This window comes from Cydia amplana, chromosome 7, assembly GCF_948474715.1.
Source record: "Cydia amplana chromosome 7, ilCydAmpl1.1, whole genome shotgun sequence".
Taxonomy (NCBI): domain Eukaryota; kingdom Metazoa; phylum Arthropoda; class Insecta; order Lepidoptera; family Tortricidae; genus Cydia; species Cydia amplana.
In genome coordinates, this window is record NC_086075.1 from 6,268,894 (window position 1) to 6,413,072 (window position 144,179).

At 38.1% G+C, this 144,179-nt stretch overlaps 10 protein-coding genes across 10 annotated transcripts in view; 3 read left to right on the forward strand and 7 right to left on the reverse strand.

Annotated features, from left to right (window-relative positions):
• Window positions 1-9,014, reverse strand: part of LOC134649423 (protein spaetzle) — a 12,103-nt gene extending 3,089 nt beyond the window's left edge. Inside the window, exons 1-3 of the mRNA XM_063504169.1 lie at window positions 8,708-9,014; window positions 4,023-4,195; window positions 3,200-3,307 (exon numbers count right to left, since the gene is read on the reverse strand). Of these exons, the coding sequence (XP_063360239.1) occupies window positions 3,200-3,307; window positions 4,023-4,195; window positions 8,708-8,849 (423 nt within the window). The 5' untranslated portion in view covers window positions 8,850-9,014. The remainder of the gene's footprint in view (window positions 1-3,199; window positions 3,308-4,022; window positions 4,196-8,707) is intronic.
• A 9,047-nt stretch (window positions 9,015-18,061) lies between these two features.
• Window positions 18,062-24,653, reverse strand: LOC134649749 (uncharacterized). Its single transcript, XM_063504580.1, has 5 exons — window positions 24,590-24,653; window positions 20,058-20,185; window positions 19,293-19,397; window positions 18,738-18,823; window positions 18,062-18,272 (listed from the first exon to the last, which is right to left on the reverse strand). Exons 2-5 carry the CDS (start codon window positions 20,175-20,177, stop codon window positions 18,062-18,064), a joined length of 522 nt encoding a protein of 173 aa, XP_063360650.1. The 5' UTR covers window positions 20,178-20,185; window positions 24,590-24,653.
• A 2,827-nt stretch (window positions 24,654-27,480) lies between these two features.
• Window positions 27,481-38,224, reverse strand: LOC134649826 (uncharacterized). The gene is made up of 6 exons (XM_063504657.1): window positions 38,104-38,224; window positions 35,629-35,671; window positions 34,755-34,891; window positions 31,899-32,003; window positions 28,315-28,418; window positions 27,481-27,735 (listed from the first exon to the last, which is right to left on the reverse strand). The coding sequence occupies exons 1-6, from the start codon at window positions 38,128-38,130 to the stop codon at window positions 27,510-27,512; spliced, it is 642 nt and encodes a 213-aa protein (XP_063360727.1). The 5' UTR covers window positions 38,131-38,224; the 3' UTR covers window positions 27,481-27,509.
• An 8,819-nt stretch (window positions 38,225-47,043) lies between these two features.
• Window positions 47,044-48,785, reverse strand: LOC134649827 (uncharacterized). The gene has a single exon (XM_063504658.1). It carries the CDS (start codon window positions 48,636-48,638, stop codon window positions 47,133-47,135), a length of 1,506 nt encoding a protein of 501 aa, XP_063360728.1. The 5' UTR covers window positions 48,639-48,785; the 3' UTR covers window positions 47,044-47,132.
• A 6,500-nt stretch (window positions 48,786-55,285) lies between these two features.
• LOC134649828 (protein asteroid homolog 1-like) lies at window positions 55,286-57,101 on the forward strand. The gene has a single exon (XM_063504659.1). It carries the CDS (start codon window positions 55,306-55,308, stop codon window positions 57,097-57,099), a length of 1,794 nt encoding a protein of 597 aa, XP_063360729.1. The 5' UTR covers window positions 55,286-55,305; the 3' UTR covers window positions 57,100-57,101.
• Window positions 57,102-57,312: 211 nt separating this feature from the next.
• LOC134649829 (DNA excision repair protein ERCC-1) lies at window positions 57,313-59,901 on the reverse strand. The gene is made up of 5 exons (XM_063504661.1): window positions 59,808-59,901; window positions 59,643-59,710; window positions 59,132-59,326; window positions 58,614-58,799; window positions 57,313-57,661 (listed from the first exon to the last, which is right to left on the reverse strand). The coding sequence occupies exons 1-5, from the start codon at window positions 59,890-59,892 to the stop codon at window positions 57,386-57,388; spliced, it is 810 nt and encodes a 269-aa protein (XP_063360731.1). The 5' UTR covers window positions 59,893-59,901; the 3' UTR covers window positions 57,313-57,385.
• Window positions 59,902-60,531: 630 nt separating this feature from the next.
• LOC134649441 (Fanconi anemia group M protein) lies at window positions 60,532-83,959 on the forward strand. Its single transcript, XM_063504193.1, has 18 exons — window positions 60,532-60,761; window positions 60,845-60,977; window positions 61,874-62,057; window positions 62,944-63,209; window positions 64,214-64,360; window positions 64,955-65,079; window positions 65,204-65,447; window positions 66,529-66,637; window positions 66,948-67,049; window positions 67,427-67,610; window positions 76,678-76,747; window positions 77,574-77,774; window positions 78,274-78,448; window positions 78,856-79,038; window positions 79,222-81,200; window positions 81,509-81,675; window positions 82,474-82,573; window positions 83,744-83,959. Exons 1-18 carry the CDS (start codon window positions 60,586-60,588, stop codon window positions 83,957-83,959), a joined length of 4,761 nt encoding a protein of 1,586 aa, XP_063360263.1. The 5' UTR covers window positions 60,532-60,585.
• Window positions 83,960-86,421: 2,462 nt separating this feature from the next.
• On the reverse strand, window positions 86,422-107,130 carry LOC134649424 (cell division cycle 5-like protein). Its single transcript, XM_063504170.1, has 17 exons — window positions 106,974-107,130; window positions 106,625-106,890; window positions 106,146-106,276; window positions 105,189-105,348; window positions 104,305-104,473; window positions 103,588-103,722; window positions 103,009-103,163; window positions 101,568-101,726; window positions 100,578-100,653; window positions 100,072-100,164; window positions 99,676-99,847; window positions 95,340-95,528; window positions 93,723-93,928; window positions 91,503-91,665; window positions 90,346-90,485; window positions 87,052-87,223; window positions 86,422-86,444 (listed from the first exon to the last, which is right to left on the reverse strand). Exons 1-16 carry the CDS (start codon window positions 107,016-107,018, stop codon window positions 87,053-87,055), a joined length of 2,430 nt encoding a protein of 809 aa, XP_063360240.1. The 5' UTR covers window positions 107,019-107,130; the 3' UTR covers window positions 86,422-86,444; window position 87,052.
• An 863-nt stretch (window positions 107,131-107,993) lies between these two features.
• LOC134649425 (NEDD8-activating enzyme E1 catalytic subunit) lies at window positions 107,994-112,370 on the reverse strand. Its single transcript, XM_063504171.1, has 7 exons — window positions 112,352-112,370; window positions 111,886-112,227; window positions 111,497-111,657; window positions 111,077-111,245; window positions 109,607-109,856; window positions 108,742-108,961; window positions 107,994-108,235 (listed from the first exon to the last, which is right to left on the reverse strand). Exons 2-7 carry the CDS (start codon window positions 112,221-112,223, stop codon window positions 108,024-108,026), a joined length of 1,350 nt encoding a protein of 449 aa, XP_063360241.1. The 5' UTR covers window positions 112,224-112,227; window positions 112,352-112,370; the 3' UTR covers window positions 107,994-108,023.
• A 484-nt stretch (window positions 112,371-112,854) lies between these two features.
• Window positions 112,855-114,882, forward strand: LOC134649440 (signal peptidase complex catalytic subunit SEC11A). Its single transcript, XM_063504192.1, has 4 exons — window positions 112,855-112,976; window positions 113,059-113,318; window positions 113,573-113,750; window positions 114,719-114,882. The coding sequence occupies exons 1-4, from the start codon at window positions 112,929-112,931 to the stop codon at window positions 114,767-114,769; spliced, it is 537 nt and encodes a 178-aa protein (XP_063360262.1). The 5' UTR covers window positions 112,855-112,928; the 3' UTR covers window positions 114,770-114,882.
• Window positions 114,883-144,179: the final 29,297 nt, after the last annotated feature.

Sequence of the window (144,179 nt, forward strand, 5' to 3'; positions counted from 1 at the left end):
AACAGCTCATAATTGGTTCTTAAAATTCTCGGGTCTTTTTTTACAAAACTCGACTACGTCTCGTTTTGTAACTTCGACCCTTGAATTTTAAGAACCCTTATTATATCACTATTGCATAAACTACTATTATTCGGTTGTACAATCAGTACCTAAAACTATTAGGTTAGCACAAATATGTAGGCAGGGGTGCTAAAAAAATATGTACCTACTCTAAATAGAATACTTACTTGAATCATTTTGTTTGCTATAATTGTTTGCGCTTGTTATGCTATACAGGTACTTAGCAAATTTTTTTCCAACGTATGTTAGTCAATTAATAAGTTGTAAGTTGTAAGGAATTTTTTTCTTTATTTGAAGTGTCGGGGTTTTTCCCTTTACTTACCTATTAATTTCTTTAGGAATTTATTAAAACACGGATCGATCTATATTTTTACATTTATTGTAAATATGGTGTTGTATAATTGTCTTTCTTGATACTTGAATTGTCAACATTAGACATCGGTGCCTATTTCTAACCGTTCTAATTTTTGGCGCAGTAAAATTGTAGTGCACATTTAAAAAAAGAACAATTTTTTTCATAAACTATACAGTTAGTTTTTTTTTAATAAACTACAAGTCCTAATCAGTCTGCCGAACGACGCACGAGCAACAGCTGGGTATCTTGAACTGCTTCTCGACCACCTGGCCGTCGGCGTTTAGGCCGGCCATGTACCGCAGCATGTACTTCTGCTTGCAGCTGGCTTCGTAGCCCGAGTAGAAGTGCGCCAGCTTTGAACAGGGCGAGTCGGCTTTGCTGGAAACATCATTAGCTTTTTACTTTTAAGTCAGGTTTTATCGAACAGGTTAAAAGAAAATGCGCATTTGTATTGTGAAAAAATTTCCAAAAGTTGGAAATGCTCTCGGATTTTTTCAGGAAATTTGCATAAGTAGAAAAAAAACGAGTCTTTCATTTTAGAAATGGAAAAATTCGATTCCAATACAAAAATATAAGAGTTTACGATTTTTTTTTTACTTGGAAATTTCGTACTTTGGAAACTTTCCGACAGACCTATGACGTATCCAATCCAACGTAAAGCCAAATTGTTTAATCATACAATTTGGCTTTACTTTGAATACGTCATAGGAGAGAGATTGAACGTAAGTAGTTGCTGTGTGTGTCATTTTATTAAATGAAGTCCAGCGCCACTTGCACCATTCCATTTTAATTCTTCTTCTCAGTCGGATACTCTTGTCAGAGCAGTCGTGGTCATTGGGGTCGTTGTACGACTTTTTTCGTTATTTCCCGCCATGCTTCTCTATTTCCTGCATTCCGCACGCACAGATTTAAAGGTGATCCGGTGATCCATTTTAATTACCCGGGTTTTTTGTAAATAGTAGTTTGTTTCTGGAAACGCGGCGCTATCGGTATACACTTTGTTTCCAGGTGTGTAATAGGGATGTTGACAATTTTTTGGAACTGGTTTCATTTTGTAATAATTACATAATAATTACAGAAAAAAATATTAAAAAAATATATTCATTAATTTTGAATAAAAAAACATGTATAATAAGTTTCGTGTTTAAATTTCGCGCCTAAACGCTCCAAACTGTCACGTGACCTTGATGACGTAACGGCGTTTTAAACAAACTGCTGTCAGTCATTTTTTTAAATTCTTTATATGGCAACTGACAATTTTTTTAAAACCTTAACACACTACCGCATCGGACAGCGACCTTCTTTCTCGCTCTAACTTATAGCTGCGTCCTTAACGCACCACCTTACACACTATCGATTCGTGCGCCGCACCGCACCAAGATCGCGTTTCGGTACGATAATCTGTAGACACTTAGGCAGGTTTTATAACTTGTCTTTGGTGATTCCACTGTGATTACGTCACGCGCTCCGATTGGCGTTTGCAGTCACGTGATACTGGGCATTATTTTAAATACTTTTGATTATTTTTAATTAATTTATTACGCATATTTACACTTACAAAATATGTTTTTCCGCGTTCTAATATTCCCTGCTATGGTAAAAACATAACATGTTATATATTCGCGATTCATGTCAACATCCCTGTTGTTCTAGTCGGGATATGGTGTTTGTGTTTTGTGATTGTGAAGTGTAGTATGTGTGTGTGTGTGTGTGTGTGTGTGTGTGTGTGTGTGTGTGTGTGTGTGTGTGTGTAGTGTGAAGTGATTTGAAAAGGAAGATATTGAGAAATGAAGAAATGAACAGATGAGTGATTTCGTTTTATGAAATCATTGAAGCATTTTGTGGAAGATTCTTTTGTAAGTATGGCCTGTAAGTTATGTGGGCCGATGTTAAGGTTTTGACAGGTGATTATTAGGTTGTGGCGTCTTAATCTGGAGTTACCATTGGTTACCAGTACAATTTAACACTGGGTTAACGGTTTAACCGCTTAACCCCGGGTTAGTAGGATGGTGCAAGTGGGCCTAAGGCACATTTTTTCTTATTTATCACCTGCATATCTCAACGTGGAAGCCTTGCAAAGGCTTGTCCTTTTGGTTCAGAATGTAGTGCCATTTCCCCTCCTTATCTGGAGCCGCCTTAGGTACTGCAACCTAAAATAGGTACATAATTAACAATATTAGAATATGTTTTTTTTTCTTAAAAAACCGTGAAAATCAGGTAAAATAATTAATCAATTAATTAATAATTTCCATGGCGATAAATTTCCAACATAATATGCTTTTTCTTATCTCAATCAATAGTTTATTGTCTTGGTCTCAATCTAATTTTAGACGAATGGTCAATTAACATTGTCAACGAAAGTACTCGTACGCATTATTTACTACTTTACTATGTACTCTACTATTTGTCTGGTATGAAAATTATAGAATACTTAAATAGGTATAAATAAAAACAAAGTAAGAAAATTAACCTACCTGAGCCGGAGTTACTTCACTTTGAACTTTCTCACTCCTTGTTTGTGCACTATAAGTAAGTTAAAAGTCTGAATCCAGTCCAGTATAATTATGGTTTTTTGACTGATATTTTATTTATTATTTGCTTTTTTTTTAGAAAATTTAAATAATAAAATAATAAATATAATAATAATAATGTGAGCCTATATACGTCCCACTGCTGGGCACAGAAAATTTATTAAGTAAAATTATAACGCAAAAAAAAATATCATCCATTTACATAGGTATTGATACTATTGATCGAGGTAATTCAGATCAAAGTAAAATGTACCTTAAGCGAGAACTCGCAGAGCTCCATTTCCTCCGGCGGGCCGATTCGCTGCGCTATTTCAGGCGTGTCCAGCTCGTCCACCTTGTACTTGTCCGTCGCGTTGCCGAGCTGGAAAACGACAGTAGGTATTTAATTTAAAATACCTACGTTTACCTTTTTGCAATTCCTTAATGTGAATTGGAGCAAGAGATATTCCTTTAAATCTGAAAGACGTCAACTTCTAGACAAAAGAGCTGGCAGCTTTCTCGCTCAACGAATAAGCGTTGCAATTCAGCGAGGAAATGCTGCCAGTATCTTTGGCACTATGTCCCAGGGGCCCACTTTAGATATCGATTTTTAGTTTTATTTAAGTAGTAATTTTAGTTTTGTAGGTAGTTTCAATTATAGGCAGGCGTGTCTCACTCCGCGATTTGGTCGCTTTGCTACAGGTAGCTAAAAGTACATCCGTTCGGCCCCACTTTTGGGGAAAGCCATAAGCCGCGCGTGGCACTGTCGCTGTGCTGATCGTAACAGACGCGTTTTGTTAGAGAGTGAGTCTTCTGTACTTAGTACTATTATTTATTCTGTGTTATAGGTTACTCTTTACTGTTAGTTTATAAGTAGTTATGTTGTTATGTTCAATACATTGTTTAAAACTACTAGATAAAAAAAACCCGAGAACCTTCATAAATATCTATTCCTTCCTGTGTTCTTAACCAATTTAACCATATCATCTTTTTTCTTCTTTCGGCATGCTGTTACCATTTAAAATATTTTCTGCAGCATATTTTACAGGACAGTAATGTACGAAATAAGCTGTAAATCAGACAAAAAAATTAGTCACCTTCTCAATGATGGCGGCGACTCGATCCTCCGGGTAGCCGGGCAAGTCCTCGCAGATGCCGGTGCGCAGACACTCCTCCGGCACGCTGGGGACGAACTGCGTTTGGTCGGAGCGCCGGCTCGGGCCCGGGAACACCACTACGTCCGGCGATACTACCGGGTCCGGCACCACGCCTGGGATTCAGAAGATTCTTAAGACAATAGGAACGTTTAAGCTTGTCCGTATAATAAAGATAGAGCACAAAATGGGCAACTGCCGCTCCCAAGACCATGTTTCGTAGTCGATAATTTGTGTAAGGGACTTGTCTATGAATGTCTCATTTTGCTGTTTTGTTTTGGGTTTTTTTTTCTGAAATAGTACATTATTGTCGAGGATCGGAAGTAGCTACTTGCAGACTGAGGATTCGTTTTAAACGGACGACCTTGGGAGTCCGTTTAATTGAATCCGAAGCCAGCAAGTAGCCTTCCAGCCGAGTCATATATAGTGCTTTTCTCAAAAATGGTGCAAGAAATAGAAATATTTTACAGAAGCAACGTTCAAATTTTCACAGAAAAAGGTAAAACCATTAAAAAGATTTGCTTGCCGCCTTTGAAAAAAAAAAGTGTATTTTTCTGCTGAAAATGCGCCAACCTATTTGAGACACCTAAATAGTCGCGGTACCAACATTAAGCCTATAATAGACGATCGCACCGCACCGCGACCTTAGAGTGTCGCACCCATAAGTGAGAGCGAGAAAGAGATATCTGTTTCTCGCTCTCACTTATGAGTGCGACGCTCCAAGCTCGCGGTGCGGTGCGATAGTCTGTTACAGGCTTTATAATAATAAGTGCTGATCATCTGTTTGGCTGTTTAAGGGACCTATGTCTTCATTTGATATGGCCATTTAAAGTTAAAAAAAATTTGGAACTCGTTAAATAATGGAATTTGTATGCGGCATTGCAGTCCCGAAATCGAGACTGCAATGTTTTTAACTTTTTAATTTTTTGAATGACCATAAACTACGCATTTCGCGACCTATTTTTTAACCGGCAACGTCGACTTTGCAGTCCATTTTTGAGAAAAACAGATTTGCTGGTCTGAAGCTCACAGTGTACTTGTATGTGACCAGCCCATCGACACCCCATACTATGATAACTTAGGAACGTACTTGTTACCAACGTTGAGGCATAGTAAATAATCTTATCGAATTAAAATGACTGCTGTTGCATTTTGGTAACACATACCATACTTGCTTTCAAACATAGACGTATTATACCTACTTTTCTTTAGGTTGGTATGATCGGTAAAACGTCTACCGTCATTCTAAATTGTCGTGAAAGCGGTTATGTTACGTGTTTATTTTTGTGTTTAGACCAAATAACTTTAGCTTTTAGTTAAATGGGGGGCAAATCTTTAAGAAAATGTGAAGTTTGTGGGGTCAGGCGTGTAAGGAAACTTACTTCTGATATATTTTTAGCAAGATTTCCCCTTGATTCAAACAGGTCGGTAAACTGATGTTTTTGTGCGATATTTTCATTTTGAGTCGTTACCAGATACTAATTTAATTAGTTTGGAGTAGTTTTTATCGTTTACAATCCTTGATTAAAACGAAAACATTCTGTGAATAGATTCTTCTTGTAAAAACTAGGCAACCTAAGACACGAATAGTGTGCGAACAACTTATCGATAATCCCTTTATTTCAGATATCGACTATGGGTAAAGGTAACAGGTAATGAGGATTTGGAATATTTACCTATACAAAGGCTGAATGAAACTCCAACCTCTGAATATCTACAAGTGAATGAGCCTGACAGCTTTTTCCCTTTGTGGGAAGTTGGAGTTCACAGCCTTCACAGGCAAGACTCAGTGTTTGCAGGAGTGCTCTAAAAGTAGATTGTAGCTTTAGTTACGTTCATAAGCGTATTGTAATATGCCTACGTAAATATAAAACTATTTGTATCTTATCTTTATTATGTAAAATAAAATTATTTTTATATTTTGCATTTATTTTATTAATCCACCTGATTTTCAATATTTACTTTTACAGTAGTACAGTACAACAGCACGTATCGCACATTTATCGATATCGATAAACAGTAGGTACCGGAAGTGTCGAGCCCTAGCGTTGTTTTTTTTGTGTTGGCAGTATTGACATGTATTTGGTGTGTTGGCACAATGTACGTTCTTAATTCGGTTTAAGGCTTGTTCGAGAGTGCCGACTCTTAAAACGTAGTGATTTAATACTCTTTGTATGTGACCAGTTGTGATTTTAAAACTTCTTAGTTTTAAGCACTGGTTTTCCGAATTTAATTAAACGTAGTTACATCGTACTTATAACGATTTGACACAATATGTAGCATATCATGCCAAATGCCATAATAAGCAAAAAATATATCCCTAAATTAAGACATTAACTGCTTGGTTTTGCGTCAGTGTTGTGTTTATCGTCAGTAAAACCATTATTTAACACGGAAAATTACATATTTATTGCTCATTTAAGCGGCCTTAAATTACGGAATATATTTCGTTTCGACTCGTAAATGGAAAAAACTTGCAACTCTTAATTAGCAGTCAGCCTTATGCCTAATGTTATTGTATGTATGTAAATGAAACTCTCGGTGCCGTATGTCATTGCGTGAGTCACTTGCAAATTAGTATTTAGTTGGCTAACAGAAGTATAATTTGGGGGCACGTGTATGCGTATAGTATACCTTAACCAAGGTCGAACATACTAGCAAGTACTTACTTACTAGCAAAGCAAATCATTGGCTACCAATTCAATGGAGAATTATATCAGCTAACTATATAGGAACCATAGTCAAACAGCGTTACTTTGTTGGTATGAAGTGTTGTGTTACTTTGGTTCAGACTTATATTGGTGAGTAAGTTTGAGGAACCTCCTAGGGATTCTTAGTGTTTCCAGTAAGGATACATAAATGACCTGTCTACTTATATTCACTTTCATTAGGGAGAATAATCATACAATTTGGCTGTACAACGTGGTAATGCGGCAAGTGTGATGGGCACCTTTGTATCCATTACAGCTCGCGGAGGTCTTTTAGGATAAGTCTAATAAGTAAGATATTTTATATAGCATTGTAGTTTATTTATTAATCTAGATATATTTAAGTTACTTATATTTTATTGTATATACATTACACTTACTTCAATTAAAAAAACAACGGGTTGCACTCAGGGAGTGCCGGCAGAAGTGAAAACTCAATCACTATTGCAAAATGTCTGCAGCACTATGTATAATTGAGGTTAACGCCATCTAGCGTTATTTCGTCGCATTACTTGAAACCCCTAAGCACATCACTGTTTGTACTCGAGTTATATTAATACCAGTTAGAGGGAAACTCACTAGATGACATTTAAATCAATAAAGAAAAACTCAATGACATTGAAGTAACAGTTTTCGATCAGCCAGCCTATTATGGATAGCTTTATCCATCTTTATCCACGTGATAAAATAACTGTCACTGTTTAACACCGTGGGAAAGAAAGTGACGGACACCGTTTTATCACGCTGTCACGTAGACAAGAACGACCATCATATCCGTACAGGTCACGTGTCCGTCTTACGTCTTACGGTCACGTGACACCTGTTACGAGTTTAACATTTTTCCCCATCACAAAAAGTGCACAGCGCCGCTAAAAAAATTAGCTGTAGACAGCGAATCCTCAAATGCCTGTAAAAAGGGATCAATTTGGATCGCTAACGCGTAAGAAACAGTTTTCTTTGAAACAGTTGTATTTTTTCTCGCCTTTAACGTAATAAGCAATGTTGACACTACTTGACACTAATTCGATCATGTTATGAGTGACTTTGAAATCTAGAAACTAGTTAAGTAGAAACAAATGCACTCATCTAACTGCCGTATTCGAACTTCAAGATATTCACAAGAGACGACAAGTACTAGATCCATTCTAGATACGTTATAGTTTAGATATCAACTAGTTTTCTTTTGCAGCGCAATTCGGGCAACCAATGTCACTTCTACGTTAGATAGAGTTAGATATATATTAGATGTGAATTGGATCTCTAAGTCATATCCTGTGGAAATCGTTCAAGAGTAGGTATCTCCAGAATCGCGCAAATGTCAAATTTGACAGGTTAGATCTTAAACATATCGTTATCGTATCTTGGTAATGTCTAAAAGATATCTAATACATGTCTATTTCAAAATGCGAATCGGGCCCTAAGTCTCGCCATGCATGACACATCATTCACATGACCTCAACCTCGACTACATAAGTATATTATATTTAAATATTATTACCTACTAATAGATGAGATCGTGTTTAAATAGGTTTACCCATTAATGTACCTAATTAAAAACCTGTTTGTCGTTTTTCTCCACGAGACCAAAATGACTTTACAAAAAATGTGTTTGAACCGTTTAGTGTTTTTAAAGGGCAATCAGGTATATATGTAGATGTACATATGTAGATCTACCGTTTTATTAAGGCGGTTGGTAATAAGTAATGTTATAGCCAGCTGTGTATATGTAGTGTGGTTGAGATCTTGGCTGCATGAAGCTGAGTTATGTTATGTGAAGTAAGTAACGAAAAATGTAATATTTAACTAATGTTAAGTCCCAAAACTCAGCTTCTAGGTAGGTACTACTAGAATAACAGCGCAAGTTCTTTCCCAACCTCCTCAGATAAGTGGTAGACCTATGTAGGTATACTCTAATCTTACCTTTTCTAGGCGTCGAATGAAACCCCGAATTTTTATTTACAGTCACGATTCTAGGACCCTCATCTTCCTGATTAAACCTCCTTCTTTGCAACTCTTGTAGCCTCTGTCGACCGCTGTCCAGGGGAAGTGAGCGTTCACTCATTCTCTGTGTAGCTTGATCGTCTCGTTCGCTCAACCTTTGCGAAGTTTGGTCGACCCATTCTCTTATCCGCTGCGTAGCTTGGTCGCTTTCGCTTATCTGCTGCGTAGCTTGATTATCTTCTCGTTCGCTTATCCGCTGCGTAACCTGATCGACCCATTCTCTTAACCTCTGGTCGTGCACGCTCGCTCGCTGTGCTTGCCCCAGTCGGTCATGGTTTGTCTCTATCTGATCGTACTGATGGTACGGCGAGGGTATATGTTGATGGCATCTTATTGATGTAATTGAGATCTGTAATAAAAATAAGTACTGGTAAGTTTTACTTTGCATAAGCTACGAGGTCAGCCGCTGCCGCTAATGGAAACTGGGTTGACGCATAGTAAGGTAAATATATCGATTATAAATGTTCTGTTTTAATAATCATCTGTGACTAATTCACAGACGCAGGCTCTCTATTTCCACTAGCAAATTGTAAATTGTAAACCAAATAAAGACCAGTTATTTTACCGGAATTTTTAAACTCCAGAAACTAAATATTTTTTATTGATTTCTACTGCAGGTTATTACGCATACCAACATTGTGATAAAGCGACTTCGTTTTGCGATAATGTAGGTATGTCGGTACTAATTGCGTCTAAAGTGATGGTTGGTGGAAAAGTTGTGATTTTAATTATGTACCTACTTGTGTAGGTACGCCGTAAAAAGTACAATATACCTATACTAAGTATTTAATGTATTACAAATATTACAATTGTTAGGTCGAAGTTGATAAGGCAAACTGCAGTGTTAACTAATATCTAATTAAAGTTTCCGTTTAACTGATAAAACAACAGAGTTTATACGTAGATATTCTGCTTTTTGTTTGTTATCACCGCCTAGCCTATTAATCAAGTGTTTAATGCTAATTGGCATTTAAGTTAGAGTAATTTATATTTTTATGCCCATACCTATACAGTGGTGTGGTACGCAAGCTTTGCAGGTATTCGATAGAATTGATATGACACATATGTCACAGGAAAACGGTTAGGTACCCATATAAAATTCTTAAAAAGTTTAGATATTTTTGGCCTAATGGCCATGTCCAGTGGGCAACTTGCTTGCCTGTTATATGAATGAAAGGATGTTTGAAGATCAAGACCTCTAACTTGTGTAAACTAAACAGGCCTTCTTAAAGGACCTTCCAAAGCATACCTACTATGGCCAACCGATCCATTGTGCAATCGATGGGAATGAGCAAGCACCGAGAAGCCATGAGCGCTTCACATTAAATATTAATTTTAATTACTCTTAAATGGAAAAACCTTATTAATGAATTGGTCATACAACCAAAGCAGAGCGTCGATACCACACATTACACGAGCCCCACTTACGGCACAGAATAAATAATAGTACTAACTTACGGTTAATGAATCGGTGTCACGTCAGATCGGTGACGTCATCCTATCAAACAATAGGGTATTTTCTGCCCGGCTGAGGAAATCTGGGTTTTTATAGGTTTTTCCTGGCCATGATGTCGTTCGAATGGATGCCCTTTACTTAAACATTTAAGTATTTATTTATTACTACATACTTATTGAGCTCCGTGTTCTTACTTTTTTATAAGTAAGTATAATTTATATAAACATGTATTTGCAGCATCATGTCAACAAAATAATAAAAACAGGACTCTTTTATTCTATTTTGATGAATTTAAATATTTCCGTTTACTTTATATTTATAAGTGAGAATCGTAAATATGTAATTTTATTAAAAGTTGGGATGATTTTAGTCAGTTTCCTTTATATTTCTTAGTTTTGGTACCTATACGTATTTGGCAGTAGATAGGTCATACATATTTTGTTTTGTACTTAACTTGTTCACGTCTTTCCTGTAGACATTAAGGGAATTAAAAGATATTTTTACGCTGCAACCGTACCTTACAGGTGGGAGAATTTTTTTTTGTAAGTACTTGAGACTAAAAATTAAAAACCTCTTACATAATATAGGTACCCGGGTCTTTATTTTTTCTTATATTGTCCACAGAAGGGACCTTTTTCTGAAATGTGTTTGGCCCAGATACAAAGTTGCAACGAAAAGTGATGAATTTTCATAATTATTGAAGTTTCTTTTGGCATTATTTATAAACGATTGTCACATTTTTTCATTCGGCTAGGCCCTTTGGCAATATTTTGTGGGTGTAATAGCGTCTCTCTACTAAAACAGCGACAATGCTATTTTTTACTATGACTACCTAGTTACTTACCTGCGCATAAAAAAACTAAAATAGCTGCGGTGTACCGATAATAACGATTAACTTGAGCCTGTCAACTGTCGACCTTGGTGTTAAACACTCATAAGTAGATCAACGTACTATGAATCGGCATGAGTGTCCAAACAACTTAAAATTACTTAATCAAATAGCTCAGACATTTTTTATACGTAGACTTGGCGTCAATAACCTCTGATGTTAAGTGGCTTAAAATAAGAGTATCAGTAGACCTTACCTTATTTCTTTGCAGGAAGAGTTTAGTTAACTGTGCTGACGATGATAGGTAGGTTGTAGTTAGATTTTTTTCAAGAATTTTTAACCCTTACCTTTACGAGCAATTCTTATATATTTATATAGGTACTTATTTCGGGGATCTCGGAAACGGCTCTAATGACTTCGATGAAATTTGTCATATGGGGGTTTTCGGGAGCGAAAAATCGACCTGGTAGCGAAAACGCGCGATTTCAATTTTTTATATGTTTTCCGAGCGAAGCTCGGTCTTTCAGGTATACCGTAAAACGGGGTAGGTAGGTTTCGCGGGGAGAGGTGGGTTATGAATGGTGTGGAGAGAAGGTTTGAGAGGCGGATGAGAAGGGATTTTAAGGCTACTGCTACAAAAATAATGTATTCCAATTTAAAATGGAGCTATAGTAATACGCATGATAAAAAAAAATCGATCCAACAATCTTCCAAAATCACCTTTGTATGAAAACCCCTCTCACCCCAAATACGAGGCACTACGGGGTGAGGTAGGTTTTCATCTCTATCGTCAAAGTTATGAAATGGAACTACCCAAAATAAAATAAAAACTAAAATACAAACGTCTGGAACACTTATTATATAAGTACACCATTCAGTTTTCATATGTAAAAATAAAATGTTATCGAGGTTTGAATTTCAGTTTTGACCCTACTCACCCCATTTTACGGTAGGTAGCAAGGTACCTACTTATCGAACGAGCGAGCGAAGCGAAGCGAAGTTCTTATCGAACGAGCGAGCGAAGCGAAGCGAAGTTCTTACATTCGACTTTGAACACACGGCTGGCTAGGGGCACGTCCCGGCATTTCAATGTTTTTAAGCTGAACTTTCAGAGGATAGTTTGATACTCAATAACTTAAGTAAATTTGTTCTAATTTAAATGAAATTGGGTGAACGTATAGTCGAGGGCATTATATTTTAGTCATTAAATTTTGAGCTGGCTTGAACAAGAGGTTATTGAGCTAGAAGAGCTTAAAATGCTAAAAAGCCATTTGTGAGGGGTCTTGCTATTCTGGTCATTTTAATTGCAAGAAAGTATGGTCGAGTTTGGTATCAAATGAAAGTGCTCGGTTTACACATTTATTACACATTTATAATATAGTTTTTTTTGAAAATTTGACAATTTTGGAATCCAAGATGGCGGCCATGCACTGTCATTAAATCGTAATGGATATCATTTTATAGGTTTTAGGGGGCCGCAGATTTCGAAAATGATAATCATTTTGGATTCCAAAATGGCGGCCATGCACTCCATGCAGTATGTCATAAAAGTCGTCATGGATATCGTTTTATAGGTTTTAGGAGGCGCAGATTTCGAAAATGATGACCATTTTGGATTCCAAGATGGCGGCCATTCAGTATTTCATAAAAGTCGTCATGGATGTCGTTTTATAGGTATTAGGGGGCGCAGATTCCGAAAATGTTGACCATTTTGGATTCCAAAATGGCGGCCATGCAGTATGTCATTAAAGTCGTCATGGATGTCGTTTTATAGGTTTTGGGGGGGCGCAGATTTCGAAAATGATGACCATTTTGGATTCCAAAATGGCGGCCATGCACTATGTCATAAAAGTCGTCATGGATGTCGTTTTATATGTTTTAGGGGGCACAGATTTCGAAAATGATGACCATTTTAGATTCCAAGATGGCGGCCATGCAGTATGTCATAAAAGTCGTCATGGATGTCGTTTTATAGGTTATAGGGGGCTCAGATTTCGAAAATGATGACTATTTTGGAATCCAAGATGGCGGCCATGCACTATGTCATAAAAGTCGTCATGGATGTCGTTTTATAGGTTTTAGGGGGCGCAGGTTTCGAAAATGATGACCATTTTGGAATCCAAAATGACGGCCATGCAGTATGTCATAAAAGTCGTCATGGATGTCGTTTTATAGGTTTTAGGGGGCGCAAATTTCGAAAATGATGACCATTTCGGATTCCAAGATGGCGGCCATGCAGTATTTCATAAAAGTCGTCATGGATGTCGTTTTATAGATTATAGGGGGCGCAGATTTCGAAAATGATAACCATTTTGGATTCCAAAATGGCGGACTTGCACTATGAATGACATAAAAGTCGTCATGGATGTCGTTTTATAGGTTTTAGGGGGCGCAGATTTCGAAAATGAGGACCATTTTGGATTCCAAGATGGCGGCCATGCAGTATGTCATAAAAGTCGTCATGGATGTCGTTTTATAGATTATAGGGGGCGCAGATTTCGAAAATGATGACTATTTTGGAATCCAAGATGGCGGCCATACACTGTGTCATAAAAGTCGTCATGGATGTCGTTTTATAGATTTTGGGGGGCGCAGATTTCGAAAATTATGACCATTTTGGATTCCAAAATGTCGGCCATGCACTATGTCATAAAAGTCGTCATGGATGTCGTTTTATAGGTTTTAGGGGGCGCAGATTTCGAAAATGATGACCATTTTGAATTCCAAGATGGCTGCCATGCAGTATGTCATAACAGTCGTCATGGATGTCGTTTTATAGGTTATAGGGGGCTCAGATTTCGAAAATGATGACTATTTGAGAATCCAAAATGGCGGCCATGCACTATATCATAAAAGTCGTCATGGATGTCGTTTTATAGGTTTTAGGGGGCGCAGTTTTAGAACCCAAGATGGCGGCCATGCACTATGTCATAAAAGTCGTCATGGATGTCGTTTTATAGGTTTTAGGGGGCGCAAATTTCGAAAATGATGACTATTTTGGATTCCAAGATGGCGGCCATGCAGTATGTCATAAAAGTCGTCATGGGTGTCGTTTTATAGGTCATGGTCATCATTTTCGAAATCTGCGCACCTGTTTCAAATAAGATATAGATGCATCCACTGATGCATCCTAGTAAGTCAACAACATCTATATCTACTATCGAAATGTACTTTTGATAGTAGTAGTACGAAATGTAATCTGAAAGGAATCAAGTAATGCATTCCTGTAATGAGGAATCGACATTGATTCCAATTACTAGTAATTGTAATATTCGAGAAATTGATTCCTGATTCCTCAAATGGAATTGTACTTAGTAATTCGGTATTGTTACATTACAAAGTACCTAATCTGGGAATCGGTAATCAGATTAAAAAGTAATTTCAAGTAATCGTGGAATCAGGATTCAATTACGAAATGCCCATCTCGGACTAAGTAGCACTACATTCAATTGATCTTTTTGACGAACCGCGAGTTCTCAGTTCGGGGCGAACTACTAGTATAATTATTTTACCTAAAGTTTACGTAAAATAGGATGTAGGTTCATGCTAGGACCTTATTTATTCCACTTAATGGTATTCTCATGAAAAAACACTATTGTTGGAAGATGGTCTGCGGAAATATCATGAGATGCATGAGTCTTGTTATGGCAAAGCAATGTATCTTGAGATTGAAATAGTATTTTTAAATGCCATTTCACTATTATTTATTCTGTGGCCATGTTACATTGTTAGAGATTACTTACTTTAAGAGTTCCAGCCTTAAGTCAGGAAAGTGTTCTTGGTATAATGCAAGTTTGCTATTAGTAGGTATCAATGATATTATATAACCATAGATAGGTTATACTCATACTTGAGGAGCACAAAAATACTTCCATATTTATTTCTGTGCCTACGAAGAAATCTGTTATTTTTGATTCATTTTCTCATTCCATTCATCTTTGTCACACTCGTTGTTAAACATAAGGTCGTTTCTTTCTCTTTCGGTATGCGGGAGCTCGTTAGCACGTGCACATTTCTCGCTTGTCCAGGTGCGACTAAAGGCAACTTGTGCAATTTGTCACAAGGTAAGCGCTTTAATTTTGGAACGTCTATAACCTATCTTGAGTTATAAATCATTGGTAGGTATGTTTAAATGGAAGCCACAATAATTCCCCGAGTAAAATTACACCGATTTCATTTTGCAGACAACGATTCGCAGACGAATCCTTTGTAGGGTTGCCAGATGGTCGGGATTCGGCGGGATTCTCCCGATTTTTAGCATGTGTTCCCGATTCCCGACAAAGTGAAAATTGTCCCGAAAAACAGCTTCACGTTATAAAACAATAATTTCAAGTTCCGAACTGTCGTCGAGCGAGCAAGCGACCCGCGTCGAGCCCGTCAGCGCGCGCGCAAGGCGCGCGTAGCGAGATTGGGCAGAGCAGCTGACGTAGTGCCAATAATGTAAAATATCGTTGTTTTTAATACAATTAATTTAATTTGAATGGTTTTTTTTCCCGACTTAAGGCCCATAATCCCGAAAATCGTAATTATAATACTAACTATAGATATAAGTTATTGTAATACCTAACCCTATATATGGACTACATGTTCGAAATAAAAATATTTCATTTCATTTCATTTCATTAATACATTATTAATTAGTGATCGTACTAGCTAATCTCTTGTATACGCAGCATGCATATTACACAAACACACGATAATATTAGTTACAGTATGTAGCAAGTATGCTGCAACATGTTATACCTATTTGAAAACATATACATGTATACTATAGTAGTTTAATTAGTCGAGTTTTGCCGCCATTACCTATTTAAAAAAAGCAGAATGATAAAAACATACCGAATGTTCGCACCATATTCATAACATTTAAACCTGAGTGTGATTGCCATGACATTGTAGCATAATGTTACACTTGACCAAGTTCAATGTAATGACAGCAAATGTTACTAATGTTTGCTGTCATTACAGTGAACTTGGTCAAGTTAGTTAAACAACCGGAACACGGACATCGCGTGCAAACTCCAGCACCTACCTGCCGGCGAAAAATATTCGCTCCAACCGCTAATGGCTAGAAGAAAGCGACAGTAAAACTTTTACTTTTCACTATAGAGCGTTATTCAAATTCAGAACGCTTACCAGGGCACAAAGGAGGCACAGTGTCCAGTCCATTTCTATTTACTTATTGAACTTGTACATAGCGAATGACCGTGCTCGGTCACAGGTTATTAACGAGTAACTGTCACTGCGACGCGCTAGCACATTAGGTACACTTGATATTATTTAAGTTGGCCGAGCTGCGACAAATTTAATCGGTCAAATATCGACTTTAATGTCTAAACTGGATGATTCAAATTGAAAAACCGTTTGTTTAACTTCCCGGCTACGTTGAACAATTTTAAGGGTTTATGACGTGCACTAACCGCTTGTCGATAAACGGACATCGGCAAGACATGCACCGTGTGTTGCGGTGCGGTAACTACTGGTCAAGTTCCCTCGCAAAGTTGTTTACGCTCAAGGCTACCAGTTCCTGAAGATCTCTGACGTTGCTTGCTGGACACCAGTTTTGCTTCATCGTAGTAGCGTTTTGAGAGTCGCGACAGGTCAAGACAGACTAGTATGTTCGACAGGTGTTCGATATAATTGACCTGTTATTTATGTGTTTTTTATAAAGAACAGTGTTTGCAGTTCTCACGCCTTTTATGTATTTTTTTGGCAACTTAAGTTATTAAGGGGATTTAATCGAATCATTTTATCGATACGGTGTTGGCACCACTAACATAACATTTACTGAACGTAATGGTTGAATTTATGTTATCATATTGGGTATTTTAGCATTAACGTACTTACTTAACCACGGACCGGAAACTCTTTTGTTCGTCAATACGTTGAATACGTCATATGCGATAGTAAGTAATGTAGTCACACAATACCAGCATACCAAAATTAAACATTATTGAAGTAAGTACCTTATCCAATCTAATTGCTATTTAGACTCGCTCCATGGTATTAGTATGGGCACAGCATATCTAGGTATTATTTAAGTTATTCGTTAAAAAGGTCTCTCAAAATAAAACAAATATGAAAATTAGGCAATACATTTTTCTAATATAATATAATAATTATCGTACTTACATTAGAAATACGAAATACCTAATAATACAAGCTACGAAAGCGACAGTGGCAAAAACTAATTTTTAAGTAATTAATATTAAATTATAGATAGGTAAATAGGTATCTAAAGAAAAACATTGATTTTGTACCTATGTATGTCAATTTTGTATGTCAATTTTCCCGCCACTGCAGCAGCTACTTTGTTTTTTACATAGATACCTACTAGGAAATTACTTTAAGTTATTAAGTTTTATTTAAAATGAAAATTACCATATCATCAATGACATCATATGATTCCTAAAAGCAAATTGGATTTAGAAATATACACACACATCTAACATCTGTTGGTCTAACATTTGGTAATACATTTTTGCTTTATTATTATAGGTATCTACACGTAAAACTATGAGTTATTTCCTGTGTTACTCCCAATTAAATGTTTTTATTACATCTTTGTGTTTCATTTCGTAAAACCCTTAGGTGGTTCATATTTAGAAAGTTTCCTATAATTTCTAGAGGATTTTATCAAATCATGTATAGGTATGTGTAACATAACAGCAACATCCGGCATATAGAGGGAGTGGTATAACGACCAAAGCCCCATTTTTGTCTAGTCCTGCTCTTGGAGTTTGCATAACGTTTTGTTTGCAAGTAGCTACGTAGCCTACGGGAACCGTGACTGGACTATGTTTATTTACGGGCCGCGCGCAAGGGCTGTCACGCTCACGCGCTCTGTAAAATAAGTTTGATCTGATAAGTCAATTAGGTACATTGGGCAACGAGGGGGGTAAGTGAAATTTACAGACGGTTGCATATACAGTGAATCCTGGGTAAGTGGGATCTCAAGGGGCAAGCAAATTTGCAAGTTAACATTAACTTATGAATACGAAGACACCGGTGACTTTTGTGTGACGTGACAGCAACAACCACCTTTTATAGGGAGCTGCAAAACGATAATAGCACCATTTTTGTCGAGTGCTATCTTGGGCTTATCAATTAAGTTCTGTTTGCAAGTAGCTCTATAGCCTTGGTCAACTACGATGGGACTATTCTTGTTTTCGGGTTGCGCGCAAGGGCTGTCAGGATGTCTGTAAAATAAGTTTGATCTAAAAAGTCTTAGTAATCATCGCAAATTCATCATCATCAACATACTATTAAATTATACAACGGGACTTAATCGCGTATCTAAGTACGCGATTAAGTCCCGTTGTATAATTTAATAATGTGTAAAAATCGTGAAAGTTTAAGTGTCATCAACATACTGTCGAAACTTTACTGCTGCAGCGTCAACGCATGCTATGTCACTGAATTTCCTTAAAAAATTGCGTTACTGGCTTTGCCACATGCCACATCGCTGTCGCGATTAGAATTAACGTTCGATCCGTCACTTATTTTATCAAGGAGATTGACAGTGAAATCGTCCAAGTCAACGCTGCAGCAGTAACTCTTCAACAGTACAGTAACGCTGCTTACAGTTACAATCCGAATGTCACCATTACTTGAGACTAAATGTTACCTAGTAAATTATACAAGCATAATTATTCCATACTTACACGCATAGCTCTTCGCAGAGCGATTGTGCGCCGACTAGAAAATACCAGCGGCCACTCACGTCTCGACCAGCCTTAGCTTCAACCAGCTAAAATAATGTTACTTTTGTAAAGTATTAAGCAAATTTTACGATTTAAATCACGCATTTTTAGTCACTCATGCGACATGTTTCGGAGGATGCCGATTACGCGGCTATCATGAACGCTACGCTTACACTGTTAGTGTTTGAAAATGTAACCTATTAGGCTCTCCGTGACATGTCGCGCGAGTGACTAATAAAATAGCTTAATGTTATTATGAGTCACCACAGTTTAAATTCGTAAAGTATTTATATTAAAGTTTAAAAACTGTTAACTTGGCTTGTTTACTACTCAGTAAGCTCATGAAAAATATATCAATGAAATAGATGTTGAGATTTGTTCCAAATTGTTATTAGGGAAAGATAAGTAGGTACCTATTTGTGGCGAATCTTTTCGGGAGAAAATCAAAATAATACAGGACATAAATTTATACTTGTTTAAACAAATTTTTGCGAAAACGCAGGAAGAAAAACTCACGTTCATTTTGGATTTGCATACTTCCACTTTGATGGGATCTTTATTAGCCTTGCACCCTATAGCGTCGCCAAATCCACCCGTCATCAAGAATAATGCATTTCTCACCTGTAGACACGGAAAAGAAATCTTACTTTTAATTAAAGGGTTCTCGACGGACTAATAGTGCTACATAATTATAACTTGAAAGAAGTGTACGGGAGATCGATTCTAATTTAATAATTTGTTATAGTTTTGAACTGGTTTTGAGATGACCTCAGGGTCTTGGTGATTGGCACGCATCTTATACAGGACTTTCACTTCATTTGGCATAGTACTATCCGGTTAGTCATAGTACCAATCGGCGTGAGCGATCTTCAAAGTCTTGTAATATAATTAATTCGCAATATACCCGGTTTTAAATGTGTTCAAGGTTTTATCAAAATAAGATCAGAACTGTAGGTAACCAGTTGTTAAAACTGAATAGGGCCCCAGGTTTCTAAAATGCCTATTAGACTCACACTTGCCAACGGACATGTCAAATATTGTTAAAGATGTTCTGGTATTTCGTGAAACGGAAAACGACGTCGGGCCCGACATCGGGCCCGTTAGCAAGAGTGATTCAAAGGGTCGGCAACGCACGTAACTCCTCTTAATTTGTAGGCATCCATAGATAAATAACTATGGGTCTTGCTTGTTATATAAGTGTAAAACACTCTGTATACGAAAAAACTTGGATGGATATCCCAGACATTCTGCTGAATCTCCTCGGTTAAACTGTTAACTTACCGTGGCATTGTTTTGCAGTAACTGGTCGATGTACTCGTGGGGATAGTTCGGTACTTCCTCGCAAATGCTGTGGTTCTGGCAATGTTCGGGAATCTCTGGTTCGAAACTCGGCAGGACCATCGTTGGTTCTAGATTCGAACTTGACATATTAGTATAGAGAAGATATAGAATCAGACCAAGGTAACTCTGCGTGGCATTTGCAACGCAATGGTAATGTCAAATTATTATGTAAATATCACGTTTATGATGACACTTTCACACTTTTTGCTCTATCAAAGTCGACTCGAAACTATTATTATAGTCCGTCAACTAAATCTTGTCAGTAGCAATGTAAAGCAAACTAAAGTAGGGCAACACTCAAAGAGCAGTATTGCGCTAAGAAAAGCAGCAATGTACATCGAACCAAAAGACTTTTTTTTCCGCTGAGCGCGCCCTGCGTACGTCAATTCAAATTGTCACTCGCGGTTTATTGAAAAAATTTGAAACATGGACGGACAATTTAAAAGCGATGTTAAAACAATGTTAATCAAAATGATGAACAAATTTGAAGATATCAAAAACATCTCCCTATCGTAGTGTTTATATTCTCTTTGTTCCCTATCTATGTCTTCTAAGTTTACTAAAATAAAATCATATCAAAATGCAGATAATTAGATAGTGCATATATTTGTTATTTACAATATAATATGCCACTTGTTAATGTAAATTAGTGTACTCTTCTGGATGAATATGACATACTTACCTGTGTAATTTTTTTGATTGGTATATATTGTACAATAGGATTACATATTAAAAATAAAACAACTGATATTTGGGTGTTTATTTAATTTAAAGGTAAATAAGATAAGGGTCACTTTAGCTTACACTATAATTCAGGTCATTAATTGAAAAAATATAATGAAGTTACCAATGTTACCGGGTCACTTCAACCAAGCATAATCCTCTGTAGTATTCTATTGCATCTTTGTAAATAGTCACAGCTGATTGCTGAAAATATTAGACATGTGGGCCTATGGACGGTTTCCAGGACACAATTTATGGTCTTGTTGGATAGATTTAGGCATACGTTTTAATTTTATTTATGCCTTTTAACCCTAAAACAAAAAAACTGAACATAATCTTAAAAGTTCGAAAGAGTTCTTCCAGTATACTGTACTTGCCATAACCTCAATTTTTAGTAATGTTTACCAGGGATGTTGCGAACATCCGCATCCGCATCCGCAACCGCGGAACATCCGCATTATTTTCAACATCCGCATCCGCATCCGCATCCGCATAAAATCGATGCGGAGCTTATGCGGATGCGGATGTCGAACAAGTCGGTACAGGAACGTCTTAGCGGCGGCGAAAGTGGTAGGTAATTTCGTCATTACCTATAACGAAATCGTCTAGATCCAGAAAAGTCGGCGAAGTTACTGTTTATTAAATATAACGCACCTATATTCTTGCTCAAATACTAAACGTTTGGTTTTTTTTTAATAAAAAAATACTAAATATGTAATATTTGACGTTTTCTAAGTACCTAATCTTGACATCCGCATCCGCATCCGCATCCGCGGATGTGAGCCTTTAAAAATCCGCATCCGCATCCGCATCCGCGGATGTCAAAAAATCTGCATCCGCAACATCCCTGATGTTTACCATCAACGAGCATGATTGTACATTGTAGGCCCCTTAGCTTTGCTTATTCTTATTTAATGTATTGGTATTTAATGGTGACAGCAGAAATATCTCTTGAAACAAACGATTCAGAATGAAAACCAAATGAAAACAAATAAGGTGACGGCTGTCATTGACGATCCCATCACGATCCGCATTCCACAGATAAAACACAGATGACACGCATTTTGGAATTATTCGAACACAGTGTTGCTAACCCGCGATTTTTCAAATTTGCCGCCTTTTACTACTGACAAGATTTGGTTGACGGACTTTAAATGCGCGCCCTTCCAGAAAATTAAAAACAAAGAAAAATAAGTGTTCCATGAACAAAGTTTTATACGAACACTAAAAATAACATAGTGCCTTACAAATTTACAGATGTCTGTGTAGAAAGAGAAGAGTCGTGGAATGTATATGGGGCCCAATACATTCTACGACTCTTTTCTTTTTGAACAGATTCTATTCTGTTACACTGTTAAAATGCATTTGATCTGTCACTTAGAAGTATCTAAACATGTAACTGTTGACAGCTGACAGTGCTGACAGATCAAATACATAACACTCCCAGAATAAGAAATGAAAATCAGAATCGTGCTCCAGGTCAAAGAATTGTATTGTTTTTCAAGACGGAAATCGGTAATCGATCAAGGCAATACATATATAGCCTTATATGTAATATTGTAAATGCTAAAGTGACTTTTACTCGGTAATTAACTTGAGTTCCGCGTTTAAAAGTGCGAGTGTTGCAGTTGGAATAAAATGTACCTACTACTATTTAGGGTTCCGTAATCAACTAGGAACCCTTATAATCTATTTTCGCCATGTCTGTCTGTTCGCGGCAATTTGACATGGATATGTAAATCAATTAATCCGACAAAGTCAGTATAGATAATGCCTTAAGGCATTAAGTCCGCCATTGTACCTTCATGTACTGTGCAATAAAGATTAAATAAAGGCGTAGAATAACATAAATACCATACCAGTACACACAGGCGGATTTTCCTAAATTTCTGGCCAAAACTAATGGATTGAATTAAAAGTTAGAAACGCTTTAGGAATCAAATAAAAACATATTTAAATTAAACTACAGCTTTATTTAAGGTCGGTTCACTGTTTCTATATTTATTTTATTCGTTTTTTTTCTTACATGTCCAATAAATACTTTAGTTCTTTTGGATAATCATTTATTTTTGAATCCTTCTTGTAATGTTTTCGTGAAATATCTGTTATGTAAGGATCAGATGATACAAGAAGGTTATTCAGCTTAGCCAGATGTACCATCACATCCCCATTTCGTAATCAAAGACATGGTATCAAGTTGGTCTTTAGAAAGCGAAGAAATTACTTCATGCAGTGAATGAACAAGTCTCATTGCTGTATGATCTCACAAGTCTTGGATAGCTATTTTTACAGATGATTCACTGACCAATATATTTTTAGGATAACATTTCTTTTTGGCGGAAGTAACATTTTCGTAAGGAGGATAGATGTTGCAGTAATTATCACTTGCACTTTTCCTAATTAAATTGTATTGGAAGTTGGTAAGTTTTGCTCCAACAACAAGTGCTAAAGCTTCATCTGGTGTGAAAAGAATGTGAGATTGTCCAGAAGTGGCTTTTTGTTTTGTAATTATAGTTTCACATTCTTTAGCAGATTTCAGATCACCATCTCTTTTGAAGTTCATTTTAGCAGCAAACAAAAGTTCACTACTAGTTCTTTCCTTACGTAAGTCTTCGGTTTTTCTGCGTTTGGACCGATCACTACTCTCACAGAAATCTTTCTAAGGTCTTCCGCTTACTTGCTTTGAAACTTGTTTCTTAACCACGAAACAAATACCATTATTAAGCCAATTACATTCTTTTCTATTGAAATAGGCATTGTTTCTTCCAACAGATGCCCACTTTTGTTTGTAGTCGAGTACGAACTTAGATAATAATTGTTTTGAGTCATTTGTTAGACCATCCTCAACACCTAAGAAACTTGCTACTTGGTTAAAAAGATTGTTAAGTTTTTCATTATTATCTTTCGAATTGCACGTTCTATAATATTCAAGCAATTGTTGACGACTTATAATGATATTCTCAGAAAATGAACCTAAAAACAATGAAAAAATAAAAAAAAAACTGTTTTCGTGATTTTTACTTCTAACTGATCATTGTCTAATAAAAAACAGATTAGCACGTATTAGCAACCTAAACTATCAAAATAGTCTAGCTAATATGTTTGTCTTTACTATAATATTCATTCAGTAGTCAGATTCTATTGAATATTGAACTTTATACACTAATATAAGTAACCAACAGGTAAAAATTCGATTGTAAATTAACTTTTTTTTTCCTGGGTATAAACAAACTGAAAAGTATGAACATTCATGTTAAATATATAGTTACATACCTCCAGCTTCACAATCCATTATATAAATCACACCAAACAACTTCAAAACAATAGAATATGTTATATAAATACACCTAGTTTTAACAAGTAATTAACCTTTGGTCAGAAGTCGATACTTCGTTAATGTGGGTAGTTATGAAAACGTTCGTTTAAATTGTTATGAGGGTTGTCATTAAATCTTAGGAACGATACAGATACAAAAAATAAAGTCACGTGACTATTATCGTTGATTTGGTACATTGGACTTTTGGCCAGAAATTTAGGAAAATCCGCCTGTGTGCAGTACCATAAAAATATGGTACCTGGTCTCGTAAAGTAAAGTAGGTAACGTAATGTAATTTTGTTTCGCTTCAACCCTATAAGTAGTGTGCGGTATCGTTGGATAGGTTAGGTTAGGTTAGTCTGTAACGATTTATGAAGCGAACGATTTTCCTATACAGTGTAAGAATGAGATGGTAAGATTGGTAAGGGCTTACCTGAGTCTGGTAATTTTCTATTATCGATGACAGGCCGATCGTGCTGCAAAGATCTTGATGATGCAAACATCTAAATAATTGAAAAACTTCAAGTCAGGATACCTTAAAACGCTATACACAACTATTATATTTTACTTAATTGTTGTATTTCTACATTACTATACATATGCATTCAAAGTTTACAATTAAATGAAACATCTTGAATTTTAAAATAGGGATTTTAACGCAATTTCTATACATTCATAGATTATCAACAAAGAAACTTACAAGAATGAGAAAAGTGAAATGCAACATGAAATGCATTTTTCCGCCAACAAGCCTACAAGGCCTACAAGTCAACAAAACGACACGTATCCCTCCAGTACTGATTTAATATGAATATAGCATAAAAAGGCTCCCAATATTATAAAATATATTATCGCTTATCGAAGAGTCATTGACGTTAAAATACGGGATTATTAAATTTCATATCGATAACTTTATTCGATAACGTCCAAAGTGCGTCAATATAAAATATATCGATAGTGTTAATAATAATTCGGTGACCCACGTAACAGGATAGATCGCCAAGGTATGTGGGTAGAATAGAATCAAAACTTGCAGCGCATCTGACCATTGACGTATAATATCTAAGGACGGGCTAATGGGGCACTAAACATCGTACTAGTTCAGCGGTGCTACCCACGAATTCCAGCCAATCGTGCAGTCTAACGCGACTAGTTTCGACCAATAGCGCGCATAATGCGAACTCGTCAACCAATCGCGCGCGTGATGCGAACTCATCAACCAATCGCGTTGTAGCGATTTCACACCGCTGTACTGGCCCCTGTCATGCCTCATTATTATTATTGCCCGTAAAGCCAGTCCCTAGATATCTGTCAATGCATCTGACTGCTTTGCAACTGTGCTAAATCAGCAGCTCTGAAAAGCTATACCTTGCTAGTAATAAATACTCCGTTTTTAATGGTAAATACCTACTTAGTTATGGAGTAGGTAATTTAAAAACTATAGGTTATTCAATCTCACATAAATACTACTCGCTAATCTGAGATGTGCATTAGGATGTTGGGTTGGATTAGAAATCGATCTTAAGCCGGCAGTCCTCGACCAGGAGAAAGTTTGCGAATTCGATATCAACTGAAACTCGTTTTGTACATGCCTTACTTATGCTAACTACTTATAAGTATGTACACACATTTATAATTATATCAGTAGGCGATTAAACCAGAATCAACGACCGTCGATTTTCATAGTTCATTATTGCAGAGGTCGGGGAAAGGCATTTTGCGATAACTCAAAATACGGCTTATCCGATCATGTTCGCTATAGACGTATAGTTTTTAATAATTTAAGTTTTTTTAATAAGCAGAAACGTCTGCGAACGATGCTATCCCCCATACCACCATATTATGGGTCCCCTTGACCCATAATATGGTGGAAAGATTTGCTGGCTATGGATGAGGTCTTGGTGGCTCAGATGGCAGAGCGCTGGAGTATCGATCAGAGGCCGTGAGTTCGTCTCACCCAAGACAGTAATTTTTCCACTTTTAAATTTATTCTAAGCTTAGTTTTTAATAGTTTTTAATTGAAAGTATTTTTTAAGATTTCACGATTTTTTTTGGGCCAAGGGTTAAAAATCAGAGTTGAGACAATTTTTTTTCTTTCGGAGCGATTATTTCCGAAAATAAATATGCACTTTATCAAAAAGACACCCTAACACCATACGGTAAATTTTATTGGTACCTATTAATGTTACACTGTGTGAACGCAGATTTTCCTGTTTTAGTTAAAATAAAGTTTTATATGCGAGTTCGTGTTTTCAGAATGGAAAATGATGCAGGTTTTCCTCGATGCACTTGCATGCTCATTGCAAAATCACTAAATCACATGTTGGTAGGTACTCAAAAGCACTAAGTGAATTCGCAACGTATATCTGTGGCATAGAATTGAAATTTGATTGAAAGATTGAAACTATATTGTTCACATGTATCATGTATATCTGCCTGTAGATACATACATAATGTAGAGTGCTTAGTAACCATAATAAGATGATAATATCAAGGAAAAAAGGAAACGTTGGTCAAATAACAAATAAGAAATTATTTTAAAAATAAGATTAAGTATTTATTTGTCGAAATGTTTTGTAAGATTATTTAATGACTAGTTATACAAAATAATAAATACATGTTGAATAATATAACTTAATTGTGACTTAAAAGATAGGCTATGTTAGGATAATACGTAAATCATACTTGGCGATAATTTTTATAATGAATATCTTTTAATTATGTATATGTTATTGAGATCGTGAGTCCATATTTATATAATACGTAATTTATAAAACTTGATTGACCACTACCATTAATCTATTGATTATTTGATTACCTACATATGAGATTTTCGCAATTAAAGTTATTAATGATATAATAAAAGGGAAATTAGTAGATACCCAGTCATCATACATAGGTAATGATATTTATAATCTTTATATGATATTATGGCCGAAAGACCGAGTCATACTTTTTTAAATTACCTATTGGCCTACACCCACACACACCTCACAGTATGTAGGCTTATGTGAGGTTCCCCTAGCAACTCGTGTTAAATGGTAGAATGACATTAAATTTAAAATATAAAATCCGATACAAAAGTTGTAGTAGCACACTCTGGTGACCTATCAACAAACAATCTCTGATGTACTTTCTACCTATCACAAATCATCTACAAACAGTCAATCCATTTTGGAGACGAATGATAACATTTAAGTAATTAAAAATATGGTAAAAACATGTTTCTTCAATTATTTCTTAAGGGATCATTCGACGCAAAAGGTATGAACTCAGCATCGTTATCCTACTTTTACATAAATAGTTAACTCAACATCATTGCTGAGGCAACAATGACAAAAAATACAAGATATTCACTCTCCTTTCACTGTTTTCTGTTCTTTCGGTTTCCCGAACCTTGAGGCGAGGTCCACGGACTTGTAGTGGCAAGAGCAGCAGACTGGGAGGCTGGTTGTGACTGTTTCCGTGCCCCCTTTCCCGTCTGACACGACTAACTCCCAGTCGTTGTAGTTCTGTCGACAGTAGGTCTCGATGCCTGGGATCTCGCCGAAACGGGTGAAGCATTTGCTTTGAGGTTTTCTGGGGAATAGAAAAAAATAGCACTTACACGGAATTACTGGCGACAGAATGCTTAGTATTAGGTGTGATATTGGATTGACTACATGTTAAGTAGGTACTAGGTACTCGTAGTACCTGAAACATAGAAAGGAGCGAGGAAGAGACATTTGCTGATGGTCTATTATATCAGTTAGACTTCCTCTATTTTACATTAGTAATATATGTATTCAGTTCGCTAAGTACGTAACCGTTTTCTAACAGAACGTTTGTATTTCTATTATTAATGTTGTGTTAACAAATATGAGTAAATAAAAATACGGATGGCGTCATTTGAGCGACTCAGTTATAAAATCTTATGTAGACTTGTAAAAGTTGACTGTAAAAGTCTAGTCAGGTATTTAAAATATAAAGCTATCTAAACTCTCAATTTTTACAATACGAGTATAGATGAAGTAAAACGAGATGATCAAAGTGCCATGCAACATCCAATGTGACATTCTCTGTATGCTTTGCAACTTACATTTTATAACACTTTCGCCATAAAACCTGCAGGTTTTATGCAAGCACCGAGGCAAAATGTAAATAAATATAGGTACTCACAGGCACGTCTCCAAACGCACTTTCTGCACGTAGTTTTCTTGCTCTGCCTGAACGACGGTTCGCCAGTCCCCGCGTTTAGTGCGCACCTTGTATAACGGTTCGTACTGTAACAAAAAAAGGTTGGTAACATCAAACCGCAATGTCTAACCATATTCATATCAGGGGCGACTGCTTTACTGAATTAATTACTGGAATTCACTCAGAACGTTTTGTGTGATATGTGGTATGATTAGCCTAGATTTGTAAATACTAAAACACAATTCCATTATGCAACATCGTGTCGTGGCACGATGCGACGTCGTGTCGAATCGGACGAAATAAAATAATGCACAACGCGTGTTTTGTACCTATGGCGAAACGGTGCAAATTATTTCCTCAACTGCATCATACTACATTAATCATAGGGTTTTGTTTTTGTAGACTCTAAGCAACTACGTATGAATCTTTGTAAATAAAGATCCAAATAAATTCTCAATAAAACTTTAATAATAACTATGTGCTAAGATAAACCTGTAGACGACCTTGCGTTCGCGCGGGTTTCTGTATCCATTATTTTGCTATACCTAGTTAACTTTAATAACAATGTACGATAAATTATCGTACATTTTTATATTAAATGTACGATAATAGAGATGTGTAGTATCAACATTTTCATTTAAAAAACGGTTTCAAATAACAGTGTCAGTTATACCTACTTATTGCCAATAAATGCCTTTACAGAAAACCTTACGAGTACTTATGCGCTTTCTTTGTTGTTGGTTACTAAAGGAGACCATTTTGGCAACGTACTTACCTACAATTGGGACTAATAATTAAGAGACGGACGGAACTATTTTAAGCCTTGTTTGGATTAGTCTGGTGTCTTCAAAATGTTTTCCTTCGATAATATTGACCAACTCTGCTTAAAAAATGTCCCTTTCGTCCCGTATACTATCTCTACATTGGAACTGAATGTCATCACACCTTGTGATTGAGACTTTGCGGTCGTAATAAATTATGCCATTGTTTTATAACAACCATGTTTCATTCTAGACAGAAACTGTTTTACGTTTAATAAAACTGAGTAACGGAACGGTTTAAAAATACGCCCATCCTTACGTTTATCTATAGTTGAAGTTATTTTCGCTTAGGTGGTGTTTGTATATGTTTAATAACAACGGTGTCAGTAACATTGACAAAGGACATTTTAGTTTTAAAAACGAAAAAGAACAGGTACTTGCACGTTAAAAAATGCACAAACATACATCAGAGCGTTGCGTTAAGTTACAATTTTCCTTTTTTTAAACACCGACCACTGGTAATTATTCTGTTGCGTCGGTAAAAATGTGTTTACATACTCGTACACAAAAGTGCAATACCCGCTCGAAAACATTAATAATTATATGTAAACACGAATTATGTAAATGATGTGTAAAAAAACATACGTTCGTGCAGAGTTGCAGACAGTCTGTGCGTAAATAAGATGATACATTTTAAAATGACAGGTTTTGCGTTGCTGCGGGGCTAATAGACGTACAAAGCGTCATTATTTTTTCGTAAAGCCTTACTTTTTTATAACACCTAAGGCGAACATTTAAACATATCTTTGATGTTTTAACTGACTGACATTGTAGCAAAGATTTTTTAAATGTTATCAAGTGAAGAGTATGAAAAAAAAACGGCTAAAAAGAGCGAATACGGAGTGGGTACTTATAGACCTACTCGTGTGTTTTGTTTTTATTTTCTGCCCATCCACTTAAAAGCGTATTTAAGAAAACAGTCAACAATCGCATCCTGTAGAAACCAAAGGCTTTATGTTTACGCTGCACCTTTATTACAGGCAGCATAATTTCAGTAAGTATACCTACCTAGAGTACCTACCTAGGTACTCTAGGTTTCAAGGGAGTTTCAAGTACCTACTTGAAACTGATATAAGAAAAAGGGCTACTATGTCGTTAACTTAGTCATTAGTGTATTGTCCACAGAAGAAAGCTTTTTCTGAAAGGCGTTTGATCCGTATGTACTCGTAGTACCAGAGGGGCTACCGCGAAAACCGTTTTCCGCAAATTGCGGGGATCTTTCTCTTTTACTCCAATGAAGGCGTAATTAGAGTACAGAGAAAAATGCCCGCAATTTGCGAACTTGCGGTTATAGCCCTGACCTTAAATCGTCATCTCATCTCACTACGTTGAGCTGTGGATTAATCCAATAATTATTGAGCAACAATTGCGGTTAGCGTAATTCTCCGTCATGAAACCTAAACCAGACAGAATCCTCCGTGATTCATACGAATAAATGGAATTACAAACTCGTGTGCAGTTTTCAGCGACCTTGGTCTCTCCGGCGATTTACCGAGAAGTTGTTAGAGCAATGCAGTTTCGGTAAACGTCTGAGTATCTGAGTACTCGTCCCAGAACGTGTCATCTTAAAACTTACGTCATTCGCATTAGATATGATAACAAGGTGTTTACTATTGAGCATGCATGTCGACGGTTATTCGTTTACCCTTACCTATATAGGTATGTAAACACATCCAGTATATGGACATCCGTTACTTAAAATTAAGTTACGTTTTAGCGTATAATAGTTGCTTTTTCCTTGCACAAAGTATATATCATATCATAGTTGGTATGTGGGAAGTACACGAGGGGGCAGAGGAAGTGACGTTGCTGAAACGTCGAATTTTGTTCATACAGTCCGTAGTATTGCAGAATTGGATAGTAGTTCAGCTGTGAAATCGTAATTTATCACAAATAGTAGTTTATGCAACAGTGATATAATAAGGGTTCTTAAAATTCAAGGGTCGAAGTTACAAAACGAGACGTAGTCGAGTTTTGTAAAAAAAGACCCGAGAATTTTAAGAACCAATTATGAGCTGTTGCATACATTACTTTTTCTATGACAGCTGCAGCAAAAAAAAAAAAAAAAAAAAGTTATTATTAAAAAAAAAAGAGTTATTATTAAAAAAAATAGTTATTATTTAAAAAAAATTGAGTTATTATTTAAAAAAAAAAAGAGTTATTATTGTAAATGAAAACATACCTCTTTCAATCAAGATGATCGGAACTTGTATCTTTAAAAAAAATAAAGCAGTTGTATTATACTCATAAGATGACTGCTAGCAGTCATCTTATGAGCCTATAGACAAAGCATTCAAATGACATTGCTTTAGATATCACTGTCAGTCATTTAATTGACACATTTAAGTGCTGGAGTAGAAAAAGGTTTATAGCCTAATTGTCTAGCCACATCTTTTTACATCAATAATAGCCTAATCATTGTACAAGTTTCTAAATTATCTTATATATGGAAAGCCAGTTTGAATATGGCATTTATTGCACGATTAGCACGAGAAGACGGAAGACTTTAATAGATAAAGCTGGTCAAGCAAATCTTGTCAGTAAAAAAAGGCGCGAAATTCAAATTTTCTATGGGACGATATATACATTCGCGCCTACATTTTTCAAATTTGCCGCGTTTTTCTACTGACAAGATCTGCTTGCCCAGCTATAACTATTAAACGGCTGTGATACATGAATTACATTATAGGGCAGCATAGTGTTCAGTCAATAAAATATTACAATAAATGTAGGTACGTTTCTCACCGTGACAGTGGTTCTGCAATCGTCCTCATCTCCAGGTCCGCCCTGTCTGTTGGGGAAGTCCACCAAGCTGTCGTTCAACACCAGGTTCGGGAGCTTTCCTAGCTTCTGTAAATAACAATAAATAACATATTTATTACAAGTATTAGAACAAATTAAATTTAATTCAGATAATATTTTATTTTGTTTTTATTTCAAGTAGAAATAAAAACAAATATGAACAATAAATTATTTATACTATTTCAGTTAATGACATATTTAACTCTAAACAAAAAACTCCGACGAAATTATCCGGCCTTAAATAATAGTACATTACTGCAGACGCCGGGAAAGAAGGGCTTGCCGGGTGAGTAGGTATAGCCGGCCGACCGTAGGGAGGCCGGATAGTGATACGAAGCCGGCAAGACCTTTTCACGGCTAGGCATGTATAGTGCTTTTCTCAAACATGCAATGAAATAAAAAAATACACCACTCAAAAAAAAAAACAAATTTATAATCTTTATAATAAAAATCTAACTTCACAACAAAAGTTTTTTAATTTTCCTTCCAATCCCGCCATAATTGTTTTTTTTTTACGGAAGTCGTCCGTATTTTGCGTGTGTTCGAATAGACCTTATTAGGGCCATTATACACAATCTGATAATAAGAATCTCAATTTCTATAAATAAAATAAATGCAGAGGATTTTAAATATTGTCTATGGTCTCTGATGAATTACGTATAGACAAAATTTTAAATTTATTCATCAACACATTGAATCATACAGATTCGTATTCTTAATATCAGTACGTTCGTGTATAACAGGCGTTAACACGGATATTTTGGTCCGATAACCATTCATTCACTAAAAATATTAAAAAAAAATATAATTCGGCTGTTTAGCCTGTTTATGGACACAGACTCCATGTTTACATTAGAATTTAAAAAAAAATTACTTCCCGGCCTAGGCCTACTACTAGGCCTTCAATTTCGTATGAAATTCCTTTACAGTTCTCTGGAGTTGCTCCGCCCTAAACGTGATACTTCGAAGCCTGATATAACGCCCGGAGCGACGACATTTCAGTGCATGTTTGAGAAAAGTGAGTTAAAACCTTTCTAAGACTCATCGTTGGTGAATTACAAGTCATTCTCAAAACTTCACCACAGTTTTGAGAATGACGAGGAAGATTTATGCATAATTACATTAATTACATACACCATCTACGAATCTCCGTTCCGCCGGAGGGTAAAACAATAAATACACGGCACGATAACAACATAAATAGGTGAAGTGGCATACCTAGGTAAGCTATGCAATTACTATATTTTTTCAATTCTACCACACGAGAATAAAATGTATACCAACATTGTGATTGTGAGTTTATAAGTTAAACACGCTTACAAATGAATTTGTTATAAGTAAAAAGTTTTTGTAAAAACTTAATTTTTACGACACTTTCGATGTCACAAGCTGTGACAAAACTAACTCAAACAGCGTTATTCTATAGGTCCTATTGCCAAATTCTGCACATTTTGTTGCCAAAAAAGGAAAAAAATACAATTTATGTGAGTACGTATAAGTACTTACCTAAGTAATCCTATGAATTGTTTATTATTATTTAGGTACTTAGTATTTTTCTTGTAAAAGAACATTATAAGAACTAGTTTATGCTAATTTAATTTATACGATTTCGTGACCATTTGTAGACAATAATTTCAATGCGAGCGAGCTCTGAGGATTGGAATCGCAATCTGAAATGGGTGTACGACTACTATTTTATACATTTTGATAAACAGAGTACTTAGGTAAGCACTGGTGAAATACTTTTAACCGTGGTAATCACCAAGGTTAGTCATTAACAAAAATTGGTATATTTTCCAAAGTGTCGCTTCCCTAAGCTAGTGTTACTATTATTAATAATAGGGATGTTGACATGAATCGCGAATATATAATATGTTATGTTTTTACCATAGCAGGGAATATTAGAACGCGGAAAATCATATTTTGCAAGTGTAAATATCTGTAATAAATTAATTAAAAATAATAATAAAAGTATTTAAAATAATGCCCAGTATCACGTGACTGCAAACGCCAATCGGAGCGCGTGACGTAATCACAGTGGAATCACCAAAGACAAGTTATAAAACCTGCCTAAGTGTCTACAGATTATCGTACCGAAACGCGATCTTGGTGCGGTGCGGCGCACGAATCGATAGTGTGTAAGGTGGTGCGTTAAGGACGCAGCTATAAGTTAGAGCGAGAAAGAAGGTCGCTGTCCGATGCGGTAGTGTGTTAAGGCTTTAAAAAAAATTGTCAGTTACCATATAAAGAATTTAAAAAAATTACTGACAGCAGTTTGTTTAAAACGCCGTTACGTCATCAAGGTCACGTGACAGTTTGGAGCGTTTAGGCGCGAAATTTAAACACGAAACTTATTATACATGTTTTCTTATTCAAAATTAATGAATATATTTTTTTAATATTTTTTTCTGTAATTATTACGTGTCTATCTACAAAATGAAACCAGTTCCAAAAAATTGTCAACATCCCTATTATAACATATGAATAATAGCCGATTTTTTCTCCATAATTAAAGGAGAAAAATTTGCCTCTTGAGTTGATTTATGAAATATTAGCAAATGGCAGTTAAAATTCAATTCTAAATTGAGAATATAATAGAATAGAATAGAGAGCGTTTATTCGTGACAAAAAATTAAAGAAAACAACAAGTAACACAACAACATAATAGTCACGAAATTGAAAACCTCAAGGTCGTTTTTTGTACGACAAATGTCTGGGACTCCAGAATGTCATTAAATAAGTGACACTCTGATGAATGATTTAGAAACACAAAATATACTTAATATAGGTAGTACTTACTGTTCCCTTGAACATCTTGTCAAACTGTTCTTGAGGGTAGTCCGGCGGTTTTATCGTGCAGAAATTCTGGTCCTTGCACTCGTCCGGGACGCCGTTCCTATCCTTAATGGGCCCAGGGTATTTGATGGAGTCATCAGCTGGAAAAAAAAATCGGCCAAGTGCGAGTCGGACTCGCGCACGGAGGGTTCCGCACCATCAACAAAAAATAGAGCAAAACAAGCAAAAAAACGGTCACCCATCCAAGTACTGACCCCGCCCGACGTTGCTTAACTTCGGTCAAAAATCACGTTTGTTGTATGGGAGCCCCACTTAAATCTTTATTTTATTCTGTTTTTAGTATTTGTTGTTATAGCGGCAACAGAAATACATCATCTGTGAAAATTTCAACTGTCTAACTATCACGGTTCGTGAGACAGACGCCACGAGCCTGGTGACAGACGGACGGACGGACGGACGGACGGACAGACGGACAGACGGACGGACGGACGGACAGCGGAGTCTTAGTAATAGGGTCCCGTTTTTACCCTTTGGGTACGGAACCCTAAAAAAACCTACTAATCATTTATTCACCCAAAATATATGTTTGCAAATTGACATTTATTAGAAAGAGATAAAACATAAATTTAAGGGGTATGTTTGCACGTCGAGTGCAGTTATCACCACCATGTCGGTCGGCAATTACCACGGAATTACAATCCTCGCTACCCAAGACATAAAGGTGATTTTTCATTACTACACACCTAATACACACATACCTAATTTAAATAAGCGGGAGCCACACTTTTACATATGGCTTATGAATTATACCTTGGACAATGTTTCCAGGAATATGCAATCTAAAAGTCTGATTTAGTAAATAATAATATTTACTTACGCTTCATAACGCCCCCGCTCGTAAGCTGAAGGCACACCGTTACCTGAAAAAAGTTTTAATATACAAGAAACCGTCTACACAATACATTTATGAATATGATTGTACAAGAAACTCTAATAATCATTAAAAAAATATAGAATTAACAAGACAGACGGACGGACAGCGGAAGCTTAATAGCAGCTATTAGGGTTCCGATTATCACCCTCAAAGAATTTAATACTCACACCTTCGGTTACGGAACCCTAAAGGGCCTTTTTGAAAAGTATCCATACCCTGAAGCCGTCAGAATAGTTAAGTGATCGAGCGAGCTCGGGACAACTCCTCGAGCCCGATTATGATTTAACAATTTGTTATGATTTTGATCCCATTTTGATACGACCTTGTAGATTGCTCAAGCTGATTGGTGCATGCGACATGTAGTGAAAGTAGTGCGTCAGATGCGCGCCAATCACCAAGACGATCGTCAGTCATATCAAAACCAGTTCATAACCATATCAAATTGGAATCTTAGACATTGCACCTGTTACGAATCAAAAGATGCCAATAATGCATTCTCATCATACATTTTTATTACGACTACCTTAAACTTAGCGTATCTTGATCTCAAGATCCATTAAAACCATATGAAACCCGGAGATCAAACTTAAATTGGTTACCCGAAGCGGTGAGCTCAGTTAGTATCTATAGACTATACCTAACTAAAGTCAATTAATATTGGAATTTAATGTATGGGCCACGAGTCTGTGAAACATGCTGTCATTCATTATTTAACCGTAGTGATTAATCATTGCGTATAAATTAATACTGAGAAAATTATTAAACATGAAACTTTAATGTGAAATGAGCTAACCTCACAGACTTGCCTGATTTTGAGACAGTTAAACGCTGCGCTAATGATTAGGTTAATTCCTATTTTTAATTGTCATGTCACTAGTTGTATTAGCCCTGTACTGGAGACACAATTATTAAAATAAATTAAATACACGTCGAGATGAAAACCGATCACATTTACAAATTATAGTCATAAATGTAACGAATAGGTAATCGCAGACATTTGGAAACCAGTAGGTAATTAGTCAATTTAATTACATATTAATAGCATCGCATATTTTGGTATAAATTAATCTAGTGGAAAACGAACTATGTTGTTACGAATAATGATAAATTTGCTTTAAATTTAGTAGCATCTTTTTTGAGTGTCAAAATTATAAACATATTGGATGCACTTTTCGCTGTAGATCAATTGTTATGTCTATGCAAAGCATTAGGTGTAGTGTATAGGTAGTGGCTATTAGTATTATACATATAAGTAGTAAGTATGTCAGATTTTGCTAAAATCGAGCAATAAAGTCATAGTGGATAATATGCATTCGTTTTTTTTAGCATTAGAAAGAACTTGAAAGGTAAGCGATCTTGACATGTCTTTTAATTGAAAAACGCTTTTTAAAAATCAGTAACTATTACTTATGAAAGCAGAAGAATATAAATGATCGTATTAGATTCATAATTGTTACATATTTGCCGTAACTTATTTTTAAAATGTGTTTTTCAATTAAAAGACACATCAAGATTGTTTACCTTATTTCTAATGCTAAAAAAACGAAGTATAGGTATAGCTTAAATTTTCATAATGAAGAGAAAAAAGAAGTATGTGTGTTCGTGATACCGAGGCCTATTTTGATTGTAATAATGTCAAAAGTGAAGTTTCTTGTTAAAGAATTTCTAATAAGTAACGTACTTAAGTACTCGTATCTTACGTTGTTTGAGCCAAATTCAAGTATACCTACTTGAAATGTCACAACAATTTTATTTATGTCGGCGGCCGATCGTAAGATCAGGCAGATCGTAATGTTCCTGTGTAATGTTTTGACGATAGTGACATTAAACCAATATATAGGTAGGATAGGTTCGTTAGGTTGCTTTAGATGCCCGAAGGGCAAACTGCCCAGAAATAAGAGCCCCGCGTAGCGGGGCTCCGTCGACTCAGGGAACGGGTCAAAGATTTTCACGTTTCACGATATGACTAGGAATTTCACGATATGCCTGATCTTACGATCGGCCGCCGACATTTAAAAACCACTACACGCGTGATGCGCACGCTCTCACACATGAAACGATCGTGCGCTCTGCGATAAAATTACACTGAAGTCTAAAATTTAAATTACCATATTTCATGTAATCTGAATATGCCCCAATAAATACCTAATTAGGTACTTATAGAAAATATTTCTCACAAATTTTTACAGGAGTTAAGTAGGTATTTACTTATACATCTGATTTGGTTATATAAAATAAGGCTTCATAATTCCTTTCCACTTCAAACTTAACCGGTTGAAATGTATACAAAACACCGCTTTGTCCGTTCATTTTCTGGAAAATCAACCAACAAAGTGTCAATTTCGATTTCCTCTTATTTACCCATTCATCTCGTGTACCTATCACTTACGGGTAGAAAATTATTATACTTGTACTTACGATTGAAACACAAACGAGTTTGAACATTTTCACGATTTCTAAAGTTTTCACTTGAAGTGACGAGGAAGCGTGTGCGCGTCGCGGTGACAATTCGCGGACTGGTCAGCGGAACGAGAGCTGTATGAGCTGTCTTTTGTTGTTGTAGGACACATCGAATGTGCGAATTTCATTAAGTATCATACCTACATGCGCTGTGAAACCGTACTTGGCTGACGTAGGATCTAGTCACGACGGAATTCAGAGAGGAACGATTATGGTTTTGTCTGATCTGACGGAATTCTGTCAGTTCTGTGTAAAAGGTAGAGACGCATAATAAATAGTATTATCCTCTCCAGGCGGTTGTTATGCCTGGGGACCGAAGTCCAATGAAAGTTGGTTAAGAATTATATTTATAGTACATTCGGAACTCCGTGAGCGCGATGTAAGAAATGCTAACGCGATCTATTAGAATATTGTGGCACGACGTTGATCAATGACAGAGGACTAGAGAGACGCCGCAGTTCCTAAAAATCTGTCAAGGCATACCTATTCGTACGCTGTGGCGTAATGGACGAATTATTTTTGATGTAAATTTGCAACACTCTTAAAGACTATGTTATCGTAGTAAGAGTTTCTATCTGGGGGTACGGCCGTGCCCCCGCCAAGACGAGACAAAGGGCAAAAGGCAGTGCATTCCTATTTCCACATTACGGATTGATGATGATATTGCTCCTAGTTTTCTAGCAGGCGTAACGTAGCTTATTGCTTCTTATGGTTTAATTAAGGTATTATTCTCGACATCTGGATTAGGTAGGTACTAGTATTTGTATCGGGATGTGAGCTCACGGCGCACGCGCCGCCAAACATCTCTCTTTTTCTTCGTTAGGTACCTAACCTAAAGCAATAGGCTACATGACTAATTTTTTTTATGGTATCAATCGATGGTTTGTTTTTAGGATCAAATGTCTATATGGGACCCATTGCATTAAAGTAACACAAAAGTCAGAAATTGTAGTCAAAGTCCGACAGTCGCACTTCACTCTCGAAACGCCCTATACAAAACGGCCAGAGGCCGTGACGTCATCGCCCATCTTGTAGTATGGACAAAACAAGAAAATTGCGTTTTTGTCGGTGAAATATTGCGTTTATGTATATAGTTGCAATACAATATTTTTTTGGATGAAATGTAAGGAATCGAATGGTACCCTTACTTTTATCGTTTTTGGAAGTTAAAAAAAACTTAAATTTTGAAACTTTCAAAGCCTGTAATTTTGTAATTTTTCAATATTTTATTTTAATATCCACATTATTGTGATAAATTGCTCCTTTGCTATCTATTTTACTAGATTTTGTTATAAAATTCAACATGTGTCATCATCCCTATTGATATTACGAGTAAGTAATTAGCTTAATGACGACTGGCTAATCCAATTTATCCAATATGACTATTATCCAACCTATCTCCGAAACTAGCTATGTTGGCATCCTATACGTAATTACAGGAATAATAAAAGTTTTTGGCAAAAAAATCATTTTTGGTAGCTTTTATCGCCGACTATACTTATGCAGGTTTTCAGCTTCATTGAAGTTGGGAAGTGGGTAAAATTTTAACTTCCAAGATTTGACCCATACAATACAAACATACATAGATAGGTACATCGCAAGTTAAATAAAAGCTTGTAAAAAGTAATAAAATCGTTCTTTTAGGTATATCTTAAATTACAATACTGAGAGAACTATAAATTATTTGGTAAAATATGTGTCCATATCTGAACAATCCACTGTTCAATGAGGAGACTAACGTTAATAAAGTTAATGTTGTTTCAGATGCAACATGCATACGATAAGCGGGATAAGATTAAATCAGGGCCCTTATTCGACATGTACAACTGTCAGATTTCGCGTCATTTGAAATTCAACAGCTGAAGTTCATTTGAAGTTCATCAAGTGCTGAAGTTCATTTGGTACAAACAATAATTTAACAAAAAACAACTTTGTTTTATTATTACTTTAAGGTTTATAATGGTTTGGTTTGGTTGTCACCTAACTGTGGATTGCTAATGTCAAATTTTGACAAGTAATGATTCCAAAGGTAGACTTGGTTCTCTATGACCTTCGGCACCATCTTGGAGTTTTTGACGTGCGAAAGGGTAATTTATAGCAAAGAGTAAAACTTTTTTTTTTCAGTACGTAAGTTTACATGAATTAATGACATCTTGTGAGCGATAGACCAACGAATGCGCTGTAGGCGATGCGGCGGCGAGTAGTGGAACTTACGTGACAATTTCCATCAATCAAAAAGGGACTACATTGCTGATGGTCGATAAAGGCTATTAATAATTGAATTTTAACAGCAAGAATGCCTTATTGACAAGCGATCTTTTTGTTGAACCCACACCTACACGTCAAATAATGCTTGCTCCACACATTCTCTTATAAACGCTCAAAATTGTAAAAAAAATTAAAGAATTTACTCATCACCTCTCTCAACTCAAGCTGCCTATTTCTAATCCACGTTAACAAACCACAAGTTGTACCTTAACACATTTCGTAAACCATATATTCAGAAAAGTCCGTATTTTATTTCTAAGTGGAACATGAATATAGCTGGTCAAGCAGATCTTGACAGTAAAAAAGGCGCGAAATTCAAATTTTCTATGGGACGATATCCCTTCGCGCCTTGGAGGATATAATCAAACGGAGACGCCATGTCTGTAATTTTCTGTACAAAACAGTCTGCCGATTTTTGCGGGGGAGGGGAACGTCAAATGTATGCGTAACGTAAAAATAGCCATGTCAGATAAACGTCAGTCCATACATTGTGTATGACCGTTGGCCGCCTATTTTCGACAGAGGGGAAAGCCTGTTAATGGCTACTCCGTTTAGTTGTATCCTCCAAGCTTCGCGCCTACATTTTTCAAATTTGCCGCCTTTTCTACTGACAAGATCTGCTTGACCAGCTATAGCTTGTATTACCTTTTTGGCATAAAAATAATCTAAATTAGTCAAAATATTTTGACTAAATATTGCACTACTACTACCTACTATATAGGTACCTACCTTAGTAACTTGGTAACTTTGTGTCACCAACTATTTTGATGCTACCTACAAAGAGCATCAAAATAGTTGGTGACTGACAGGTCAGGCTCCGGTCTTGGTAAGTAATGTAAGTAATATAGTCATAAGACCTACTGTATTTGGCTATATTACTTACCAAGACCTAAAAGTACCTATTGTTTAATATGTATCTACACAGAGATGATTTTTAATTAAAGGAAATTAAATACATATATGTTATTCAACTACAAATAAAAAAATTAGATCTATACTTGGTCAACCAGAACTTGACAGTAGAAAAAGGCGGCAAATTTGAAAAATGTAGTTGTAGGCGCGAAGGGATATCGTCCCATAGAAAATTTAAATTTCGCGCCTTTTTTGACTGACAAGATTTGGTTGACCAGCTATATTTCAGTTTACACATTTTTTTTCGTTTAATTTTAATAAAACATTAAAGTTTTTAAGCATTAAACTTTATTTAATTTTCTTCACTATAGATTATTTTCTGATATTCAAGTAGGTATGGTGTTTCAGGTTGGTAACAGGAAATAAGAAAACCACGCTGGTGGTCCACATCTGTAAGTTTAAATATGAAACATGATAAAAACACTTAAATTAAAAACTTAATGTCTTCCCAGCTTTGCTCGAAAACATATAAAAACTCAAAAATGCGCGTTTTCCCAGATATAAAACCTAGCTAGATCGATTTTGCGCCCCCGAAAACCCCCATATAGCAAATTTCATCTAAATCGTTAGAGTCGTTCCCGAGATCCCCGAAATATATATAAATAAATAAATAAATATACAAGAATTGCTCGTTTAAAGGTATAAGATATATATTATTAAAAACTTATAAATAAATTATTTGCCCTAAATCGTGGTAGTGACCTACCAAGTGCGGTAGGGTGCCCAGAAAGGCTGCAGGCTGACCGCTTGCCCCGCTGGATAACAATGCTGATCCGCATCATCAGAAGCATACAGATATAAAGCGCTTTGACAGCTCCTCATAGAGGCAACGCGCGCTAGGCCGCACGCCATAAATCTAAGCTAAAGTCTTAAATTCGAGATCATGAACATGAAATATTTGTTCGCTATAATAGTAAAATCATAGGTCTAATACCTATGATTTTAATATTATAGCGAAAAGTTAGCAGGAGACGGCCGTGCCGTGGTCGTGGTAGGTACAGCATGCGTGGACCAGACAAGCAAACCCTGAATTATTTACCTACCTATTTTACTATACCTTTGTTCACCATTGTGTTCACCTATGTATATTTACTCTTCTTTCCAAGATAATCATTTTTTTTTCAAGATGTAACCCGTATAATCGGGCTGTATAATTTGCCTAAATTTTTTTACACAATGTTGTATGTAATTTTAATTCGATAATTAATGATGTTTTACATATTTATCATATACTATTTTTCCAGTTTTTCTTGTATATTACGTTGTTTATTTCGATTGACGTGTTTATTATTTTCGTTACTATGACAGCGGTTTTTTTTTGGCATTTAGCCAGTGTCATGTCGATATAAAAACACTTTAAAAATGCAACGGAAAGGTTGAGTCCTCCATACAATGACATTATTATAACTCAAACAAGAACCATCCAAAGGGGAATGGGGGAAATTGCGATAGGTATTTGCTTCTCTATCACTCTTGCATATCCGAGGGAAATTTAATGGTGGCACATAACGAAATTGGTTTCGCGGAAGGAAACCGTCTTTATTCATCAATGTTATATTTATTAGGAACAAACGTTGACTGCCGACTGTCCTATATATTACACTACTCTTTGCTGCCGACTTCTAGCGCTGGCGGTACACCGCGAAAATCAGTAAAATGCTGCAAATGGTGTTAAAGGTCTGAAAATCGGTACGATTGATCTTTAGGACATTTGAAACAATTTGACCCGAAGCGCCAACAAATAAAAAAAAACGAGAGGAGTTATGACGTTATGTTTCTTTTGTATGAAAAAAAAAAATAAGAAACCTATCGTGTGTGGTATTCAACGAAAGGGCTTTCTGAGCCAATGCTAAAAATATATCACATCGTTACATTTCAGTCATTTTGTTTAAATTATAATAAAAATAGTTTTCAAAACATACCAAGTTTGGGCTTCTCCAGATACAATACCGTTAATTTTTTTTTGTAAAATATACCTCAAATTATCCGTAATATCCTCATATCTAACCCTAATAAAGCAATTTTGAAATTATTTACATTTAATTTTTTTTTTAATTTTTCAATTTTACAAAGTGTAATAATAGCCCTGCTGAATATAATGTCCGAATATTATGTCCGAATGAATAAATACGAGTAATAATGTCATTCGGGTAAAATAAGAGTATTGAAACTTGGTTTTTCTACTCCCGTACTCTTATTTGTCATTTAAAGGGTCGTGCACACACCTTTAAACCCCCTATAGTTCTTATCTTATAGTTAGCAGTATCTTTTTGGCACTTTTACGATACTTCGTGTAATCACCACTTAAAAAATATTGTATGGAATACATTGTTGCCAACCTAATTTTAATTGTCATTTCTGACAGACGAGTGAACCATAGACATGTTTTGGTTACTGGTACGATTTTTTTTTTTCATCTTTATAGGGCTGTATCTCCCAAACCGTGCGTCGTAGAGCAAAAATAATCAAATTTTCGTTCCCCTTTAAGAAATCCCTAAGTAAGATTTAAAAAACAAAAAAAGAAAAAAAGGAAGAGAAATATTTACAGGGCTGTATCTCCTAAACCGTGCGTCGTAGCGCAAAAGTAATAAAATTTTCGTTCCCCTTAAAAGTCCCACCCACTGAACAACCTATCACATTAGGACATGAAACAATCATCATCATCCATTTTTATTATTATTTCATTGCATTTCAAAGTAAGCGCTTGGTCGTAGAAAAAGTATTGTATGCAACGTTGTTTAACTTTCAAAAAATACTCGTGGCGTCTTTATTAAATTTACTTACTCACGCCACTCGCCTTTTTTGACCTCTCTTAAACAACGGTTGCATAAAATACTACTGCATGTTCCTTTGGTAATATCTAAGCTTTAAGTAAGAAAAAGTTCTAATGAGTGGGGGTGGAGAACTCGGGAGAGGGGGGGCGTTAAAGGTGAGTTTTTTCAGTTAATTCTTTCTTAATTCTTACATAGACAATTTTTACTACGACTTATAGATTCCGAGATATAAGCGACTTTCTGAAAAAAACGTTATATATTAATTTTATGCTTTCTTTTTAAATATTTAATTGAGAGATTCATAATCACACTTTGTAAAACTGAAAAAAAAAAAAAAAAAACCTAAATGTAAATAATTTCAAAATTGCTTTATTAGGATTAGATATGAGGATATTAAGTATAAAATTTGAGGTATATTTTACAAAACATTTTTTAACGGTATTGTATCTGGAGAAACCCAAACTTGGTATGTTTTGAAAATTATTTATTGTATTATTTAAAAAAAAATACTGAAATGTAATGATGTGATATATTTTTGGAATCGGCTCAGAAAGCCCTTTCGTTTAATACCACACACGATAGGTACAATATTTTTTTAAATTCCATAAAAAAAAAGATGACGTCATAACTCCTCTCGTTTTTTTTATTTGTTGGTGCTTCAGGTCAAATTGTTTCAAATGTTCGTACCGATTTTCATACCTTTAACATCATTTGCAGCATTTTACTGAATTTCTCGGTGTACCGCCAGCGCTATATATATTATACTACTCTTTGCCTTTTCTTTAAACTTTTTTTTGACAAGTTTTCACAGACAATTAAAAATTTGACATTGATACATCAAGGCGGTTTGTTTACAAAGGGGCCTACCGGGAAGTGCGAAAATCGAAACTCAGCTATTTGCCTCTTTATCGCTCGAATATGCAAGAGTGATTGAGAGGTTAGATAACAAAATTTCGAATTTCTGACTGTATTTTTCTTTAAATATTTTCAAATACAATTAAGTTGCGTTGTTTTATCACAAAGTTAAAAAGACTTAAAAGACTACTGTCTGTATCATCACCATCAGATCAGCTCGATGGTACCATAAAAATATTGTATTGTCACCCATATTCATGAATCTAGTATTAAACTGATTGGGCATGAGTGGTGGGGATAACTGAAAGAACGGGATAGACTTATGTATCTTTCAGTAGGAGTAGCAGCGAAAGCGCTATTATTGTTTGTCATTGTCACAGTCTCACATTTTTTTTTATTCCTCACCGTAAATTAGCATGGATGATTGGTCGAATTTATTTGTTGCCCACCATAACAAATAAATTCTACCTATCATAGCGTCGCATTGCGTATGTTTTGTCCCTCACGGAGGCACGCGTAGACCGCTTCTATAGGATGCTACCTTCTATGCCCATATTACATATTATGTACTTATGTAAATTTTCAGCTTCCGCTTCAGCTTTGAACACCCGGGAAGTGGGTCAAATTTAATTTGCATGATTTGATTGGAACCGGGACAGATGAAACTAACTAAAAGCTTGTAAAAATGTGGCTTTCCAATTTCTATTGCAACTTCAGATGAAAACGTCCTTATTGAAGCATAAGGACCCTTAATTTATGGAAAGCCACATACAACAACCAATTCGAGGCTACTAGGCGGCAAAATACGACTCAATACGAGTAGGTAGGTCAAATAAGAGTAATAAAATACGGATTTATATTTGGCCAAATATTCTTTATTGTGACAAAGTTATTCTTCCTCGCGTTATCCCGATTTTGCCACGGATCATGAGAACCTATGGTTCGCTTGACAATTAATCCCAAGAATTGGCGTAGGCACTAGTTTTTCCGAAAGCAACTGCCATCTGACCTTCCAACCCAGAGGGTAAACTAGGCCTTATTGGGATCTGTTAGGCTGTTAAAGTTAGCTACTCGTAAGTCTCGTAACACAACATATAAGTTTCACATTATAACAAAAATTACTTACATATATATTATGTACCTAAACATATTACTTTTCTAAAAAAAGGACTGAAATCTAGTGCTGCGAAGAAACGGTATTTTTGTTCGGCTTTTTTGTTGCTATTTTGGCATATGGATACATGGTAGAAGAAGTAAGTGTATGGAATCCTCCTCCATTTTGCGTGGTCCGACGCACCTGGCCGGGTTTTCGCGATTTTCCGTCAATGTTCAATACCTTATTTCTTACGAACACCTAAAATAATAAGTTTAAAATTAATCTCAATGTCTCCAGTTTGCTGTTCATTCAAACTGACAAAATCCAAATTTCTGAGGCAATATACGACCGCTGTCTTATATAAGCCATTAAATATCAACATGAATAACCCCACGTTGCGTTGTTATAAATTTAATTAAATAAATAATTATTTTATTATTTAATTTATATCAACTAATTAGGCATAGCGTCCAATTTAGAATATGGCACAGGCACTAGTTCTTACGAATTTTACCTTAATTTATTAATCAAAGGACCTGAGGTAAAAGTGAGAAGAGGTTGATATGCAGATGCAACCAGCTAGTCGCCGACGCTCCGCTTCCCCCGAGATTAGCCCTTAAGCCTGCACCTAACAGACTGGCTCATAGGGGGCTATGAGCTCGCCGTTGCGTCAATTTTCATTTTTAGAAAAAAAAACTAGTCTACTAACTACTAACAACACAATAAATGCTTATTTTGCCGCATTCTTCACTATCTCTCCCTGTTTCACTGCCATCTAACCCAGAGGACAAAAATATAGCTTATTGTGGCTACTCCGTCTTCCTCATGACTCATGATATTTTACTTCACCATAAAGTAATTGGTGTAATATCTGTTCAAGCTTGGATGTCTTGAGTATTAAATAAAAATCGCAGATACTTAAAAAAGCTTCTAATTCTGTTCTACAGAGGTACTTAAGATTAAATTGTATGGAAAAATATATTTTGCGTGTGTGACGCGCACATGAGCGTGTATCTCAGAGCCTAATGGCTCGCTAGGCGTCTATAGAGACGGCGGGGGGCGCGGCTGATGGGCCAACTGGTTTAGTGGTGTACGGTCCCCGCTTCCCCTTCGTTGGTAGGAGCCGCAACATCCTGGGGGCCCTTGGAGGCGTCAGCCTTCAAGGCTTCATGAGTGTCGTCCAGCAGTGGGCAGAGGTACTTCACACCTCGTTTATAAGTGCCCGTTACTGTGGCAACTTCGGCCACTCGCGAAATCCCGTCGGCGCCAGGAAACAATTTGGCGATTCGTCCAAGCCGCCAGTGTAGGGGAGGAGTATTCTCTTCCTTGATGAGGACCAGGTCACCCAGTTGAAGATCTCGTCCTGGAACACGCCACTTCGTCCGTTGTTGGAGCTCGCAGACGTATTCCAATTGCCAGCGCCGCCAGAATTGCTGTCTTAATGCCTCGAGCCTCTGAAACCTATCTAAACGGTTTGGGTTTATATCCGCGAGGTGGGGCGACGGCAACGAAGTGAGCGCGCGGCCGATGATGAAGTGACCTGGGGTTAAGGGTTGGAAATCGTTTGGTGAAGACGACAAAGGACATAAAGGACGACTGTTAAGGATAGATTCTACCTGACTAAAGAGAGTTGCCAATTCTTCATAGGTTAAATGAGCGTTACCTAATATACGATTGAGGTGAAATTTTGCCGATTTGACTCCTGCTTCCCACAAACCACCAAAGTGAGGAGCATATGCCGGTTGGAATTTAAATTGTATTCCCTCATTTGCTGCAAAATTGCAAACCGTGTCTGAGTTTGAAGTAAGATAATCGCTAATTTCCTTGGCCGCTCCTACAAAATTACGTCCATTATCGCAGAATATTTCGCGAGGTCGCCCTCTACGAGAGATAAAACGTCGCAGTGAAAGTATGAACGAATCCGTCGACAGCGTGCTTACTGCCTCTAAATGCAAACATTTGTACCGGAAACAAACAAATATAGCTAAATAGCACTTTGTTATTTTGCAACCTCTGCCATGCCTGTCCGTAATCATAAAGGGACCGGCGAAGTCTACGCCGACACTAAGGAAAGGAAAATCAGGCGTTACGCGCTGAGAAGGCAGAGCGCCCATCAAAGGAGCAGAAGTGTTGCCAGCTGCGCGGCGACAGGTGACGCATTGTTGCGATACGGTGCGCGCAAGCGTGCGCCCCGATACGGGCCATACCGTCTCGCGAACGGCGGCTAGAAGCAGCTGAGGAGGAGCGTGCAGGAGACGGATGTGTTCCTTTTGAAACAGCAATCTAGTCAATCTATGTTTAGAGTGTAACAGCATTGGGTGGCGTTTGTCAAATGGATAAAACGACGAGGACAGACGTCCACCAACTCTGAGAAGCTTGTCGTCTTCATCGTAAAATGGGTTCAATGATAAAATAGGGCTTTTAGGGCCTAGAGGTTGCTTGTCACGCAACAAATTCAATTCAAGGGGGAAACTAGCCTGTTGTGACAAAGCGACCAGTTTTTTAAACGAAACCTCGAGCTCCTCAGGTTGTAGTACACCCGTAGTTTTATTGGATGAAGGGCGGCAGTTATGCGCAAACCTAAGCATATAAGCTACCGCACGTTGTAAATGTGTAAGTTTCGAATATCGATCGAAATCAATAACATTGGTTTTTTGCGAATCGTCAGTAATCGCGACGTTAACCTTTAGCTCGGGTAAATCGAGTTCCGAGTTTGCGGAAAACTGAGGCCAGTTATTTTGTGGTTCGTATAAGAAAGATGGCCCGGTCCACCACATGTGCAAATCAGGTAAGCGACGCGCTTCGACCCCTCTAGATGGGTAGTCAGCCGGATTTAACGCGGTTGGAACGTGACGAAACTCACTGGCATCGGTGAGTTCTAAAATATGAGCTACGCGATTGGCAACAAACGTTTTTAATTTGGTTTGATTAGTTTTAAGCCATGCGATTACAATTGACGAGTCAGTCCAATAAAATTTCTGCGCAATCTGGCAGCGCAACGTCTTAGAAACAGCTGACGCGAGCTGCGCGCCTAGAAGGCAAGCGCATAATTCCAATCGCGGAATAGTCGTAGCCTGGACCGGCGCGACCTTGGCCTTGGCGCACAGCAACCTGACTACAACATCGCCCTTCTCATTAGTGGACTTTAAATAAATACAGGCCGCGTATGCAACTGAGCTTGCATCACAAAAGACGTGCATCTCGATATGCGTCGGCGAGTCGCAAAGTACATTACGAGGTATTTGGAGCGAAGTTAAAGACGCTAACCCGTTAACAAAGTCCTGCCAAGACTCGTTTATGTAACTCGGCACGGGAACATCCCAGTCGATTTTTTCAATCCATAATTTTTGAATTAAAACTTTAGGTATAATCGTCAGCAAACACAAGAGGCCTAGGGGATCAAATATTTTACACGAGTCCGATAAAATTGAACGTTTCGTAGGGTGGCCGTCCTTGGCAGAGTATTGAGTAGGAAAATGAATGACATCTGCCTCAGAGTCCCAGCCCACTCCTAGCGTGTGCGACGACGAGCTAATGATCAAGCTACCTTTATTTTCACCTACACTATCGTTTTGTGAGTCATGCAAAATTGACGGTAAATTTGTGCGATATTTGCGCAAGGGAAAACAACCAGCTGCCAGCGCACGCTCAACCGACTCTTTAATATAACGCAATTCCTCCTCTGTGTCTGATCCCGTTAATAAATCGTCAACTAAAAAATCATTTTGAATGATGATCTTAATTTTTTCATCTGCACATTCCTCGCCCAACTGCCACAAACAGCGTGTACTCAAAAAACTAGCACTTGAAAATCCGTAAGTGACCGTGTTAAGCCTTAAAGTCTTTAAAGGTTCGTTCTCATTGGAGCGCCAGAGGATTAATTGTAAATCGCGGTCGCATTCCTGAACCAGGACCTGCCGATACATCTTAGCGACATCCCCAGTTAAAACATATTTGTAAGTACGAAACCTCAGAAGAATGTTAAACAACGAATCTTGGATCGTCGGCCCAACCATCTGTAGGTCGTTTATAGAATAGCCAGACGTGGTGGGGGCACTGCCATTGAATACGACCCTTAATTTTGTAGACTCGCTGGAGGGCTTTTGCACAGAATGATGTGATACAAAAAAAGAAGGATCCGGAATGTCAGAATCGGACACAGAGAGATGGCCTAATTCGGCATATTCATTTATAAATTGCTGGTAAGCTGTTTTCAAATCAGGGTTGCGTTTGAATCGTTTCTCTAATGCAAAGAACCGTTTTTTAGCAAATCGATACGAATCCCCTAAACAATCGGGTTCCGTAACTAATGGCAAACGCACGTGAAACCTACCGTTATCGTCACGATAAGTGTGAGTGACAAAGTGTTGCTCACATTCCGCCTCTAAATCGGTAAACGGTTGACTAGGTTGGGGCACTTGCTCCAGCTGCCAGAATTTGGTAAGCGAGTCGTCGAGATTATCACTTGTGTACAAGTGATTGCATTGTAAAGAGGAATTGAACGACTTATCGTTTAACATTGAAAATGCATTGTACTTACTTACCACTAACCAACCTAGTTTCGATTTGCGCAAAACAAGCGAATCGTGCCCTATGTCAATTTGCTGACCTTCAACCAGACTCCAAAAAACGTCACCGCCAAGTAAAATATCTACAGGTCCGGGCTGATTAAAATTAGGATCAGCGAGCGTTTTATTACGTGGCCACTGGACGCTCGACACATCGACATACTCTAGTGGCAAAGTGCTATTAATTACAGGCAGCGCTAAACATGCGATATCGAATTTAGATTTTTTATCATGTTTAGACCGAATTTGCACAAAGCAGCGCTCCGGATTACTAGATATAGGAACGTCGGACAATCCGAAAAGCTTGGAATTACTGGGCAGCGGTGCGAGTTGCAATTTCTGTTTAAAACTGCTTGTAACAATAGAAGGCATGCTTCCGCAATCTAAAAACGCGCGCGCTGTTACATAATCATTAATAGCCGGGCTATATATGTCTATGTACGCGGTAGGCAAGAGTATTTGATTTGAGCGCGACACGGTCACATTCGACGACAGCCCGAGCTCGGGCTCCGAACGCGGCGGAGGCGCATCTACGGGCGCAGCGGCAACCTGAGGAGTCTCCCTATGCAACAAAGTATTATGGCGCTTCTTACAAGTGTGACACGGAGCTACTCTGCAGCGATGAGAAGTGTGCCCCTTCCGCAAACAGTTGAGACAAAGGCGTAACCTTGACGCTCCGGAGATCCGGTCTTCAACTGGCAGGGACAGGAATGACGAGCAATCGTAAATCCGGTGCTCGCCGCTGCAGAACACACAGGCAGGAGGAGAGGTCGAGGCCGAAGCAGCAGGAGTGGCTGAAACCGCAAAACATTTGGTGCTAGACTTCTCGCGTTTATTATGAGGCGAGGCAATAGGTTCGCGTTTATTATTATTATTAGTGATAGGCTTATCAGATTTATTACGCTGAACCGATTCCAGAACATCCGCACGTCCCTTTAAAAAGCGATTAAAATCGACCAATGACGGCATATCATCATTTGAAAATGAATTACTTTTAAATTCCTCCCATTTTAAACTCGTATTACTATCAAGTTTATTCGCGACCATATGTATAAGAAGCGTGTCCCACTTATCAGTGGGCTGGCCCAACGTATTTAAAGCCCGTAGGTTTTTGGACACATGATCCACTAAATAGCGCAAGGACTTTGCCGATTCGCGACCAATCTGTTGTAAGTTAAACAATGAGTTTAAATGGTTGCTAATCAGCTGTTTTTTGTTGTCATATCTCTCGCAGAGCAGACGCCATGCCTCAGCATAATTACTGTCCGACACTTCTAAATTACTTATCACCTGAGCCGCTTCACCGTCCAAATAAGAATTTAGATAGTGAAATTTGTGAATCGGCTTGATGTTGTCGGAACTGTGAATGAGTGTATCAAATGTGTCTCTAAATTCGAGCCACTTAAAATACGAACCATCGAAACTAGCGATTTTAATCACAGGCAAACGAAAATTTAAACCGTTGCATACATTGTCATGACCACAGTTACTTTGAACTTCAGACTTTACGCTGGCGAAATCAGATCTTTCGGCTATCTTATCGATAATTTTCTGCGCCATTGCAATAAGAGAAATAAAATCATTTTCCATCTCTTCTCTTATGTCAATTTCGGACTGCATATCAGATATAGTCGCAATTTCTATTTGAGTTTGGATCTGGTCGAATTGTGTGAACATATTACGAAAACGATCCAACTTCAACGAAAGTTCGTCTACATCTTTCGAGGAAATATTTTCCTGAGCATTCAATTCGACAATGTAATTTTTAAATTTAGTAATACGCCCCTTAATGGACGTTCTAGTAGGAATCAACGTAGCCATTATATGAAAAAGATCCGATCTCAATTAAAAACAGCGAATGAGGAAATGAGAAATCAAAAATAAAATATTGGAATAAATACGTAAATTTTTCCGGCCTATGTTCACAGTCACAGTGGTTGGCTCGGTCGGCAACAGTGCTATGCGGAATGCAGGAGTCAGCGGAAAACGCACCGCAGCTGCAGCTGAGTAGTGGCTGTTGCCGGGAGCGATGCGACCGGTTCTTATCTGTAACACGGTGAACACTTGTGTTACTATGGAATGCAATGGAATTTTTTGCGTTGAGATTTAACTGTGCGTAATTAGTAAAATCGCTAGACAGTATTCTATATAGCACAAAGTGGGAGTATGCTTTATGAAATAACGGAATGTTTAAATTAAGTTGAAGAAATTAACTAATAAGAATGTCACTCAAATAAGCGTTCTGTTCTTTAATAGTTTTAAATGCTTAAATGGCCGTAAAAGGCTATGGTTTTTAATTAGGCTTTAAAGCAGCGATCAGATTATTTCACTGACACTAGCTATTAAATGAGGATACGTGCTAAAAAATGTTTACGTCACTAGTGCAATAAAATGGCATACAATTAAACTTAAGTACGGCGAAGGGTGAAGATGGCAAAGCTAAATAGTCAAGTAGGTGGAGGAAAGTACGAGCAGAAAGATAGGAAATATGAAGGAATGGTGCACTTCCCTTGCTAAACCTTGGCTGCGGCGGCGTCGTTCTGACCGGCGGCGGGCTTGAAGTAAGGGTGTCTGCAGCTTCCAAAATGGCGTCGTAAATCTCCGAATATATATTTGTACAGTTCAACTGGCGTCGTAGATAGGTACAATAGGCGTCGTAAGTCCAGAATACTGCGTTGACGCCGGGATGTCCAATTTCTGCCACGTTGTAGCTGTCGTGACCTTTGCTCTCTTCACACGTAGAAATTCCGTTCGACTCGGGCAGAAGCAATCGTTGCGTATTAATCACGTCGGGGTCACCATGTTCAAGCTTGGATGTCTTGAGTATTAAATAAAAATCGCAGATACTTAAAAAAGCTTCTAATTCTGTTCTACAGAGGTACTTAAGATTAAATTGTATGGAAAAATATATTTTGCGTGTGTGACGCGCACATGAGCGTGTATCTCAGAGCCTAATGGCTCGCTAGGCGTCTATAGAGACGGCGGGGGGCGCGGCTGATGGGCCAACTGGTTTAGTGGTGTACGGTCCCCGCTTCCCCTTCGTTGGTAGGAGCCGCAACATATCAAATGATGTTTATCGCACAAGTTACAAGAAGTTCATTGCTAAGAACCACGACGATTGGTTTAAAATTTAAACTTTATATATAATTTGTTACCTAGTAATTATAATAAATCTGTTTTCTTTTTGACATTTAGTGGTATATGTATTGCTGTATGTTTATTGTCAAGTTTTTTTTAATTCTGGACAATTGTCATATATTCGTTTTCATGATAGATCTACACCAACGCAACTGCATGTCATGTTCTTGCGGTTTATTTTTATAACGCCAAGATCGAAATTTGACTGTTAACTCCATCTTGCGTCGAGTAGAGGAATCAAAAAACTATAGAAAATAGAAATGCAGTTTACTCTATGCCATAGAATCCCCTTTTAAATGTCATAAATCCAAACATGGCGGCCATACCAATAGACAATCAAGTCTAGCGATGAAATGATTTGTTTACATGAGATTCACTGACAGATAATGATCTTTACCTATTCGACAACCCACGATAGTTCAGATTCAAATGAACTTCAACATGCGACGTCAAAATTGGCATGTCGAATAAGGCCCAAGGTATCATAATTAGCTCCTTATCATATAAGAATTCGAAGAAATTACTAAGTATACTGTATGAACGAGTTCTTTCATTCCCCTGCCATAGACTAAAAACTCTACAACAGCACCCATAGACTCGGTAGTTCCCCGATTATAATATCGGTGCGTTCCACTTTTGACTTTTGCACTTGCATTGCGAAAATTGTATAGCCCGGCTAAGATGGGTATAACTCTGCGCTGCTGCTGTATTATTTTCATAGGAATTTGAAATTTGCTACAACGGTGCAGAGTTCACAATGGAATATGTAAATTAGTTATAGTTCCAAAACACAGCTTCTACTAGAAAACCACCGCGTAACTTCCTTACCAACCGCCTTGGATAAGTGGTGGGCCTCGCGAGTCCAAATCCGCCATTTTGAAAAAAATCTAAAGAGTGAATCGAAAAAGTCATGAACCAGCTTGTAAAATTTCACCAGAATTGCTTGAGAAATGCGACGTATAGAGGAGAACAACCGGACATACGAAAGTCTGTGCGTTTGGTACCAATAACTGAACCGATTTTGATAAAACTCCGGATGAAAAAAGCCTTATACACACAGCACACAGGGCACAGTTTAAAAAAACTCAAACTGGAACGCAGCTTTCTGCGAAATACGAATATAAGTACGACTAGGTATATATAATAGATATACATCATATACATGCCCTGTATTGCAAGCATAGCATAGTAATTGCTTGGTCTTAATCCTGTAGGTACGACAGATAGTGCTTGAAAAAGAATAAATTAAAAAAAAATACCTGTATATCAACATTTTTGAAGAACTCAAGTGCATGAACAGTGCAAAATCAAAATACTTAGAGAAAAACCTATTAAAAGTAAGTATGAGTGCAGATTTTTCATATTTTTTTCATCCATCAGGCGGGCATTAGAAATCCAAATGGTCTATGTTTTGGGTGGTAGGTAAATAAAGATTAGACAAGTACTTATAACATTATCGGTTCTTCTCTGTATATCCCTACTAATATGTATTAAACATGCGAAAGTAACTACATATATTCTGTCTTCCCATCCTGTTTCAGATACCAAAATGTGGATAAAATCATTCGCTTCCTTTATAGAATCAAATGAGTTGACGCCTTTCGCGCTGCATGATACTCCCGTCGTGGTAGATGCCCAAAATTTCTTTTACAAAACCTACGAGCAGTCAGGCTTGGCTACTACTTGCGGAATCGAAGGCGACCGCTACGCACGCTACCTCAGACAATACCTCGGCATGTTCCAGAAGGCTAAAGTTACAAGCTATTTCTTATTTAAAGGAGGCCATGAAAACATGGAAAAGAGATTGACATATAACAATGATAACTGGCCCTCTCAACCCGTATTCATGAAGGAAATTTATAAAGAAATATTAGACGAAATGGGCTTCAAATATGTTGTCTGCGAGTATGAAAGCAAAAGGGACGTAGTCGAACTGGCTCAACATTTGAACTGTCCAGTAATAAGTCGGGACATTGAATTCTGCTTCTCGGGACTTAAGTATATACCAAGTACAACACTTAAATTTGATACACGCCAGAATTGCATTGACTGTGGTTATTTAATCTTACTAGCCGACTTTCTCGCGAAATATCGTTTGACAGAGGAAAAACTGGCAGTTTTCATAGCACTGCGGAATGAACGAAATATTCCAGGAGATATTTTCATGGACTTTTTAACATACTTGAGAGCACCTCTCTTTCCTTACCATTGCAATAAGCATTTGATAAAGTATCTCTCTTTATACAATAGGGAAACAGTTATGAAAACTATTTTCAAGTTCATATCTGCTGAAGACAAGAAGATTTTTATTGAAGAAGAAGCAAAAGCGCGGCAACTTATAAGGCGGCGCGAGAGTGGCGGGTTCGGGGCGGCGTGCATGATGGAGCCCCGCGCAGCACGCATTGCGCGCGCCGACCCGCGCTGGTTCGCTAAAGGTGTCGCCTCCGGACACGTCCATATTAACTACATAAACCTCTATCGCTCTCAAATTTACTATGGAGCTGGCCCTATCCCTGGATTTGATAACCCTATACTTATATCTCTGAATATTATTTACTATGCTTACGACCTGCTGACGGACTTTAAAAACGAGGGGTTTACATTAATTTATGAAACTAATGTGTCAGACGAGGACAAAAAGACAATGGAGATAGTTAGAAGACATAACATATCGAAACCAGCTTACGACGTGGAGGTGTGCGTGTTTGAGAACGGCTGGGACTCGGTACGGGCGCTAGGGCTTTTAGAGCACTTTGGGCGCTCGACGCTTCAACTGCAAAGCCTGCGGCGCCTCGAGGTAGCGCCAGAGCCGGTGCGGCTGGTGCTGCTGGCGCTCGCATACTACTCGCGGCACAGGCCCTCGGCGCCTACCGCGCTGCCCGCCGCCGTGTTACTCACCTACGTCATGCTCGACCTGATCGACGGAAAACCAAATAACAACAATCTCGCGAAGCCTTTAGACAGGAAGCTAATCTTTAACTCCACAATGGACAGCTTCGATGCCACTCCGGCTGAATGCAGAGTTGCGGCTGCTGTAATGAAGGAATATTACCTCAAAGTTCCCGACCGCGACTTCGCACTCCTGGACCAGGAACTGCTCCATGCGTTGGCCGAGTTCAAAGCGTGCTTGTTGCAGATGTCTGCGCTGAACAAGCTGTGCGGCGCGGAGTTGCCACCGCCGATGTTTTCGCGAACCTTCAACGGCACGCTGGCCTATAATCTGCTTTACGCCGCAACTCATGCCCCAAACCAACAACTCTTCCTAGACAACCTGTTAAGCCCTGCTCCCACGGTCTACGCTTTCTTTAAAGGGCTCTTAGAAATTTATAGCGACGTTTTATAATTTAAATAAGTAGCTCCTATGCGGTTTGGTTTGCTGACTTTTTAGAATGTTAACCCAATATGTATGTCGTGTTAATTATTTTTTAATATTACAGAATTTTCAATATTACTGATTCATGTATTGAGGATTATATTGACCGTTTAACATATTTAAACATAATTTCAATCAAAATTTCAAATATTTACCTATATGTAATAAAAAAAATCTTAAGTACATTTAAATATAATTTATTATACTTATCACCTTAGTAGTTTACTTAGCAAAGACATAACAATACAATACAACATCAACTTTCAGGAACCTTAGCTTCATCTTCAATTTTCTCAATATCTTCAATACTTATGTCTCCCGAAAATTCATCGATAATAACACTGCCCTTTTTTAAGAAAGGTTCATGCAATGCTTTGTAAAGCTTTTTGGCTTTAGTAGCCCCGAACCCAGGGCATTCTGCCAGCCTACTCTCAGTTGCTTTGATTATATTTGCTAGAGTACCAAATGTTGTTAGTAATGTCATGGCATCTGTTTTGTTGACTGGTTTTACTGAAGACAATGCATTAATGATCTGAAATAAAAAAAATAGATTCTTACAAGGCAAAATGTACCTACTTTACTTATGCATATAGTAATTTCGTAAATCACCATTTTCAACCCCCTGCCATATTTTACGAGAAGAATATACATATACTATGACTGTATGTATAGGTATACTAAACAACTTATACTTCCCGAAATTAATGGTTACACACATACATTTTGGCTAATCAGATGTTAATCTTTTCTATGGGAGAGCCTTATTTTAAGACGCTTAAATATGACGTACATCAAAATAAACTAGTAATACTAGACTAGCATTAGTAGCATTACTAGTACTTATATAAGGTTATTGAGAGATTAGGACTAACTGTTGAGCTGTATTGCTGCATAAAAAAATTGGTGATGGTGGGGGAGATTCCTGCCATCAATTATAATAGAAAGAAAGTTTATTAACAGACATAGGAATCCGTGGGGCAAATTTTCTTGACAGGTAGGGATTTCCTATATCAATAAACTCAATTATCGATGCTCGTTCTGTATGTACTAGTGATCACTCAAAGGTTTGCTTGTAAAAATATGTTATTATTAAAAGTGTAAAAATCAAATAAAATAATAACTCAATTTGCTTTGATTGATAATCAATCAATAAAGAGGTTGAGATAATATTGACTATTTTATAGTGCAATAAGTATTACGCCCTACCTTTATAACCTAGCGATTATTTAAAATATGCTATCTGTGAATTTCATACTTGTCTTCAAAACAATAGTTACAAAAACACACACAATGTTGGGGGTGATCACTAGTATATGTAGTGTAGGGACGCCCGGCCGGATGCAGGCGGGCTGTCGATCGCGTGTCGCGTTCATTCACTAGTATATAGAACGAGCATCGATAATTAAGTTTATCGATATAGGAAGTCCCTACCTGTCAAGAAAATTTGCCCCACAGATTCCAATGTCTGTTTATTAATTAATTACCTTCTGGTGTGGATCATTCTCAATCTTCTCCATGATCCGATCAGGTGGTTTGTTCTCATATATTTTGTAGTTCTCAATGATTTTAGCAGCTTCCTCGGGGCTCCATGCCAGCATGAGGGTCATGTCAGTCAGGAGGCATATCCTCGTTAGATTCTTCAATGCAGCATGAGGATCTTTAAGGTCTACCTGAAATATAGTTTTACCTGTAGTAATGAGACTGTAGTCTGTAGAGATGACTATAGTACACCAGTAATATATCAAAGTATTTTATTTATTACAGTAAAACCCACTTTTATATGATCACATTGAATATAATTTCTCACGTAATACGCAATTTTACGCTAGTCCCTGCAACTTGTACTATTTTTAGTATTTTTCACAGATAACATAATAGGTACTATTAAAACAGTTTTTACTGTATAACTGGGTTTTACTGCATTACTATAGGAACTTCATTGATTTTATAGGAATAAATCGTTCATATACTTTCTGCATATATAAGTAATTAGCTTCCTTACCTGAACTAAAAGAACTCTCAGTTCGTATTTCTTTCCTAATTCCTTTAATCTATTGTTTATATAGTCCGGGTTCAGATTGTGGTACCTCACTGAGAGAAATAGCACACAAATAGTTTTACCTATCTCATAATCTGGAATTATATCATCATATTCCCATGGGACACTGGTCACAAACTTTAATAGAGGGTTGCCACGCTATAAATAAAGAAAAAAGGAAGTAAGTTCATAAGATATTTAAAATGGCCATAAAACAAGTAGGGTAAGAAGGGTATGTTGCCAATATTAGGGTAATCGTCCAACATAACGACCGTACAAATAAAATTATTCTTTATGGCACACTTTACAAAATGGAAAACAGTATAAAAAAAATATCACAGATTCTCCTCTTCATCTAGCACTTTCCCATTACATTCTAAATAAGAACAAGGTCTGCAAAAATCTTAAACATATGTAGTGTAGCAAATACCTTGTGCATATAAGTTTTTAACAGTTATCACGGTGGTAGACTAACCTGCTTTTGATTTACTAATACACAATGAGTCTTAGAAGATGCTGGTTTTGATGTTCCTTCTGATGTACCTTACAAAAAATTAAACTTATTTATAAAATATAAAAGCGACCAATTTTATTACTTTTGGTGTTGTATCGTTACAATAGTACATAAAGTAAAACTTACTTGGCTCATCCAGTTTCGGTTGCTTAGGAGAAGTTGGCTCACTGATTTCGGCCAAGATATCGTCAAAGCCATCCTCAAGCTCCATTTTGTTGGGTATCTAACGTATCTAATTAATAAATTAGGTTAGTATTCACTATTCTTTAGTTTATTTTTTGACAGATCACGGAGAATGGGTTTGTTTTGAAATTTGACAAAAAGTGGGTTTACGAAGAAAGCAACAATCTTTGTAATGGTATATTAATAAAATTGGTGGTCACTTTTCTAATTCATGGTAAATGAAAAAAGAAAAGTGTTATATTATCAGTATTAGAAATATTTAAAGTAACGTAATAGATAAGAAAATTTATGCATTTCCTGAATTTTTTTACAGGTTGTTTCAATATCAAACTTTGTACATGCTAACTTGACGTGACATTCCGAAACCAAACGAATTTATGTGATTTTATAAAAAAAAATTATTAATAAAATATAATTGTTACAATATTCGCTACGAAAATTAAATTAACCGTATACAGATAAATACATTTGGCACTTATCAAACATTTTTCTTTTAATCTAGCCTGACCTTTTTACATTGTTAGGAAATATTTCTTAGATTTCGAACGCTTTCAAATTCTAACCTACTTATATTTAAACTTTGACAGCAGCTGCTGTTGTTGTTTTGTTACTTTTCTTTGCAATGAAAATTATTCCATTAAATGTAACAATGAAACAATTCACATAACAGTTATTACATTCGGACATCAAAACAACATTATATGATGAATTCGTTTTAGACATGAATAACTTTAAGGAAAAGTCAAATAACGATGGACCCGATCAAGATGACGATCTATTTGACGATTCTTCAATTATGGCTCATTTTGAAAATAATTCGTTTAAAGACAGATCTAACTTCTCGAAAAGTGTAATTAACGACTCCCTGAATAACAGTCATAATTCTTTTAATGTCAGGTAAGATAAAATTTTACTTTCCCGCCACTCCTTTGTACAAGATGCTATAGGTTAATCTATAGTTTTTAATAATATTTTTTTAGCGCTCTGTGCTGTGATGAAGAGATCAGTGGCTATGACCGCCTGACTGGCAAGACATGGATCTACCCCACCAACTACCCTGTCAGGGACTATCAGTTCAACATTATCAGAGCTGCTCTAATGAAAAACACTTTAGTAAGTTCCATTACTTGTTAATTTCAAAACTCTTGATAACAGTTCTTTCTACGGCAATGGGTCGATTTGGCCTCAAACTACTGCATATTCCATTTGCATTATAACAAAGTGCCACAGCAAAAGTGTTAATGTAGAACTTTAATATCTGAATACAAGTATAATGGGTGAATCAACTTTTAGAACACTGATTTCGTGTCCCTAGACTTCCTAGCAAAAAAAATCGATTTTTCAAAAACCATATTTTTTTTTTACTAGTTTGTTTACGCGGGCATTATTAGATACGTAAATATTTAATTAACACAATAAATTAACAACTTGATGAGATAAAAGTCACATTTTGTACGGTAACGCAGTAGAAAAAGGCAAAAATGGTGTGTCCCTGATTTTTGTATGGGAGATAACTTTTCTTCTCCTGCGTTACCATACAAAATGTAACTTTTATCTGATCAAGTTGTTAATTTTAATGTGTTCTTAAATACTTATGGATCTAATAATGCCCGTGTAAACAAAAAAGTAAAAATATCGACATGGTTTTTGAAAAATTCATTTTTCTTTGGTTTGGTTAGCGAGTCCTAGGGACACGAAATTAAGTGTTCTAAAAGTTGATTCACCCAAATAAAACTATTTACAATTTACATACAGACATAAAAATACAAGTAGCCCTCAATTTGACAGTGGTGGTACCAATGCTCACTTTCAGGATGCTCCTTGTTGGTGACAACAAACCATACTGACAATACACATCAGGACACAAAATTAAATAAAGAATCAATATGATAGGTTTCATCTTGTTCATTCCAAAGTAGGTCTGCAAAATGACGAATATTAAAAAGAAATCATTCAGTATCACGTCAGGTAACTGAATCTAAAATTGAATGAGCACTTTTATTCAACAGGTGAGCCTGCCTACGGGATTGGGTAAAACATTTATAGCAGCGGTAATAATGTACAACTTCTACCGTTGGTACCCCCTCGGCAAGATTGTGTTCACGGCCCCGACAAGACCTCTGGTGGCTCAGCAGATTGACGCTTGCTACAACATCATAGCAATTCCTCCTAATGACACCATTGAAATGACAGGTATATCTGATTCTTATACTATGAGGTAATTGAGGTATATTAATTCCCATAAATCAGTGGTTCCTAACCTGGGGGTAATTACCCCCGTGGGGGTAAAACTGGTATTTTACGGGGGTAATAAGCTAACCTAATATAACAATACAACAAACGTACACGTTTTATTTTTTTATTACCATTGGGAGGAGGGGTAAAATCAGGTTCCGTAGTTAGTCATAGGGGTAACCGGACTGAAAAGGTTAGGAACCACTGCCCTAAATACTGCCTGTCCTATTATTACGATATTTTGTTCCTATCATTGACGTTTATGGTTTTTATCCTAAGGCCCCAGGTCCTACCTATAAAAATACCTATTCAGTTTGATCTAATTTAAACCATGTTCAATAGGAACAGAGTCGCTTTTGCTTTGTTTCGCTCAATTTTCAAACAACGCAAAATCAACTCTATTTCTTGAAATGAAATGAAATGAAATGAAATCGTTTATTCACAATGAACATATGGTATTATAAGATCTTAAATTACAAGCATTGCGTCCCATGATATATTCAGTCTAGGTAGACGTGTGAAAACAGTTGTCAGTGATTAGGTAGATCACTCTGTCGTTTAAAGTTCATTATATTAGGTATATTTACAAGATTAATTATAATTTAGCATCAAGTAACAATATTTAAAACATGAAAATACTGAAATGAAAATTAAGTACAATCAAAAAATACAATAAATATAGGGTAAATTATAAAAGATCTTCAGATGTCAATTAACATTTTAAAACGTATGCAATAAAAATTCGTTCTTACAATTTAGGTTCAAATTTCAGTGGCAAATTGTGTGTGTTGGCAAAATGTGCCCTATAAACTTCCTAATTCGGGCTGCTTTGTAATGATTTCAGGGCACATGCCAGTCAACACTCGTAAACTCCACTGGCAGGCTAAAAGGGTATTCTTCGCCACACCGCAAGTCATCTACAACGACATCAAGTCCGGTATTTGTCCGAGTGACAAGATCCGGTGCTTGGTGGTAGACGAGGCACACCGCGCGCGCGGGAACTACGCATATTGCCAGATCGTGGCAACTTTGACTGAGATGAAGCATAAGACGTATAGGATGCTGGCTTTGTCAGCCACGCCGGGGAGTAAAGTTGATGATGTTATCAATGTAAGTTAGGGTAACATTCCATTTCTGACCGCAGCTGCACTACTGGTACTGAACGCGTCGCTGTTACTGTCAATTTCCATAGTAAAATTGACAGTAGTGCAGCTGTCGTTGGAAATGGACTGTCACCTTTAGGTATATTAATTGGTAATGGTGGTGCATACAGTACCTATATCCAACAAAGTATTTAACTGATAGCGGTTTCTTTAAGGTTATCTCACAACAAAGTGTGCACTGCTGGTTCTTGGTAGATTTGAAGAAACCTGTGGCATATAATATAGAAAAAGGTTGCAAAATAAAATGTTGTTAAAGTTGACGATGCTATTAATGTACCTACTAGGACAATGACACACTGGGGAGTAAAGTTGTCTACAAACCATATGCTACAGTACAGCGCCATGCCATCTACGTCAGCTGTCTAAACCAGGGATGTTGCGGATGCCGATTTTTTGACATCCGCGGATGCGGATTTTTAAAGGCTCACATCCGCAGATACGGATGCGGATGCGGATGTCAAGATAGGTACATAAAAAACGCCAAATATTACATTTTAGTAACTTTTTTTTTCATAAAACCGGCCAAGTGCGAGTCGGACTCGCGTTCCAAGGGTTCCGTAAATTAAATCCCACTCACGCTTGACTGCTCATTTCTAATAGGTTTTTTGGTTAATGACTGAATTACCTAGCAGTCTAGCACTTACGCCGATGCTAAGACGTTCCTGTACCGACCTGTTCCACATCCGCATCCGCATTAAATCCGCATCGATTTTATGCGGATGCGGATGCAGATGCGGATGTTGAAAATAATGCGGAAGTTCCGCGATTGCGGATGCGGATGCGGATATTCGCAACATCCCTGGTCTAAACTACGACTCTTATTTGACACCAGTTTCAGTGATTTTTTGTTTTTGTTAAAAATAATGTGTCTTTTTATTTCACTCAACTCAATTTCTTCCTTTGCATAAGTAAACGTGCTCTAATAATAACACTGTTTTTATTTATTTTCAGGTAGTAAAACACCTGAACATAGCCCATTTGGAGCTGCGAACAGAGAACTGTATAGACGTGGCACCGTACAGCCACTCGAGGAAAATCAACACCGTTGTTGTTCAACTAGGGCCAGAGCTGACGCAGCTAAGAAACAATTACGTTGAGGTAATAAGAAGATTTATCGAAAGTCACTTGCGTTGTCTAACGACGCAGACTATTTTTATATTTTACTAGCTTTTGCCCGCAGCTTCGCCCGCGCAGGAGAGTTTTTTTAATTAAACCCCCATTTCACCCCTTTAGGGGATGAATTTTGAAAAATCCTTTCTTAGTAGTGGACCCCTAGACCTTATAAGGAACCTACTTGACAAATTTGGACTTTCTAGTCCCAGCGGTTTGGGCTGTGCGTTGATTTAAGTCAGTCAGTCAGGTCTTTCACGTTTATGTATATAGATTAATATTATTTGTACAAAAACTCTTTCGGGCTTACAGTTGACCCCAAAACATTCACAAAATAATATCCCCACACATACAATGTCAACTTAATAAATACCAGAATGAAATACTTAAATAATGAAGTAATGTTTTTTTTTTTTTTGTAATTAATATTAGAGTCTTAACGTAGTTTTTAACTAAAATTGAACTCTATTGCTTAGTTAATAAAGCCAGCACCTATTGCGTTCTTTGGATTCAATTTACAGAATGAAACTTTATTGGTAAAAATAATAAATCGACATTTTCTTCGATAACTGAATTTTCTAGATTTTGGATGGCTACGCGAGAAGACTGAAACAAATGAACATTCTACCACACAACGTTGGTAACTTGTCGAAAGGCCGCATTGTAATGCTATATAAGGAATACCAAGGAAAGGAGCGGGGGAGTAGGTAAATATGTAAAAAAAATCATTGTCATTTTTCTATTAAAAAAAACCAGTAAGTTATTTAAACTCGTGAAATATCACCAGGCCAAAAATCGCTGCACACTACCACTGACTTTTACATTTTGCAGGCACCCACAACACAACTACATAATGAAAGACTTCACACTCCTAATAGCCTTATACCACGGCCTAGAACTACTAGTTAAGCACGGCGCTCGAGTCTTCCTTAACTTCTTCGACGACCATCCCGAGAAATCGTGGCTTCAAGCCGATGATCGGCTTACGGCGTTACTGGAACGGCTGCGCGATGATTTAGGAGTGAACCCTATGGCACTCGACACGAGTATTCTTCCAGATGGTTCTATCCCTGACGTAAGTAAACATTTTCCAACGAACATTCAGAGATAGCTTAGCTTCAAGCCGATGATCGGCTTACGGCGTTACTTGAACGGCTGCGCGATGATTTGGGAGTGAACCCCATGACACACGAGTATTTTTCCAGATGGTTCTATCCCTGACGTAAGTAAACATTTTCCAACGAACGTTCAGAGAAAGCTTGGCTTCAAGCCGATGATCGGCTTACGGCGTTACTTGAACGGCTGCGCGATGATTTGGGAGTGAACCCTATGACACACGAGTATTTTTCCAGATGGTTCTATCCCTGACGTAAGTAAACATTTTCCAACGAACGTTCAGAGAAAGCTTGGCTTCAAGCCGATGATCGGCTTACGGCGTTACTTGAACGGCTGCGCGATGATTTGGGAGTGAACCCTATGGCACTCGACACTAGTATTCTTCCAGATGGTTCTATCCCTGACGTAAGTAAGCATTTTCCGACGAACATTCAGAGAAAGCTTGGCTTCAAGCCGATGATCGGCTTACGGCGTTACTGGAACGGCTGCGCGATGATTTAGGAGTGAACCCTATGGCACTCTACACTAGTATTCTTCCAGATGGTTCTATCCCTGACGTAAGTAAACATTTTCCAACGAACATTCAGAGAAAGCTTGGCTTCAAGCCGATGATCGGCTTACGGCGTTACTGGAACGGCTGCGCGATGATTTAGGAGTGAACCCTATGGCACTCGACACGAGTATTCTTTCGGATGGGTCAATACTAAATGTATAAGTGTTTTTTTCCAAAATTAAACGAACGGTAAATTATTTGTGATTTTAAAAATTCACAATTATTAAATAGTGCGAGAGCAAATAAAACGAGAGCATGTCAGATGTTGGATATGTATAGTTGAAGTAAGAACAAACGAAAACGATTTGCGAGCAGGTAATGAAAGTGCTGACGCTCTTTATTAATAACATTTAATTCAAGGAGGAGTCACATTTGTTATTAAATTGGCACGTATCGATATCGAAGACACTTGAGTAGATATTTAATTAATCACTAGTGCATTTTTGCTCTCGCCAGCGCTTTGGAAAATTAATCTTTTTTTTTACAGATACCCAGAGACCTGCATTTCGGCCACCCAAAATTCGACAGACTGAAGGAGATCATGCTGGAACATTTTCAAGCGGCGAAACGCAACGGACAGGATACGAAAGCGATAGGTATATAATTGAAATTTGATTTTCATTTTGTATGTGATGTCGCGTCAGTGGGACTCAAAAGGGTTAAATGGCACTTTTCCATTATATTTTTGTCTCTGGGTTTGATGTTCCAAAACAGCACAAAATACAAACGCCGAACGCGGACGTTCCAATCGGCATCCTCTCTCAGTCAATTTTCTAGCGTGTTTGTAAACAAAATAACACTAGGTATTTATTCAGTTATTATATGTATTTATGAGCCGCACCGATCTAATCTGGTATGATTATAGATTACCTACATATTATTTCACGATACATATTGTTTTTCCAGTATTCTGCGAGTACCGAGAGAGCGTAAATTTGGTCCACTGCTTGTTGTTGCAATGCCGGCCGCTGATTGTACCACAGATGTTCGTCGGCCAAGGCGCCTCTGGTAAGTATATAGTTTATATAATATAAACCAATATTTGAATAGATTCATGATTCATGTACCTATTTCATTCCACTTAAAACTTAGTATAGATATTGCAGTTGAGAAATTAATTTACCGCAGTTTTAATTTCATAGTCAACCACAGACCATATTTTTAGTACATTTTCTACTCACGTCAATATCACAAAAAAATCTGATATATTTTTTTGTGCAGTTTTACAGATATTTAGCGCGTTTATCAATCAATTTTATTTTTCTGACGCAACTTTGTCAATTTTCAATGGCGCTTCTGGTGTCGAAAGAAATACTAAAATCGGCCGTCTGAACCTATTGCAAGAATTACCTAAATGAGCAAACATTTTTGTATGTTTTCCACAGGTAAAGACAACAAGCCAGTGGTATCACAAAAGCAGCAACTACGTGTGATGCGACAGTTCCGCGAGGGAGCGTGCAACGCTTTAGTGGCGACTTGCGTCTGTGAAGAAGGACTAGATGTCGGCTCGGTCGACCTCATCTTATGCTTCGATATATCTACAGCGTCGCCAGTGCGTCTCGTGCAGAGGTATACTATGTCTTTGTTATTGTTTAACATGGGATGCGAGGGCGCGTGCAACGCGTTAGTGGTGACTTGCGTCTGCGGAGAAGGCCTAGATGTCGGCTCGGTCGACCTCATCTTATGCTTCGATATATCTACAGCGTCGCCAGTGCGGCTCGTGCAGAGGTATACTATGTCTTTGTTATTGTCTAACATGGGATGAGGGCGCGTGCAACGCGTTACTGGCTACCTGCGTCTGCGAAGAAGGACTAGATGTCGGCTCGGTCGACCTCATCTTATGCTTCGATATATCTACAGCGTCGCCAGTGCGTCTCGTGCAGAGGTATACTATATCTTTGTTATTGTTTAACATGGGATGCGAGGGCGCGTGCAACGCGTTAGTGGTGACTTGCGTTTGCGGAGAAGGCCTAGATGTCGGCTCGGTCGACCTCATCTTATGCTTCGATATATCTACAGCGTCGCCAGTGCGGCTCGTGCAGAGGTATACTATGTCTTTGTTATTGTCTAACATGGGATGAGGGCGCGTGCAACGCGTTACTGGCTACCTGCGTCTGCGAAGAAGGACTAGATGTCGGCTCGGTCGACCTCATCTTATGCTTCGATATATCTACAGCGTCGCCAGTGCGTCTCGTGCAGAGGTATACTATATCTTTGTTATTGTCTAACATGGGATGCGAGGGCGCGTGCAACGCGTTAGTGGCGACTTGCGTCTGCGAAGAAGGACTAGATGTCGGCTCGGTCGACCTCATCTTATGCTTCGATATATCTACAGCGTCGCCAGTGCGGCTCGTGCAGAGGTATACTATGTCTTTGTTATTGTCTAACATGGGATGAGGGCGCGTGCAACGCGTTACTGGCTACCTGCGTCTGCGAAAGAGGGCTAGATGTCGGCTCGGTCGACCTCATCTTATGCTTCGATATATCTACAGCGTCGCCAGTGCGTCTCGTGCAGAGGTATACTATATCTTTGTTATTGTCTAACATGGGATGCGAGGGCGCGTGCAAAGCGTTACTGGCTACATGCGTCTGCGAAGAAGGACTAGATGTCGGCTCGGTCGACCTCATCATATGCTTCGATATATCTACAGCGTCGCCAGTGCGTCTCGTGCAGAGGTATACTATGTCTTTGTTATTGTCTAACATGGGATGCGAGGGCGCGTGCAACGCGTTAGTAGCGACTTGCGTCTGCGAAGAAGGACTAGATGTCGGCTCGGTCGACCTCATCTTATGCTTCGATATATCTACAGCGTCGCCAGTGCGGCTCGTGCAGAGGTATACTATGTCTTTGTTATTGTCTAACATGGGATGCGAGGGCGCGTGCAATGCGTTAGTGGTGACTTGCGTCTGCGGAGAAGGCCTAGATGTCGGCTCGGTCGACCTCATCTTATGCTTCGATATATCTACAGCGTCGCCAGTGCGTCTCGTGCAGAGGTATACTATGTCTTTGTTATTGTCTAACATGTGATGCGAGGGCGCGTGCAACGCTTTAGTAGCAACTTGCGTCTGCGAAGAAGGACTAGATGTCGGCTCGGTCGACCTCATCTTATGCTTCGATATATCTACAGCGTCGCCAGTGCGGCTCGAGCAGAGGTATACTATGTCTTTATTACTGTCTGTCATGTGATGCGAGAGTTCCGCGGGAGCGTGCAACGCGTTAGTGGCGACTTGCGTCTGCGGAGAAGGCCTAGATGTCGGCTCGGTCGACCTCATCTTATGCTTCGATATATCTACAGCGTCGCCAGTGCGTCTCGTGCAGAGGTATACTATGTCTTTGTTACTGTCTGACATGTGATGCGAGGGCGCGTGCAACGCTTTAGTATCAATCGATCGCGTATGTTTTTAGGATCAAATGTCTATATGGGACCCATTGCATTAAAGCAACACATTAGTCAGAAATTATAGCCAAAGTCTGACAGTCGCACTTCACTCGCGAAACGCTCGTAACAAAACGAGAAGGGAACGTGACGTCAAGGTCTCTGAGAGCCCATCTTGTCGTATGGACAAAACAAGAAAATTGCGTTTTCGTCGGTGAAATATTGCGTTTATGTATATAGTTGCTATACAATATTTTTTTGGATAAAATGTAAGGAATCGAATGGTACCCTTACTGTTATCGTTTTTGGAAGTTAAAAAAAACTTTGAAACTTACAGGTCCTGTGTTTTTGTAACATTTCCATATATTATTTTAATATCCACATTATTGTGATAAATTGCTTGTTTGCTATCTATTTTACTAGACTTTGTTATAAAATTCAACATGTTTCATCATCCCTATTATCTATAGTCTATCAAACCAATATTATATTGGTACTGTAGTTACTTTTGAAGGTCTCGACGATGGCTTAGTCGATCTCACCTCCTTCGACACCTTTACCACACTTTTTATTCAAATATTTTATATGTGCTTTAATAAAACGAAACGTTTAATGTAGGTATGTATTTTAACTAGCATTTATAAAAATATTTCAACCAAATCATTCACTCTAAAAAAAAAAATATTGTTGGTAATCAGTCTATAACTACTGTAATTTGCTTACTGGCTCCACCAGCTCCAGAAAAATCAATTACAAACTTATTGCATTTTTTATGGTATTCTATCCCTTTACTCATAGTACTCACTCTAGAAAAGTAAGGTATTTTTATCGTTATTACCCTATCTGACTGGGTTGGATCTGACAGAGTGTAATTATGTTGGGCACCATTAATTTGTCTCATTAGAGATAAATATTTGTTGCTGCTTATTCCTGCGATCGTACCTCCTGTTTCACTCCAAAAATTTATACCTAAGTAACCTTCGTTTAGTATTTGTATGGCTTGAACTTGAGCTGAATTTTCTAGAATGATAACAGCTTTATTTCTTGCGTATTCCGTTATTTCAAACTGTTTGATTCCTGGCAATATAACATATGCATATTTAGCGTCAAATGGCATTCGTCCGTGATCAATTATAAATTTGCGATATGTTCCCGTGTACAAACTTTCGTTTGCATTTATATTTATATCTTTATAAGTTCCAGATCGTGTTTCAAATATAATATCAACAGTTTGTCTATCAAGAAAATAGTAACCGGTCGACGAACGTTGATGATCAGATTTTAGAAATAACCAGTTCACATTAAGTTCTTTTGTTGATTCTTTTATTTGGCCATTGTCAGACAAAACTTCATAATTAAATGCATTATTTAGGAGTCTGTTATCTACAATTGTCTCGATCGATGCTGGTGTACTTCCAGAAATTCCAGCACCTAGAGCTACAATTTGTCCTTCTACTATAAACCACGATTTTTTCCCCTTGAGATCCATTGACAATGGCCGGTTATAATTTTTAAATCCTTCTTTATTTAAAGCCATTCCGACCACCGCTTGGCTGCCACTGGCAACACCGCCGACCCAACTTTCTTTAGAGGTAAATTGCTGCCAACTTGACAATTCATCATTCAGGTCTATAGTATCTACTGTTGTACCTGGAAATCTATACGGATCAACCGTTGGCCAATAGGCGTTCCTAAACAGGACGTCATCATAGTTATATAGATAAATGGCACCATCTGCGGTATGCCATCCTCGTGTATTCTCAATATTACCTGATTCGAACGCTGAAATACGGCTGGAGTATAAACTTAAACCCAATGTATAATTCATGGTTTGTTGAACAAAACGATCCATTGATGCATACATTTTGGCTCCCACGAATGGTAACTTATCTCCGATTGTAGAAGAATCATTTAATAAACTAATTGTAATTAGCAAATCTTTATACTTTCTTGGGTTTGAAAAGTAGTAATCTGGATTCTGGCGCATCCAGTACTTTACTGATTCTTTTAGTTTTTTCTTACTCTCGGCTGATGCGAATGTAGCTATAGTCAACAACGTGTACATGACATCTGAGCCAATTTGTGTAGTTGATGGCTGCCTAGAAATCGCACGACCGTTAACTGGTGCTATCATTTCCCCCCGATATATAAGTGGTAAAAAAGCCCGTCCTACGCATTCTACAAAGGGTTCTAGTTGGTTGGAAGATATTGCAAATTTAGAACCTTGTGTAATGACAAGTATGTCACCCATTTTTTTAACTAGATCATTACCATACGTTCCTGTGTAAGGAATAACGTGATGCTCGATATAGGACCCGTCTTTATAAAACCCGTCATATTTTGTCACAGGTAGCATTACTTTGACAATACTCTCTAGTACTAGAGATATTTTTGCTTCGTTTTTTGTTAAAATACCCAAGCCTAGAACGGCTCTCGCAAGTTCAACTCTCTGCGAACTAGACGCTTCGTTTCTAGACACGGTTACTATGTAAATTGTGTCATCTTTATCCGTGCTTTGCAGTTTGTAATATGGATCTTGAACATATGCGCTAATAATATTTGTGTACTGTTTAAATTTTTCATCGGTTAGGTAATTTTTTATTATAATCAGGATATCTAGTAGATATGTCGGCGCGCCGACTTGCCAATGCCACCAATTTCCGTAATATCCCTCCCCGTCATACCGTTCCGATGACACCATAAATTCTAGACAATCTTTTACTGTCGAGAGAAGTGTTGCATTTTCATAATATATTGTCCCGTTCGTTCCATAAGCTAAAGTTAGTATATACAACACACGAAATTGTATAGACAAATCGTCTGCACGTGTAGCTCCTTTCATGTTTGGCCAGAGTATTATTCTACGGGGACTTTTGACCAAGTTTCTGTAATAATAATCAGCCTCTTCAGATATGGCATTAACGTACTTAACTACTGCAGAATTTGTGTTGTCGAAATCGTCAGACACCAATAGGTTCCTGTATTTTTTACTTAAGTCGTCAAATTCATCATTTGTTAATATGAGTAATTTTTGAGGGGACACCAAAGCCTGAAAAAATACGAAATATAATTATTTTAAATAACATACAATGTCACTTATATTTAAATATTTTCACATATGAATTTATCACTTATCATTATACATCTTATGCCTTTAAACGAGCAATTATTGATTGTTTATTTATTTATTTATATAACTATATATTTCGGCGATCTCGGAACCGGCTCTAACGATTTCGATGAAATTTGGTATATGGTGGTTTTCGGGGGCAAAAAATCGATCTAGCTAGGTCTTATCTTTGGGAAAACGCAAATTTTTGAGTTTTTATATGTTTACCGAGCAAAGCTCGGTCTCCCAGATATTATTAATTATACACCAAGGAACAAACAAAGGCACAAATAATAGATACTCTTACGGAGCTTAATTGTGTTTATTTGTGACGTTATCTATCTAAAGGGACCTTATTGTCGATGGCGCTTACGCCATTATTAAAGATGGTCCGATATAAATATAATGCCGCGCGACGCTGTGCGGCGTAAGTGCCATCGATAATAAGGTCCCTTTTCATAGATAATGCCCCATTTACCTACCGGATGTTTCTTGAGTTGAGTGAACCAGATTTCTGCAAAAGTAGCATACATTTTATATCCATTATCTAAAATATAAACTTACGCCCGTTTTATTACTGCATGTTTTGAGCTAGCATCATTACTGAATTATCATATAACCGACACGATTAAATATACAAAATCCCTTAAAAAACTGTACAGAAATATATAGATTAGATTATATTTATTTATTTCACAACATATGATTACAGTACAAATTACATTAATGTCAATTTATAAGAATCTATATTGTGATCGTCAGAAATACATTTATAGGTAGGTAGGTAGGTACAGGTACTAGGTACGAGACAACAAGTATTTATATGTTATCCTCGTAAGGCTCGCGGTCCTAAGTCCTAACTATTATATAGTATTTATTATGTTCGATAAAATTGAAATCAATTTTCAATCGGGATGGAGCTGTATTTCTTTCGTTTCGTTAAATTTTCAAACAAAGCTAAATCATTCTTTTCCTACATTGTAGTTTTTTTCTTGTATGGCCCCAGCCTTAGGAGGTTATACTCGTAAAAAAACACTACTTAAGTTTCTGACCAAAAATATTTATAACTTGATTTTGCGAAAAAAACTATAAGTACAGTCACGTTTAAACTCACACTACTTTTTGCGGTGATAACTTTTTTCATTCACACAAAGATTTGGAACTATCTGCCATAGTAAAAGTATTAGAACTTAGAATAAGCTATCCAGTGACATATTGGTCATTAGGCCAATTTGCCCACCCTCCTTTACAATGTAATAGTTATTTGTTTTACAAGGGGGCAAAGTTGTTGTTTAACCGCTCGTGCTAATATTGACACCCGAGTAAGCGAAAGATTCCAAAATTCGGTTCGAAAAATGGAATCTTGAGCGTTGCGAGGGTTTCAAAGCACGAGGGTTAAACAAAAGTTAAAAGTCAATTCTACCAGCAAACATAAGAAAACAACTCAAAATAATTTGCATTTGATTACTTTGCCTCACATGTGAATAAAATGCAACTTTGCTATCAGTTTTTGAAGTGCAAAGTAAGCCTTTCCGAGCTGGTGTGGTGAAAAATCACTAGGTTAGCTTGTATTTTATTATGCAATAGGCCCTTGAACTAAGTATTCGTGTGTATACTTACTTTTCACCCGTATGTCTATAAACGTCCCGAAATAACCGTAAAAATAGTAAATACTTCCCGATACCAATATAAATACAAAATAACGTAATTTTATTATTCGACTCTCCATTGCTCCCTGTTTGCTTGAAATCCACGAAAGGACTGGTTACCAATAATAATCCTATATTTTACCGGGAGATCTATCATAATAATATAATATTGAACCAGTTGTACGAGTCATTCCCACACTCCGATGGTGATATCACTGCCATTACACAATTTGTAGGGCATTTTCCTTGAAATGTGACTAATAATATGTTTATTTTTTAAATATCTGAATGCCGCTCTAGGCTTTTGTAGCCTGACATAATCATGACCCTGCTATTCTATTCGCGATCTCGTATACCAGTAATAAGGCCCGTACCTACCGAAAAGTTTTTTTACAGAGTCTGCATACCAGTAAAATACTGGATGGTTAACAGTTTTTTAGGGTTCCGTAGCCAAATGGCAAAAAACGGAACCCTTATGGATTCGTCATGTCTGTCTGTCCGTCAGTCTGTCCGTCCGTATGTCACAGCCACTTTTTTCCGAAACTATCTTCTCTTCTTCTTCGTGTAGACGGATCAAACTTCTTAAAACTAAATCTTTGTCTGCCAATACTTTGCCACTTCTAGCCCTCGAGGTGTAGCCCTCAGGAGATCTTCCTCAGTGCACATCGTTGAGCACAGAGAACACTGTCTCATGTGTATTGTTGTTTGAGGGACTCCACACTCGCAGGATGTATCCCCTTGTCGCCCAATTCCCCATCTCAAAAGATTATCTTTTGATCGGTCAGGCTCTTAATAGACTTAGGACGGGAGTTGGTCGGCCAACTCCCGTCCTAAGTCTATTAAGAGCCTTCCATACTGCCCACTTTTCCTTTCCCCCCGAAGGCAGGCGTTCCGCAGCTGGTATTCGTAACGATGAGTCGCTGAGTTGCAAATTCCATGATTTGAGACGAGCCTCCTGGGGAGTTTGGTGCTGGAGAGCTGGATTTGTAACAAAGCTCTTCCGGGACTTTAGTCTTGCAGAAACTGGTTTGTGGTCGTGCAGCGGGTGACGCGGATCACGCAGTTGTTTTTCACGCTCCACAGCCACCGCTACGTCTCTGCGTATGTCCGGCGGTGCAATTCCGCTCAGTTGGTATAGGTGGTCACGTTTGGTGGGTTTCAGGCATCCGGTTATTAGACGGCAGGACTCGTTGAGAGCTATGTCAATCTGGGCAGCATGTGTAGAATTCTTCCAGACTGGGCATGCATATTCTGCAGCCGAGAAGCTGATTGCGAGAGCCGTTGTGCGTAGGGTATGTGGGTATCCGAAACTATAAGAACTATACTGTTGAAACTTGGTAAGTAGATGTATTCTGTGAACCGCATTATGATTCTCACACAAAAATAAAAAAAAAGCAATAAAATTTGGGGTTTCCCCATATATAGATCTGAAACTCTGTATATTACCATGCAAACTTCCACCGAAAATTGGTTTGAACGAGATCTAGTAAGTAGTTTTTTTTAATACGTCAAAATCCCCTAAATACGGAACCCTTCATGGGCGAGTCCGACTCGCACTTGGCCGCTTTTTATTTTTTACTATATTCCTCAGTTTGTGTCATCTTGATGTATCGATTGGCATAATAATTTTACGTTAAGTATTGTTTTAATTTAAAATGCAGGACGAAAAAATAAAACGGAGAGAAACTGTTTTGCGAACATACCTTGAATATCCTAATTCAACTTTTGCAGCGGTTGGAAAGATGGTGAATGTTAGTCGTGCGACGGTGCGAAATATTGTTAATCGGTACGTAAAAGAATATCAGAATCCAAGACAAAGCTCGAAGTGGACGTCCGACGGGTCCTTCAAATAAAAAATTAGAAAAGAAAATAGTGTCTAGGTACTTACAAGAAAAATTGTAGTTTATCAGTGCGGGATGTGGCAAAAAAATTGAAAACTAGTTCATCTATGGTCCAGAGAGCCAAAGTGCGTCAAAATTTAAAGACTTATAAAAAAGTAAAAGCCCCAAAACAATGGTAAAACAATACAATAGTTCTATTTCAAGGTCGCGAAAACTGTACAAGCTTCTCTGCAACTTGGACGGAATATGCGATCTTATGGACGATGAGACGTATGTGAGATTTTGCAACTTTGCCAGGTGACCAATTCTTTACAACCGAAAATAGGGCGAATATAAGCGATCAGAAAAATGTATTTTTATGGAAAAGTTTGGCGAAAAATATTTAATCTGGCAAGCAATATGTTCCTGTGGAAAACGCACTGGGTCATTTATCACGCAAGGCACCATAAATGAAGATACAAAACCCCCAAATTGTCCCCAGCTATGACCAATGGGCGGTATTGGCCATTAGTCAAAGCAGAGTTGCGTAAAAACTGTACTCCAGCAACATCAGAGACAGATTTCCTATGGAGTATGATACCCATCGAAAATATAATTACCTCTAGCTCATCTTGAGGTAGCCAAGGTGATATATTCTAGCGATTAACTTGCTTCTTGCAGATGTGGTCGTACCGGGCGAGAGCGCGGAGGAAAAGTCTTCATTTTGGTCACAGAAGGCAGGGAACACCAGGTTAGTAAACTTCATCTCTTAGGGCCACTTACACCACCCCACTAACCCGAGATTAAGCGGTTAAACCGTTAGACCAGTGTCAAATTGTACTGGTAACCATGTTACCTCTAGGTTTAACCGGTTAACCCCGGGTTAGCGGAATGGAGCCAGTGGCACTTAAGGGAGTTAAAAAGAGGGTGAAGATATTTTTTCAAAACTAGTGACTTTAACCTTTTAACCGCCAGCAATTTTTGATCGAGCGTGCTCGTGTCGCCACCGACAGTAATTGTACCACGCAGAGTAAGGTTGGCATAGTTACGGGAGTTATAAATGTGCTGTAAAAACCAAATCAGATCTTTGTCTTATTTATCAGACTGTGGCGAAATGAGCTGGATATGTAATGTTTTATATCAGACTCTGGTGGTTAAAGGGTTAAAAGTCTTAAAAAGACATTACATTATATTGTTGGAATACCTACTAGAAAAAAAAAATTCAGTTTTCTTAAAATTATTTTTGTTATTGAAATCGACAAAGTACCTATTCAGTAGTTCAGGAAACAGAGGCTCAATCCAAAATGAAACTGATACAAACCTAATACTTATAAGTTTTTTTTTTGTAATTGTATAAGGCTGTAATACTTACTGTATTAGGTTTCAAGTAAATAAAGATTATTATTATTAAAAAAAAGTTATGTATGTGACTTATGTATTAACAGTATAAGTGTCTTGGCATAGGTACCTAGCTGTAAACTTGTACTTCTGTTTGATTAAATAAAGAATAAAGGTACTTTATTCTAACGGTGCAAATAAAAAGTTTTTTTTTCTGATATAACCTTGCATATATCCAGACACTAATGGACTGTATGCGCCGCCGAGACGGTCTGAACGCCAAAATCCTACAGTCCAAGGATGTGGCCAACAATCTGTACAAAGCCAACCCTCGCATGATGCCCCACGATCTGACGCCGGCGTGCCAGAAGATGTTCATCACCGTAAAGAAAACCGAAGCTAAGGATACGACGAAAGCACCGGCAGATAAGACAAAAAAGGTATGTTACTATAATTCACCATCAAATAATATTGGCAGTGAGCCGTAGACTTCTTGACCCCTAATGGCCCCGCCATTTGAATAATCGACTGTATGCGCCGCCGAGACAGTCTGAACGCCAAAATCCTGTTGTCCAAAAATGTAGCCAATAATCTGTATAAAGCCAACCCTCGCATGATGCCCCACGATCTGACGCCGGCGTGCCAGAAGATGTTCATCACCGTAAAGAAAACCGAAGCTAAGGACACGATGAAATCGGCAGATAATGCAAAAAAGGTATGTTACTATCATTACTCACTATCAAATAACAGTGGTAGTGACCTGTAGACCTCTTGACCCCTAATGGCTCCGCCATTTTGAATTATTGAATTGTATGCGTCGTGAAGACGATTTCAACATTTTCAACGCCAAAATCCTGCAGTATCCTAATGATTTTCATTGCTTTTTGCAGATTTGACCTAAAAATATTGAAGCAAGTTTTTTTTTACTTTTTTTCTTAGAACCAAAAAGACTTGCGTAGTATGCTAACGGCTGGCGCGAGTACTTCCGCATCTGCCACCGCTGTCGAAGGACCCGGTTTCATAACGGAGAGCGAATTCCAGGAGATCTTTCCCAACGGGTATCAGGAGACGGATTATTTGTTTAAACCTAAGGAATTCTGGGCAATGGATAAAGGTAAGCATTGCGATTTGGAATATCCCTTCAGAAATGTTTAATTTTTCTTATGTTGCTACATACAAGAAAGGTGGGTTAAGAAGGTGATCTTTCCGAGCCGATCAAGAGTTGATAAAGTGACCGCGACCTAAGTTATAATTTTGCCCCTACTTGTCTTTCTTTTCGCAGAGCATTGTTTGATGTATTTGCAGTTTATAAACTTACATGATCACGGTACGTGAGTCCGACCCGCATTAGCCTGGTTATTATTTTGTTATTAGCCTACTTCTATCTCGATGTATGTATCTAGGTGACGACCTTCCTCACTCCTAATCCTGAGCATAATCTCACCAATCCATCTAGAGTGCATCTCATCTAGGTCGTTTCATCATCTCCAATACACATATCACTTGACTTTGTTGTTTTAGAAACGTTCAAACAAGCGGCACACGAGGAAGGGAAACTAAATTTGTCAACTTGGTTGGAATGGCAAAGGAACCCACAGAACACAGTGAAAGTCGAGCACTCGGCCGACACCCAGGTTTTGACGTCCCTGCTGCAGTACAGTGACGCCAAGAGATTTGATTTACCGCCTTCTACACAGAATCCCAGTAACTAAATTTTTTATTGAATACGTTTCCACCGTCTTAATCTTGCTTCATTTAGACTTGCTATTTCAAAAGTATTCTCTATGGAATTACGTGTGTTGAACGGTATCGACACTTAAAATTCATATCTTTGACAAATAACTATGATTATTTATCCTTACAAGTATTTTCACTTTTAATTTTCAGCATTTAGCACACAAAATTTGGCAACACAAAATTTCTCTGTGCCCACCCCAGAAAAACCTAAACCGCCTAAAAAAACTAAAAAAGCTCCAGTGATCAAGTCTCCTGTAAAGAGATGCGGCGGTGACATTAGAGCTCTTTTCAGCACAGCCACCAAATCCACCAAAAATTACACTAAATTAATAAATGATCTAGGCATCCAAAATGACGGAAGTATTCCAACTAGCTTGATAAACTTACTGGTGGACCTAAGGTTGGATAACGAAGTAGTGCGGAACTGCCTAATATGTCAGAACATATGCGATTGTACCTTCATTGAAAATATAAGGAAGCACAGGAAAAAAGTTACTAAACACCTCTTTTTAACCAACCTGATATTGCCAGATATCAATTTGATTGATGACTTGGATGTGGACTCCCTTGTTATGCGCGAGAAAACTATTAATAATAGTCAAGACTTATTTGAAGACTACAAAGACAGCACATATATGGAAGTAAATAAGAATAATTGTAGTAATTTTGATTTAGAATTCGATTTTGGCTCGCCCGAAGAAACTGTTACCCCAGATGACAAAGTTGCGGAATCGGTTGAAAATACTGACAAAAATTTTGATCTGGGTGATATTGAGGAAATATTCGCTGACAGTAGTCCCGAAGAAGCCATTATTAAAGAAACAGAAGCTAAGAATGAAAGTGATCCCAAAGAAGCTTTAGGTTTCTTTGGATTAGACAGTATAGAAGACATTTTTGGTGAATCTGATGAAAGCAGATTAGAAGCGTCGCATGCAAAAGAAAATAAAACGGAAATCAATGAAAATAATAATCACGCTATAGATCAAGTTGATAAGTTCAAAGTGCAAGTAACAGAATCGGAAATCGTGTGTCCAGTTAGTCCGTCAATTTTATCAGGGCAAATAAAAACATCGAGAAAACCTGAAACATCACCCACGTCTCCAATACTTTGCACTCAGGTTCGAAAATATCAGCTGAGTACAAAAAGAAATCAGCCAAAGAGTTCCACACCATTAGGAAATGCTAAGAGACAGTTGATACCACCTAATACAAGTTCTAGTAGCAACATTGATCCTATGATATCCAATAAATCAGAATTAAATGTAAATAGTAAATCAGTGATAGATACAACAAATAAGAGCATGTTTACGATAACGCAGCTGGTCGATATGATCAATAATAAAACCGATCGTTCAATAACTCAAACTAATATTTCCAAAACTCTGGAACCTAAAGTAATGGAAGAGGATGATAGGAGTACATCACCTATTCTCTTAACACAAACTGTCAGAAAGAAAACTGTTCAGAGTTTAAATACATCAATTAAAAGTAATAACTCTGTTATACTAGATAAAAAGGTTGAAAGTCTAATTGTACTTGATAGTGATAGTAGCAGTGATTCAAATGAAGCTACTCAAATGTATGACATCGACGACTTAAAAATTAACTCTGAATTCAACGAGTCTAAGGTTAAAGAACCTTTTAGAAGTCCTCTAAGTAACAAACGAAAGTTATCTGAAGATGATGACGTCACTTTAAATGCTTCGCCATATTTTAATAAACGGCAAAAAATTGAAAATCATAAAAAACCGATTACACTGCAAGAGAAAGTGCTTGCTGCTCTCAATCGATCACAAAAACCGGACAATCATGACAGTAGTGTGAATTTTATGTTTTCTCAAAAAGAAAACGAGAATCCGCAAGAAAATATTATAAGCCCCAATGACGATGAAAAAGAAAAGTATGTAAACAGAATGAATTTGGAAATGCTTCAAGCTTTCAGACGGGATAGTCAAGTAAAGAATCCTAAGCGGTTATTCGAAGATAGTCCGATCGGAAAAGTGTCTTTGCAGAGGAGGATACCATTAAGTGATAGTGACGATGACTTTGTAAGTGATGACAGGAGAAGTCAGAGGCCAGTGACTAGCAGGAACAGTCGCAAGTCAACTACAAATCATAAAGTGAGAAAAGTAAGTAGCACTTGTTAATTTTGAATGGATCAAATCAAGACGTAGGTATTAAATAGATAGATCAACTATACTTTGGATTGAAGTGCATTTAGTAGGATCCCAACACAATCAAATTTAAATCAATTTTATAGGATGATCATGTACATATACTTTTATAATTCAGATTTAAGATTTCCTTATGTACGATACATGGATTGAATTTTTTTTTTTAACTAATCTTTTAAATATTATCCTTCCTGAGTCCATGACTTTTAGTTGAAACATTTTTCTTTATTAATTATAATATGAATCATGGTTTCTGTTTCCAGAAGAAAGCAGGAAATTCGTTCTTAGAGATAGAGGCAGAGGAATCAGACGACGCGTCGGGCAGCGACGACGAGCATTCAGACGACAGTGTCGGCAGCATCGTCGACTTCATCTGCGACGAGCCCGTGTCGCACTCGGACATACAGGCGCACTACATGAGATCTGTCACGTATGTATCCCTCTTTACCTTACTAGATCTACGATGAAGCTGATGCGTTCTTAGAGATACGCGTAGGAATCTGACGACGTGTCGGGCAGCGACGACGAGCATTCAGACGACAGTGTCGGCAGCATCGTAGACTTCATCTGCGACGAGCCCGTGTCGCACTCGGACATACAGGCGCACTACATGAGAGCTGTCACGTATGTATCCCTCTTTACCTTACTAGATCTACGATGAAGTTGATGCATTCTTAGAGATACGCGTAGGAATCTGACGACGCGTCGGGCAGCGACGACGAGCATTCAGACGACAGTGTCGGCAGCATCGTCGACTTCATCTGCGACGAGCCCGTGTCGCACTCGGACATACAGGCGCACTACATGAGAGCTGTCACGTATGTATCCCTCTTTACCTTACTAGATCTACGATGAAGTTGATGCATTCTTAGAGATACGCGTAGGAATCTGACGACGTGTCGGGCAGCGACGACGAGCATTCAGACGACAGTGTCGGCAGCATCGTCGACTTCATCTGCGACGAGCCCGTGTCGCACTCGGACATACAGGCGCACTACATGAGAGCTGTCACGTATGTATCCCCCTTTACCTTACTAGATCTACGATGAAGCTGATGCGTTCTTAGAGATACGCGTAGGAATCTGACGACGCGTCGGGCAGCGACATACACGTGGGGTTATTTCAGGCTTTTTCAAATAATATACGTAACTGGTTACTACAATGACTGTAGGAACTACATTTTCTATTTTGGTATAACGTATTTTTAACACGTTTCGTTTTATTGCAGAGGTACTGTGAATGGTGCGTTCAAAATCCCTGAACTACCCACAAGGTTTAAACGGGAGGAGATATTCTCGCAATTTGTCGAAGAGGACTCGTATGAAATGGTAAGCGAGGCACTGGTTCGAAAAAAGACGATACAACTGTCGGGCGTGTATTCCGATAGTAGATTATGTCACAAGAAACTAGAGTTATATATTTACGGCCTTAGTGACCCATCAGCCGTAAAAATGCATAGCGAATTCAGTCATAATTTATCCATGCAATTGAAGCGAGAAAGACCAATAAAGTGTTAGCGCCCGCGATAAAAGTATTTTTGTACCATGTGATATTCATTCATTCGTGTGATTTTCGCGCCACCATTGTAGAAAGTAATAGTACATTACTGCAGACGCCGGGAAAGAAGGGCTTGCCGGGTGAGTAGGTATAGCCGGCCGACCGTAGGGAGGCCGGATAGTGATACGAAGCCGGCAAGACCTTTTCACGGCTAGGCATGTATAGTGCTTTTCTCAAACATGCAATGAAATAAAAAAATACACCACTCAAAAAAAAAAACAAATTTATAATCTTTATAATAAAAATCTAACTTCACAACAAAAGTTTTTTAATTTTCCTTCCAATCCCGCCATAATTGTTTTTTTTTACGGAAGTCGTCCGTATTTTGCGTGTGTTCGAATAGACCTTATTAGGGCCATTATACACAATCTGATAATAAGAATCTCAATTTCTATAAATAAAATAAATGCAGAGGATTTTAAATATTGTCTATGGTCTCTGATGACTTACGTATAGACAAAATTTTAAATTTATTCATCAACACATTGAATCATACAGATTCGTATTCTTAATATCAGTACGTTCGTGTATAACAGGCGTTAACACGGATATTTTGGTCCGATAACGATTCGTTCACTAAAAATATAAAAAAAAAATATATTTCGGCTGTTTAGCCTGTTCATGGACACAGACCCCATGTTTACATTAGAATTAAAAAAAAATTACTTCCCGGCCTAGGCCTTCAATTTCGTATGAAATTCCTTTACAGTTCTCTGGAGTTGCTCCGCCCTAAACGTGATACTTCGAAGCCTGATATAACGCCCGGAGCGACGACATTTCAGTGCATGTTTGAGAAAAACTAGTAAAAGGCCACCAAGATGTCAATTTGTTTTCATTTTTAATACTCACTTACGTTTTTGAACACAGAGTAACGCCATATTCTAGTTATTTTTAGTTAGTACAAAAACGATGAAATCTATATAATTATTTGTTTTTTACAGGATAGCTTCTGTGTAGATTCCCATATTGGATTGACCCAAGTCAACGACGTTTCAGAGTTAGAATTAGCCGAAATCATCCTCGAAGAGAGGAAAACTAAGAAATCCAAACCACAGGGCCAAGTCGAGACAACCACCAATGGCGATAGTCCTTTAGTTAAACGCAAAAAGAAAAGTGCCATAAGGCAGATTCAGAGTGACTCTGATGATAGTACATAGTCAGGGGTATAAGCAGGCGTGGCTCACTCCGCGATTTCGTCGCTTTGCTAAAAGTATATCCGTTCCGCCCCAATTTTGGGGAAAGCCATAAGCCGCGCGTGGCGCTGTCGCCACCTAGCGGCCATATCTGTGCTGAACAGACGCGTTTTGTTAGAGCGAGTCTTCTGTACCTAGTACTATTATTTATTCTGTGGTATAAGTTAAGTTCAGCTGGACTGAACCGTTTTAACTGTGATATAACTTAATACTTCTGTAGACATACTCTAATAATGTTTATTGATTTTGAAATGTATAAATACAGATGTAGTGCATATTTTCCATCGTATTTTTTTACGGAATCGTACGAACTGTCTTGCTATTTCAGTCACTCTCGGTACAAAAAGTACTGAGGTTGACTGAAGTAGCATGACAAATACGATGGAATAGTTATTTACAGTACCTATGGGGCCATACGCACGCAGGCGACATACGCACGAAAAGTGCTATTTTACGCACTAGTGCGGAAAAGTAGCCCCATATGTACTGTAAAATAATTATGCACTACATCTGCACTAGAACCGTTTATTAGACCTGTCAATTGTGATTTTATTTTGTTTCGATCAATGTTTTTGAATTTGTATTCAGAACAAAACAAATTCAACCCTATTTCATGTAGCAAACGTTTTAAATTCAGCTGTCAAATCATATTTGAAGTGGCATCAGGAGGGCAAAGGGCATTGACTGTTTTAATTAAGCTAATGTATGAAAAATTTATATTGTAATAATTAATAATGATTTCGAATAATACTGCAGATAATTTTATAACTATGTATAAATAATCATGTTGATAAAGACGTGAAAATAAAAGTTCTTGTTTTTATTTCATTATTTATTGATATATTAGAATTAATAGGAGAGTCAACTTGGGAATACAGTGTTTTCTTGTACAAATGTCTTATGTTTATGACAGTTCTATGTCACAGATCTGTATTATAATTATTGCTTGACAAACGAATCATGAGCACAACAAAACATTTTTACTTAAATAGCAACGTCGTCAGCTGCAAAAATATCTGCACTCTTATCTCGTTTTAAATTACCTATCTCTTGACACCAATATTATATTGCCATTTAAATAGCGTTACTAGTATAGACATTTATATAGTGATATTGTTATACCTACTGAAATAGAATGTGCAATTCTTATACAAAATGTTTTGCCCCAATGTCATATTATGACTAGCCAAAATAACAATTTATCAGAAATTACCACCATGACTTTTTTTTGGTATTTATTTAGTACTATGAAGTGGCAATGTGGTTTGAATTGTGGATTTATTTTATCTGCCGGGCTAGCACATGATTGGCGCGACAGTATATCGCGGCGAGATAGACTACCCGTCCCTCTTTTATTAACACAGTTAGAAAAAGATGGGTAGTCTATCTCGCCGCGAAATAATGTCGCGCCAATCATGTGCTAGGGGTGCTGGTCCGTGCTGGGCAATATTCACTATTCATATCTTGATAAAACACTTTAAGCCTACCAAACATAGTTTAACCTCTCGTATCGGAACGTGGATCCGCGCAGATTTTGAATTTGAATCAATACCTACTACAAATGTAGTGAATAATCCTTTCCCATCGTATTTTATCAGAATCGTTCGTCTTTGTCATGCTATTTCAGTCAACCTCAGTAATTTTTGTACTGAGACTGACTGAAATAGCATGACACGTGCGTAAGTTTCCGTAAAAATACGATCCAAAATAATTATTCACTAGATCTGTAAGGTGTATCCGCGTTCCGACATATGAATGGTTAAGAGCCCATCAACGTGCACACTAGCGCCACTGCTAAATAATCGTGATTATTTAAATTTAACGAAATATATTTAAAAAAGGGTGCCGCTACGTACTGCATCTTGTATTAAAGTACCTTTTGAATACATCAAACTAGTTTCTATGTTGCTGGATTCGTCAATCTATAAACTCAAAACAAAAACGGCCGTTTTAACTTTGGACGCATAGCGGCCCCCTTTTTATTAGGGTTCCGTACCCAAAGGGTAAAAACGGGACCCTATTACTAAGACTCCGCTGTCCGTCCGTCTGTCACCAGGCTGTATCTCACGAACCGTGATAGCTAGACAGTTGAAATTTTCACAGATGATGTATTTCTGTTGCCGCTATAACAACAAATACTAAAAACAGAATAAAATAAAGATTTAAGTGGGGCTCCCATACAACAAACGTGATTTTTGACCGAAGTTAAGCAACGTCGGGCGGGGTCAGTACTTGGATGGGTGACCGTTTTTTTGCTTGTTTTGCTCTATTTTTTGTTGATGGTGCGGAACCCCACGTGCGCGAGTCCGACTCGCACTTGGCCGGTTTTTTAAATATATTTCGTTAAATTTAAATAATCACGATTATTTAGCAGTGGCGCTAGTGTGTACGTTGATGGGCTCTTAAGGACGACCTAACTAGTACTTTGTGGTTTACACCTAACACTACTCTTCCATCTTGTCTCTCATATCGACCTTTCATCTCCCTCATGTAGTACTTTGTGGTTTAAGCTTTGGATTCCTCCGAAAACGGTGCCGTCATATTACGGCCGCTATATAGCGTTGACTGACGTCACCAGAACGTTGTCTATGTAAACAAGATGGCGCGGTTTCCTAGACGGCGTTACGTTACGTTGATTGTCAACGTAACGTAAGATGACGGCCGTGATGACGGTGTCGATAGTTTCGTGAACGTTTTATTAGATAGCGGTGACGCCATTTTGAATAAATGACACGAGATTTGAATAAATGATTCCGTACTACGATTATTTTTCTCTTCTGATGATATTTCATCCTCCAAGTAAATTATAGATGATCAAGCAAATCTTGTCAGTAGGAAAAGGCGCGAAATTCAAATTTTCTATGGGACGTTGTCCCATCGCGCCTACATTTTTCAAATTTGCCGCTTTGACCTTGATGGATGACGGTGTGTTATGACGCCGCGGTACTTTCCACATGTCGCCACCGTAAAGACGGCCGTCTTTTGCGGCCGCTATATGACGGCCGTCATATGACGGCACCGTTTTCGGAGGAATCCAAAGCTTTACACCTAACAACACTACTCTTCCATCTTGTCTCTCATATCGACATCTTTCATCTCTCTCATGTCCACGTCCTTGAGCGGGCGGCTGTTTTTCTGTAGCTCTTCTATCTCGGCCTGCAACTCTGCGTACCGCTTCTGTAGCTGTTTCTCGCGTTCCGTTTGGCGGTTCACGTCTTCCGTCAATGACTGAAAAAAAAGTTGGATTTATGAAAGTCAATTATTGGTGAAAAGGCAAAACTATTGGAGAAAGGCTTATTATTAACCGGGCAACTAAAATATTAAACAGGAACTTTCATTGGGCATATAATAATATAATTTGGCTGTGCATTAATATTTTAGCACCAAAAAAAATATATTAGCCTCAAATTTAAGCATCATATTATTCAAAAAACTGGCAGCAAATTCAAGTCACAAAAAAACGAATAGGGAGCCTGAAATCATACTTTGGCGACTAAATAATAAATTGGCATCTATTATTGTAAAGCGTATGATTTTTAATATTTGTTGTCATATAGTTGTTTACACCTAAGTAATCCTATTGAGCACATCGTTTCAGTATTTAAATAGCGGAAGCAGCTAAAAATTAATATTGGTTTATTTTTTGTAACAACACATCGTTTGTTTATGAAAACGGGTAATAACGCAAACATCATTATTTGCTCGTAAACCGCGGGTAGTTTTCGTCACACAGCTATAGCTATCGGGTAATAGCAACCGCCGTGCATCGTTCATATTGTTTCTATACTTCGTTTTTTTTAGCATTAGAAATTTGGTAAACAATCTTGATGTGTCTTTTAATTGAAAAACACATTTTAAAAATAAGTTACGGTAAATATGTAACAATTATGAATATAATACGAACTTTTATAGTCTTCTGCTTTTATAAGTAATAGTTATTGATTTTTAAAAAGTGTTTTTCAATTAAAAGACGTCAAAATCGCTTACCTTCTTTCAAGTTCTTTCTAATGCTAAAAAAACGAACTATAGCCAAGTCGACCGCCGCGTTTGTTATCAATATTTGCACGGCCTATTTAATTTAATAGTAAATAAGTAGGATCAATAAGACTTGTGTTGAATTCTTGATCATGAGTCAATTGACTGGACCAAATAATGGATGTGTTTGTGAAGTTGGGGTTCCAAATTACTATTCGGAAGAGTCAGAGTCAGAGTAAAAAGTTGGTCGCTTTCTACAGAACTACGGTCAAATGATCATAAGGTTTTTTATGTACTGGATATATGCTCGGAAGGAGACATGCGGACGTTTAAAATTTCGATAGTTAAATGGCTTTTTAATACAATTACTCAAAAAATTCTACTTTACATAGCTGTTTACATTTTATGACATACGAAAAATATTATTAAGTCTTTTTGTGGAAATAATACAAAATTGGAGCTGATCTGCTGAACTTTTATTTTTATTCCTACACCTACAAAAAAATATATTAAGAAGTATCCTTGTAAGCTTGAATATGACATTGAATATGATATGAAGAATGACAGCATCTCGCGCACGAGATAGACTACCCCTCCCTCTTTAATTAATAAGAAAAAGACGGAATCAGTCTTTTTCATAAATACCTATGCGTACATTTTTTTCAAAAATGCATAGGTACTTTTTTGTAAAAAAAAGTCTAGTCTGTCTCACGCGCTTGAAACTGTTGTGGGTAGCCTAACATAATTATAAAAGTGATGTCTGTACACACTTTAACGTTCCGCTATTATTCCGTAAACATTATCTTAACCACAACATAATCAAACACCTTAAGTTTTCTACCCATAGGTTTGATGTTTATACGCCCACAATAACTTTTCCATATTTAAAATCCAATAAAGGATCCTTTTTCATATTAAAATGACAGCTCAGTAATGATGGTCGAAATACAAATTTTAAGTGTGCATTTACCTTAATTTGCTATCTAAATATTTTAAAAGACCTTTATTTTTAAATTAATAGATAGTCATTTTCCTTTTAAAATGCGCTTCACAAATTGTCTCCAATATAATAATTCAGTTGCCAAATAAATACTTGGTACCCGCCTAAAAATAAACAAAAGCTGTAACGGTATTAAAATACTACTCATATTGAAATATTTTAAGGCTCCGCTTTTGCTGCCAAACTATTAATTTTAGTAGCCATTTCTATTTTTTTAAACTACCCAAATTCGATTAATTAGTTGACCGGTTAAATACGTGCCTTGGAGAAAAAGACCACTAAAACTAAGTTCTTGTTTCCACATTTTTTCGCCTGAGTAAATAATTGAATTTAATTGTGGCTTTCCGTGACAGAAGGGTCCTTATGCTTCAAGTGCAATAAGGACGTTTCCATCTTAAATTTCAACAGAAATTCTGATAAAAACATCCTTATTGCAGATGAAGCATAAGGAGCTTCTGTCATGGAGAGCCACAATTATTATCCGGTCCGTTCCCGTCTTTATTTAATGGGAGAGTTTTGATAGACTATGTCCGAAAATAGTCTCGAAATCGAGTAAATGCTGAGCTGCGAAAGTTCTGAGCTTAGCATCCCAGCCAATGCAGGTTTGATACCCAGCATCTCAGCAGTTCTGTATAGGCAGGCCCTTATTGCACTAGAAAACACAGTTCTATCTTCTAGAAGGAAATTTGACATAGTTTTGATAATGTCCGAAAATAGTCTCGAAATCGAGTAAATGCTAAGTTCAGAGCTTAGCATCCCAGCCAACCATCATCTCAGCAGTTCTGGATAGCCAGGCCCCTAGTGCACCAGAATAGACGCAGATCCATCTTCTAGAATTAAATTTGATAGAGTTCTGATATACTATGTCCGAAAATATCCAGATTGATTGCCCATTGACAGACCGTATGCGATTGCAATAAGGTTTACGATTGGTTAGTCTGTATCAGGGATGTTGCGGATGCAGATTTTTTGACATCCGCGGATGCGGATGCGGATGTCAAGATTTGGTACTTAAAAAACGTCAAATATTTCATTTTTAGTAATTTTTATTTAAAAAAAACGAAACGTTTAGTGTTTGATCAAGAATATAGGTGCGTTTTATTTAATAAACAGTAACATGGTCGACTTTTCGGGATCTAGACGATTTCGTTATTATATAATGACGAAATTACCTAGCTTTACGCCGCCGCTAAGACGTTCCTGTTACAGACTTGGTCGACATCCGCATCCGCATGAGCTCCGCGTCGATTTTATGCGGATGCGGATGCAGATGCGGATGTTGAAAATAATGCGGATGTTCCGCGGATGCGGATGCGAATATTCGCAACATCCCTGGTCTGTATTGATGATTGAACAAAAATAAATTCCAAATGACCTCTATTCTCCTCGGAATGGCCGCCTTCTCCTGCTCGGCGAGGAACTTGAACGTGGACAGCTCCAGGTTGGCCTGTTCTATTTGGTCTTGCAGCTCTTGGAACTGTTTCACGAGCGAGGCCGCTCTGCTTTGGTATCCACCTGTGGACAATAAAGTGGTTATTCATTAACGCTCATAAACACCACTTTAACATTAGTTAAAGTAGTGTTTATGAGCGTTAATACATTTGATATTTTGACATTTATATGGGGCATTATCTATGAAAAGGGACCTTATTGTCGATGGCGCTTACGCCGCACAGTATTGCGCGGCATTGTATTTATATCGGAGCATCATTAATAATGGCGTAAGCGCCATCGACAATAAGGTCCCTTTTCATAGATAACGTCACATATTTGTTAGAACGTGACAATGTGACATACTAACTAATAGAAGCTTAACTCTTCACTGTATGTAATAAAAAAATATTTGTTTCAATTTCACTAATACCTATCTGTCAAAAGAGTTGAATATTATATCCGCCATAATTGGCTTCGTATGCGGTAAAGGTTTAAAAAACTTTATGAACAACGGAGTCAATGTCAATACACAAATTGTTTGGAACCACTGCAATACTATGCAGTGTCGTAGGTTTGGTCCCCATTTTGCTTCCTTTTAAACCCCACCCAAGTAACAGTCAATAAAGTAAGCTCTCCTGAGTGACAGTATGGATGCTAAAACTTCTAGTTAAGACAGGCGTGGCTCACTCCGCGATTTCGTCGCGTCGCTACAATTTGTAGATGTTTAACTCCCCCGATTATTGCACGACAGCAACTTTAGTCTTTACTTGGTCTTTACCAAAAAATATCAAAATTTTAATCTCATTAATCTGTCAGCTCCCACGGCTCATATATGAGCCAGAACTACGTATGGTGACGTCATATCGTGGGATTCGACAGGTTAAAACGAACTAGAGCGTGAACTCGTTATCAAATCCGTTACCTGTGAGTACTCTTAGTTTCTTCTCCATCTTGGAGCATTTCTTTGCCTCCTTTGCCATGTGGTTCCTGTTCTGTTCCAGTCGCTTCTCCGCCGACTCAAGTCTGTCCTTGCTCGCCAGATTGGCGCGCGTGTATCTGTACTGCCCGAGTAAGAATAAAACCTGTCAAATCCGTTACCTGTGAGTACTCTTAGTTTCTTCTCCATCTTGGAGCACTTCTTGGCCTCCTTCGCCATGTGGTTCCTGTTCTGTTCCAGTCTTTTCTCTGCCGACTCGAGTCTGTCCTTCTTGCTCGCTAGATTGGCGCGCGTGTATCTGTACTGCCCGGGTAAGAATAAAACCTGCGAAGATAATGTGGTTTTAGTACTGATGTGCCTAAGGAAACTTTCCGAAATTGCGAAATGTTTCGGAAAGTTAACGTAGGAAAAACTCGGAAAATTTCTTATATTTTTGTATGAGAATTGAAACTTTCCAATTTTAAATTTAAATTTCCCATATTTCCTAGTGAAAGTTTCATGAAATTTCCGAGAATTTATAGGATTTTATGGAAACTTTCCGCAACTTGCACATCTGTAGTTTTAGTATTTGATACTTGGTTATACGAGTACTGTTTGTTGCCTGATTCTTGGTTGACACTGACATCTGACACCGTAAGATTGTGAACCCGTTAGTTTACAATCTAACGTAGGTTAGATTAGTTGTTAGTTTATAATCTCCCTACAGTCAGTTTATAATTTAACTAGCGAGATTATAAACTAACGAGTGTTTACAATTTTACGGTGCCATATCGATTCCGAAAGGTTTTTGCTGTACCAACATTTACCAAAGCATTTGGGATCAGAAACTGTAATCAAGACTAGTAAACTAGTGGCTCCGTGAGGTGTAGAACTCGCCAACTCCCATGGCGCCGCCATTTTGAAAAGTTTACAAAGACTGAATCGCCAAAAAAACAGGTGAACTTAAAAAAGGAGGAAGGAAAGGAAAAAGACGAGTGAGGAAACAGGCGAGATTATCAAAATTACACAAAGCGCCAAATTATCGTAATTTCTGATATATAGAGAGAGTATTTTTGTTCCTTCCGGTACAACGGTAACATCCGTTGCCCTCTTGAGTAGCTCCAAGTCTCTGTCGCTAGCACAGTTTACCACCTTATGATTTTTTGCCTTCCGTACTACGCTGTTCTGCACGTCAAGAGCTATTATTAATTTTGATCTTTTGACTGTATAACAAAAGGGTAAATTCTCACCTGTGCTAAGCACTCCTCCCATACTTGTGTGTAGGCATCAATACTGAGGTCCCCGTGTCCCATGCCACTGCGGACCACTTCTACTTCCTTCTGCAACTCGGCCTTCGCCGCGTCTAGCTCTTGAGGGCTGAACTCCTCGTATGGATGCTGCTCTAAGTATGCGATAAGTATTTGTTAAGAGTTAGTTCTCACCTGCGCTAAGCACTCTTCCCATACTTGTGTGTAGGCATCAATACTGAGGTCCCCGTGTCCCATGCCACTGCGGACCACTTCTACTTCCTTCTGCAACTCGGCCTTCGCCGCGTCTAGCTCTTGAGGGCTGAACTCCTCGTATGGATGCTGCTCTAAGTATGCGATAAGGATTTGTTAAGAGTTATTTCTCACCTGCGCTAAGCACTCCTCCCACACTTGTGTGTAGGCATCAATACTGAGGTCCCCGTGTCCCATGCCACTGCGGACCACTTCTACTTCCTTCTGCAACTCGGCCTTCGCCGCGTCTAGCTCTTGAGGGCTGAACTCCTCGTATGGATGCTGCTCTAAGTATGCGACAAGGATTTGTTAAGAGTTATTTCTCACCTGCGCTAAGCACTCCTCCCACACTTGTGTGTAGGCATCAATACTGAGGTCCCCGTGTCCCATGCCACTGCGGACCACTTCTACTTCCTTCTGCAACTCGGCCTTCGCTGCATCTAGCTCTTGAGGGCTGAACTCCTCGTATGGATGCTGCTCTAAGTATGCGATAAGGATTTGTTAAGAGTTAGTTCTCACCTGCGCTAAGCACTCTTCCCATACTTGTGTGTAGGCATCAATACTGAGGTCCCCGTGTCCCATGCCACTGCGGACCACTTCTACTTCCTTCTGCAACTCGGCCTTCGCCGCGTCTAGCTCTTGAGGGCTGAACTCCTCGTATGGATGCTGCTCTAAGTATGCGATAAGGATTTGTTAAGAGTTAGTTCTCACCTGCGCTAAGCACTCCTCCCATACTTGTGTGTAGGCATCAATACTGAGGTCCCCGTGTCCCATGCCACTGCGGACCACTTCTACTTCCTTCTGCAACTCGGCCTTCGCTGCATCTAGCTCTTGAGGGCTGAACTCCTCGTATGGATGCTGCTCTAAGTATGCGATAAGGATTTGTTAAGAGTTAGTTCTCACCTGCGCTAAGCACTCCTCCCATACTTGTGTGTAGGCATCAATACTGAGGTCCCCGTGTCCCATGCCACTGCGGACCACTTCTACTTCCTTCTGCAACTCGGCCTTCGCCGCGTCTAGCTCTTGAGGGCTGAACTCCTCGTATGGATGCTGCTCTAGGTATGCGAGGTGGGAAGCTTGCAGTTGTACCGCTCGCTTTTTGTCCACACCTGAAATTAAGATAAATCTTTTAGATTATGTGCTTCTTCGAGTTTTAACGTTTCTAGAAGTAATTGTTTCCCCGCTGTTCACAAGGTGTCACTGTTCACTTCACAGTTCCTAGCGACTGTTGATCGGATGCGCTAGACCAGCCCTAGTAGCACGGTCGCATTTTTATCGTTTATCACCATGCCTGTCACGTTCTAACAAGTATGTAAGTGCGAAAGTGACGGGCATAGTGATAGTCGATAAAAACGGAACCGTGCTGAGCCCGCAGGAGTTGGCAAACTTTTGAAGAGAAGAGCTAACAACAATAGAAATCACACGTTTTAAGAATCACAAAGAGGTGTTAATCGTTTGGGTGTTTCTAAGAGCCGCGATCGTAGGTCTGAAAAGCCGCATGTGGTTCGCCAACCCCACATCGCATTGAATGTGAATTTCAAGTAAAACACGACTTTATTCAACAACAGCAATACATTTTTTTTACGTGGAGCATTTAGGCGTTCCGCCTAGCCGGGGAACTAGAACGGATATGTCGGACTCGTGGCCAAGGGGCCAAATATATATATATAAACCCTCCACGGTATGTCCGTCTCGCAGCAATGGTGGCGGTGACACGGACGCGTAAGCATTCCATTTCCTCCTTGGACCCGAAGCTCCCTCTCGAAAGTACATAATAGGGATGATGACACATGTTGAATTTTATAACAAAATCTAGTAAAATTGATAGCAAACGAGCAATTTATCACAATATAGTGGATATTAAAATAAAATATTGAAAAATTAAAAAAATTACAGGACCTGAAAGTTTTAAAATTTAAGTTTTTTTTTTAACTTCCAAAAACGATAAAAGTAAGGGCACCATTCGATTCCTTACATTTCATCCAAAAAAATATTGTATAGCAACTATATAGATAAACGCAATATTTCACCGACAAAAACGCAATTTTCTTGTTTTGTCCATACGGGCGATGCGGTCCAGATGGGCGATGAGGTCACGGCCTCTGTCCGTTTTGTATAGGGCGTTTCGCGAGTGAAGTGCGACTGTCGGCCTTTGACTACAATTTCTGACTTTTGTGTTACTTTAATGCAGTGGGTCCCATATAGACATTTGATCCTAAAAACAAACCCGATCGATTGATACCATAAAAAAAATTTGTCATGTAGCCTATACACTGACAATCCAACCTCTAGACTGAGCTTAGGCCAATTCGTTCATGAAACCGATGCTGCCAAAAATACGGGGGTGCGGGGGGACGAGGTGAGCGAATCCCGTGCCGTGATTGGTCCGTTCAAAGACACGGACCAATCACGGCACGGGATTGACTCGAAGATGGAGTAACGCTACTGTATGTGTGGCAGAGGGGGTAGCGCGACTATGCTATGTCTAGAGGTTGGATTGCCTGTGAGCCTATACAATACCTGGGGGAGGATCGTGCAGGGCGTCATAGTGCAGCATGGTGACCATCTCGGCCTTGAGCAGTTCCTCGGCGCGCTGCAGGTGCGTGAGCGGCGCGGCGCCGCGCGCGCGCACCACGGACGCGTTGACGTCGGCCGGCCGCGCCAGCCCGCGCTTCACCGCTGTAGAGCGGAGGGCGAATGCTGCCGCGCCTGGGGAAAAAAACAACAATAGATAAAGATAAGATAAAAGATTTTATTTATTTTATTTTATTTTATTGGGAAACAAACAGCTTTCAATCTTACACAATATGAATTAATATTAATAAAACACAAGCCAAAACAGTTTCCACTAGTAAATTAAAGCAGATATGCTCAAAGGGAAGTACTTAATAGAATACAAAAAATACAAAACGTATTATCCAAAGCAATCAAGCAAACTGAAAGTTATTGAACTACATTATTGTTTCATTTTAACTACTGTATTATTTTAACTAAACTTGTTAGTTAAATCGAGAAGAAAAGAGAAAGAAAGGAAAAATAAATAAATAGATGTACATCCTATGCTAATGTTAGTTTGTTAGGTACATCACACTTTTTACTTCGCCCTCGGGTTAAGGCGTAAGTGCGAGCGATATATATACACATTGTTTAAAAAAAACACGTGCTATATACTGTATTTTACATTACAAATACAAAATACAAATAAAAATGCATTTATTTCATTACTTTTTTTTAAAGCTGTTCTTAGTTATAGTATTAGATAGGTAATTAAAGATAAGATAAAAGGTAGTTTATTCAAGTAGGCATAATTACAATGCGCTTATGAACGTCAAATAAAGCTACACCGGCTCCAACCCTACACCTCTGCCCCGAGAAGATTTAAATCCCCCCTCAATTGGAGGAGGGTATCCCAATATGGGACCGGCAATAAACTCGGCGGGACACATCTTTTCAAAAATAATTACATCTTATAATTAACATGCATTACGAGAAAATAAGGAAAAAAAAAATACAATTTAAATTACTATAGAATTCATGCAATGACAGACATTCAGACGTACTCCTCTGAGTAACCATTGTTGAATTAAAACTCGTACCCAATCAGATTGGAACAACTGCTTCGAAGCCCATGGGTTTACTTTCCGAATTATTCTAGCGTCAATGACACGTCCGCTATGGCTTTCCCCTTCTACTGGCCCGAGGCAGCATAGCGAAACAGTTTTCGCAAAACATGGCCGTCGAAATTTCGGTCATATTGCGGGCATCTGCTATGATATGACAATAACATAACATTGTACACAGCTATCGATAAATAGACAAAAAACATTGAAATAGCAGCGTTAAAAAGCAATCGCTGGTGAACATTTCCTTTATTTCAAGAATAGGGATGATGACACATGTTGAATTTTATAACAAAATCTAGTAAAATAGCAAACGAGCAATTTATCACAATAATGTGGATATTAAAATAAAATATTGAAAAATTACAAAATTACAGGACCTGAAAGTTTCAAAATTTAAGTTTTTTTTAACTTCCAAAAACGATAAAAGTAAGGGTACCATTCGATTCCTTACATTTCATCCAAAAAAATATTGTATTGCAACTATATACATAAACGCAATATTTCACCGACAAAAACGCAATTTTCTTGTTTTGTCCATACTACAAGATGGGCGATGACGTCACGGCCTCTGGCCGTTTTGTATAGGGCGTTTCGCGAGTGAAGTGCGACTGTCGGACTTTGACTACAATTTCTGACTTTTGTGTTACTTTAATGCAATGGGTCCCATATAGACATTTGATCCTAAAAACCAACCCGATCGATTGATACCATAAAAAAAATTAGTCATGTAGCCTATTGTTATTATGTACAAAACTCACGTATTTCGTCCTGTTCTCGCATCATCCTGGCATCGGCATCGGCTTTGTCCTCGAGGCGCGCGGCGGCGGCCTCGGCCTCCATGGGCTCATCGTCATGATCCGGGACTACGATTTCTTAATGATTTCGTACTGATTGCTAAGAATGGTATTATGTACAAAACTCACGTATTTCGTCCTGTTCTCGCATCATCCTGGCATCGGCATCGGCTTGGTCCTCGAGGCGCGCGGCGGCGGCCTCGGCCTCCATGGGCTCATCGTCATGATCCGGGACTACGATTTCTTAATGATTTCGTACTGATTGCTAAGAATGGTATTATGTACAAAACTCACGTATTTCGTCCTGTTCTCGCATCATCCTGGCATCGGCATCGGCTTGGTCCTCGAGGCGCGCGGCGGCGGCCTCGGCCTCCATGGGCTCATCGTCATGATCCGGGACTACGATTTCTTAATGATTTCGTACTGATTGCTAAGAATGGTATTATGTACAAAACTCACGTATTTCGTCCTGTTCTCGCATCATCCTGGCATCGGCATCGGCTTGGTCCTCGAGGCGCGCGGCGGCGGCCTCGGCCTCCATGGGCTCATCGTCATGATCCGGGACTACGATTTCTTAATGATTTCGTACTGATTCCTAAGAATGGTATTATGTACAAAACTCACGTATTTCGTCCTGTTCTCGCATCATCCTGGCATCGGCATCGGCTTGGTCCTCGAGGCGCGCGGCGGCGGCCTCGGCCTCCATGGGCTCATCGTCATGATCCGGGACTACGATTTCTTAATGATTTCGTACTGATTGCTAAGAATGGTATTATGTACAAAACTCACGTATTTCGTCCTGTTCTCGCATCATCCTGGCATCGGCATCGGCTTGGTCCTCGAGGCGCGCGGCGGCGGCCTCGGCCTCCATGGGCTCATCGTCATGATCCGGGACTACGATTTCTTAATGATTTCGTACTGATTGCTAAGAATGGTATTATGTACAAAACTCACGTATTTCGTCCTGTTCTCGCATCATCCTGGCATCGGCATCGGCTTGGTCCTCGAGGCGCGCGGCGGCGGCCTCGGCCTCCATGGGCTCATCGTCATGATCCGGGACTACGATTTCTTAATGATTTCGTACTGATTGCTAAGAATGGTATTATGTACAAAACTCACGTATTTCCTCCTGTTCTCGCATCATCCTGGCATCGGCATCGGCTTGGTCCTCGAGGCGCGCGGCGGCGGCCTCGGCCTCCATGGGCTCATCGTCATGATCCGGGACTACGATTTCTTAATGATTTCGTACTGATTGCTAAGAATGGTATTATGTACAAAACTCACGTATTTCGTCCTGTTCTCGCATCATCCTGGCATCGGCATCGGCTTGGTCCTCGAGGCGCGCGGCGGCGGCCTCGGCCTCCATGGGCTCATCGTCATGATCCGGGACTACGATTTCTTAATGATTTCGTACTGATTGCTAAGAATGGTATTATGTACAAAACTCACGTATTTCGTCCTGTTCTCGCATCATCCTGGCATCGGCATCGGCTTGGTCCTCGAGGCGCGCGGCGGCGGCCTCGGCCTCCATGGGCTCATCGTCATGATCCGGGACTACGATTTCTTAATGATTTCGTACTGATTGCTAAGAATGGTATTATGTACAAAACTCACGTATTTCGTCCTGTTCTCGCATCATCCTGGCATCGGCATCGGCTTGGTCCTCGAGGCGCGCGGCGGCGGCCTCGGCCTCCATGGGCTCATCGTCATGATCCGGGACTACGATTTCTTAATGATTTCGTACTGATTGCTAAGAATGGTATTATGTACAAAACTCACGTATTTCGTCCTGTTCTCGCATCATCCTGGCATCGGCATCGGCTTGGTCCTCGAGGCGCGCGGCGGCGGCCTCGGCCTCCATGGGCTCATCGTCATGATCCGGGACTACGATTTCTTAATGATTTCGTACTGATTGCTAAGAATGGTATTATGTACAAAACTCACGTATTTCGTCCTGTTCTCGCATCATCCTGGCATCGGCATCGGCTTGGTCCTCGAGGCGCGCGGCGGCGGCCTCGGCCTCCATGGGCTCATCGTCATGATCCGGGACTACGATTTCTTAATGATTTCGTACTGATTGCTAAGAATGGTATTATGTACAAAACTCACGTATTTCGTCCTGTTCTCGCATCATCCTGGCATCGGCATCGGCTTGGTCCTCGAGGCGCGCGGCGGCGGCCTCGGCCTCCATGGGCTCATCGTCATGATCCGGGACTACGATTTCTTAATGATTTCGTACTGATTGCTAAGAATGGTATTATGTACAAAACTCACGTATTTCGTCCTGTTCTCGCATCATCCTGGCATCGGCATCGGCTTGGTCCTTGAGGCGCGCGGCGGCGGCCTCGGCCTCCATGGGCTCATCGTCTTGATCCGGGACTACGATTTCTTAATGATTTCGTACTGATTGCTAAGAATGGTATTATGTACAAAACTCACGTATTTCCTCCTGTTCTCGCATCATCCTGGCATCGGCATCGGCTTGGTCCTCGAGGCGCGCGGCGGCGGCCTCGGCCTCCATGGGCTCATCGTCTTGATCCGGGACTACGATTTCGTAGTCATTGCGTGGCGTGGGTAGTGACTGCAGCGCGTTGCGCACTGATGATTTTAGCTGAGGATGAAATGATGATCAGTGGCGTGTTATGAACAGACAGGCAAATCAATATTGCACAAAATATTTAGGAGTGATTTTAACTTTTGGAAGTCTTTATTCTAAAAGGTAGATAAAAAATATGGAACGTGCGTGTCTATGTCGTATTTTTAGGGTTCCGTACCTCAAAAGGAAAAAACGGAACCCTTTCACAGCCTACTTTTTAAACTTGAACAAGATGCTACCTGTTTCTGCATTTGGTTGACTTGTTGTGGCGTGTCCCCAGCGCTCAGTCTGTCTTCGGGGTTGATGCTCAATTTGTCGCGCAACCCTGGAGTCTGTAAACAGATAAAACTTTAAAAAAGCCAATTGTGTAAGTTAAGTTGTTCGCTGGATTATTTTGTGACTTCACGTTTTGTCCTTCGGTAAGTGTCTTAGCCTTTTCGACGCCGTGTCAAACACATAAGCTGACGCCACGTCACCGAAGTGTCAAAACTGAAATTGAACTTTATGCATATGCACGTAGGTCTATGTTGCGCTGTGGTCTGTGACCGATTGATCGGTCTTTAGCGTTGAACCTACGGTGCGTCCAAAGGTTAATGTATTTTCATCTCTTGAAAAAGCAAAAAAAATTAAAGGAACTTTATTTGCATCTGCTGTACGACATGATGATGATAATAACTAGAAATACTTTTAATTTCGTCTGGCGGCTAGGATCCGCTAGAGTTCATGGCAGTGCAATGCAACTCACAACTAGTCCGGCAGGCGTGGGGCCGCGGCTTGGCGTCGCGAAGCTACCAGGCGTCGACACTTCGCTACGAGACGACCTGTCATCAAAATAACAAAAAGAATCAATTTTTAACATGCAGATTACGTCTGCGAGCGATATTCCAAACTTTATATTAAAGGAAAAAATGGAAAAATTACGCTTCCGGCAGGACTTGAACCCGCAACATCCGCAATCCGTGCGTTAGCTCTGCCAATTGAGCTACGGAAGCCTACCAGAATCTTGCGAATTTTTCCATTCCTTCCCTCAAGCACTGTAGGACTGTAGGAAAAAGAGTTGATTTTGCGTTGATTAAAAATTGAACGAAACAAAGCAAAAGCGACTCTGTTCCAATTGAACATGGTTTAAATTACTTCGAACTGAATAGGTACTATAGGTAGGGCTTTAGGAGGCTATATCACTCGCACACCGACGAGTGCGACGAAGATGACGACGAGTTGATGACCGCGTATTTTTAGTAGAGATGCAACGGATAGTTGTTTGGCCGGATACCGGATATCCGGCCTGGACACTGGCCGAATATCCGGTATCCGGCCGCCGGATATTCGGCCGGCGGAACTATACCTCCTATATTTTGAGTTTTGCAGGTGCGCGTCGTGCAGGTTTCGACCTGTTTCGTAGTGAACGTTCGCGCGGACACATTTCTAGGATCTTAACGAGTTTTATCATGTCATTACGTAGTAAGTTCCTTTATAGTTAGTATAGTATAGTTCGTATAAGTGTATTGTGTGACATTGGTTACGTATTCATTTCTATCTACTGTGTCGTTAGCATTATGACTGTGACTGTTTTTTAGATTCCATTTTTTACCCCAAAATGTGTTAATTTTACTATCCGGTATTCGGCCGGATAGTAGGTCACTATCCGGTATCCAGCCGGATACTAAAATAACGGCCGGATAGGCCGGATACCGGATAGTAACCGGATATCCGGTGCATCTCTAATTTTTAGTACCTGAAGGGTGTGGCGAGCACGGTATTAGGTGTGGCGAGCGCCTGTGCCTGAGGAAGAGCGCCGGAGAAGTCACTCTGCTGCAGCGGCGTGTTCAGCCCGCCCTTGAGTGGCGTGTCCACGTGTGTTAGGGCCATTACATTCTGGGCTTCCATTAGGATCCTGTGAAAATGAAAAAATGAATGTTATTTAAGTCAAAAATAAGTATCGGGGTGAGCCAGGGTTCGAAATTATCCAGATAATTATAGTCTTTTTGATAATTATCCGATAGTTATACGATAAATATCCTGACGATAATTATCAGGCATAAAAATCACGATACTTATCGAGATAATTATCAAGATAACTATTATGGAAAATTATCCTTTTGAACCCTGGGGTGCGCGCATAATCAGCTAGGAGTGCATCCGTGGCTGCGCCTGCTTCGCCGGCTGATTCACATTTGTTCAATATGTGACTTTATTATCTAAGCTAAAAGGTTTATATTCGAACATTGTCAATACCTGTCCAAATGTTGCGTGGGCGCCGACTGATCCGCGGGCTTCTAATACCCGACCTTATATTACGTGCGTTTTATTTACGACTTTATTACTAAAGATTGAAGGTTTATGTTACCAGTCTTGATGCTGCATGGGCGTACGCAAGGCAGTTGCAGGCGTCAGTGTAAGTGCATAATCGGCTAATAGGCTTCGCCGGTTGATCCGCGGGCTTCTAATACCCGACCTTATATTACGTGCGTTCAATTTACGACTTTATTATCAAAGATTGAAGGTTTATGTTACCTGTCTTGATGCTGCATGGGCGTACGCAAGGCAGTTGCAGGTGTTGGTGTGAGTGCATAATCGGTTAAGAGTGCGTCCGTGGTCGCGCCTGCTTCTAAAACCCGACCTTATATTACGTGCGTTCAATTTACGACTTTATTACTAAAGATTGAAGGTTTATGTTACCTGTCTTGATGCTGCATGGGCGTACGCAAGGCAGTTGCAGGCGTCAGTGTAAGTGCATAATCGGCTAATAGGCTTCGCCGGTTGATCCGCGGGCTTCTAATACCCGACCTTATATTACGTGCGTTCAATTTACGACTTTATTATCAAAGATTGAAGGTTTATGTTACCTGTCCTGATGCTGCATGGGCGTACGCAAGGCAGTTGCGGGTGTTGGTGTGAGTGCATAATCGGCTAGGAGTGCGTCCGTGGCCGCGCCTGCTTCTAAAACCCGACCTAATATTACGTGCGTTCAATTTACGACTTTATTACTAAAGATTGAAGGTTCATGTTACCTGTCTTGATGCTGCATGGGCGTACGCAAGGCAGTTGCGGGTGTTGGTGTGAGTGCATAATCGGCTAGGAGTGCGTCCGTGGCAGCGCCTGCTTCTAAAACCCGACCTAATATTACGTGCGTTCAATTTACGACTTTATTACTAAAGATTGAAGGTTCATGTTACCTGTCTTGATGCTGCATGGGCGTACGCAAGGCAGTTGCGGGTGTTGGTGTGAGTGCATAATCGGCTAGGAGTGCGTCCGTGGCCGCGCCTGCTTCTCCGGCGGACTCGCGGGCCGCTTCGGAAGCTCGACCTAGTTTCACCACTTGTTGAAGCTCCTGAGGACGAAAACATTGATGAGTTTAGTACACAGGCGCTTTTCGGTATAGATTGCGTATCTATAAAAAAAAATCCCGCCATAGACGTCAACTGACGCGCGCGGCTACATGCCAATATAAGCCTAAGCATTTCGATAAGGTTCACGATGACGCGCCGCGCACGATAAACGTGGCTGTCAAAGTTTACATGTACTTTCCATACAAACACTTTTGCATATCCTTAAAACAAATATGTGACCTGTCAAGACCGCCATATTTTACGTTGTACGGCGCTAATTATGGTGTGACACATGTATGTAGTCAGGATCTTAAATTTGGTACCCTCTTGCACTTAAAGTCAGTCAACGCTGGTATTTTTTTAATGGAAATCACCATACAATGAGACCCATTTTAATTGGAGTGTACCTATATATTCTTCACTTACCTGATCAGTTACTTGTGGCTCTGGCAGAACAAGCTTGCTGCGTTTACGCGCGGGCTGGTCGCCTTGCAACATGGCTTGCGGCACATCGTTTTCCTTGCGCTGCTTTAGTTTCTGCTTGTCCTTACGTCTGTCTTTCTAGAAATTAAAAAGAGTGATAATTTTTAATATAGTGGGTGATAAGTCGATAACAGGCTTAAAATTAATATGAAACAAAAATAAATATATGTTGCAGTCACATTTACTTTGCTTAAATAATTTACTAGATGTCAAGAAAACTGGCATAATAAGCATTGGCCATCAAACTAGTTAATTCGGTTTACTTTTACTTAGAGATTTATGGATATGTTGTTTAAGGATTAAGTAACTGTAATGTCTGATGCTCTAATGGGTTTATTTGTATCCGTTAATTAATTAATACCAATACTAGAACAGTTTACTATTATTTATTGTAATAAATGATGAGAGCACATCTTACTAGTACAATGTCTATATCCCAAGAGAGGGGGGACCGGAGCAGACAGCGTTTAGTTACCACAGTAACGAAATTCTCTCAAAACAGGTAAGCTTCATTCCTCAAAAATCAAGTTGCATAGCCAATTTCAATAGAATATCAATATGTTACTAATAAAAACAAAGAATACAACATTCTGATTAAAATTAACTGTCACAGTAATGCACAACATAGAATAGAATTCCCTTGTCTATATGTAAGGTTACCTCTTCCTTCTCCGAGAGCAACTCCCCGTCGAGATGCTGTTGCCGAAGGCGCGTGAAGTCGGGCGCCATGGGGTCAACGACCTCCGTCGATGTGTCGAAGAAACCAGCGGCTGGCCGCTTCTCGAACGGAATCTCTGAGTTGTAGTCGACGCCACGCTTTTTCTTGCGCCTGGATTAGAATTAAAGGCAATTTAAAAGCGGGAAAAGTGATTTCCTTTAGAACATTTTAGAATTCTTGCAAAAGGTCTCGCAAGCACTCCAATTTGTGACTTAAGGGCCTATGTATATGTGAAAACAAACACCCACAATAATACAACACCACCAATCAATCAAACTAAAACAACACTCCCCAAGCCGACTGGTCATCGTGGGGATTGCGACCAATACCCTTCTACAAACAAAATACATATCAAGCCTAAAAAGTGTTTAAATGCAAACAATAAAAAATGAAGGAGGCCTACACCCGAAGGGTAGAAAAGGGCTAAAGAGAGAGAGAGAGAGTACTATGGGCTGTAGACGCGCGTTCTTAAAATGCCAGCTTGTTTGCGAACAACGCGTGTATAGAGCGCGTTAATAAAACGCGGTGTCCATAAGCTCTAATAGAATGTAGGTGTGCAAAGGTCTACAAGCTGTATCTGACTCATGTGCGTATCGCTTGTGTATCGATACAAACGCACGTCGACGGCGCGCTAAAAAATACAGAACCCTGAAAATAGTGTGCATAATTATACGGGTATTTGATTGCGAAAAAGAAAAATATCAACGTAAATTAATTGGCTTGGAACATATTTTCATTCTTGACAATCTTGACACAAGGGATTTCATTGTAGTTTCTATAATATAGGATTTTAAATTCATCATTTGAAGAGAGACCAATGGCTTACCTCATAGGCACAGCAATACCGGCAGCGCTTAATTCTCTCCGTTTCTGCAGTGCAGCAAGCCGTCTTGCTTCCTCCAACTGTTTTTCTCTTGCTTTCCTTTTAGCCTTTTTGCCTTGTGTGTTGGCAAGACGCGCGCGGGCCTCTGACAGCATTTCCAGCTCTGAAATAAAAAGTTTTGTATAGAACAATGCGAAAAATAGAAAAGGCTGGGAAGTGCTTGATACTTACATTACATGATTTTAATTTATTATTAATAAAACCCGTATGGACGTATGGGGTTGAACCCTGGGGAATGGCCAGAAACTCAAACCTCGAGATTCTGCAAAGGTTTCAGAATAACGTCCTACTAACATGTGCACCATGGTTTGCAAAGAATACAGAGATACATGAATACCTAAAGATTCCAACAATCACAGAGGAAGTTAGCAGATATTGTGTTAGTACAAAGAACAACAAAAAAAACATACAACCGAACTTGCAAGGGACTTGGTAAACACCAATGACAATCTGAGTAGGCTGAAAAGGTGGCAAATACTGCACGTAGTTAGACCAGAGGCACTAAGTGGCACTAGAAGATAAATTTTATCAAAGTCAAACCTCTCATAACTCTCAAAAAAGATATAACATCTGATTATGGCTAAAACAGCCGACTGCAGATACAATTAGAGAAAAAAAAAGTTTATTATAAGATCTGATTATAAAAATGTATATTTGCGACGTAAATACATGAGGTACGAAGACAAAAGGGGTTAATAAAGAAAAAAAATGAAAGAGAGAAAAAGAAGCAGCTTAGTCTGTGGAGATGTGCCTTGCTCGAGGCAGCGAGTGTGTTTGCTTTTCCCCAACGCACGCCTACACAGACCGAGCTGCTTCGTGCAGCAGTTTCCTCACAAGGTGCCTCGTTCTGTGTGGATCCCCCTAATGAGAATATAAATTTAAATAATGATTTACACTCACCATCTTCATCCATGTCTTTAGGGTCAGGTCTGGCGGGTTTAGTCTCAGGATTGGGGTCAATTTCACCCGGCTTCAGCTTGCGAGGATCGTCTCCCATGTCCTCACCCTCCTCCTTCTTTTGAGCTTGATCCCTGTAAGTTCGATATTTCACAACGGTGTAGAACAGCGGTTCTCAAACTTTTTTGGCCACTTTTGGAAAGCAATACATATTTTGAACACTTTGAGAATAGAGGCTGGTGTAGAGGAAATACTTAAAAATCAATTTTTTATACTGTCTTAACATAAGTAATTTAAGCGTCCATAGAAAACGACGAGGACATTTTTGTTACAATTGTTTTATGTCTGATTCAATTAAAATAATTAATTATCTTCAAAGTATGAGAAAAAAAATTGGAGAAAAAAAAAAGTGCAAATTTAGGAGAGACGTATCCGTTAAATACATATTTTCAGGAATAAACTGCATAATGTATCATACTTACAGTAAATATTCATATCTTTCCAAGCACTGAGCTGCAGTACGTCCAATAATAGGAGCAATAGTCCTCCACTGCGTCGGCATCAGCTTGGCCAGGTGCAGCAACTTCTCGTCCTCCTCGCGCGACCATTCCGTCTTCTTGATGCTCGGGTCCAGCCATTCGTACCAACGGGCCTTGCACTGTTTGGCTGATTTGCGGTGAAGCAAGGAGGCAATTCGAGACCATTGGTTTTTGCCATATTTCATAACAGCCGCTTTCAGAATTTCATCCTAAAATAAATTCTCACTCGATAAAAAGCCCCTGATCAAATACAAGTAATGATAACATGAAGAAATATCGGAATTAAACAAACCTCGGTGTTCCGCCAAACGCCGCCTTTTATCATAATACGCGGCATCTTGGCGAATTATTGGTTCCTTAGCTTAAAAATAATAATAACACTATTCGGTGATGATTATTTCGCTTGAGCTGGTTTAATTAATTTAATAGATTGCAAATAATGAATCGCGTCGCACCATGTCGCACACACAACTCTTGTCAAATTAGACAGTTTTGATTTTGACATTTGGGTGAGACGCCATGTTGGATTGTTTTTTTTTTAAATACCGCAGTACGAATTAAGGCCTATCCAGACGGGTGGAATTTTTCGCCAATCTGATTAAATTGTCCGATCAAATCAGGCCGGCCGGACGCAAAGGACGAATTCGATCGCCGATTATGGCCGATATTACCGAAATGGGATGCAGACGCAAGAATACCAATTCGTGACGCTAGTATTCTCATTTAGGGGCATTTTTCTTAATTTAGAGCGCTCAAATATCACCATAAATTTAAAACTGGTGAAAGTGGCCAAATTGCCGTTTGCGTCCGCACCACCTGATTTGATCGGACAATTTAATCAGATTGGCGATAAATTGTTCTCGTCTGGACAGGCCTTTAATACGTACGAAGTGCTTGCGCACGGTGACGATAAAGCACCGATAAGGTGATCCACCAATTATAGCTGGTCAACCAAATCTTGTCAGTAAAAAAAGGCGCGAAATTCAAATTTTCTATGGGACGTTATCCCTTCGCGCCTACATTTTTCAAATTTGCCGCCTTTTTCTACTGTCAAGATCTGGTTGACCAAGTATAAATTATGATTTAAGGTCCATTTATTGTGATATCGGAATTTTATAGGAAGGACGCTCAACCAACGAACTAGAATTGCATAACAATGTCGCTAATAGAACCAGAATAGAACTCATCCTAAAAAAAATATGACCCAAATGCCGCTGCGTTGTGCAAGTAACGTGCTGACTGTTGCAGGCCATGAGTGTTCTATGACTAATGAGTCTTCTAAGTGCAAGATTTTAAAGAAACTCAAGATACATTAAACATCATTTTTATTTGTTACACATAACTAGGCCATCTCAACATCTGCATTTTCAGTAACTTTCAACTTTATCGTGATTGTGTTAGGAGTAGTTATATCTGCCACCAGGATTTCAGCGCCATTATATAATCCTAAATCGGTTATCTTCTTTTTCAGGTTGTCCCTTGTTCTCTCTTCTATGCTTTTGATTGAAGACATGTACAGCGTTTTATTGCGCCCATTGATAATAGTGGTAATGCCTGAAAAAAAAAAGAAATCTTAAGTTAAAAAGGGTCTTAACAGACAGACAGATGGACGGACAGACGGATAACAAAGTGATCCTATAAGGGTTCCGTTTTTGTAAACTTTGCTGCAACGGAATTCCTTCCTTCTCTATCTGATGTCATCTGTTCATAAGTGCTTGTTGCTAGGCCTACATGAATAAAGTATATTTTGAACTTTGAACTTGAACTTGTCGATGATCACAAAGATCTGTCAGATAATCTAACCCACCCGGAGCTTGGACTTAATTGGCACATTTTTTAATATTGATACAATAAAGGTCTCACTGAAATCTCTTTTAAACATTAATTAGTGAGCGCTAAAAACGCAATGCTGTAAGTAATATCAAATCAAAATCAAATTTTTAAAGATCTTCCTCTTCTCTTTCCGCACAGACTCTAATGTTGGTTATGGCTCTCCCAACTCACTGCAATATCCTGTCAACTTTGAGAGCTGTGTTACACGGAATAAAACACAAACTGACCTGGGCTCTTCATGAGATACTTAGGTTCCTCCTGGAGCTTAGTAAGTATAGTCTGTAGGGTAGCTTGTGACTCCAGCTCCATGGTCCTAGTGGTGTTGCTGCAGGCTACGCAATCCGCGCGGCGGTCGGCACTGAACGTGTACGTGTACACTCCTTCCGCTATGTTCAGCACCATGTAGTTATTCATGTTCACGCAGCAGGATGAGGCTAGCTTGAATACCTGGAAAAGGAGATAAGAGCTGTGTTTTGCAATGTTTTGTCACAGCACAGGAGAGAAGAGGCTGGAGCCATTCTGATGACGTCATTAGTAATTAGTACTAGGCTTGCGCCACTGTCTCCCCGCAGTTTTGGATACCAATAACTATGGAATGAATTGAATGAAAGTCAACACCGACATTGGCAAATTCACCCTGTGCAAAATAGCAGGGAGTAAAAACTAGGAAAAATTAAAAAGGAACCATGGAATTGGAATGACATACAACATAACATACTAACAGTTGGTAGCGGTTACTGGCTCTAAACTGTTTCCACATGAAAGATTGTTTTTTCCTTAAAAAAAATTTTTTTTTCGAAGTGCAGGACCTTGAGGAGGAGGAGGAAGTGAGGTACCTTGCTAAAGGATAAGTTTGTATTTTTTTTTAATAATATAGGGGCTAAACGAGCAAACGAATCGTCTGATGGTAAGCAATTACCTTCGCTCATGGACACCCGCAACAACAGATGGGTTGTAAGTGCATTGCCGGACTTTAAGATGGCCGTACGCTCTTTGCTTAAAAAAATTACGGTCGTATCGGTCTGGAAATACCGCGAGCTACAGTTCATTCCACAGTTTAGCTGTGTTAATTGCGAATTAACATAAACTTACCTCAGTAGCACAAGCCGCCGCTATGGCCGCATTCGTACTGGCCACCGCCGGTATAATGTTCTTCAACACACCCTGCGTCAATCTATACGTGACTCCAGTAATGCCGTGCTTCATCGCCCTTTCCTGCGCCTTCTCTAGGACCCAGGCAAGGTGCTGTGGGTCGTCGCCGTCCAGGGCAGTGGTGTTGCCCCACGGGTTCTCCTTGGACCATTGCAGTACCTTTACATATTCGATACAGTGCTCTGGTAATCTGAAATAAAGATATCATCATCATCTTCCTCGCGTTGTCCCGGCATTTTGCCACGGCTCATGGGAGCCTGGGGTCCGCTTGGCAACTAATCGCAGTAATTGGCGTGGGCACTAGTTTTTACGAAAGCGACTGCCATCTGACCTTCCAACCCAGAGGGTAAACTAGGCCCGTATTGGGATTAGTCCGGTTTCCTCACGATGTTTTCCTTCACCGAAAAGCAACTGGTAAATATCAAATGATATTTCGTACATAAGTTCCGAAAAACTCATTGGTACGAGCCGGGGTTCGAACCCGCGACCTCCGGATTGCAAGTCGCACGCTCTTACCGCTAGGCCACCAGCGCTATCTGAAATAAAGATATAAGGTAACCTTTTTCGTTTTTTTTTGCAACTATTGTCTTCTCGCAAAACTATGCAACATCATGTACCATGGTCCACCAAAGTTCACTAAAATCACTAAGACTCTCAATAAACCAACTTTTGACATTTGTGAGTGCATATGTCTAAGTGTGGTATTCCACCTGTCCACATTGGACTTGGACAGGTGGTATTTGCATCTCACATCTTGCTTATTGAGAGAGTAAGACGCAATGCACATTGGACCAAGAAATGGGACAGGTGGAATACCCACCTCAGTCCCTACTAATAGCCTAATTCTGTTAATATTATAAAAGCAAAAGTAACAAAGAGATATGTTGGTTCTTCATGCTTACAGCTGAACAAAATTAGGTGAAATTTTGTATGTACAGTTGGCTGCAGAGAAAAGGTACCCCCCTTCCATAGAAGTTTGTATCAGGGATATTGCGAATATCCGCATCCGTAACCGCGGAACTTCCGCACTGTTTTCAACATCCGCATCTGCATCCGCATAAAATCGATGCGGATTTAATGCGGATGCGGATGTGGAACAGGTCGGTACAGGAACGTCTTAGCATCGGCGTAAGTGCTAGACTGCTAGGTAATTTTGTCATTAGCCAAAAAAACCTATTAGAAATTAGCAGTCAAGCGTGAGTGGGACTTAATGTACGGAACCCTTGGAACGTGAGTCCGACTCGCACTTGGCCAGTTTTTTTTCAATAAAAATTACTAAAATTTAGACGTTTTTTATGTATCTTGTATGCAAAGGTGCTAAGCGAATAGTAGGTATTGCTGACTGTACATATTTCGAGCCCTGACTGAGGAAGAGCATAGGATAGTTAAAGAACAAAGAATTAAGTTTACCTTGGTGTATTAGCAATAGTGCAAAGCGGGAATGTGACCTGCGGTGGATACAGGTCCAGTGTGCACTCAATACATGCGCTCATGCCCGGCAGGATCACTCGGGCGTTGCCTTTGAAGCCTTCAGTACCTCCGTCCACTAGAGGTATCAGGCTGCTTTGATCTAAAGTTCCTGAAAAAAGTAGGTTTTACACAAAACGTATACATGAATAAAAATATTTTATCTAACAGGGAATACCCTGCTGAACAAGAAATCATTCTCAATTTGATAATAATGATCAAGTGTAATTATTACAATGATTAGTATTGCATAAATTATCTTTAAGCACAGACTTTCTTTAAAAGGATACCAATAATTTGTTAAGTTTCATAATTCATCTTTAAAAGGACACAAATAATTTGTTAAAGTCATGCTATAATTACCATCATCATTATACTGAAGCAAGGACATCAGCATGCCGTTAAGCCAACGCCTAGCCACAACGGAGTCGAGACCACAGACAACAATGTGGAACTGCCGGTAGAAACCCTCATCCATATCCTGGATGGTGCAGTGATGAGCAATGGCCTCACAACCTGGGACTCTTGAAAAAATTAATTTCTGTCAATACAAAGTTTTTATTTAACATTCAAAGTTTGCAGATATGATTGTACTATTTAATGAAATAAATTCTTTTTGATGATTTTATTTATTGTGGACAAATTGGGCGAGATTCAAACTCAAGGCCATGAAATCTTGCAGTGTAATTTATTTTTAAAAGTTGTTTATTAGCCGTCTGTTTGGGCAAGTATAGATAAATAATTTGACTCACCGATTATTAACAAATTCAACAGCACATTTAGCCTTTGATAATCCAATATCATTCTTTCTAAACAAAAATTGTCTGTTCAAATTAGACAACTCTATTGTATCCATATCTATAATATGGATTTTTTTAAAGCCCATCAGGGCTAGGTCCTTTAGTAATTCGCAGCCAAGACCCCCAGCTCCTATTACTAAGATTTTGCACGAATTCATAATGAAATCTAATATTTCAGCAGAAGGTTCAAAATCAGGGTGGCAAAATGGACCAGATCTTTCTAATAGTTTTCGTATATTTAGCCATCTTCTTTGGAGGTATTCCGAAGTCTGGTTCTCGCTACCAGCCATTTCTCTGTTGAAAATAAATGTAAATTTCTATAAACCGGTGAATTGTAATCAACTGTAATAGCCAAGTTTCTCCTGATCTGATTGAAATTTAGTAAACATAAAATGTAGTATACTTGGGGAGAACTTACGATACTATCTTCAAAATATGAATACCTTAAATTAAATAGAAATTAGTTAAATAAATATATAACATCGGCAAATGCACAAAATCACAAGCAATCGAAGCAATGAATTCAAGAATGTCAAATCAAAAGTGTCACTGTCAAAACAAAAGTCACAGCCACATCTCGTAATAGCCATACCACACTATCGCACCGCACCGCGACCTTAGTGCGTCGTACCCATAAGTGAGAGCGAGAAAGAGATATCTGTTTCTCGCTCTCATTCATGTGTGGGATGCGGATATGACATGATATGACACCATGACAGCGGATTTGGTCTGGAGCCGGGATCCTTGGCCTCAAAGAGTAGTATAATATATATATGTATGTATAAGAGCCCTCGAACATGTTCGAGACACATTTAAAAAATCTAATATACGGTTTACTAAAAACGTGTCAGCGAGTCGTTGCATCTTATCTGTGGTTTTTGACAATTCTGACGTGGTTGTTTCTGTCGACGACTTCGACGATAGCAAGTAATTCCGGATAACCATCTATTTAATATATTACAAAATACAACCCCTAATTTTAATAATAAATAACCATGTTGGACAGTTTATTTGACGATGTGAAACGCATGAACAAGCGACAGGTATGTTTTCATTTATTAATTCTGTGAGATGACGTGAGCGGCGCGTTGGCTGTTATTCATATGAATTTTCATTGATTTTCAGTTTATCTACCAAGTGTTGAGCTTTGGTATGATAGTGTCTTCCGCGCTTATGATATGGAAAGGTTTGATGGTGGTCACGGGGAGCGAAAGTCCGATCGTAGTCGTTTTATCGGGCAGTATGGAGCCCGCTTTCCACAGAGGCGATCTGTTATTCCTCACCAATTACCCCGAGGAGCCGGTTCGTGTTGGAGAAATCGTCGTATTTAAGGTTGAGGGCCGCGACATTCCTATTGTTCATAGAGTACTGAAACTACATGAAAAGTAAGTGATTTTAAACATTTTGCAAGCTTTGTTTAATTCACTATATAAAATTCAGTTAGTATTTCAAATTTTGATGACAATTTAATAACGTATGAATAGTCAAACTGATGTTTTTATATACAGTTCCAGTTCTATAAATAAGCAAACAGGAAATACCATTGAAGTACCTGTTATTTTTCATTAAAATTAAACAACATTTTTGAGAAGTTGAACTGTATAATCCAGTACTACAACATTTTTTTTTATTGTTCCAGGAACAACGGCACTGTTAAATTTTTAACCAAAGGAGATAACAATAGTGTGGATGATCGAGGTCTGTACGCCCAGGGCCAGTTATGGCTTACGAAAAAGGATGTAGTGGGCCGCGCCAGAGGATTTCTGCCTTACGTTGGAATGGTCACAATTTATATGAATGAATATCCTAAGTTTAAGGTGAGATAATTGAATGAAATTAGCAATTAGTTGTCTCAGACAAAAGGCGTCAAGGCCAAGATGGTACTACTAATAGTAGTAATACAAAATTCATGTATTAACTCCTAGAGGCTGTATACAAGAAATTGGCAGTCAAATTTGAATCAATGGTATTAAAAAATTGAATAGAATAGAATTTGTTTTTAAAAGCACATAAAGAAATATCAGGGGACATTTGACACAGATCAACCTAGCCCCAAACTAAGCAATGCTTGTACTATGGGTGCTAGGTCATGATAGACATACATTTGTTCAATTTAAAATTAAGATGGTGGGATGCTAGAGGTTCAGGTTTTCTCCTCACTGGCAAACAACAGAGTACTGCCTATATCAGTCATTTTATTTTATTCATGATATTACAACCTCTAGAAAACTGGGTTTAAAAAATTTCTCTAGCTTAAATTTAACTCTTGTAAAGTTGACAAAGAGTCAAAACTTAATTGGCCTAGTCCTTACTAAGGGCTGTTTGAAAATGGTCACTTATTTGCTCTGGTCTCTGTTCTGTTAATTATTAGCCTACAAAGACTGGGGGTTGGTTTTAACTCGGGCCTTGGCATCACCAACTAGAAATGTATTTTTATTTGCATACCTACCTATATAAAAAATAATTACAAGTAACTTTAGTCTACTTGAATAAAACATAGCCCATAAGGCAAAATAACACCACCACCACTTAAATAGTATTTAGTAGTTTAATTTGTTTGTATGGAATTGCGGTCACGTGACTTTAACACATTCGGTGCCAGCGCGAGCTACGCGCTACGAGCGTAGCCGATAACACGGGAAAAACCGTATGTAGCGAAAAGCGCCTACCAACAGTGAACTCTCCTAGCGAGTCGCTGGCAGTTAATGTGTTAAGATATGTTATTTTTTAAAGTATTTTATAAATATCTATATTTTATTGAAAAGTTATGTTTTCTCAATTCCAGTTTGCTGTGTTGGCGTGTTTAGCAATCTACGTGCTAGTGCACAGAGAGTGACGACATTTTGATCTGAGAGTCGTGAACATAAGCATTTGTAAAGAAGTAACATCGGCACAATGGTGTATTTAATTTTATGAATAAATGAGGTTCTCTCTAGTGTTATTAATAAATATTTTATATTGTATCCTCTTCGTTTTCGCGTCGAAAATAGTAAGTTGGAAATAATAGGCTTACATCTACCACTTATCTCGTACAGTTGGTAAATAAGCTATGTGGTGAGTGTCTAGTAAATGGTAGTTTTTGGAATTAATTCTAGTAGGTGTACCATTAGGGTTCCGTACCCAAAGGGTAAAAACGGGACCCTATTACTAAGACTCAGCTGTCCGTCCGTCCGTCCGTCTGTCACCAGGCTGTATCTCACGAACCGTGATAGCTAGACAGTTGAAATTTTCACAGATCATGTATTTCTGTTGCCGCTATAACAACAAATACTAAAAACAGAATAAAATAAAGATTTAAGTGGGGCTCCCATACAACAAACGTGATTTTTGACCGAAGTTAAGCAACGTCGGGCGGGGTCAGTACATGGATGGGTGACCGTTTTTTGCTTGTTTTGCTCTATTTTTTGTTGATGGTGCGGAACCCTCCGTGCGCGAGTCCGACTCGCACTTGGCCGGTTTTTTTTTACTTAACACAATACAGAATGGGTTCATACAGTTAAATCCTCGAGCTGGAGGCCTAGCCAAGATGACAAACGTTGATAAAAAACGCCAATTGAAATTTCAATAACGTATGGAAATAGTCACATGACTTCGTAAGAACTGTCATCCCGATAAATTATTCCTTTCGTTTGGTGTTTGTCGATGTACGATTATCATCTTGGCTAGATGTAGATGTAGTGTAGGGACGCCCGGCTGGAAGTAGGGGGGCTGTCGATCACGTGTCGCTTTCATTCAGCCCATCATCTTGGCTAGGCCCCCTGACCAGAATAACTTCTTACTAACTGCCTCAGTTAAACGGCAGACCTGTATATACTTTATGAGGTATGTTTGATACTGATAATAGAATGATCTTTCAACCTTTTGTTGTCACTGTTATCAGTGAATTTTATGAATGTGAAAAAAGGAGTAGGTAGGTACTCCTACTCTACAGATTTATCTGTCACAATTCTTTTCTTTTTCCTTTTTTTTAGGGTTCCGTACCCAAAGGGTAAAAACGGGACCCTATTACTAAGACTCCGCTGTCCGTCCGTCCGTCCGTCCGTCCGTCCGTCTGTCACCAGGCTGTATCTCACGAACCGTGATAGCTAGACAGTTGAAATTTTCACAGATGATGTATTTCTGTTGCCGCTATAACAACAAATACTAAAAACAGAATAAAATAAAGATTTAAGTGGGGCTCCCATACAACAAACGTGATTTTTGACCGAAGTTAAGCAACGTCGGGCGGGGTCAGTACTTGGATGGGTGACCGTTTTTTTGCTTGTTTTGCTCTATTTTTTGTTGATGGTGCGGAACCCTCCGTGCGCGAGTCCGACTCGCACTTGGCCGGTTTTTTCTCTCGGGATCTTATTTCAGGAATGTAATACGTACATTTGCATCACGGGGAACATCATTTATTTAAAATGTAGGTACACTATCAAGTTCAGGTAATCTTTGTAAAAACATAGGTCCTTACTAAGAACTAGTGCCGTCACCAATTCTTGAGATACGATTGCCTATGCGGACCCCGGGCTCCTGTAGGATGTACCTAATCGAAAAAGCGCTAAGATATGAATTTGAATTTGTTACAGTAGACGGCCGAACTGGGGCTGAAATTACATCGTTTTAGTCCGGGCTCGAAACCATAGATGTCGCTAGTAGTAAACGCGTAGTGGGCTACTAAAAATATTGGTTTATACAAAGGTTTGGTTGGTTTGGTTTGCTCGGAAAACATATAAAAACTCAAAAATGCGCGTTTTCCCAGAGATAAGACCTATCTAGATTGATTTTTCGCACCCGAAAACCTCCATATAGCAAATTTCATCGAAACCGTTAGAGCCGTTTCCGAGATCCTCGAAATATATGTAAGGTCAATGAGGGCATTTCCGTCATACTTTTTTATAAGTTCACTTTGGCTGGCCATAACTACGATGATATTTAATTTTTAATAAACCTGATGACTGTAATAGATTAAGCATTTATTTAACTATATAAAGGTACTCATATTAAATTGCTAGTACTGCTGGTTGTTTAAATATGTATTTTTTTTTAAAGACATGTCAGTTGACGGATTTTCCCTAGGGTTTGGGGCATTTCCGTCAACCAACGATTTTTATTGTATCGTGACGTATTACAAACATATACATGTAGCTGGTGTGGTGAAAAGACTTGGGTTTCGGTGGGTTTTGATATTTAAATTTCTTTAAATTCCTGAGGCTTTCAAAGAACCTTGGAATAACTCAGTTAACAAAACCTAAATACATATATAAAGCCTATATCAAACCTGTATCTAGTAATAATGTAGGTACATACATGTCTAGTTACCAAATTATAATATTATAGTAGCGTAGGTTAGTGATGAGATGAATTCAATTGTAACTATAACTACTAATTATTTCCCTCGGCTACACAATTTAATTAACTCCCGAATTATTAATATAGTATGGCAAATACGCGTTGTGTGGGCTGGTTGTAAGATCATACCTATCCAATATACACCTTAGGTCGTGCTATACCTAACTTCTTAGAATAATATGCTATACTTAGAAAGCGACTATATATTATAGTATATAGTGAAGCCATTTACTTTACCTAAGTATACTTACATTGTGGATATTTTTTTTTATAAAAATCACATATCTAATACCTTTAAACGAGCAATTCTTATATATCTATTTATTTATATATATATATTAAATATATATATATTTCGGGGATCTCGGAAACGGCTATAACGATTTCGATGAGGTATATGGGGGTTTTCGGGGGCGAAAAATCGACCTAGCTAGGTCTTATCTCTGGGAAAACGCTAATTTTTGAGATTTTATATGTTTTCCGAGCAAAGCTCGGTTTCGCAGATATTAATAATTATAGACCTTAAATTAAAAAAAAAAAACATTTAAGGAGTCCTCTTACATTATATTACATTTTCACAAGTATTAGGTACGTTAACATTTTTTAAGTACATAGTTAATTAGGTCAGATTATTAAGTGACGTCGGTAAACTGCCTTCTTATTTTAATTAAGTATTTTTTAATAATATTTATTTATTTAAACTTTATTGCACAAAATATATACAACAATGTACAAATGGCGGACTTAATGCCAAATGGCATTCTCTACCAGTCAACCATAGGGCCAAACAGAGATACCTTCAATTGGTGCAGAGAGAGAAAATACATTGAGTGAGTTTTTTTATAGTTGAGTTAAAAAACCGGCCAAGTGCGAGTCGGACTCGCGCACGGGGGGTTCCGCACCATCAACAAAAAATAGAGCAAAACAAGCAAAAAAACGGTCACCCATCCAAGTACTGACCCCGCCCGACGTTGCTTAACTTCGGTCAAAAATCACGTTTGTTGTATGGGAGCCCCACTTAAATCTTTATTTTATTCTGTTTTTAGTATTTGTTGTTATAGCGGCAACAGAAATACATCATCTGTGAAAATTTCAAGTGTCTAGCTATCACGGTTCGTGATATACAGCCTGGTGACAGACGGACGGACGGACAGCGGAGTCTTAGTAATAGGGTCCCGTTTTTACCCTTTGGGTACGGAACCCTAAAAAAGCAAATATTTCTTGCTTGTCCACTCATCGTCCTTCTATTAGGTTTAGTAATTCGTTCGTAAATGTTACAAACTTAAACGATGACTCACGCTAAACCGGGCCGGGCCCGGACTAAGACGTCCGACACTTAATTGTCTATGACGGCTGATCCGGTGATCACGTGGAGTACCAACTAAGTATACCATAAGTATAGAGAAAAAAATACATAGAGTGCTCACTCCATACATCAGTTTTAGTACCAAAAAGACTATTAGCATCTAGCATCGACTAGCGGAACTATCAGTACTGCTACTTGACAATAGATGTCGCCACCGACCGGAAAGTCTTATGCTGTTGAGATAAGACTCCGGTCGGTGCTACATCTATTGTCAAGTAGCAGTACTGATAGTTCCGCTACTCGATGCTAGATGTAGACACTGAAATTAATAGTCTGAACTGATGTATGGAGTGAGCACTCTATGTATTTTTTTTCTCCATAAGTTAAGTATGGGTATACCATAGAAAACGAAGCGCCGGAAGTTCCGGCCCGGCCCAGGCCCGGTCTAGCGTGAGTCATCCTTATAAGTTATAAGTGGGTGAAATGGCTTAACTCAGAGAAACTTATCGATTTTATAAAGAAAATTATAGGTATCAAGGTTTCCAAGAGGTAACATGTAGGTACCTACTTACCCATTTGAAATTGTCATAAACCTTTGCGCACTTTAACGAATTTAAATTAGGTAATCTTATCAATTCAAACTTTTATAAATGACGAAAATGATAAGAATTTTGAGCGTCTTTTGAACCACTCGAGTACCTAACCCAAGTAAAGCGAAGGAATAAGGCACCAATGACGTTGCAGTATCCTCCCTCGAGAGCCGATCTGCAGCGACTATGATAAGTGAGCCCCGATAAAGATTGATAGTTGCTCAAGCCCGCGCCGACACCGTTCGGGGTCCAGTCTGTGATGATATTAACGGACCACTGATCTGATTGCTGGCGTTTTTCGGAGCGAGAAACGGCCCAGTCATGCGTTATACTCTATACTGGACCTACTGTAGCAATTTACATTTCTCGTTTAACATGGAATATGTTTGTGTAGCAGTTTTCTATTTTTAGCCGGGTCAGATAAAAATCTCGTTAATAAATCTGTGATATGATACCTACATTGATAAACTCTATCCCATCAAAAACATTACATGTAAAAAGGTGCAAGTCTCGCAACGCTTTTACTACAAAAAAGTTTTGAGATGTAATGTGAAACCAAGTCGGTTATTTTAATCAGTACCAGGGGATGTTAAAACCGTATCAATAAGATATCTTTAATTTGTAATACGTATAATGACTTGGCCATCGCACGGCTGCATAATGACAAAAGGATCATCGTCATCTATTAAAAATAATTCTAATTGAACATAACGCTAGCGCTAATTGCAGTTTGAGCATTACACATATTTACGAGTACGGTACGAGTAAAGCATTATGTGCGATTGCCAAGTCAATATATGTATTACAAATTAAAGATATCTTATTGATACGGTTTTAACATCCCCTGGCACTGATTAAAATAACCGACTTGGTTTCACATTACATCTCAAAACTTTTTTGTAGTAAAAGCGTTGCGAGACTTGCACCTTTTTACATGTAATGTTTTTGATGGGATCTCATCTCTTTTTGTAGGCAGTCCTTCTTTTCGGGTGCTCATACCCATACTATGTATACACATATCATAACTAAACATATCTTCATTCATACTCACATCGTACATCGTAGTGTACCTTTACTTTACCTACTATTTGTAGAAACTGCAACAGTAACTTTGTAATATCATATATTTATATGGGATTACAAACTTACTTATGCAGTTCTTAGATCTTTAAAACGTGACTGATATTGCAATATTTTTAGGTTTACCCTTTATGTGGCCATTAAACCCTAACTCTGTACCAAATTTCAACTCTCTGAGTTTATGGGAAGTACTAATTCTATTCTGATGATCATGAGTGAGTGAATGAATGAGTGTCATAAATGCGAAACTTTGCTTTCGCTTAACTTCGGAACTAAATGACCTACAGGCTTGAAATTTTGGATTTTCAGTATGTGATTATAGCTTACTAGATGACGAAAATTTCTGCGTTCTGGTCTTATCCAGAGGTTCTCAAATAGGGGCCTGAAAATGCGGCGAAATGGTTCCAGTAAAGGATGGTACGGCAGTGTTTGCTTCGCGCTCGACTTAGCGGGGGCACTGCCGTGCCCCCAGATTTTGGTAGCTCTCTTATTCTTTGAAACCTGAACACAAAGTTTCATTTTCTCCACAAGTTTTTCCTAGTCAAAACGAGTTTTGTCGTAACTACCTACAACAGTGTAATATAAATACGAAAAAGCAGAATAAGTAAATATTTGTGCACCCGGATGTTGGAATGATAGAAACAAAATATTATAAATTTGTTTGATAAACAGTATTGCACGATTCTATTTGGTCGATTCGATTGGTAAGTGCAAAGGTTAGGATTTAGGAAGCAGTCGCGGAGCGTGTGAAACTTCCTTAAAAAGTTTTCGCTCTACCGAATCGTGGCGTGAGGCTTACCTCGTTCCGGTACCCAAATAATATTTGCTTCGGTACGGAAATATGTTATGTAACTTACATTTCGTGAGGGCTGACATGTTTGAGAATAATATCTAGAAGTTATTTATTGTGAATCGATAGTCAAAAAGTACTATTATATAGGTAGTAGGGATAAAATCTCATTTGAAGTCGGTTAAAAAGAACTAGTAAGTATCTAGTAGTAAGTTGGAGAATCACGGGACGGTGCGACGATGGTGGACGTAGATACATTTAAATGAGTAATTAGTGACCCTTCTAGCTAACCAGAAAATATTCTATAGGTTTTATTTGTCCCGAAGGAGTTAACAGTGGTACTTCTTTTTAAAAGATACCTACTGACCTGTGAAATCCAAAGAACAAAAGTAGTCAATGTAAATTATACCTACCTTTAAAACATATTTAAACAATCGAATGCTAGCTTACCTCAAAGTAACGTTACATAGTTATTTGTCTGAAAACTCTCGACCCCGCTCGGCAGCAATGAGAATTTGATGGAATTAAATAAAGAAAACAGTTTATATTGAATATGTGAGTTTTATTTTATATTAGAATCGCCATTACATATTACTCATATTAGCAAGAGTTAGACACGAGTGACATTAGAGTCGAATGCCGGAAGCCGGAAGTCTATTTTAAAAACTACATGTCAACGACACAAATAATAAACCACCACAAAGGTGCAATTACATTGCTATATTTCTAACACCCCTTCTCAATGTAATTACACTTTAAAAACTTAATAAGTATTCTCCACAAATACATTAAAAACAAACTTAAATGTTATGCATACCACACATCACAAGAAACCATGTGAGCAACTCCCTGCTTAGGGCTTTAGTGAGCATGTCTGCTGGTTGATCACTAGTTCTAACATATTTCAAAGTTAATTTATTATTCTTAACCAACTCTTTAATAAAGTGGTATCGAATGTCAACATGTTTCAGGCGCTTAACAGTGTCTGTGCAAGCAACTGAAATGGCTGACTGGTTATCACAATATATGTTCACTGGACATACACTATTAATCCCAAAATCATTTAACAGATTTATCAACCAACAGGCTTCGCTGGCCGCAACACTAATTGCAACATACTCAGATTCCGTTGAGGATAAACTGACTGATACTTGTTTCTTTGAACTCCAAGATATCAGACAATTTGAAAATTTAAACAAGTAGCCTGTGGTGGATTTTCTATCTTTGAGATCACCACCCCAGTCTGCATCACAGAATCCCTCTAAAACATCATTTTCACATTTATATACCAATTTATAATCTAGAGTATGTTTGACATATCTTAGGACCCTTTTTAATGATGTCAATAATATGTCATTTGCACACTTTTGATGTCTACTCAACAATGAGACAGCATAACATAGGTCAGGCCTAGTACCGGACACTGCATACATAAGACAGCCTATAATTTGTCTACATGTCTGTTCAATATTTTTATCTACAGTGCCACTATCAGCCTCAAATATTTTACTGTTAATATTCACATCTATTGGCGTCAACATAGGTTTACAACTTTCCATCTTGAACCTTTTAAGTACATTTTCCAAATAAGTCTTTTGACTCAGTTCAGTAATGCCTGTTTGCACATTTTGTTTTATATTAATACCTAAGTAATCTGAAACTAGCCCTAGGTCTTTCATTTTGAATTCTTTATTTAATTTGGTTTTAAGTTGTTCTACTTCATTTTCATTAGACCCAAAAATTAACAAATCGTCTACATATAGCAACAAATATGTTTGGCTAGTTTTATTGCATTTTGTATACAGGCAAGAGTCACAACTTGACCTAGTAAATCCGTCTTTAACCATTACAGAATTAAATGTTTCATTCCAACATTTTGGTGAGCTCTTAAGCCCATAAAGAGACTTATTTAGTTTCACAATAGTTTTACTACCCTCATAGGCACCTTCTGGCAGGCTAACATACACATTCTCATTTATTTTACCATATAAAAAGGCACCTGTCACATCCATCTGAATTATAGGTAATTTAAGTTTAGTTGCAATTGCTACAAACAACCTAAGAGTTGACAACTTGGCAACTGGGGCATAAATGTCATTTAAATCTAATATGTCATCTTGTTCGAACCCCCTAGCAACTAACCTGGCTTTGTATTGCGGAGTGTCCTTGTTACCACTTTTAATCTTAAACACCCACTTACTGCTGATCACTTTCTCACTTCCTGGATCATTCACTACTTTCCAAGTGTCATTATCTTCCAATGTCTTCATTTCTCGCTTTATAGCTTCAGACCACTTGTCAGCATCATGTCGGGTCATTGCCTCTTTGTATGTTGTAGGCTCATTTTCTGTAGCGCGGACACTCTGACAATGACAATTGTAAAATTCAGGTGGTTTTCTAACTCGTGTGCTTGGTTCTCTACGAGGTACTTCAGTCACAACACTTCGCTCTAATGAGCTGTCACCTTCATCACTCGACGGCATATATTCACTTCCTGATTCCTCTGCACTTGAAGTTGCTGTTGTCTCACCGACACTTGACAACTCCCCTTCTGGCTCATTGCAGGGCTCCTCAGTCTTATCATCTTTGTTTTCTGTTGTGATCATTGTGACCTCAAGTTGATTCTCATCTTTTGATTCTTTATTTTCCAAGAAAACTATATCCCTCTTTACTTCCACATTCTTTGTATCTGGATAGTATACTCTGTAGCCTTTCACAGTATCTCCGTATCCAACCATCAATCCTTTTTCCCCTTTTCGGTCCCACTTCCTCCTCTTTTCTTTTGGAATATGAGTATACACTGGGGTACCGAAGGGTTTTAACTGGTGGATGCTGCGGTGGCCTCTGCCCACAACTCTTTTGGCAGGTTCTTTGCACTCAACATAGTTCTAGCAGCTTCGACCAGAATACGTATTTCGCGTTCGGCTTTACCGTTCTGCTCCGCGGTATAAGGAACGCTTGTCTGGTGTTCTATTCCGCGTCTCGAAAACATCACCTTCACGTCTTTGTTTACAAATTCTGTTCCGTTATCACTACGAAACACTCGAACTCTGTTTCCTGTCATGTTTTCAGCTTTGTTCAAAAAATCTGTGATACAATCCTTCACCTCGTATTTGTTTTTCACAAAGTAGACTGTTCTGTAGTTCGAAAAGTCATCCTTCAATACGACGAAGTACTTTGAACCGCTTATAGACGCAACTTCCATCGGGCCGCAAGTATCCGCGTGGATAAGATCGCACGTTCTTGTAGTCACACTCTCGCTGTTACTAAACGGCAAGCGATGTATTTTGCCTTCGAGGCAACTTTCGCACTTGGGAACTGATGAACACTTTACATCAATGTTATTTTTCGCAAGCACTTTTCTGACATGATCGAAGTTTTGATGCGCTAATTTTTCATGCCACTCGATCAAGGTACCGTCCAATGTTTTAGCAACACTCGCCACATTGTTTTTAAACCGGAATTCTAAATAACACGACTTCCCAATTCGTTTTGCGACCGCACAGACTTCGTTATTTTTACAAATTTTGCTTGACGTTTTATCTGTCACGACAACATAACCTTTAGCTGTCACACAGTCTACAGAGAACAAATTTGATTTCATTTCCGGAACGAACAAAACATCGTCTATGGTTGTTTCAACCCATTCACTCCCGTTATGCACTTCTACCGCCATCTGTCCATGTCCTTGCACACTAAGTCCCACACCATTACCAACTTCGACTTTCCATTCACTATTTGCGCTAGTAAACGTGGAAAATAGTGCACGTTCGCGGCATATATGTTCACTCGATCCGGAATCAACCAGAAAAAGAGTCTTATTATGTGGTTCTAGCGAATCAGACACCACAAACGCGTTACTTTTCTTCTGTTCTTTGTTCTTCCTAAACCAACACTGTGCTTTGTTATGTCCCCCTTTACCACAGTAGAAACACTTGTTATTATGTCCTTCACTCTTGTAGTTACTATTGTTGCTTCTACACTCACTGGCATAATGTCCAAGTCTATTACACTTCATGCACTTTGCATTATTTTTATTCTTCGCTATGAAAGCTGACGAGGACGGGGTTGGCGCTTCGCCTTTTTCTTTTACTCTCTCTTCTTCTACCAGTAATCTCGCCACCAAGTTATCCATAGTTTGCTTGTCATCAGGGGCAGACTCCCAAGCGGATACAAAGTGTTTATACTCATCAGGCAGCGACATTAAAACTTTCGTAATAACGAACTTATCAGAGACTTCTTCGCCCATCTGTTTGAGCTGATTCTGCATTTCCTGGATCTTTGATAGGAATGTAGACATCTCAGTCCCTGATTCGTATTTAAATTGAAAGAACCGTTGCTGTACGATGTGGATACTAGTCTCCGTCTTTTGCTCATAAACACTCTGCAGTTTCTTCCACATTTCAGCCGAGGTTGAACATGATATAATATGCAGCATGGCATTCTCCTTCATACGCGTAACCAACAAGGCTTGAGCCTTCGCATCTTTTGTTTCCCAAGTAGTTCGAGCACTACCAGCTTCTTCGGGTTTTACGCTCTTTCCCTCGACAATGTCCAACCAATTTTGACCTCGCAATAAAACGGTGGTTTGAAATTTCCATATATTCCAATTACTGGATCCTTCCAACTTTATCAAGTTGTTATTTGTATTGAGATTTAAATCCATCTTGCTGTCCTCCCTTGCTCTTTCAGCCGAGCAAGTAATAAATTATTTTTATTCCAACAATGGCGTCCGTACCAAACCTCACTTTTATACCGACCGCCGACACATTTCTTTCGGCGTTGAACTTCCTGAATTCTTTATATAATTTTACAGGAATATGTGCCTGGGCCCATAACCTGATGGAATTAAATAAAGAAAACAGTTTATATTGAATATGTGAGTTTTATTTTATATTAGAATCGCCATTACATATTACTCATATTAGCAAGAGTTAGACACGAGTGACATTAGAGTCGAATGCCGGAAGCCGGAAGTCTATTTTAAAAACTACATGTCAACGACACAAATAATAAACCACCACAAAGGTGCAATTACATTGCTATATTTCTAACAGAATTGCTCCTAACAGGCGAAACAACGTTCTGGAGCCCCGATTCAGATTGTTATGGTTTTGATACGACTTTGACCATCGTCTTGGTGATTGGCGCGCCTCTCACGTACGTATTTGACTTCATTTTGTATGCACCAATCAGCGGGAGCTTGTAAGGTTGTATCAAAACCAGTCAAAACCCATAACAAATAGTTAGTCCCGAATCGGGCTCCTGATAGCCATCTCCCCTGACTACAATAATAAACTCTGAAACTGCACTAACTAGTCGCGTGAACCGAACTTTTTATGTATTATGTATAACACTAAAAAACTTCACTACTAACGTTCTATTTAAAGTTTTTACAACACTATTAATTTTATCAGATAGGATCTTACACCCAATCTAGACGGGTTGCACCTTTTAATGGTGTTTCGCTGTTTTTAGAAGTGTAGTAAACTTAAAATGTCATTAGGTACGAGTATAATGAGATTTTAACCAACCCAAACTATAACAAAATAGCTACCTACATTACTTATATGTATACTGTATTATACGTAACCTTTTTTAAGGATGACACGCTATTCACAACAGCCCGTACACTTGAACATCCTTCTTACAACATTACTTCTTTGATAAATAGGTAATACCTAATAGTTTGGGTATAAATCGGATGTTTAACTAGGTATTAATCAATCAAATACAGTTAGCTACGTACAGTCAGCAACATTCTGCCTGCTCTTATTATCTTAACAATTAAGTCGCATCAAGATCATTTTAAACACCTGGCCCGCTTAGCATTAACTTCTGCTGCTGACTGTACTACCGAAACAATGTTAAGATTTTTACCCTTAATACCTTAATAAATCTTATAAAGAACGGAAACAACACGTTAGGCAACCGCAAGTATCATAGATAATGAGATACTATTTCTTTTGTAATAATATAGACAGGCAAAAGTTATTAGTGTTATTACGTACATTTTAGCTACTGACTGAATGCTCACTCGTTAATTTATTATTCATGTACAAATAGTATGGTATTGTTCCAAAACAGTGTAGATAATGGGAAATTAGTGAACAGTTATCATTAGGTAGCTATAAATTATTGAGTAAATGTGATAGAAAAACCGACATGCGATGAAAACGTTCACTTGTAGGTACTTTTCAGTTGAATTAATGTGTTGTCGATAGCTATTTGTATGTAAAAAGCTGACAAGACAGGGGTAATATAGTAGGTACTAACAGTCGACATCAGATATATTGGATACTTAAATACATAGAAAACATCTAAAGCTTACCAGGATTCTAAGCCGGGGCCTTCTGCTTCGTAGGGGTCACCACCGACTATATATGGTCAAGCAAATCTTATCAGTAGAAAAAGGCGGCAAGTTTGAAAAATGTAGGTGCGAAGAGATATCATCCCATAGAAAATTTGAATTTCGCGCCTTTTTCTAGTGACAAGATTGCTTGACCATCTATAGAAATAAAATGAAATGAAAATTGAGCCATAAAAATATTACTACAGAAAATATGCTATTGATTTCTGAACGAAAAAATAATGACGTTAACAAACAATTGATTCCTTTTTAGCCATCATCAATCACGAGCAACTGTCAAAAGTAGTTTCTCTGCTGGCATATTTAATTAACGAACATACTTAGGTACAGACAACCAAATTGATTCCTAGGCCAATATACAATGTATATGTCACAATGTATCAATGTGTTTATCATACAAACAACAATGCTTATTGTTTAAAGCGTGCCGTCATATCTAGTAGTTAAAGAGACATGGTTCTATTACGACAGTACATTACTTAAAGCAGATGCACTTTCGTTTACGTATTTATGTACATTCCGTATTGCAGGGGCGGGCCGTCAATAAGTGTAGACCGCATCATTATTCCACTTCCTTGTCCATAAAGTGCCCCGTTTCATAAATCCCCCTGCATTTTGAATTCACATAAATCTTTCCCCTTATCTATTACATGCCGCAATATGTTAACCTTTCAATTATTAATTATGAAATTCTATGTTGCCGGAATGGTGAAGCGTTTGTGAGATTAAATGCGGGGTGATCAAAATATACTATCTAAATCATAATTGTAATCGGTAAGTCTTAATATACTGTAATACTTGGATTTGTTAGGTATAAACTCTAGGACTACCTTTACCACTAAGGTTTCACGAGTATTATAAAAGTTTGGAAATTCGTTTATTTTGAATTATCACGTAACAAACAAAAACAAAAGGAGACGGATTTAGAACTGATGCTTTTTCGTATGGCTAAAAATGTATTTGAAGCTAGGAAAAAGAAATTTAATAAAATAAATATCTATTTTTGTTCCATCAAACACTAAGTACATGTTTATTTTATCACCACCGCACAATGCACTTACGCCAATGCAGTTTAGAAAAAACGCGTGTTTTTTCCTGCGGTATATATTTTTGTTCAACAAAATAACACTGTTCATCATTTATTCGGATGGCCGGTCCGCCGGTCCCAACGCGGGGAGCGTTCATAAACAGTGCAGCCGGGAAGTTTGGCAGCAAAGTTCTGCGTATTTACGGCAGTGGGGACCTCCGGCGCACTGCCATCCAATTCAGAAAGCCATAACCATTACAAGTCTACTATAACTTGACCTAGCGATCCGTAATAACTATGCACTAATAGAGCTTACATTAAAACTGGAACGATCGACGTACCTAACGCAGTGTTGTGAATGACGGCACTGCAAGCGCCAGGCGCCATCTATCGCATATGAGTTTTTGGCAAACGTAACGGATGCCATTTTTATTAACGTTTCGGTTACTTATGCATTTCTATGTAGGTATAGGTATCTGTTTGGAAACACATTGGACGGCAGTAATATTTATCCTTAAAAACAGTTTAATTATCATTTTCACAGAGTAAACAACAGTCTTTGTTTTTGCGCCTATTAAAAACATGAATGTATGCTCTATTTTGTAATATGGTAATATTAACCTAAATGTTATTATAATAACTTTAATCAAAACTGAATACATCGTCGTAAAACAGTACCTATGATAATTATCAGTTATATAGGTGGTGGCTGCCTATAACTTTTGAAAATTTAAAGATAAATTTTAGTTGTAAATCATTAGTAGATAAAAATACGATATATAAAATAAAGGGCAATCGTAAATCGATAGTTAAAATGGACGAAATGCAGAGTGACAAATCGCGAAATGGACGAACTGCGTATTGACGAATCACGAAATGGACGCATCACTTATGGACAAACTGCGTAGTAGACGAATGGACGAAATGCGATTTGGACGAACTGCGTATTGGACGTCCAGCTAACAAATCTATCAGTCAGTAGAAGACTAAATTTTCCTTGTGTACTAGTAGGTACCTACTTTAAATTTAGTAGACACTTACCACGAGGTGCAAGTGAACCTAAATTTCACTTATCTCTTACTCAAGGCTGTAAATTTTCTAAAGTGTCACATTATAGAATATCAAAAGGAGTCTTACATTGGTCAAGGAACAAATTCAGAGTAAGAAAGTATATTTCCCCAGCGACCTTTTACAAAGTTAACAAGGTGTAGCCTGGGAAATAAATAAGGGAGAGCGGCGATTAATATTAAGTACTTACATTTTTCAGTCTAAGTAGTCAACATTACTAATATATAAATATATTTTAAAGCGACATTTTATTCGCTTGAAAGTCTGTTATTAATAGTGACGCTAAAATCAAATGCACTTTATTGTTGCGCCGCGCCGCCATATTTTGGGGCGTAAATTGCATGATAGGCCACTTTTTTCATGTAATTTATTTAGATACAAACTTATTTACAAACTATATAAATTTTACAAATTTTAATTTTTATTAATTTTATCAGTTGATCCGGTTTGATTTGATGATCAAATGTCTATATGAGAGCCATTGCATCAAAGCTATTGCAAATGCCCTCTGGGCCATAATCGCGAAAATCGAAGTTCGTAGGAGCGATTATATCTGTCACTCTAATTACGCCTTAGTTGGCGTAAATGACAAAGATGCCCGAAATTTGCGAACTTCGGTGTTCGCGGTAGGCCCTCTGATGTTCGTACTCTACGCACGAAAGGCCTCTTACTAAACGGTACTTAGGCGTGACGTCACGTATAGCTGAAGCCGTCTTGAAGTATGGAAAAAAATCCGTGTAAAATACAGCGTTTAAATGTATGTTTCTACTAGTTGCTATACTTATAATAATTTTTTCAATGAAATGTAAGGAATCGAATGGTAACATTTTTTGTAACACTGATTTAAACTTTCACGATTTTTACACATAAGTTAAATATCTGGGTGACCGAGCTTCGCTCGGAAAACATATAAAAACTCAAAAATGCGCGTTTTCCCAGAGATAAGACCTAGCTAGATCGATTTTTCGCCCCCAAAAACCCCCGTATAGCAAATTTCATCGAAATCGTTAGAGCCGTTTTCGAGATCCCCGAAATATATATATATATATATATATATAAGTAAATAAATAAACAAGAATTGCTCGTTTAAAGGTATTAGATAAAAACTTACAGTTTGAAAATTGATGTAGGTATGTATCGTATTTTTTACCAATTCATATATGTATATTTATAGTTACCAAATACGAAATTATTTTGATAAATTACTCATACTCTACATATATATTTAATTAGATATCTTGTTTTTTTTTTTAGCTTTTTTTTAGATTAGCTACCTATACTTTAATTATATTTGTTGTTAAATAGTTTACTTACTGTAGCTTACTACATAGGACAATATTACCTACTAACTAATTTTATTATCAATCATCATAATTTATTCATTATTTTCACTCAATTTTGTTAGGTACTGTATGAGGATATTTTCCACAATTTTGAGACTAAAGTATAAATACCTAAATCTACATTTTATTTTGTATTTACCAAACATTTTATATAAATAAATATTAGGGGACATCTTACATCGATCAACTAAGCCCCAATCTAAGATATAATTTAAGTTGATTATACGCATACATGGAGATGGAGATGTATCCTCTGTACACTAGAATTAGGTACGCATGCTTGAATTGTTAACATTCCAAATATCAAATATCCTTGTGGATGGGGCTTAATGGAAATCGATGGGTTTAGCACCGGTTTTGACTGAATTCTAAAGCTTGTCTTGTTTAAAACGTGAATTGTTCCTATTTGGGACGCCTTAGAAAACGCCGGCTATTTTCTTAAAGAATTTTCTTGAGAAAAAAAATCACAAAGTTATACAGATGCATGTAAAATCAATATTTAGCAAAATAGTTTTAGTTGTTACGCACATTTACACCCATTTACGCCAATGACAATAAAGTATAATTATAAACTCCTAGCCAATTGAGATAGAATTTCTTTCTCCTGTCCCGCCTGCAAAGTTTTTATACAGGGTGCTTCCTGTAACAGGAGCAATAAATTAAACTAAAGGCTGTACTCCTCAAACTGACCAACATTTGTTCAGCAACTTTTAAAAATTATGAATTCTTTAGACTTCCTCTTTTTCATACAAAATAAATATTGCCTTCAGTGTACGCTGACATCAGTGTGTTTGACGTTGCTTGTCACGCTTTAATCATAACAAAATTTGCAATACATTGCGTCTTAGAATAAACTTTAAAGTGTAATAAAAATCAAAACACGAGTTATTTTCAAAAGTTGCTGAACAAATGTTGGTCAGTTTGAGGAGTACAGCCTACAGTTTAATTTATTGCTCCTGTTACAGGAAGCACCCTGTATAAAAATCCCTTGGTAAATCTATACGTTTCATAAATAACAACAGGCATGTATAGCAGCATAAAAAAATCCTAAGTATCACAAATTAACTATATGGTACATTCGGCAGGTCTTATTAGCCCCATTTTACGGTAAGTATGTAAATATTTTTACTCAGACATCTATGTTAGTATCTACACATATTTTTAAAATGCTTCATATACACTATACGCTTCACGCACAAGACCTATTAAATGTTATACCCAACTTAACAAATAGGTAAACGAGTTTGAAAATGTCGGCAAACAACAAAACTAAGCTTTATGTTTTATGTACCATTTATTTTACCTGTAAATAAAACTTACTGTAGTCGAAACCCAAACGATTTTGCTGTTTTATTTTCAAATTTAACCTGAATATTATTTGATATGTGTAGGTATATCGAACGGAACACCTTGAAACCTGTATTTTATTTGTTCATCTAGAATACCTATTCTAGAACATTATAATACTTCTACGAATACAAGTTGAAACATGAAGCTGTCTATAGGTATGCCAGTTAACTTTACTTTAAAAAATGTCACTAATATAATTTACTTTCAAAACGTAGGTACGTATTTTCAGTTCTTTATGTTACACGTTGTATATCGGTTTAAGTAAAATCCTTGAGGTAAACAAAATGTTAAGAATTAATTAAGAGGTAGTTAACGTGTTGTAAAGTTTAAGCAATCTTGCCGGGAAGCCTTTCCCGTTAGGACCTCTCCACACTATCTGATACTGCGAGCAAGAAAATAAAAAATATTGGTGTAGAATTTCCTTTATATCACACGTGTAAGTATAACTTGTAAAATCAGATTTTATTTTAATGTAATGTAACACTAGGCGATGTAATACTCGAAGAGAGTTTTATCATATGGCTTATGCCGCAGTGGGCGATTAAAATCCGTGCGAGCAAAATCCTTTCCCCGACTTTTCACAAAGCAAAAAATGTTATACATAGGTACGAACAATTTTGACGCAACAACGAAATTATGTAGGTACTTATACAAGTAATGAGCCGGTACGCTCGACAGTCCCGATGCTGCAATATTTGTGTAGGTAATGGCTCCTCTACACGATGGGCCAGCGCCGGCCACTCCAAGGGACGCATTTATGCGTTAGAGGGAGCAAGTGATATTGCTATCTCATTCTACCGCATGGCTGCGTCCCTTGGAGTGGCCGGCGTTGGCCCATCGTGTAGAGTAGCCATAATATTGATATTGAATCGAGCCGTTAATGTGAACCGCTCTTACAGCGAGTGCGTAGCGTTCAGAATTTATGTAAAAGGCATGTAGCAGCTAATTCGGTATCCTGTGCAAGCGAATTAACGTGTCTTAAGAGCTGTGGAGGAGTTTAAAGGCAAACTCAGACGCTGCTTACGCCTCTTGATTAGCCCGCCGGCACGCTGGGAGACGTCCTACTTTAAAGCTTAGGCGATTGCCTAGAACCCTAGGAGATGCTTTAGAATATCGGGTGGATAAAAAAATCATAAAAACTTAAAAGATATTAAAAATATTGCAACCGTTTTCACTCGCAATATTGAGCCGAATAGCGACTTCACACTTCAACTTTGGATCGTTTGAGCTGCCAAATATATAGATGTAAGAAGTATACTGAAGTGTCTAATTATATAACGATACATATATATTATAACGAAAAAAAAAATCAATAACATTACCCTACTAACCCATATAAGTACAAATCTAAAAAATCGTCGTTGCGCTTATAAATTTCTGACATGTGTGCCGTTTTATAAAACTGAAATTATACCGTGAAAACTATAAGGTTTTCCATTTTCAAAATTTGAAACGACGAAATGCTTATTTGTCGATCTAATTAATTTGTAACCAATCATATTTCTAACGTAATATTTAACTAATTGACCTACTTTGGATGTGTCACACTGATTAATCGCTTTAATAGTGGTAGGTTTTATAAACCGCGTAAAATTGATTATTATCTAATGGACTTTCCATTTGAAATTATGCACTTGGTTTTAATTCAGATAGGTAAGAATTAATTTTTTGGAAATGGAATTTAGACTACTAAACTAAGGCTCACAAGAAACAGACGCACGGATAGACGGACTTGAGAGAACTACAAGGGAGTGAGAACCTTACTGACAAATTGGCACCCATTTTCAGGTCTACCTATTGTTGTCCGCCTAAACATTAAGAGGGAACGAAACTATTAGCCCCCTCATTTCTCTCCGAGAGTGTATCCCGTGCTTCAGTTCCACAAACTCCTGAGTGATAGTTAATGAACTGCTGAGCTGTTTCGCACGAACACCCCATAAGTCTAAATGACGTACTAATTGCCTAATAGGCTTGTTACAATTTTAATTGGGGGTGTTGTTTTATTTTTCTTTTATTAGCTGGTTTTAGGGAGTGCACTGTGTCCTATATTGTTTACGAGAAACTAATCACCTCAGGGCTATTCAGGGTAATCGAAATTGGAAGTGACTTTCAGTGACCTTCCAACCTAGAGAGGAAACTAAACAAATATTATTGGGAGTCCGGTTTCCGTACTATTGTTACCTTCACCGTGGATTTAAATATGAAATCATCATCTTCCTCGCGTTGTCCCGGCATTTTGCCACGGCTCATGGGAGCCTGGGGTCCGCTTGGCAACTAATCCCAGTAATTGGCGTGGGCACTAGTTTTTACGAAAGCGACTGCCATCTGACCTTCCAACCCAGAGGGTAAACTAGGCCCGTATTGGGATTAGTCCGGGTTTCTCACGATGTTTTCCTTCACCGAAAAGCGACTGGTAAATATCAAATGATATTTCGTACATAAGTTCCGAAAAACTCATTGGTACGAGCCGGGGTTCGAACCCGCGATTTATATATGAAATGATATTTTGTAAGTACAGTAAGCTGAAAGCTTTAGAGATAACTGACCCCTCTGCATAGATACTCGTCTGCAGGGGGTACATAAGTTTCGATAAACTCAAGGGTGCAAACACACAACCTCCGCTTGGCTACCGATGTTGCCGGTGTTGTCGTGTCATGACGCTATAATTAGAAAAAATCTACATTCATTTGAAACAAAGTGGCGTAAGTATTACACTTATTATACCTATACAAATTGCCGCGGTATACCTATACCTATTAAGTGTGTTTATTACCTATATTATATATTAAGAGTCACACGAACCCACCGCCAAATAAAAAAGCATTAAATGACATGAAAATTGGCATGAATATTTACGTAAAATATATCTATATCTATCTGGAAGTCCGTGGTCTCTGCCTACCCTTCCGGGAAAAATAGGCGTGATTATATGTATGTATGTGTACCTATGTATGTATATCTATATATCTGGTATTAACAGGCCTGTACTAACATATACTGACATCGAATAATATCTGAATGATGTCATTTAGTTATCGTGCGTCGCGCTCGCACCAATACATTGTTTGGTCACGTACGAGCGAAATGCGCTATAGCTAATGAGTAATGACATCATTCAGATGTCAGTGTACGTTCGAATTGTCCTGCAGCTTTCGTTGATAATAACTGTTACACAAAAAAAAGATCGAGTAGAAGGTTTACAAATAAAAATTCTACTTGCTCTAATTTCTTTGTATTACAATTTCTAGCAATGAACACTACTACTAGATATTAAGTTATGATGTTCATGTTTATACAGATTACCTTTTTAAAATTAAAGTTGTAGAGTCTGTGCGGAAAGAGAAGAGCCGTGGAATGTATGGGGCCCAATAGATATCACGACTCTTCTTTTTCCGCACAGACTCTCTAACTTCGACTTTGGTGTTTGCTAGGTTCGTGCGACTCTTAAGCAAGCGTGGAACTGTAAAATCATAGCGTGACCAAGCGTCGCCGAGCCAGGCGATATTTTGTCAAATGGGAAACTCCGAGTGAGCTTAATGTTATCTGGCTTATTATTTTGGTTAACCATGAAACGTTTTGTGCGTTGTAATTTGACCTAATATGGAAAATATGGCTAGTTTTATTTTCTCTTGTGACTGTTTACTTTCGTGATGTCGAGCAACATGCCTAGGATAAAGAAAGTCCTTATAATTGGGGTTACTATATGTTTATAACTGTACGTATGCTCATATTTGAAGCAGCTGCCTGACCGGCGGAATAGCAATCCACTATTTTCTTGTGAAAAGTTTCACCTACTTGTAGATATCCCGTGCGAATATTAAAATTTATATTAACTATATCAATCGTTGGTCGCTGATAACTATCACTAACACGCACACCGCAGCAGGCACTTTTAAAAGAAAACACTCACCCGTTAAGAAAAAAGTCGCTTCTCGCTAATATTGGGCGGTCGAATAGGTGCCTGATAAATCCCTAAAGTTAAGTTATATCCATTACCGTGAAATAAAATAATATAGGTATTTCACTTTGATTCGGAATGAGCGACTGAGCGTAAGACAATGATTTATAACTAGTATAAATAATATCATTGAAGTCAGAACAATATTCTGCATGTTATGCAATCAGTCATCTAACGCGTGTTTTCATAACAGACAAATAAAATCCGAACCCGAATTCACTCACGTTCAAGCGGTCGCTTGAACAACAAACAGTTTTTATTTAACCTTTTGTTTGATTAAAAAGAACAGCATAATTGAGTTTTCCATTGAAAATCGATCAGTCAAATGAAACGCAGGTTAAAAAAAATGAAATGTGCCGCTGAACTTTTGCGCTGTATTTAACTTTTCGAGGGGTGACAAATATGTTCATAACGAGCGAGTAAAATAGGTGTAGGGGAAAATCGGGAGACTTGGATCACCCTTTCCCAAGTTCCCCAAGGTGCAATGTAAATTTGTAATAATATAACGATAATACAAGTTTTGACCGCGAATTATGTAACTCGGCAATTAATCACCGTTTATCATCGTTTGCGAATCAATTTAATTCTTAATTCTAAGAGACTCAACTCACCCGGGCGGGCAACTCTCCCGGACTTCCCGTACATTTTGTGGCTAAGAGCGTTTTTCATGACTGCCATCTCATTAGGCGACAAGGCGGGTATGAATGGTGGATCAAAGGGATGTTCGTGAGCAGTCGCCACTTGCCGTCGAGAGGTCGTTACCCGGCCGAGTACACTCGTGCTTTGACTCCCTTTTCAACAATCTTGGACTTGACAAACGTGAAATTTGATTATTGAAATAATATCACGAGGTAAACCTCAAACCTAATTATAAACTTAAATAGGTTTGGCGAGGCTGAGCCATGTTGCTGGGTTTCTAAGGATTGAAACTGTTTTACAGTCTTGTGAGATGGTTGCACTGCACTTTTATCGATGTCTTCGTGGCCGTCACTTTACGTACTCGGTTCAGGCGGAGTATGTCACTTTCTTAGGACGTCACATTCTGAGTTTGTCACTTTCTGACTTTGTCACTTTCTGAGATCGTCACATTCTGAGTTCGTCACTTTCTGACTTTGTCACTTTCTGAGATCGTCACATTCTGAGTACGACACTTTCTGAGGACGTCACTTTCTGAGAACGCCACTTTCTGAGGACGTCACTTTCTGAGTTCGTCACTTTCTGAGTTCGTCACTTTTTTAGCATAGGTACGATTTAACAGTATACTATACCTGCACGAAAGATGTATACTGCCAGCAACCAGATTAGCTGTTCGACATACGGTCGCTTTTATATCCTACATACCAATACCAATCTCTGTTTGCCTTACACCTGACTGGTAGAGAATTCCATTTGGCAAAACGTCGTATGTGTCGTGCAATAAAGTGAAAATAGAGAAATAAATAATAATAAAAAACAATGTAATTATGTTTCAATCAGAGTATTTAATTCAGAATAAGTACCTACTTAGAAACTACAAGCACCAAAACATTTAGCCACAGATTGGAGTTAGGCTGGCAACAGCTTCGATTCAATACACATAAATGTTTCGCACAGTAGGAACCATGATTTTATCATTCGCCGCTGTAATTAGCTCTTGAAGGTATCACAGCAAGCTCGCTGACACCAGTAGAAGGTCATAATTCCAACATATTTACATTTAAACGGACTGCCGCTCCTTTTGTGACAACATATTCTTCAGCATACCGCGTCTTCTGTCATGTCTCCATAAACTCAAACGTCTTTTTTTCTGATGATAGTGTAAATTTTGGATACCTATCTGCGTATAAAATCAGCATTGCAGTTTTGTTTCAGACAATATTTCTTCTCGTGTCATCTGTGGAGAATAAGCGTCAATGGTTTTTTTCTTCAAAGCGTTGCCGAATTTCAGAATATATGTTCAGCCATCAATCAATTCTGCGTATGGAGTGATCCATACTCTCATAGTTCTCATGTTCTTTATTTGTTTGTTTTCTTCCTATATAGGTTACACGATGAATTTTTAAATTATTATTACATTATACTTTTAGCCTGACAATAAAAATCTAGCATGTCGCCGATTTGACATCGCTGATTTTTTTTCTATTTAAAATGCGAAACTACATAAAGGTTACATATTTATATATCGTTTGTCAAAGGACTGTCTCATTTCAAACATAGACAGAGATAAATATACTATCTTTGTCTTACTCTAGTACTAGCACCCAAAAGAAATGCATGAGTATAGTTTGTATTGTTCTTATTTAATGACAAATTGGTTTGACCAACTATACTTACAGTCCGTTAACTCTCAGAATGAACTTCGTTTTTGCGGGTAAAATCGGACGTAGTCGCGTAATAGAAAATGACAGCGTCGTACTGCACATTTAGTTGCAATCCAACACTAAAACTATACAGGGTGGTCTATACCACGACATCCAAAAAATTTTTTATATTCCTCATATCGTGGGCTATTAGAATATACCCTATGTACCTATACTATAGTACACCAAACGAACACCAAAAATTGGAAAAAGGAAATTTTATATGGATTACTTATGTAGTAGAACATTTTTTGCTACGGGCCACCGTTCAAGAGTTATTTACGATAAACTCTAAAAAGGGACCTTAACACCATAATAACATCATAATTTGACAGAGTCGCCGGTCAAAGGAACCGAGGTAGAAACTTCCCAAATTATAGATGGTCAACCAAATCTTGTCAGTAAAAAAAGGCGAGAAATTCAAATTTTCTATGAGACGATATCCCTTCGCGCCTACATTTTTCAAATTTGCCGCCTTTTTCTACTGTCAAGATCTGGCTGACCAAGTATAGTAATCTGATAGCCCACGTAGTGAAGAATCTTGGAGGATATAATCAAACGGAGACGCCATGTCTGTAATTTTCTGTACAAAACAGTCTGCCGATTTTTGCGGGGGAGGGGAACGTCAAATGTATGCGTAACGTAAAAATAGCCATGTCAGATAAACGTCAGTCCATACATTGTGTATGACCGTTGGCCGCCTATTTTCGACAGAGGGGAAAGCCTGTTAATGGCTACTCCGTTTAGTTGTATCCTCCAAGTGAAGAATCTAAGAAAAATTTTTGGACATCGAGGTTTGTACCACCTTGTATAGAGTAGTTAATACCACCATAACTAGTAGGTAAGTAAATATTTAAATTCATATTAAATTATGTGACTTTTAAGTACTTACTGTATATTTACAAATTAAATTTAAAATTATTGTTTTAATTTATTCTTTTATTTTAAAGTAATTTTGAATTAAAACTAGAGATAAAATAAACAACACAAACTATAAAATATACATACTTGTCTACAAAAAAAAAAATGTGACTGTTATTACCACTCTATATAATTTCAGCCAGAAGTAGTAAATGACGGTTGTGAATGACGTCACAACGTTCTGCTTTCAAATTCTGATTCTATTTTATATAGAATATGACAAAAAGTCAAATAGCAATATAGTCATCAACCAAATATTAAGCATAACGTCATTAAATTAGGGCTTATTTTACATTGAGACAATAGGTATCCCTAACTTTTTGCGGTAAGCTTAAAACTTTTTGTGAGTGAGTAAGAAAGCAGAACAGCAGTATATCACCTTCGCGTGTTACCGCCGATACCCGATGTAAGTATCTTTCTAAAATCCGAAGGTCATTAGAGTTAACGGACTGTAGATAATATGTTGCGCTAGCTTCGACCCGCGACTTCATCTGCGTGGAAATATAATGATGATGATGATGATTTATAAATAATAATTAGGTCCTTCGCGTCGTAGCGCAAAAATAATCAAATTTTCGTTCCCCTTTAAAACCCCTAAGTAATATTTAAAAAACACGAAAAAAAAGAAAGAAAAATGTTTATAGGGTTGTATGTCATAAACCGAGCGCAAAAATATTAAAATGTTCATTCCTCTGCAAGAAATCCCTAATTAATATTTAAAAAAAAACACAAAAAAGAAAAAAAATAACAAAAAAAAAATTATAATGCTGTATCTCCTAAACCGTGCGTCGTAGCGCAAAAATAATCAAATTTTCGTTCCCCTTTGAAATCCGTAAGTAATATTTAAAAACACGAAAAACAAAAAAAAAATAAAAAAAAAGAAAGAAAAATGTTTATGGGTTGTATCTCCTAAACCGTGCGTCGTAGCGCAAAAATAATAAAATGTTCATTCCTCTGTAAGAAACCCCTAATTAATATTAAAAAAAAACACAAAAAAGAAATAAAAATAAAACAATAAAAAACTTTATAATGCATCTCCTAAACCGTGCGCCGTAGCGCAAAAATAATCAAATTCTCGTTCCCCTCTGAAATCCCTAAGTAATGTTTAAAAAACACGAAAAACAAAAAAATTATAAAAAAAAGAAAGAAAAAGGTTTTTATGGGTTGTATCTCCTAAACCGTGTGTCGTAGCGTAAAAATAATAAAAATGTTCATTCCTCTGTAAGAAACCCCTAATTAATATAAAAAAATTAAAAAAAAAAAGAAAAAAAATTATAATGCTGTATCTCCTAAACTGTACGTCGTAGCGCAAAAATAATCAAATTTTCGTTCCCCTTGATTTGAGGCCCGGGGAAGGACATAATTATTATCATCATCATATTTCCACGCAGATGAAGTCGTGGGTCGAAGCTAGCGCACCATATTATCTAATTATAGTTGGTCAAACCAATTTGTCATTAAATAAGAACAATACAAACTATACTCATCCTTTTCTTTTGGGTGCTAGTACTAGAGTAAGACAAAGATAGTATGATTATCTCTGTCTATGTTTGAAATGAGACAGTCCTTTGACAAACTATATATAAATAAACTTTTTGTAGTTTCGCATTTTAAATAGAAAAAATCAGCGTTGTCAAATCGGCGACATGCTAGATTTTTATTGTCAGGCTAAAAGTATAATGTAATAATAATTTAAAAATTCATCGTGTAACCTATATAAGAAGAAAACAAACAAATAAAGAACATGAGAACTATGAGAGTATGGATCACTCCATACGCAGAAGTGATTGATGGCTGAACATATATTCTGAAATTCGGCAACGCTTTGAAGAAAAAATCCATTGACGCCTATTCTCCACAGATGACACGAGAAGAAATATTGTCTGTAACAAAACTGCAATGCTGATTTTATACGCAGATAGGTATCCAAAATTTACACTATCATCAGAAAATAGACGTTTGAGTTTATTGAGACATGACAGAAGACGCGGTATGCTGAAGAATATGTTGTCACGAAAGGAGCGGCAGTCCGTTTAAATCTTGGAGGATACAACTAAACGGAGTAGCCATTAACAGGCTTTCCCCTCTGTCGAAAATAGGCGGCCAACGGTCATACACAATGTATGGACTGACGTTTATCTGACATGGCTATTTTTACGTTACGCATACATTTGACGTTCCCCTCCCCCGCAAAAATCGGCAGACTGTTTTGTACAGAAAATTACAGACATGGCGTCTCCGTTTGATTATATCCTCCAAGGTTTAAATGTAAATATGTTGGAATTATGACCTTCTACTGGTGTCAGCGAGCTTGCCGTGATACCTTCACGAGCTAATCACAGCGGCGAATGATAAAATCATGGTTCCTACTGTGCGAAACATTTATGTGTATTGAATCGAAGCTGTTGCCGGCCTAACTCCAATCTGTGGCTAAATGTTTTGGTGCTTGTAGTTTCTAAGTAGGTACTTTTTCTGAATTAAATACTCTGATTGAAACATAATTACATTGTTTTTTATTATTATTTATTTCTCTATTTTCACTTTATTGCACGACACATAGGACGTTTTGCCAAATGGAATTCTCTACCAGTCAGGCGTAAGGCAAACAGAGATTGGTATTGGTATGTAGGATATAAAAGCGACCGTATGTCGAACAGCTAATCTGGTTGCTGGCAGTATACATCTTTCGTGCAGGTATATTATACTGTTAAATCGTACCTATGCTAAAAAAGTGACGAACTCAGAAAGTGACGAACTCAGAAAGTGACGTCCTCAGAAAGTGGCGTTCTCATAAAGTGACATACTCAGAAAGTGACGTCCTCAGAAAGTGTCGTACTCAGAATGTGACGATCTCAGAAAGTGACAAAGTCAGAAAGTGACGAACTCAGAATGTGACGATCTCAGAAAGTGACAAAGTTAGAAAGTGACGAACTCAGAATGTGACGTCCTAAGAAAGTGACATACTCCGCCTGAACCCCTCGAATACCTTGACGTATGTTATGAGCGATAGTGGGCTAGGACGTTAGTAACACGATTTCCATTTCATACATCAATTTTCATTTGAGAATGGGCCTCCCGTACATTGACATTCCTCTATTTCCTTCAGCGGAGATATGTAGGTCACCCCATACCATACTTTTAACTAACAGGATCCTTTGATAAATGATAAGAATTTCATTTTAAAAAGTGCCTTGCCAGCTATATTGCCTTGAGTAAATTCTCGAGATGTAATAAGATAGACAAACTTTTCATTTTTAACCCTCCTCAAATGGTTTAAGTACGAGTAAAATCTGATTGGTACGCGGTTTTAGCATTGTTAATAAAGTAACAAGTTAATAATAATATTACAGAAAAGTACAAAGATTTAATAAATTCTCAATTACTGCACCATTTTCTTTCTTCTTGCACCATTTCAGTTTAGCCCTATGGTTGACTGTAGAGAATGCCTTTAGGCATTAAGTCCGCCATTTGTACATTTTATTTGTATTTTACGCAATAAAGTTTAAAAACAAAAAAAAAATACTCATAAAAAACATGTTAAATTCGGATAGATGTCATTCGAATGGAGTTGAAAGATCCTAAACAATTTGTAAGTATCTTATTGGCGGATCCTTACCTACGGTACTAGTGACTTGAGTTAACGATTACATAATAAAAAAGGTATCTGATACAAATTTCTGGCTGACAACGTAACCAATTCCGAGCTAAACCACTTATCCGCAATTTGAACTTTAGGTTCCTACCTGGAAAAATGAATAGTTTTACGTGAGATTTGTAGCCCGCGTAAGAGCGGCAAATTTATTCAGGATTCCCGTAAGCAAACAAAACGTCCTCAGGGGAATAAACTAGAATATTTAGGTAACCAACTTCTTAAAAGGTTTCTTGAAACAATAAGTTGAAAGTTTAGTTTTTATTAAGCATTTTTGAACACATTCAAAGGACGACATACAATATAAAAATGCAGGGTAGGTAAACGTAATAATACTGCCATTTTCTTCTTTATAGCATTATATGTATTAGCAATATCGAAGTCTTGAGAGACAGATAAAGAACACGATGCCTTAAAAAAGTTAATATTGGTAGGTAATAACATATATGACATTTAGAACACTATTATGGGTCCCGGGTGCTCCTACATAGTTGGCAACTCCTTCCTTTTATTGGATTCAAGGGACATAAAGTCATCAAAGTCAGCTTCGATCGTCCGTAGGGTCGCACTATGCCCCGGTATAAACAGCTTGTCTGTGAGCGAAGACATTTTATTTACAGTATTACATTATTCGAGTGCTTTAGTTATTTAAAAATGATACATTTTTAAATAACACGTTCATTTATTTATATAGATACTATATAAATAAATGAACGTATTATCCGACTTCAAAAGAAGGAGGAGTTTATCGATTCGACCGTATATTTTGTTTGTGTTTTTTAACTCAGAACTCCGTCTGATATATGTATTAGTGGCTAGCGCATACAAAAGGGGTAATGTTTTATTTTTATTCTTTTTGAAGTAGGTTTTTGTTTTTTAAGCTTAGTTTTACTTAATTGCTACAATACAATCAAACGAAAATAGGTAACAGAAATATATACATTTAAAACATTTTTGTACCACGCAGCAAATCAATATGGGTCGATGTTACACTTATTTTCTTTTGCAAGCATTATTATTAATATTACCTATGCTAGAACCAAATCATAATTGTCATACACAATAAACATAAAGTTCTTTATCAATGACAGCTTACTAACTGCAAATGTAGGTATATATGA

What these genes read in the sequence shown, in the direction of transcription:
- LOC134649749 (XM_063504580.1), bottom strand. Translation starts at nt 20,177, where the DNA reads ATGGTCCTGCCGAGTTTCGAACCAGAGATTCCCGAACATTGCCAGAAC. An exon ending in TACTGCAAAACAATGCCACG is followed by an intron (nt 19,398 to 20,057) that starts GTAAGTTAACAG and finishes CCGTGTCTACAG; the next exon opens with GTGAGAAATGCATTATTCTT. An exon ending in CTCTGCGAAGAGCTATGCGT is followed by an intron (nt 18,273 to 18,737) that starts GTAAGTATGGAA and finishes CTTATTTTACAG; the next exon opens with ACATCCTGACAGCCCTTGCG.
- LOC134649826 (XM_063504657.1), bottom strand. Translation starts at nt 38,130, where the DNA reads ATGTTCAAACTCGTTTGTGTTTCAATC. An exon ending in ACAAGATGTTCAAGGGAACA is followed by an intron (nt 32,004 to 34,754) that starts GTAAGTACTACC and finishes TGTTATTTACAG; the next exon opens with AAGCTAGGAAAGCTCCCGAA. An exon ending in GTGCGTTTGGAGACGTGCCT is followed by an intron (nt 27,736 to 28,314) that starts GTGAGTACCTAT and finishes TCTATTCCCCAG; the next exon opens with AAAACCTCAAAGCAAATGCT.
- LOC134649827 (XM_063504658.1), bottom strand. Translation starts at nt 48,638, where the DNA reads ATGCTTAGGTTTGCGCATAACTGCCGCCCTTCATCCAATAAAACTACG.
- LOC134649828 (XM_063504659.1), top strand. Translation starts at nt 55,306, where the DNA reads ATGTGGATAAAATCATTCGCTTCCTTTATAGAATCAAATGAGTTGACG.
- LOC134649829 (XM_063504661.1), bottom strand. Translation starts at nt 59,892, where the DNA reads ATGGAGCTTGAGGATGGCTTTGACGATATCTTGGCCGAAATCAGTGAG. An exon ending in ACCGAAACTGGATGAGCCAA is followed by an intron (nt 59,711 to 59,807) that starts GTAAGTTTTACT and finishes ATTTTTTGTAAG; the next exon opens with GTACATCAGAAGGAACATCA. An exon ending in AGAATGATCCACACCAGAAG is followed by an intron (nt 57,662 to 58,613) that starts GTAATTAATTAA and finishes TTTTTATTTCAG; the next exon opens with ATCATTAATGCATTGTCTTC.
- LOC134649441 (XM_063504193.1), top strand. Translation starts at nt 60,586, where the DNA reads ATGAATAACTTTAAGGAAAAGTCAAATAACGATGGACCCGATCAAGAT. An exon ending in ATTCTGGGCAATGGATAAAG is followed by an intron (nt 78,449 to 78,855) that starts GTAAGCATTGCG and finishes TTGTTGTTTTAG; the next exon opens with AAACGTTCAAACAAGCGGCA. An exon ending in CACTACATGAGATCTGTCAC is followed by an intron (nt 81,676 to 82,473) that starts GTATGTATCCCT and finishes GTTTTATTGCAG; the next exon opens with AGGTACTGTGAATGGTGCGT.
- LOC134649424 (XM_063504170.1), bottom strand. Translation starts at nt 107,018, where the DNA reads ATGCCGCGTATTATGATAAAAGGCGGCGTTTGGCGGAACACCGAG. An exon ending in GTGCTCGCCACACCCTTCAG is followed by an intron (nt 100,654 to 101,567) that starts GTACTAAAAATT and finishes TTTTGATGACAG; the next exon opens with GTCGTCTCGTAGCGAAGTGT. An exon ending in CCACGCCTGCCGGACTAGTT is followed by an intron (nt 100,165 to 100,577) that starts GTGAGTTGCATT and finishes ATCTGTTTACAG; the next exon opens with ACTCCAGGGTTGCGCGACAA.
- LOC134649425 (XM_063504171.1), bottom strand. Translation starts at nt 112,223, where the DNA reads ATGGCTGGTAGCGAGAACCAGACTTCGGAATACCTCCAAAGAAGATGG. An exon ending in GTTGAATTTGTTAATAATCG is followed by an intron (nt 111,658 to 111,885) that starts GTGAGTCAAATT and finishes AATTTTTTCAAG; the next exon opens with AGTCCCAGGTTGTGAGGCCA. An exon ending in CGGCGGCTTGTGCTACTGAG is followed by an intron (nt 108,962 to 109,606) that starts GTAAGTTTATGT and finishes CTCCTTTTCCAG; the next exon opens with GTATTCAAGCTAGCCTCATC.
- LOC134649440 (XM_063504192.1), top strand. Translation starts at nt 112,929, where the DNA reads ATGTTGGACAGTTTATTTGACGATGTGAAACGCATGAACAAGCGACAG. An exon ending in AACGCATGAACAAGCGACAG is followed by an intron (nt 112,977 to 113,058) that starts GTATGTTTTCAT and finishes ATTGATTTTCAG; the next exon opens with TTTATCTACCAAGTGTTGAG. An exon ending in ATGAATATCCTAAGTTTAAG is followed by an intron (nt 113,751 to 114,718) that starts GTGAGATAATTG and finishes TCTCAATTCCAG; the next exon opens with TTTGCTGTGTTGGCGTGTTT.